Below are 133,873 nucleotides of genomic sequence, written 5' to 3' on the forward strand. Positions count from 1 at the left end.
CATTGCTCATATTTTCAAGCATCATGGCATACTTAAGTCCATTATAAGTGATCGAGATCCCCGCATGACCAGCCTCTTTTGGCAAGCTCTCTTCGAGAACCTCGGGACAAAGTTAAAGTTTTCATCCTCTTATCATCCTCAAACGGATGGGCAGAGTGAAAATTCTAATTCTACTATTCTTGACCTTTTGAAATCATATGTCTTTGATAATCAAAGAGAATGGAAAAAGTATTTGCCTTTAGTAGAGTTTGCATACAATAATATGGTGCACTCTAGTATTGGTAAGGCACCCTTTGAGATCATCTATGGTAAGCCTCATTTACCACCCATTCTTCTTACGAAGGATAAGGTCTTTGTAGTAGATGAGTTTGTTAGAGACATTGATACAACTTTCACTCAAGTAAAAGCTACTATCCAAAGGACACAAGAGAAGCATAAATGTGAAGCTAATAAGCATCATCATAAGTTAGATCTCAAGTTGGGACAGTATGTTCTTCTTAAGTTTAAGAAGGATCGCTTGAAGAAGCAGAAAGGTCAAAAGGGTAAAGTGGTTAAGCTTTCTAATCGCTATTATGGCCCTTTCAAGGTCACAGATAAGATAAACGATGTGACTTTTTGTTTGGATCTACCAAGTCATTTGAACATTCTTAATGCTTTCCATATAAGTTTGCTATGTCCCTATATTGGAGAACCTCCAATAATGGAACCAATCAAGGAGGATTTACCTGACATAGAAGAAACATAAGAGTTCCTTGTGCTGCCTGAAAGAATTTTACACCATCAGGACAATATTCTAAGGTCAGGTAAGATATTACGGAAGTATCTGGTTAAGTTTAAGAATTAAACCCCATTGGACGCTCAGTTTATGACTGAGAGAGAACTACAAGACTTTCCAGATCTTCTTAAGGACTATGTATCCCATCTATAGTTGAGGTCAACTATTTAGAAGCCAAAGGGACGTCACTAAATTAATTGCTTATTATGCATTCTCTATTTAATAAATTTATGTCAATAAATTAATGACTCACTTTTCTTTAAGTGTTGATGATGATCTAGCATGGCAGGCTGGGGATGCTCCACCCACAGGTCTTCCACGTGTGGCCAGTGCTTTTGTTGAAGTTTCTATTGTCTTCCACACAAATATGTTTAGGTTTACTTCATCCAGGGATTTGGTTGTAATGCTCTCCAACATAGGTACATTGATTTGGCTCATCAGTGCATTGTCCCTATGACTAGAGAACAACTCATGGACCACCTTCGTTTGCAACTAGACCTCTGGATCCGGGATGTCTGCGAGACTGATGTCGTCATTGGTATGGACTAAGATCTTGTCCATCTCCAACATATCATATACATCTCTTTTGGGCCATCTCTGACCTTGTTGGGCAAACCCAACACTCTTTGCACTAACTCAGGACTCAACTCAATCTCCACTAGGTGGGTTTCATTTTCTTGACACACCGTTACAGTGCCAGGTCTCCTATTAAAAGTTTGAAGGAATTCCGTGCACTTCTCATAGTCCATAGCTTGGCCAACCTTCTACACATACTTCTGCAAATTGCATTACTCCACAATTTGTTTTATGGCATGTTCTTCCATGGTCACATCCTCCAAGTTCATAAACCTGAACTAGTTAAAGGACCTTGTCTCCACTGAGAGACCATATTTAGCTTGTTCCTCTTCTGAGAATGGAAGTTTGCTACTCTTCTCCTATGTCCTGCCATTGTGGGTCCCTGTCATAACACCATGGCTCACCATTATTTTTCTTAAGATAACGAGTAGAGAGTGATTGTGTGCTTATAGAAAAATGAAAAGCTTAAGTACAGAAAGGAAATTTGTCTTCACAATTCATACAATCTAGTAAACAATTCACCCAATCCAATGAAGATCCATGAGAATTCTCTTAAAGTAAGTATGTTTTTCCTTAAGTATGTTTTTCCACCTTACCCCTACACCTTTTGAAATGAGAAGAATCCTTCCTAGGATTAGAGGTTGAAGGGTTAAGACCATTCAGCGCATGCTCATCATAGTGTTTCATTTTCGCATGAGCCAAGTGTAGAAGTTTGGGTTGTACTCCATGTTAGCATAGTGGTCCATGTTGATAGGTCAAATTCTTACATGAGTTCCATAGGTGAGGACATCCATTAGGAAATCACCAAAGCCTATTCTTCTAGCAATGTGTAACTCCTCCTCTGTCAAAATGTGATCTAGGTAAGGGTGAGTCATGATGTGCTCTTCGAGGGGCCGGTTGCAAATGGTGGTCAATACCATATAGGAGGGGGCTACATAAGTTGGGTTATATTTTGATGTCTTAATTGCATGTCTCTACTCACCATTGATCGTGATTTGGTAGCCCTCTTACTCCCATTGAAGCTGGAGAACATACCATTGTCACAAGAAAGAGGAGTCATCGGCAACCAACTATTTCAACTTTGCAATTTCTTGGTCGAGTGGCAAGGATCATGCCCTTGTCATAAGATGTAATGAGGCATTGCTTGCATGCTTGTTCCCGAGAAATCTCGGTGAGAGCTACTTGGGGAGCCTTAATGAGTACAAATTATGATTCTTCCCATGAGCAAGGCAATGTGCATACCTTTGTTGCAAAAGGCTCATCTAAAAGGCCAAGGTCTAATCGGTCATAGCTTTTAGCAAGTGTGGTAAATGTGGCATACAAATGCCGAAGGCAACCAACCAAGTCATCCCCTGTATTTTCAGCTAAGTCTACGGCTAAGGTAAGGATCGATTGTCATTTGTAAGAGGGTTTAAGACGTGCGAGGCTAGCATTTGGCTACTGGACTCGACAGCTCAAGCAACTGACATATGCGGTTGCAACTGCTTCAGAGTGTGCAGTTTAGCTTCTCGTGTGCTAAGCATAGTTTGCAATTCTGACATTGTGCTGACATACATTTGTGAGGCTTGAATAGCACTAGCAATGCTCGGTTAGGTCGGTTTGGAGTCAACAAGCTGCGGTTTAGGTTGACAGACTCGTTGAGGTTCTATAGACTTAATGGTGTTGGGCTCTATGGGCTTCACAACTTGAGCTTTTTGCGGCTTTAGTGCCTGATTTGTCATGCGGCTTTTTGTGGTCGAGTTTGAGGGTGGCATTTGAAGAGTGCCACTGGCCCTCTTGGTTTTAGGCACCCATATCTAGGCATTTCCCTTGTAATAGCCTTGCACTTGCAATAAGGTTTTCAGCTTGACCATTTGTTGGTGTCTATAGTTTCTCTATTGCCTCCTAGGTCTCAAGTATGAGTTCCTAGGCTTGTGAGGTCGCGGTTGCATGGTCCTAGGTGGCAGTCCTTGATATTTAGGCACCAAATTGAACTATGGTTTAGGGGTCTTAGCTTTGATCTTAGCGGTGTGCTAGTGGTGTGGCATGGCGGGTTGTGACAAGTCTCAACCCCCCTCCTTAGACTTGGTGGTGGGTTTCTCTACTGGTGGCCTCGCGAGCTTTGATGGAGCTACGTTGTCCTTGCTGAAAGCCATGACTATTCGTACATTGCTAATAGCAAGGTGAATATACTGTGACTCATAGTCAACATTACAATGTGCTTGCTTTTTAAATGAGCATCCTAATAGTGATTCCTTACCAGCATCTTTTATGTTCAACAACACATAAAAGATTATGGATATGCTTTCAGACTCGATAGAGGCTACGACCTTGCACTTTCCTAAAAGAGCATACGATTAGCCTCCAAATAGGCTAAGTTTAGCGTTGGTGGATTGTAGTTGTGGGTAGCCAATTTGAGTCCATTGGTCATGAGTTAAGATATTAAAATCATCTCCCTCGTCAATCAATGCATCGAATGTTTGTGTTTGTTGGGTAGTGACCGTTATGCGCAAGTAAGCAGGTGCTACTGTCTCTTCCTCCTCATCATCAATCTCCATTATTGTGGCAACTCGGACATTCACAAAGGACTCTAGCAGTATGGGAGACTTGTGTAGTGGATGTGTGGGAGGGTACTACTAATCAGATGAAGATGGTGTGTCTCATTAGGAAGTGGTCTGTTGGTTCGATTTTCAAAATGTCCAATTTTCAAAATCGGATGGATACGTCCGATCAGACTGGCTGGGCTTGTTATCCAAGTCCAATTCTAGAAATCAGATCGATCACTGGGTCCAATTCTGGGAATCAGACACTATGGAAAATGTCTACTTTTTCCAATCGAAATGCGTGTCGATCACGTTTTGCCAAAAATCTTGCCTCTGGCATCTTATACCTGAATCTCGCTGAAAGCCCCGATACGCTCTGATCGATCCGACGTAGACTCGTGACCTCCAAGCTCTCTCTCTCTCTCTCTCTCTCTCTCTCTCTCTCTCTCTCTCTCTCTCTCTCTCTCTCTCTCTCTCTCTCTCTCTCTCTCTCTCTCAAAGCCAGGACTGCAAACGAGGTTTTCCCTGGTCACCCAGGACCTTAAACCCTTGCTGGCCGATCACTCCACCTGCAACTCTGAGACATCTTAGCACTCTTTTTTTCCCATTTTTCCCTATTATTTCCCTGTTTAGGATTGTTTTATAGCAATGAACCTTAACCTTCCCACTCTGATTTCTTCCTCCTATCCTACTATAAATGCAACAAAAATCAAAAGCAAGTACTGAATTGATTTCTCCTACTCAACTAATCATCAAAAAACAAAAACACTTACTTGTAGCACCGATTAAAAACCCAAAGCCTCCTATCTATCTCAAGCTCCGATTCAGGGATGAAACCCTTACTTCGAAGCTCGATTTGAACTGCGCAAGCGCTCAAGCTTGAATCCATTTGTCCCAGCAACGAAACCAAAATGTAGAACCACCAAGACCCATGGACCACTTATTGTTCAAGTGTTTCAAGCAAGAACTAATGGCTACCTCTCACATAGCCGACACGCTATCCCTCTCTATGAGTGTTGTGAGCTTATCTTAATGCCCGATTGAGTTGGTTCCTCTCTCAAGCACTCCAATAGCTCCATGATTCCTGATGCATGCTCAAGCATCCTCAAGCCTCTTTCTTCATGCTCCATCCTCCATAGCCACACACGAGACGAGAGAAGAGAAGAGAAGAAGAAGAAGAGAAGAGATGGTGGAGGCCTTCACCTCCAAGATCCCTCACTCTCACTCACTCACACTCCCTCCCTCAAGCACTCACAAGCAAGTAAGAGGAAAGAAAAAAAGAAGAAGAAGATGAGTCCACTTTGCCACACACCAAAGAATGAGCTCTCATTCACTTTTTGAACTTTATATACAAAACCCTAAATCCATTTTGGGTAGTCATCCCCTTATCCCCTTTTTTACATGGTCAGCAGTGGCCTTAGGCCCTTTTTTCCATTTTTCCTCCTCTCTTCCTAGCTTAGTTCTCCTGCCCATTCATGGTTACAAATTGCACAGGACGGAGCACGACGCTCTTTTATAGGGGTTTTGGTTGCACCTTGATATTTAAAGATGCGCCAAGTTCTTGCTTTTAGCTAGAGCCTTAGAGCTAGTGTTGGGCCCGTTTTAGGTCCCAATACGTGGTGCGTTTACTAGGAGCTACTAATAAGTGACGGTGTCCAAATCTTGGTCGATAGGAACTAGTTTATTAGTGTATACCAAAAGGCAGTGAAATAGATCCAAAAGACCATTAAGCTGAGGTTTAGAGGCAAGAAAGAGCTTTAAAAATGACTCAACAGTGGGTCAAAATTATTAGAAAATATTCTCCTCAACGGAGTGGTCCAATATCCTTATAAGGGAGGGGTCTTAGCAACCCTAGTTTGACAAAGAGTCTATTGTAGGAGGAGAAAAAAGTTCTAGTACTTTCCCTCTCCAATTAGCCAGCCCACTTCGAGTGGGGTCATAGTTCCCATAGTTCATGGACCTTTAGCGAATCCAATCATCATGATGCAACCCATTGCAATTCCAGTAAGAACATCGAACTTGCCAAGTTTTGGGATTTCCTCTACCCACTTTTAATGGGTTAGTAGAGGAAGATGCAGAACTTCATATTAATGAGTTCCAAAAGTTAATGTTCAACTGTCGAATCCAAGATGAAGGATGCTTGATTATGTTCTTTAATATGACTCTGAAAGGACGAGCTGCAGTATAGTATCATAGTCTAGAGGCTAGAACCATAACTACAATACACGAGTCCAGTTGTTGCCCAACTACAATACCTTTTTGCATGGGTTGGATTTTGACCAAGATTAGCTCTCTCTAGCAAGGAAGTAAACAGCTAGGCCCAATCAACCATCAAGCGTAAGAGAATAACCTTCATCAAGATGAGGGATTGAAACAAATATTGCAAAGAGGGAAGGCTATTGTAGAGGAGTTGCCTAATAGCAGTGGAGTCATCCTTATTAAAGCTATATGTGTCAATGGAATTGAAACCCCTAATCTACAGGTCATTGCATGAGGTCAAAAGGGTAAAGACGGTGACAAAGACAAGGTAAAACTTGTCGAGGGAAACCCTAAGTAAGATGATAAGGGGACACAAGTCCTTAACCCTAATGTGGAAGGTGGACCTCTAAAAGCCATACAAAGTAAAGCTTACCCCAAGAAGGATAAGAAATCACCAAAGAATAAGGCAAAAGCCAAGAAAGAGGCACCAAATCCTATTCAATGACCAAAGGAGAGAATGGTCTAGCGAGAGAAGAGGGCTATTGCTAACTATCATGAATTTGATTTAGCAAGTTCTCTTTGCAAGGTTAAGCCAAATGTAAATTTCTTGTAGTTGATCAAGTTATCCCTAGGAGTGCATGAAGAGTTTAAGAAGATTCTTCACATTGGGTATATCGTGGAGCCCTTAGACATAGCGCGAGTAGGAGATGGTTGGTTTGAGCATGCTAAAAAGCATTGTCCAAGGGTAGTAGTATATGTTGATGGCATATTAGTAGAACATGCTATTGTGGATACATGATCCTTTGTCAACATTATGAGTTCAGAATAGATGGAGAGGCTAGGGTTAGAAATCCAAAAAGATTCCTCCACAATTCTTTGAATGGCTAATGATAGTTTAAGATGACCTGAAGGTTGCATCACTAAAGTCCATGTAATTGTCGCTAATGTGGAATGCATTTTAGACTTTAGTATTATATCAGGTTTGTAGGAGGGCAACCTAGCTATCAAGTATTTATAGGTAGGCTATGGATCTTATAAGCGGACTATTAGGTTGATATACCCGTTGGTCGGTTGATCTTTGGTGGAGGTGTCAGATGTGTAGTAGTAGATGCCTACCCTAAATCTCTTCAAAGTGAGAGAGTTCCTTTATCTTCATCAAAGTTAGATACATTAGAGGATCCATCTGCTAGTGAGACATCATCAAGTGATTATTCCAAAGAGGGATCCACTACAAAGGATATCTATCAGGTAACTTTGAATGAACTGATAGAGGCTCAGGACAAGATAAGAGACACAAACGTAATTGAGTTGGACCTTGGGACAATGAATGATTCACGGCCAATTAAATTAGGGTTCATGCTCAGTTTGGAAGAAAGGGACGACTATGTGTCCTTAATTTAGGAATTATGTAACATCTTTGCTTGGAGTTATGTGACGAGCTAAGAGGTATTCCTCCCAGGCTGGCTGTTCATACCATTCCCCTAAAGGAAGGTAGTCGCCCTGTGCGACAAAAAGTAAAGTATATGCCTTTGAATTAAGGAATGGGATATTTGAGAAGTTGAAAAATTTACAAAAAGATGGTTTGATATTTTCGGTATAACACATAGAGTGGTGTTCACTAGTTGTTATTAGGAAGAATAATAATAATCAAATTTGTCTTTGTGTAGATTTCAAAGAGCTTAATAAGTAGATGATTAAGGATTACTATCTATTACCATTCATTCATCAAATTTCAAATCAATTACCAGGTAGAAAAATCTATTCATTTATGGATTGCTTTGTTGGATACAACTAAATGGCTATTGTAGAGGAAAATAAGCTGAAAATGACATTTATCACTATCTTTGGTACCTTTGCGTATCATGTGATGGCCTTTGGGTTATGCAATGCACTTGGTTCCTAGCAACGAATAGTGCTGATAAGACTTTTAGTGATATCTTTCCAGAGTTGTTAAAAGTTTTCGTCGATGATCTAGGGGTAGCCACCATAAGGAATAGACAGTTGATCATTTTAAGGAAATGTTTTGAGCATTGCAGGCAGTTTTGCATTGCTCTTAATCCACAAAAGTGTGTCTTTGGGGTGCTCTATGGGTTGTTATTGGGCCATGTGGTTGGTTTGGCAAGTATTGCAACTGACTATGAAAAGATAAAGGCCATAGTCATTATGAGCCTTCCATCGTGCACTCCAAAAGAGGTACACAACTTTCTGTCACAGTAGTGGAATATCATCGGAGATTTATTAATACATTGGTGGCAGAAAGAACCTTGCCATTGATGAACTTGTTATCTTTTAATTATATGTTTAATTAGAGTGAAGCATGTCAGGTATCTTTTGAGGATGTGAAGCAGGAAGTAAAGAAAGCGCCAATCCTAAAAGCACTCAAAAGAGGTGAGGTCTTCTACATATTTTCAATAGCAACAATGCACAGTATTAGCTGTGCTGTTTAACCCAAATTTTGGAAGAGAAATGGTGTCACGCAATTGGCTTTGCTAGCCATAAATTGGGGATATTTGAAATTCATTATACTTATATGGATAAATTGTGCCTTGAAATGGTTTTTGCGACAAAGAAATTTAGGCTCTATATTCTCTATGAGAATGTGGTATTTTTTACAAAGGCAGAAGGACTTAGACTGTTGATGAACAAGTTGCGGCCACCTGACCGTTTAGTAAAGTGGTTAATCACTTTACAAGAGTTTGATTATGAGATTAAGAGTAAGCCACCAAAATTGTAGGGAATTGTGGAATGTCTTGTGGATTTCGACAAGCTAAAGGAAATTCTGGCTAAAGGAAGTGACATCGAAGGTTTATTCAAAATCGATACAGCTTCCATCCCTTCCTCTAGTATGCAGCTATAACGCATTATCTATCTACAAGAGAGGTTGGGGTTGCTCTATCAAAGTTTGAGAAGAAAAAGGTTAAGCAACAAGCACTATGCTTTTCAAATATAGAGGGTGTCTTATATTGGAAAGGTGTGGATGAGATTTATCGTCGATGTGTAGTACCTGATGAGGTACCATTTATTCTTGAGGAATGCCAAGATTCAACATGTGGGGGACATTTTGCTGGAAAATTTACTACCTAAAAAGTTTTACGTGCTAGATATTGGTGGGCATCAATTTTCTAGGATGCTTTCAATTATGTTAAGCATAGTGATATCTATCAAAGATAGATGCCACAGAGAATCGTAAGCGACCGTTGAATCCTATTTTAGTCACATCACCCTTCGAAAAATGGGGTATCAATTTTATTGGACCAATACACCCTTCATTGACTATGTGGAAGCGTTATATCATTGTAGCGACGGACTACTTTTCAAAGTGGTCTGAAGCTCAAGAAATGATGAAGGATAATGCTAAGAAGAAAGCTAGTTTTATTATGGAGCAAATTGTTTGTCGTTTTGGTCCACCTAAGGAGTTACTGTCTGACCGAGGGACACACTTTTTGAATAAGGTCATAATAGCCACTTAATGGAATCTTTGAAGATTAAACACAATAAAACTACCCCATATAATCTGCAAGCAAATGGTCAAGTCAAGAGTACAAATAAGTAGCTTATAGGGATCTTATCCAAGGTAGTGTCTGAAAGTAAGCGATATTGGGATAAGAATTTGTATGTGGCGGTTGGGGCTTATAATATGACATTCAACAAAGCTACAAGCCATACCCTGTTCAAGCTCGTATATGGGGAAGAGTGTGTCTGACCATTGGAAATAGAGCTGCCCTCTATGTGATTTTCTCTCAATCATTCATTGGGTGAGGCAGAAGCATTATAGGAAAGATTTATTTCTCTAGCACATCTTGATGAAAGTCTATTGCAGGCTCTATTACATCAAGAGATAGGGAAGAGGAGAATAAAAGCACTCCATGACTTTCGGGCTAAGAAATATAAATTTGTGAAGGGTCTGTTCGTGTTGTACTATCATGCTCATCATAAGCTATTTCTTGGTAAACTAGAATCCAAATGGGATGGGCCATATAAAATTGTCTGTATAGGAAAGAATGGCTCTACAACCGTTTTAGTAGACTTGTAGGGGTTAGAGTTTAAAAATAAGGTCAACTTCAATAAGTTGAAGCCTTACTACATGTAAGGGCTGATGTTGGGCTTAGTGCCTGTGCAGGTCCTTCAGCATTCAGCTTTAATTTGCAGTAGGTACCAAGACAATCAGATGGGAAGAATCATTTTTTATCTTGACCATCTATATTTAGAGCAACATTACCACCAAGGTCAAGTGATTTGGTCAAGTAAAGGTTATTAGATTATTCATTACAAGACAAATCTTTCATGTGGGATATTAAGGTCTACTGCCACCATTGTCAAAGGATTCTTATAGGAGTGTCTCTATCGAGTTTAGTAAGGAAGGAGGGATTATACCTATTATACATATTCTCTCTTGGCTTGACTTTGATTATCATAAGTACGAGTGAGCTGATCAGTATTCCATAGCCTATCAATGAAGACTAGGTCTACACTTTGTATTTTGATGGAGCTTCTAGAGGGCCGCCCGTTAAGCATGCGAGTGTTGTGTGGTCATTAAAGATCCCTAATGTAGAGTTGGTATAAAAATGGGAGCATAGCTTAGCATGGCTTTTACAAATAACATGGCAAAATACAAGGCCTTAATCATGTAGCCTGACATTGTGGTATCCATCGATTATTGGTGAAAGGTGACTCGTAGCTAGTGATCAATCAATTGAATGGGACCTGTCGTGTGAGGATCCTATTCTATGGATGTACCACTATGCAGCTTTGGATATGATGCATATTTTTGAGGTAGTGACTTGCTAGCTTATTCCTTGATAGTGGAATTGCTTTGCAAATTCCCTAGCTAATTATGCCTTTATTAAGGATATATTTTTCAATTGTGATCCTAGGGCACTCTTACAATTGCCTTCTAATATTAGCTTAGGGCTACTTTGGGGATTTTTAGCTTCCTATTTTGGCCGTTGCTTGTTAGTATGGATTATGAGTCAAGTAGCGGTTGATCACCTTCATATTCTGTCATGGACACATAGGATCATTTATCGTCATATTCATTGAACACCCCTTGCTAATTATGCAAGGGGGTTCCCAATAACCTGATGCACTTAGTGTAAGGGCCAGAGGAGCCCTCAACCTTGGGTCTTATGCTTTAGTAGAGTTATGTTGGGACCAAGGGTTTATTTCAGCAATACATTGTTGAATGGTCATTTCATGAATTATTTTGTTAGGCCAAGAGAGTTAGTTACTCTACAATGAAGTGCTATATTTCACTAGGCCAAGAGGACCATGTCTCTATCTAGTGCATGTATAGTTAATGGCTTTATTTTAGTGTTGCACTATACAGATTTTGGGAAACCTGGGGGAGCCTCTTGTTGCACACAAGCTTCTTGTGGCCAAGTCCATGTGATATTTTTCCTTTATGAGTACTTTCTCTCTGTGCTATATGTGTTTATATACTTGTGGAGGATTTTTCTTTTGTTGGGGACCAGCAATCAAGGCATGAAGTCCTAGGGTTAGGTTAGATGTGTCTAAGGGAGGTCTGAGCAATTGTCCCACCTCCTATCAAGACGTTGTCAGGCACTTCTGCTAGCCTGCTAGGCAGCTGTTTTTAGGAGATTTTTTTAGAGGTGAGGCAATTAGAGAAGCCTGCCAAAATAAAAAAAGAGAAATTTTGGATGTACTTGAAATAAAAATATAGAGGTGTGTAAAAAGGGATTCTAATCCCTCAAATAGAAAAGGAAAATAAGAAAAATCTTAAGAGTAGATAATCATTGCCTTGCGAAGGCTTCTAGGTTCTTGGGGATGAGTCAAGACCTAGGGCTAATGCCTTTTGTTCCTAGGGGTGGCATCTAGCTAGAAAAATACTACGGAAGGTTGGAGCAAAAATAAAAGTGAGGAAAACAAACAAAGATTTAAGTGTCACCTCGCAAGGGCTTGGTAGGTTCTTGGGTACCAAGTCAAGACACCTAAGGCAGATGCCCTGTTCTCCTTGGGTCATATCCTCTCATCACCCTCCTTTTTACACGCCCCAGTATGGGAACTTGAACAAAAAATATCATACTAGGCTATAGGAGTTCTCGCCTAGTAGGAATTCCTAATCCAGTTGTCCTAAGTTGGATAGAAAGTTCAAGCCACCACCTAGGATGACTTCTTTGATGGTTCTTTTTAGCCTATCTGTGTTGGAGTAGTTGGTTAGCCGCTCGCTCCCGATTTCTGTTAGATTATGCTGGGCCTATCCCTTGTGGGCTTCATGCCTTCATCTTCTTAGGGGGTAGGGTGAGAGCTCTGTTTGTGCTTTGCTATGTATTATGTTTTGTGGCAACTTGATGCTTTTTGTTGTTGTTTTTTGTGCATATCAATTTGTGGATTTGACAGGATAAGTTGCCATATCCTATGGTCACCAATGAGAGCGGGATTTAAATGCCCATGACATGCTAGAAATGAGTGGAATGATGTAAATTTTACACGAAATTCAAAGGCTGACAGAAGCAAATGATGTGGATTCAACGATTTTAAGTGACTGTGGAAGACGAGAATACAAATTTCAACCATTGTAGTGGTTGTATTTTTAATTGTTGGATCGACTTCTTAGCCGTTCAGGACCTGAAGTCGGATGCGCAAGATTTTTCGGATTGCAAATTGAGTGTCGGGCAGGGACAAAACGAGAAGTTGAGCACTTTGGAGGTCAAAATTGAGCAAAATTGTAATGGGCATAGCCTTTTGGCTTTGGGGGGCCTTGGGCCCCCAAAAATTTTGGGGGGGGGGATCTTACATGGCAATGCATGTGTGCCCTTAAACAAAGAAACTAACTCCCAAGTAGCATTCTTTTCTAAAGAATCCATCTCTGACTGCATAGCCCTCTTCCACTTATGACTATCATCCCTAGTTGTAGCATTTGCACATAACAAGAAGACTTACCACAATCTGTGACTATGACATAGTCTAGAAATGGAATATATCTATCTAGTGGTCTAGAGACCCCCATAAACCTATGTAAAACTGGCTCAATTGGAGCCCCTCGTTGTCCCATCTATCTATCTTGTAAAACATGAGGTTTTCCACCATGTCATAGCACTTGCACCTCAACATTTGTTGGCTATCCAAGCCCTGCATCATGTGGAACAAGTTGTATAATCTACTCATGTGTTGGTTGTCCATTCTCTTGAAATACCACTCTATGGGTCTTAGCCATTTTGATAGGTTGCTTATACATCTTATCCTCATTAAAGATGGGTTGTACCTTTTCCACATATTAAATGTGATGTTGTATCTGGTTGTTCGAATTAGACTTTCATTTGCTTCAGGATCCCACTAACAATAGCCCATTTTACCTAACTCTCCATAGCTAAGAAAAACATATTTCTTAAACTTAGTATCAAGCTTACTTTACTTATGCCTAGGCATAAGCATAAATGTTTCACAGCCAAAAACACACAAGTGATCATAACTAGTCTCTTACCATACCATAATTTCTTTGCTATCTTGCCATCCAATGGCTTCCTAGGAGACCTATTGATCAAGTGCATTGCTATCTTTACAGCTTCATTCCAAAATCCATTAATGAACCAACATAAGAGAGCATACTATGGACCCTTTCTTGAATGTCATGTTCATCTTCTTAGCCACACCATGTTAAATAGGATTCTCATGAGCTATCAACACTCCCTTGATACATACCATGGCTTTTACATAAAATTTATTAAAGTCATGCCAGGTGCACTCTCCACAATTATCCGTCCTTGAGCGCTTAAGCTTCTTGTCTAACTACTTCTCTAGAAATTCAAGAACTTTTGAAATACATCCAATACATCACTCTTCTTGCAAGGAGAATAAGCCCAAACCTTCCTTGTGGCATCATCCATGAAAGTGACAAATCAAAATGCCCATCCCACTAATGAATCGTGGGCGTTGGCCTATAGAAATCACTATAAACCAAATCAAGACATTCTGATCTTTTACTCCCACTACCTCTCTTATGTGGCATTTTTGCTTGTTTTTCAAAGAGAGAATGCTCAAAAAAATCAAGATTTAAACATTTTAGATAAGAAAGATCTTTCAAATGACATAAAGCTTTCATTCCAATGACTGATATATGTCCCAAATGGTGATACCATAAAGAGACTGTGGATATTCAATGACAACTACTTTAATACTAGAAAATATGCAAAGGATACAAAAAAACTAGATTTTGGTCCTCTGGCTACAACAACAGATCCCTTGTAAATCTTTCACATATCATCTTCAAGATCACTCTATAACCATAATCATCAAGCTACCTTGTATTGATCAAATTTTTTGTCAAGTGTGGAACATGCCGTACATTTTGCAAAACAAAAGAAGAACAATTTGGCAATAACAAGTGTATATCCCCAATCCCAACAATGCGCATGCATAGTTGTTGCGAGGGTATGGACGCATCCTCTTATTCTAGCATCATAAGTAGAGAACCACTCCCGATGTGAAGTAACATGAAACGATGCTCTAATATCCATAAGCCAATTCTGAGGCATGTCATTATCCATTGCAACCAAGAATGCATTACCAAAAGAGGATACAAAAAAGACATCACCATCATCATTCCCACATGCATTAATATCCTCAATCTTTACATTGCATTTCTCTTTGCCATTATCCTCATTTTCCTTCTTGCCTTTTTGCTTGTTCTTCCACTTGTAGAAATCCTTTTTTATGTGTTCCTTCTTTTTACGAAGGTAGCATTCTACATGTTTTTTGTTGCGTGACTTACTTTTTCATTTATATCTCTCATTAGAGTTTTCCCTGGCATTTGACCTTCCTCTTACCATAAGTTCACTAGAGCTCTTCTACCCTACATTGTTCATTTTGTTCACCTCCTCAATGATCAAACTACTCTCAACATTAGTACTCATAAGACCACATGGTGAAGAGTTACTAATAGCAATCCTAAAAGTATCCCACCAAGGTGACTAACAAAAACATGGTCTCTACTGAATCATGAAAGATAATCTTCTGAGATATCAATTGGCTTAAAATAGTGTTAAACTCATTGAGATAATTAGACATCAAAGTCCCCCTCCTCATGTGGAGATCAATGAGTTTTTTCAGTCAATAAACTTGCAACGTTGTACTTTCTTTTTCATACAAGTCAGCAAGCTTTTTTCGTTCACCGTGTCTTTTCCATTAAAATACATGAACTTTAAGTGTCGATAGGATAATAGAGCATGCCAACTCATCAAATTCCTCCTATACATATGTATCCATATCCTCACGCTTAATCCCACTACATTTGATTGGCGTTACCATGTGCTTCTTCTGAACCAATACATTGTACATTTGTTCTCTCCAATATAAAAATGTCATACCATCAAGCTTTCCAATATTCAAAAATGCATTCTTTGAACTCGATGAAGAATCCATAATGACAAAAGTATGTCTGCATACAAAAAACAACAAGGAATACCTAACTACAAGCTCAAAATAAGCCAATTAATTGCGACTAGATTGCCTCTCAAATCCAAGCAATGGCTATCCAAATAACAACGTAGTATAAAACTGATACAAATGGTATTTCAATACTCTCAAAGGCATATGAATTTTTTGCAAGCCTTTCCAAGTATTCTAGTTATCTTTTGAGCATAAAACAACCACTTAAGACCAAGTATATAAAAATTACCTTCACAAATGGATTTCAACCTATATAATCTCTCCAAAGTAAGCATAAATCAACTTGATAAATCCTTCAAGACAACAAATCCATGGAAATCTATATGCAATCCCAAGCCAATAGTAGTCCAGGAGTGTCCAAGTGCAAGTTATTGTCCAAAAGTGATATTCAAACCAGAACAATTCTGGTTTGTGTAAAATAGAGAACTAAAAGTTGCATAAAATTAACTATATAATTACACAAATCTATAGTTCTCATTACACTCTTCATTTTGAACTATAGAACACCTCAATTCGATATCAAATGAAAAAGTTATGGCAAAAGTATATAAGTGTTGTCAAGCTACCATAGCTACCTATGACTTCTATAGTATGCTCTATATCCACTTAAAATGGATAGAATGGATCCAAACTAAATGCTTAAAATGCATTTTTACTTTCTTCTTTATTGTATATACATTTCAGATGAAGAAAATGAACAAGAATATTGATGTTTCATCTTAAAAGGTTTCAACGTTGCTCAATCTCTTAAAGTATCCAAAACCTCTTATTGAGTATCCAAAGCCAAGATGTTTTGCATCACTTCCAACCACTAATGGCTACCCAAACCAATGTCAAAACAAGATATTACAACCCCAAATCAAGCCTTAATGGCTCAAGCACTCGGTTGACACACATATGGATGATCTGGGTAATGAGAATAATACCTCTATCAATGTGCAGGTGGCAAGCATCAATGTCAATGAAGAAGCTTGAATCTTCAACCTTCACAATAAAGCTTCATTGTTTGTACTCCTCCTCCAAGCACAAGCTACCATGAACATTGAACATTGCTCTGATACCAGTTGTTGAGAGAAAAGGAATGGTGGGATGTGAGGTAGAAGCTACGGAGTACAAGGAGGGTTGAGAGAGAGAACATAAGAGAGTTATGCGGATACAAAATGAATGGTACCCTTATTCTTTGTTATTTTCCCTTGTATATGATAGCTTGCGCGTGGGCTATTGCCTGTTGGTCTTTACCCTAACAAGTTTGTGGTAAAAATGTCAAGCACTTGCTCTTAATGCAAGCTAAGAAGGAAATGACGAGAGCCTTGTGATTAGCATGTCTAAAAGAACAAACCAAACCACATGTAAAAGCTATGAAATAAAAAACTACCCTAAATCTTATGGGTGAGATGGTGATATAACCTACCTACATCAAAACAACAAACCTACCTTATATTATTATTTTGTAAGTCATTTCTTGTAGAGCAAGGAATAATTTCCAAGGCTATAACAAATTGAAAATCATATATCTATATTTGAAAAGAACCTACTACAAAATGTGTAAATAGATTTGTAAGGGGGCGAGTTTTTTGTGCTAATATTTAGGGAGGTGAGAGACATAGTAGAATTGTAAAACATGATGCTTACCTCCTCATTACTTTGAATAAATGTATGAGAAAATATTAGTGGTAGAATTGGACTCAAATTCGATAGAAGGATGATTCTGGCATTTCTAGCAACATGATTGCACTCAACGTTTTGGAGCCATAATTGGCACATGTCAATCCAAAGGGGAAACATTGTTGAGGTAAAGGTAGCATTTAGAAGGAGCAAGAGAGCTTTTCGTAGAATTCAAGATCCGACCAACAATGGAAATGTTCACAAGCAACCAAGGCTCTATGTAATGAAGTGCAATTCCCCAAAAAGTGCTTTAAAGTTTGAAGAACCATGTTTCAAGATTTGAGGAACAAAACTCTTTTTTATATAAAATGGAAAATACATGAAATTTGACTCCAAAATCCATCTAAATTTTGAGATATTAGTTTTTTGTTTCTACCATTAAAAGTTTTACCTAAGAACATTGAACATGGCAGTGATCTTTCAATTGAGCGTCAACTTGCAATCATGGGTGAGATGGATACTCTTTTGAAAGGTATTATTCGATTGATGTATGGACATCAAAATTTTCTATGCATGAGAAAGACAAGTGGTTGAAGAGTAGGATGTCTATGACTCAATTTTGCCTATAAAAAAAAGAAGGAAATGAGGATTAAAATTTCTAACTTTTGCATCAAAAAGTCTTCTTTTTTGTCTCGGCATAATTGCACACTTTTCTAATCAACCTATCTCAAGAAATTATTGCCAAAATTTGAGGCGGTAGCTTGTAAATATAATGTGATTACATGATTTACGTGTTTTCAAAAATCATCTTACAAAAATGGTTACATCTATATACTTGTTTTGAATATGACCAAATATTTTGGATTCTTATTTTATAAATAATGTATGCACCTTTCCTCAAATAGCATGTTGTTTCTACTTCAATTTACACATGCTAGATAAGTGAGGGTTTCTATATTAACAAACACATATACTTAGCCTTGAAGATAAGGATCACATATTTTGATCCTAGCAAAATTCTTTGGGCATCAAAGAAAGGAAGAGACGAAGTTGCATTAGATGCCATGAAACCTTTGCATTAGAAACCCTATTTTCAAACTAGCTGTTAATGTGTTTGTAAGAAGATTAAACCTCACGTAGAAGAGTTCCTACCAAGACAGATCAACTCCAAAACCAAACTCCTTTTCATTCCTCGTGTATTTAGATCTTCACAAAGATGCACATTCATTGATTAGGGAAGACTCCATACAAATGACACTTCTTTCCATCTCAATACTATATGTAACTTTAATACTTTCCCCAAGGTATATGTTGGGGTGACTGTCTTTTACTACAATTCAAATGGTGCTTCTAAATATCCGTAATTTTTTTATTGTTTTTTAAATATTTCTTGTGAACACTCACTTTCCACATCACATCTAGCCATTGAAACCACACTTGTTTCTCTTCAATCTCGATATCTTTTCTTTTTACCCTAGTATTGAGGTAAGGATACTCCATGATGCCATTCAACAAGAAATGATTGAGGTTGAGATAAGGATACGACATACGGTTCAACAAACTAACTAACTAATTCAATGGGCGAAGGGTTCATGCCACCTATTTTGTTGAGGAAATGTGAACTATATTTAAAGATCAAACAAGTTTTAACTACAATCTAGGGCAACGTTTACTACGTCACTTTAAATTCCTCTAGCAATCAATCACACCACCATAAGCTAAACTACAAGTGTGTTTTATCATTGCCCTAAACCCCTAGCACATCTAACTATCTCGTGAAACCCTACAATGCTTCAACTAGAATGGTTGTAGCTAGTTACACAAATTTGCAATGAGGCATATAAGCACAAGAGGAACCTACTACTTTCCAATTAGATCACAGACAATATGCACTACATTTAAATGTATTTAACAAAAAGTTGAAACCCTAAACCCTCTAGAGGAACCTTGAAACCTTCCTCCTTCAATGCTCATATGTTAAGACCTAGACACTATTTCCAAATTCCTAGAATCCCAAATATGGCAACGCCTATTGATGCATGAAGACAATAGTAGCTCAAGCTTAGCACAAACCATGAGTTATTATTCACCTAATCTAAATACCTAAACCTTCTTTTGAAAATTGTATAACCTTGTAACTAAAATTACTCATATTTGACATAAGGACTAGGATTGCAATACTATCAACAAGTATTAGGACTAGGGGGGCGCACTAAGACAAAAAAGGGGGTCAATAAAGCCACTTCTCTAACATGACTCATATTTCAAAAAATTTATTGATAATTATTATTCAGAAGCTTGCCCACGCATAAGGATGCATCCAATTAATAAGCAAGTACAACAGATCAATCTAAGATGAAGGAATGAAGGATCAATAAGATGGAAGGAATATTTTCTTTAAAGAAATTTATTTGCTCAAGGAGATTAATATTCACAACTATGAAAGTGTACAATTCCATTAGACTAGCGATGCCAAATAAGATCCATCGAAACCCAAAACCCAGAGCTGATATATTGCAAGGTAGATTAGAAGCAAACGTTGACATTAGAGGATCTTCATAGATAAATCCTGGCAAACCTTACAAACAATTTATACATTTATATTGCCATAACGGCCAACGCTCTACTGAAGGCGATTTCTCAAACAGCTTAGACGCGACAATCATCGCATTTCTTGGAGAGTCGATGACAAGGGGAACCCACTAGCTAATGAATCAATGTAATTGTGCTGTTGAAACGAGTCTTGAAATCAGATGCAAGGCTGGTGCCATGTGCCAGGCAAATATATCTACTGACTATACAACTGATTGCCATGTGCCAGGCAAAGAAGTTAAACACTCCTAACGACCTGACAGCCTCTAACCACTTTCAACCCTCCAATCTTGATTCTCTCTTGCAAAGAAGACTTCATTCCTACTATAATACATGCGGACTTTCTTAAGCTCATAAAAAGGTCAGAGGCTTAATAATGTCAAATATTACATCAACCTCAGTGCCAGAAAGACCTTGTATGTACACAAGTTATGAAAAAGTTTGCCCCCTTCTGTATAGTACTTCACCCAGTTCTTTGTAAAGTTCCATTTGTTGTTCCACAGTCAATGTTTTTAGAATCTGCCATGACAAGAATAATCAGAGCATACAACTAGCATGCCAACGAATAAGTCATCCTATCGTAAGGGCCCTTATGATGAGCATACCTGATCTAGGATATCCGCCACAGAAACGTTAAGAGGGGCAATAAACGACTGGTAGTAGATGTACGAAAAGACAGCCATTACCATCTGCAAGCTCAGCAAAACATAATTGCAAATCATTTAGAGGATACTGGGTTCAATGTTTAAAAAATACAACATTTTTACAGGTGCAAATTCAACATATGAGCTGCAAGAAAACAGCACCAATGAACTTTCATATGTTAGGAGAGTGCAAATTTCGCACCTTACCTGCTTCCACCTCTGTCTACAACCAGATTAAGTGTGAAAAGACATACCTGGCAATCCATACGGTCTGTGATGCCTCCATGTCCAGGTATGCTGTCACCAAAGTCCTGCACACGAAACCTCTTTCATATTGGAAAGTTTATGAAACTAACAGAGGGCAAAAACCCCACATAGATAGTACTAGACAACAAACCTTGATTTTGAATGCCCGCTTGAATCCACTAGCAAAAAATCCTCCAAATGGTGCAATGATGGATGCAAACAGGCCATATGCTAATGCATGACTCTGTACTGGTAGAATCGACACTTCTTTCCATGGAAACTGCAAGAAGTCAGCCAACAGTGAACAAAAAGGAGAGAACGTGTAAGTATTAACTCATCTACATTCTCTTATCTTTTTCCAAAGAGACTCAGTGTTTACCGCAGCACAAAGGAGCAAGAAATGGAAAAAGAGAAAAAGAAAAGGCGCCTTAAATGGCAACTAGACCCGGGAAAAAATTAAATGCACGGGCACGATCCTCAAGAAGTCTTGGAGTCGCCCAAGGAGAGTAAAAGAATAAAAAGCGCACCATTAAGTGCGAAAACACTTCCAAAACCTTGTAAAAGAGCGCCAGGCTCACTCCTATGCAAATTGTATGCATTAGTCGGGGATAGGATAGACTAGAACGGTGGGAAATGAGGAAATGGGCCTAGGCTAATGGCCGGCCATGTAAAAAAGGGGGATGACCGCCCATGGAAAATAGGGCATGTATATAAAGTTGAAAAGTGAATGGGAAGCTCATTCTTGTGTGTGGCCAAAGCTTCTTCTTCTTCTTCTCTTGTTTCTTACCTTCTTACTTGTGTTTGAGAGAGGGATTGAGAGAGTGTGAGGGAGTGAGGGAGTGATTGTGTGAGAGTGAGGGATCTTGGAGAAGAAGCTCTCCATCTTCTCTCTTCATCTTCTCCTCCTCTCTTTTCTTCTCTTGTCTCGCACGTGGCTATGGAGGATGAAGCTCATGGGAGAGGGATTGAGGTTGCTTGAGCTTGCCTCAAGGATCGTGGAGCTACCGATGTGCAAGAAAGAGGAGGGTACTCGATCAAGCATCAAGGTAAGCTCACCACACCCGTAAGGTAAGCATTGCGCGTCGGCTATGTGAGAGGTAGCCATGGCTGCTCGGTTCGAAACACTTGAGCAATAAGTGGTCCATAGGTCTCGGGGTAGAGCTTGAAGCTCCCCTCCATTTTGGTTCCGTTGCCGGGACCAACGGAATCCACCCTTGAGCGCCACGCGCATCAGATCGAGCATGGAAGTAGGGTTTCCAACCTGAACCAGTACTCGAGATAACTAGGAGATTTAGGAGGGTTTAATCCGTGGAACAAGTAAGTATTTGGGTTTGTTGGAAGCATTAGATTAGGACTACTATTCTGCATTTCTATTTTTCATATTAGCTGCACTAGATTAAGGTTAGATTAGAGTAAGAAAAGCGAAACAGAGATTTTGGCTGCTGCTGGAAACAGGAAAACAAGGGACCAGATTCAAGTTTCTGGGTGAAACAGGGTTAGGGAACTGGCTATGAGGTTTTGCAGTGCTGGGAAAGGACCTTTAGAGGCTTGGGAGGCCAGGACAGACCTCATTTCTTTAGTTGGCCTTGTGAGAGAGAGAGAGAGAGAGAGAGAGAGCTTCTGGTTCACAGGACGAGGAAACGCGACCCCGATTCTAGGCGCATTCGATTCGTGCTGCTTCAAGTGAGTCCGGTGTGTTCCAATTATTCTCTAATCAGATATGGAAAGTCTGTGGTAATTGAGTGCAGCAGGCATTAGGAAGGATTCAAACGCGCCGGAATCGCGCCTGCCGCCGACGCAGTCAGACCAACTCGCAGTGGTCCGATCCCCAGAATCGGACCACCCGAGTCCTGGGGTCGGACTGTCCGATTCCCAGAATCGGACCGTCCGACTGAGAGAGTCGGACGAGACCGGTCCGATTGCAAGAATCGGACCAACCCGATCGGACGTGCCACGTGGCACTCGGACTGCCCATTCGAATCGGACCATCGTAGTCGGACCATTGGGGCCGGACTCGGACGAGTCCATAGTCGGCGGACCACTTCGAAAGTAGGACCACCCTCCTGGTCCGATTCCCAAAATCGGACCACCAGAGTCGGACGAGTTCCAGAATCGGACCAACCCCATCCGACTATTAGAGTCGGACCAGACCGGTCCGATTGCAAGAATCGGACTGTCCGACTCCCAGAGTCGGACCAGCTCTGTCCGATTCCCAGAATCGGACCATCTTGCCAGAAGAAAAAGATAAAGATCTTTTGTTGGCCTTGCCACAGACCTAACCCCAGGGACGCAACCCTGAACACCCCCAAGACCCAGTTTGACCATTAGAACCTCAGAGACTAATCGAACTTAGGGTGCGGAAAGACCGTAGAATAGCCGAGAACCGAGCTGGGAACTCAAATTAGGCTGGGAACGTGGGTAGAAACAAGGTGGAGTTGGCATTAAACACTTTCTGCATCGGCACTTCACTCTTGTGCTCCACTAAACCTACACAGCAAGAAAAGAGAAAAGCCACCAAGCACCACGAAAGCAGTAAGCACAACGTGTCAGTAAGGATCGCCGCTGCTTTCGAATAACAATGAGCACATCTGGATACCTAATAACATTAAGGAACCCACTAGTAGGAGAAGACCCCAAGACTTAGACAGGTGCTTGAGCGCCCTACTAGTAGTACCTGGAGAGAACACGAAGACACGGGAAGCAACAAGATAGAGGAGTGAAAGCTGCCGGAGCTGATTGGATTCATTGACAACCTCATGGAGCTGGAAGCAGAAGCAATGTCAGGATCAAGAGGTGAACAAGGAGAAGACCAATTAGACTTAGGAGAATTTCCAACCTCGGTCCAGGAACTGGTCCACGACTACGATCTACTCACCAGGACCGTGATCCAAGGTAGATCTGTAGAGGAAGTGGTAGCTAACCTAGAAGAAGAGAGAAGAGCTATCAAGAGAGCGCTGGAAGGCATAATTGCCTACAACCATGAGCAAAGGGCTAGAAGACTGCAGCAAGACGTGGATATGTACGAGGCTAGACGAGTACTAGACCTAGCTAGGGCAGCCAAGTCCGGACCGAACGTAGAGAGGGAACGGGCAGCAGAGGCTGGCATGACGTTGAGTGAACTGGTGGCAAAGCGACTCGTGGACAATACATCCGTGGAACAGAGTGCTACTGCCCTAGCCACCGCTCTACTATCAGGATTGGGAGTCACGCAAGGGGCTAAAGGGCAGGCTAGAATGCCCATAGTAGCAAAACAACTAGCTCGATACGAACCTAGCAGTGACCCGTACAGCTTCATGGAGCAGTTCAAGCAAGTATGGGAGGCAAACGGTCTTACTGACCCTGCGCAACGAGCTCAAGCCTTCGCCCTGTGTTTAGGTGACAAGGGGAGGACCTGGTACTCTAGTCTGGATGACGCAGAACGTACAAACTTCGCTCGCCTTCAGGGCCTCTTCATCAAGAGGTTCTCGGAGGCGGGGTATTCAGATAACCTCATTGTTAGGTTGATGAATATAAGTCAAAGGGAGAAGGAGGACGTTAGGGATTACGTTACTCAGGTGCGTAGCCTCTACAAGAGAATCCCTGCCAATGAGCGACCTACCGAGAGGGCAGTGTCTACAGTGTTCATGAACGGGATTCGGAGTGAGGAGCTCTACAAGGCTTTGGCCAATAACTCCACCTTACAACGAGACGTGCTAGCTCGAGTCTTCGAGGAGGCAATACACATAGATGATCAACTCAGGGAACGTAGCATAAGGATTACCAACCGAGATAGTGCAAGCCAGAGGGACCCTGAGAGATCAACCACCTTGGGGGAAAAAGCAACTGCTAGAGTGCAGGATAAGGGAAAGAGTGTAGACCACGACCAAGGGATGGCAGAGATGAGAATGGAGATTGCACGGTTGCAAGAGCTCGTTAGAAATCCTGTGAGATCGCACGTACAATGTGTGTACTGCGGCAGCAATCACCTCCCAGTGGAGTGCCAAGATCCTAGATCTCAGCCGTGCTCAAATGGCGGTAGATTCGGACATGATGCAGCGCATTGCAGAATGCCGAGGAGATTCCCATACATGCAGCAGTACAACCCTCCATACTTTCGTAATCGGCCACCTAATTTCTTTGGCAGGGGAACTCAGTTAGCTCTTCCAGCACCAACTGACTCAAGACTTGCCGTGCCTAGGCTGGAGATGAACCCAACTGGTATACCCAGAACACCAGGGCCTTTTGTGACTCACCCACCTAGCGACGCTCCTGTTCACTTTGTGGAGGAGCCTAATGAGGAAGAGGCATATGTCAATCCGTATATATCCTACGATGAGGAGGGCAACCCAGTCCTGATGGACTATCGGCCAGTGCCGGTGATGGCTTTAGAAAGAGGACGAGGCAGAGGCTTTGGAGGGCCTAGCCAGGATCCAGTCACATGCTGGACTTGCGGCCACCGAGGCCACATTTCATCACGCTGCCCAGAGCGAGAACAAGCTAACAAAGACAAAGCGGATCTCCGATGCACGGAGTGTGGAATCACACATCTGTCTCCTGACTATCCTAGGCGGAAGCCATCAACGAGCACTGCCAACATGCCATCGGTGCCTTTGGGGCTCTTTGGAGTTGAAACTTTTGGTAGTGAGGATACGCCCATCCCACTACATGCTATGACGCGAGCTCAAACGAAACAAGCAGGCATCTCCTTGCCAGGGCCAAGTAACCTTGATGCAACCTCAATAGGGAAGAAAAGCCGAAGGAGACGGAAAAAGAGAACCGATGCGAAGATAACCCTTAAAACCGAGGAAACGACTACGCTGGTAATGGGAAAGAAGGTCACAGACGCAGAGGCAGAGACCTCGGCTCCTAAGACAGCAGAGCTAGGGAGTGCCAAGGTGGGGAAATATCCCCACCCCAAACGGCAACTCGAGACTATAGCCAAGTTCAAGGAGTGGGTCAAGGACGCTCGAAAGCACCTCGAGGATACTGAACCCATATTGGAAGACCCTATGGACGACTTCTCCAGTGTTAGCACACCAGTCTCACCCTCAAAACCACAGGCTGGGAGCATACCTGCACCACTAGGAGGAACTCAGCAGCAAGGCCGGGGGGAAACTTACCAGGGCAGACGGAATGCATGGCCTAGAACTGCTAGCCTCAGAGGAAGACAAGGATCCAGTAGCCTCCTCACAACCTTGCTGTCTACTCCAGTAACTCTAAGCTTGGAGGATCTGCTTAGGCAAAATCATTTCTTGTGGCAGGAGTTAAAAGACTCGATTGAGGGACACACAGGACTTGCGGGTGCTGATCCGCAAGATCATGATGCAGTTACACGGATCCCAAGTCTAACTCTACACTCAGATCCTAAGTCTTTGCACATCAATGCTTTTTGAGAAGGCACTGAAATGCACGCAATTTTGCCCGTCCTAGCCTTAGGAAACATGACTCGAAAAGGAATTGTAGACACAGGCGCCGGTGTTAGTGTGCTAAACCATGCGGTCCTAGAGGCATGGGGAAACCCTCTTGTAGAAACTGCTAGATTCAATGTCACGCTAGCAAACGGAATGAGGATAAGACCATTTGGGGTCTTAAAGAATTGGCCGGTAAAGATTGCCGGTGTGCAATTTTCGGTAAACTTCATTGTCATGAAGGGAGTGGATTACAACATACTATTAGGCCGACCTTGGATGAGGAATACACGAGTCATAGAGGACTGGGGCAATGGATTGATTTTCCTAGGGAACAGAACACGTGCAGTGAGGGTAGAGATGGACACTTGGACGACGACACCTGTTGACCTTGCTGCCATCTCGGCTATGCTAAAAGGCGATACTCAAACGACCAAGCCCTATGGATCGCTCGCTAGATATATTCCTTGCCCTGAGGATGAGAGGGATTGGATGCACGTTTTGGCAACCATTGACCTACCATTCTCGGATAAGGAAGGACCACATCAGCAGGCTACTAAAGCCGCAACCCTGCCAACTGAGGAGCCAGTTGTGCCGCTTTGCATGATGGCAGGAAGCTCATTCAACCCAGGCAAACCGGCCTCGTCCCGCATCCCCAACAACAAATTAGAGCTTCAGGAAATCGTAGAGTATCTGACCAATAAATTGGACGGCAATTTGACTGCTAACTTAAAACCTCTACGTGACCTTTTAGCTAGACCAGAATGGAAATGGACCAAGGTCCACGACCTGGACTTGTTATATAACTAGGCTTTAGTTATTGACGACAAGGAGATTGAAGAGGGAAGCTTAGGGGATAACGAGCAGTCAGAAGGACAGGACCCGGATGATGAGTATGAGGACTGTCACTCTACGGGAGAAGAGAGTGAAGAAGAGGTAGACACAATAGAGTACGACACGGAGGGAAAAGCGATAGAACAAATCAGGGCAGACTTGAGGTCTAGGAAAGAAGGGATCAGTCGGAAAGAAAAAGGAGTCATGCTAATGGAGTGTGACAGCTCCTGGCTAGAACGAATAGAAGCCGTGGATTACGAGCAAGCCGGAGTAGCACAACCATGGGTAATCCCAGTGCTCAAGACAGATTCACCTACAGAACTACGACCCCCTGGGGAAACACCTTCCCCAAGTGAGGGATGCGAGTTCAACTCAGAGTCGGGAGTTAGCACTGAGAGTGATGCCGCGATACCGCAACCCTCTAAGGTCAAACGCACCAAGGGAGACTTGCAAGTCCACTTGAGGCGCAGGAGACCAAAAGAGGAGGCCAGGAAGCAAGCAAGGGACTCACAAGCGGAAAGGCAGAGGAAACCACAAGATCTACCCAAACGGTTTACAAAATTTAAAAAGGGTGACAGAGTGGTGGTTCTGTTAGATGCAAAAAGACAAGGTCAAACTAGTGAACCGATCGAGGGACCCGCCAAAGTCAAAGAGGTTAACTTGGCTGGGAAAGGTGAAAAACCAAGACCGGTATTCGTTGCAGATGACTTGGGGGAGGAGAAAGAGACCAAACTCGTTGCGCTCCTGCAAGAGTACATTGACGTATTTGCTTGGATATTGGACGAACTTAAGGGAGTCGACCCTAGGGTCGTGACTCATAACATCTCAATGGTTCCAAATGCAGTGCCAACGAAACAACGAACTTAACCCATGAATCCCAAGTACGCCCATGCAGTGAAGGAGGAGATTGATAAACTCATGAGGGCAGGTTTCATATATGAGATCGAGCACACGGATTGGGTATCACCTATCGTGATTGTCATGAAGAAAAATGAAAAAATCCAAGTGTGTGTGAACTACAAAAAAGTGAATGCCGCTACAAAAAGGAATAATTATCCTTTACCTTACACCGAGCACATGCTTGAGAGGGTAGCAGGAAAAGAAGCCTACAGTTTTCTGGATGGGTTCTCGGGCTACAATCAAGTGCAAGTGCACCCCGACGACAGACACAAGACTGCCTTTGCCACGGAATGGGGCGTGTTCACCTACATTGTCATGCCTTTTGGGCTAATGAACGCACCTGCAACTTTCCAATGCCTAATGTGCACTATCTTTAAGGACATGCTTAGGCACGAACTGGAAGTGTTTGTAGACAACCTATGTTTACACTCTAGTTGGGCCGAACACTTGGAGAAATTGAGAGCTGTCTTTGAAAGATGTAGGCTGTACCACCTCTCATTGAACCCCTTGAAGTGCCAGTTTTGGGTTAAACACGGATGCATCTTAGGGCACGTAGTGTCAAGGAACGGCATTGCTACTAACTTTTCCAAAGTCAGAGTCATTGTTGACCTACCGCCACCCGATAACTACAAGGGAGTCCAGTGCTTCTTGGGACACACTAGATATTATCGACGATTTGTGCTAAATTATGCACTAATAGCTAGACCATTGTGCAAGCTATTGATAGTGTTTGAGTGGACGAAGGAATGCCAACGCACATATGAGGAGTTGAAAAAGGCTCTTACGACTGCACCAATCTTGCGAGCCCCAGACTGGAACGTAACGTTCCATGTACACATAGACGCCTCTAAGTTCGCTATTGGAGCCGTGCTATGCCAGCCTGGTGAACATAACTTGGATTACCCGGTGAGTTTTGCCAGCAAGCAGCTCACAGAGACCGAGATGAACTATTCCACGACAGAAAGGGAGGGGTTGGCCATGGTATTTGCGGTAAAGAAATTTAGGCATTACCTGTTGGCCACTCCCTTTGTCTTCTTTGTTGACCATCAAGCCTTACTGTATCTTATGAACAAGCCTTCCGCTACAGGGCGCATAGCTAGATGGTTACTCCTTTTACTGGAGCTTGACTTCTCTGTGGTTGTACGCAAAGGAAAGCAGCACTACATGGCTGACCACATGTCCCGCATACCCACAGGAGAAGCCGCTGGGCAAGGCGTGCTTAACGATTTGCCGAACGCCCATCTTTTTAACTTGTCTAGCGAACGAGAATTATTTAAAGCGGATCTAATGTCGTATTGGGCCGATGACATAGTGCAAGTGCTAGAAAATGGACTCCCAGAGCGACCCATTGAGAAGGCCAGGCTGAAGAGACTTATCTTGAAAATTCAGCCACACCAACTGATAGCTGGCCAACTCTATAGGCTGAGACAAAACGGTTTATTGCGCAGATGCGTATGTGAACACGAGATGCACGATGCATTGAACGAAGCACATGGCGGAATCGCTGGAGGACACTTTAGCGGGGACACAACAGCCCGAAAGGTGCTACAATCCCAGCTATGGTAGCCCACCCTATTCCGCAATGCAGCTAAATTTGTAAAGCACTGCGATGAGTGCCAAAGGACCAAAGTGCCTGTGTGAAAGGACAAGATGGAGTTGACCCCGGTCATAGCCCGACAACCCTTCGAAAAATGGGGCATCGATTTTATCGGACCTATCAGTCCTGCAGCACAGTATTCCCAAGCTCGATACATCATAGTGGCGACCGACTATCTAACGAAATGGACAGAGGCACAAGCCACGAGGAAGAACGATGCTAGGACCACCGCAAAGTTCTTGTGGGAGCAGGTCATTTCACGGTTTGGCTGTCCAATCGAACTTGTAAGCGACCAAGGCACACACTTCATTAATGAAGTGATTGCCCACTTGCTCTCTACCTTCCTAATATTTCATCGGAAGTCCTCTCCCTATTATCCTCAGGCTAATGGCCAAGCCGAATCCACAAATAAAATCCTAGTCAACGTGCTTACAAAAGTCGTGTCTACTTCAAGAAGTGACTAGGACAACAAGCTAATGGCAGCCTTGTGGGCCTATCGCACAACTTATAAAACCGCTGTAGGACAGACGCCCTTTAGGCTGACGTACGGAACTGAAGTCATTTTGTCCTTGGAATTCTTCATCCCTAGTTTGAGGCTAGCAGTCTAAGAGCATTGGAAGGAAAGAGAGGCTTGGACTAACCGCTTGGTGAAACTCGAGCGCTTAACAGAGACCCGACTCCTCGCCACTCACTCTCTAATTTGTAAAAAGACGCAACGAAAGATGTGGTTTGACAAGCATGTCAAGCAGCGAGACTTCGAACAAGGGGACCTTGTTCTGCTGTACTCGGTAAAAGGACATAAACAGAAGATGAAGCTTCAGGGGCTAGGGCCTTTCAGAGTGCGCATAATCGGTAGGACCAGGAATGCCGAGTTGGAGACACTTAACGGTGAAGGAATAGGCTTTTTTAACGGCAGCCGCATTAAGAAGTACTATCCTCCTTCACATCCATTACATGAGCCACCCATGCTAGAACCCCCACTGAACGTCCGCATAGCTACTACTATAATTGACCTTACAGATCAGGACGAAGAAGCAGTGGCACCGGCGTACCTGCGGATCACAGTTACAGCAGGAGCGGTGTATTCTTTCGAAGCCTTGATTGATGAAGGTGCTGACTGCAACATCTTAACGCATGACCATTGGACACGCATCGGTCAACCGCAACTACAGCCCATTAACGCTAAACTCACCCCGTTTGGCGGTACCGCTTACCCACTCCTAGGAAAGTGCAAGGTGGTCGTTTCCATCGAGTCTGAAAATTTACCAACCTTCTTCCATGTGTTACCTGACACTAAAGGAGCTGGTAATGTGTCGCTATTGGGTCGCACTTTCAAGAAGCAAATCAACTGTAATGTGGATTACAACCTAAACCGCATACATCTTGCTATCGGCAATGTGCGCATAGTGACGACCTTTAGCAAGGGCTGTCTTAATTTCCCCACCTTTACGAAGCCACCGGTAGAAACCCCTACGACCACGCTTCAGACCGAGTCTGAACAGACAGAAACTACGGCCTCGTGCCGGGCTCCCGACCCCAAGCCCAAACCCACCAAGAGCGCACCCATAATCAGCATTTGGACAACCATGTGCTCGCCCACCCCTACATTGACCAATTTCTCACCGAAGAGAAATTACATGTTGCCAGTCGCCTCAATGCTAGAGATCTCTTTCACGACATTTTGACCTACATTTCCCAAGTCTCCATCCAACCATCTACTCTTGATTGTCATGCCCAACTCGAATACAATCCAAGCTTCTATGATTGGCTATTGGCTAGGTAAGTCAACCCACGCGAAACAGCGCTTACCTCGTCCTTCCTGTGCTAATCCTAGGAAGGATTCCTTGAAAGATCCCTGACAGAGGGGGGAGCAATGTGAGCAAGAGCAGAGCAAAAATGAAAAGTTATGCTATCTAGCTAGCAGATTGTTATAATTAAGTAAGTTTCTATGAAAAAATACTGCAGAGTAAAACAATAGCAATGGTCAAGCCTCTAAGCAAGTGTATCCATTTTGAACACATATTTTTCTCTCAAACTGAGTTCTGATTAAAAATAAGCCGATTGTTAGGCATTAATGTTGGCATGGTGTGTTGACAGGTCACCACCATGGCAGGACAGGGCAAAGGGAGCAAACTCCCATTCTCTGAAGAAGAGATGACCAAATTCAACATCAGCATCGAGACGCGAGGATTCAGTCAGTTCACTTTCAAGCACACACTGAATCTGGACGAGGCCATCCTGGAGAAACCCGCGATCAAAGACTTGGCGGACAGATGCCACCTCCACAAGTACGTGGAAAAGGTGGGACAGGCTGTGGATTACAGCATGTGTGCGGACTTCCTGAGGAACTTCGACAAGAGCAGGAACTGTGGCACTGTCACAGTAAAGACAGGGGAGCAGGAAAGAAGAATTGAAGTGCCCCTCAATGCAACAATCATAGAAAAGGCCCTGGGGCTTGTGCCAAAGAAAGAGAGACGGCCGAGACGAGATGTTTACACCATGCTGGGAGTCAAGAAAGAAGCGGTGCACACCGTGGATGGAATCAGCTTGGCTGACATCCCAGACCCAGCAGTGAAATTACAAGCGAAGCTGATCCATACCCTCTTCTCGGGCCAACGGTACAATGCGCTGATGAACAAGATCGGAGTCCCACTGTTGGAAAGCATAGCAACAGGAGTCCCTGAAGAGATAGACTGGAATGGATTCGTACAAAAAACCATTCAAAGTTCAGTTGCCCTCCTCACTCCGGCGGAAACACCAACAGGAGGAGAGTCCCCTGCCTCAACTGCGCGCTCCGCCAGGAAGAAACCTGCGTCAAAGGCAGCTACGATCAGATACGGGGGTATCCTGACAGCCATCATAGACGAAGCAATAAAAGATGAGGGCGTCATAGATGAGAAAGCCGCGCATCAAAGCCCACCTCACCACGAAGGAGGGGAATCAAGCGAGAGAACAATAAGTGACAAGGGAGAGCAGGAGGTGCCGCCTCCACGAGCGAGCAAACCCGAAAAACAAAGCAAAAGTGATAGGAGACAAAAGGAAAAGAAAGAGAAATTAAGTAAGGAAGAATGGGCTGACATCAAAAGGGCTCAAAGAGAGTCTCGAAGGGCTGAGGAAGAAAGGAGGAGGAAAGAGGAGGAGGAGCTTGCCAGGAAGGTTCAAGAAGGCGAAGCCACTGTTCCACAAGAACATGCCACGGAGCCCCAGTCATGGCAGGAGCTAGAAGAACAGAACCGGTTAATAAGGGAAATCGAATTCCTAAAAAATGAAGGGCCAAGAGTCTCAATAGCTGAAGCAAAACGGCTACAGGCGAAAGTGCAAAGATTGCAAGATGTGCCGGAGACCTCCCAGGAAGAGGTAGAAGCCCTCATGGCCATGACCTTTAATAAAAAAAGGCTATTCCTCGCTGAAATCCAAAGCCAAGAGCAGTTGGTGCAGGAGAAATCAAAAATCCTGGCCGAGGCGCACCACAGGCTCAGCATTGTCGATCAAGCAAGAGGGATTGCTGAAGAACAGCTCGCTCAGAAATTAAGAGAAAAAAACCAGTTATGGTTTTTATCAAATGAGCAGCAACAGGTAGTAACCACCCTGGCGAGCCAACTGGAGGAACAAAGGCAAAGGATAAAGAAGAGAGCCATGGAGTGGGAAAGGAAAAACTTTGACAAGGTAAGGGACTTAACTGAACGCCTGGCAGTGGCAGAATGCGAAAGAATGCTCGCCGAAGCTAGGGTTGAGGCTACAGAGATAACCACTAAGACCCAGCGACCCGCCTTCCTCAACACAGTGCTCCACGTGACGCAAGCTGAGGGCGATGATACAGTGGAAAAGGTAAAAAGAAAGTTAGAGCTAACCACCCGGGCTCTAAGATACGGTCTTCAAGAGCGGGAGCTTCCAACAAGTACAGGAATAACTAAAGAGCAACAATTCTACTACCTGCGTTGTACGGGCCTTTCCACTGCTGAGCTCAAGGAGTTAGGTTTTCAAGAGCAGGAGCATCCACCGCCTCCACCACCAGTCATTCCTCCTATGGTTAAGCGAAATGTCGAAGAGGGTCCGGATTTCGAGCAAGACGATGACGAAAAGTCACAAAGGATGCCGAGTCCGCCTCAACCCGAGATCCCACAAGAGGAACCTGCAGATGCCGATCTACCTGAACACATAGTTGCAGCTAAGGAGAAGGAGACAAGAGTTAGCTGAGGAGGCCCAATGTCGAGCACGCACACTTCCACGACAACTCCCTGAGGAGCCCATGCCACTGAGGAATGATACACATCGTGTAGACTGGCCCCAGGAGTTGGTCATCTGGTGCCAGCGAGAGCTACATAAGAGGCCGTTCGAGCTTTCATTTGCTTTCCCACGCTCTCTGGACCGGGCCCTACCTTTAGGAGTCCTAGCCAAGATCAAAGATCTGACTAGCAAACTTGCGAACAGATGGATGGAAGAAAGAAGCATGACAATGACTAGGTGGAGACAAGAGCCACGAGAGTACTGGGAGGACAAGGTCAATCTGGTTCCCAAATCCGTCCAAGGCTACGAGGCACAGCCGAAATGGCGAAGGAGGATTTGGGACACCAATTTTGATGCCTGGACCGCATTTTGTAGCTCTCCCCGAAGAGCGTAACGATCCCATCTACATGCCCTACCCCCGTAGGCATGGAGTGGACTACGATAGAGATTTACATGGGGATTATGACTTCCCGAAAATCTATAATGTAAATGCTAAAAGCCCGGAGGAGTGCTTAGTATTTAGGGTAGAAGATATACTTCCCTCCATAAAATCGTTTTCTTGTAGACTTCTCTTCCTGCCCCGATCCAGCATTCTTAACCACTTGTAATTACCTCCGACTTCTCAAATTCCTGCTACTCCAGAAACCTGCAGCATAGGAAGCCCATCTCCCCCCACTCTTTTTTTATATTAACTTAGGAATAGATAGTAGAGCCATGACTAGGTTAATGATGCGGGCTACTCTCCTCCCTGCCTTCTGCCTAGAGCTCTTAAAAAATATGAGTGACACCCGTTTTGCAAGGTGTAATCACCCCTTCTTGTCCACCACTCCTCTGAGAGCTAAAGACGGTATTAAAGAATACCTACAAAGTCACGCATTTTTATCACAATGCCTGCGACCGCCCCGTGACTAAATAGGTGCCACATACCTTGCCCAATGTACTCTCTCCCATTCCACCCAAAAAAAAAAGTGCTTGCAGTCTTCCTTCACTATTATGGTGCACCACACTCACTGCATCTAGCGTCCTCTCTAGCCCCTCCCCCACTTCACACTTAGGGCACATCAAGGGCAAGACTTTCAGACCTGTCACCCTAAGTTTTGCACCGCACCTCCAACGCCGCACGAACTGGGTCCTCAAGTGTGGGACATTACCAAAGGCTTGCCCAAGGTTAGACCCATCTCCCAGTTCCACTGGCACGGGCACCATGCACTACACAGTGAGACAGACACACCCCCTAGGAAGTGCACCACTTTTCTTGCAGGTTACGTTCATGTTTCAAGAACGGGCTGCTTGATTGAAGGAGATCATCTACTACATCCTCCAATGACAAGGAATTTTTCCAGGAGTCGGATATGACCCCATTACTGCAACTTCAGGAGCTTCGCTGCGAAGGTTTAAATGGCTCAACAGATTTCATGTTGCCAATCATCCGCCTACTGATGGCTGCCATGACTGAACCAAATCAAGCAGAAGGAAAACCCAGTGATGGAGCTGCCATTGGCATAGATCTTGGAACCTCATCGTCCGATGATCCATGCTCACCGCTTCAAGATCTACGGATCACTTATTGATACCACAAGCTTGAAGACTTTCAACTCAAAACTGAAGATTCTCTACTCACAGACAAGGGTTTTCAGCCCAAGCCACGGCTTTTCAAGGCAAACAGCGTTCGGGGGGTTTCTCCAGAATAAATCCCTCCAATACCATCCTCCTAAGGGATTGCTTATTGCTTCAAGCGTTTCGGATACTCAAAAGACGACCGGCTCCATAGGGGCGCCAGAACAGTGTGAAGGATGCCGAGAATCTTCATGAAGCCTAAAGCACGCCGGAATCTCTCCTGGTCATCGTCATCAAACTCCATCACCTCTCATTCACAAGCATCAATGTCATCTACCCACCAGTTCCACCTAGCAATAGCATCATCTATCCCACTACTTCCCACCACAGTGCCATGGGACTGGCACTTGGCTAGGAGGGGGGTAATGTCTACCGCAGCACAGAGGAGCGGGAAATGGAAAAAGAGAAAAAGAAAAGGCGCCTTAAATGGCAACTAGACCCGAGAAAAAATTAAATGCACGGGCACGATCCTCAAGAAGTCTTGGAGTCGCCCAAGGAGAGTAAAAGAATAAAAAGCGCACCATTAAGTGCGAAAACACTTCCAAAACCTTGTAAAAGAGCGCCAGGCTCACTCCTATGCAAATTGTATGCATTAGTCGAGGATAGGATAGACTAGAACGGTGGAAAATGAGGAAATGGACCTAGGCTAATGGCCGGCCATGTAAAAAAGGGGGATGACCGCCCATGGAAAATAGGGCATGTATATAAAGTTGAAAAGTGAATGGGAAGCTCATTCTTGTGTGTGGCCAAAGCTTCTCTTCTTCTTCTCTTGTTTCTTACCTTCTTGCTTGTGTTTGAGAGAGGGATTGAGAGTGTGAGGAAGTGAGGGAGTGATTGTGTGAGAGTGAGGGATCTTGGAGAAGAAGCTCTCCATCTTCTCTCTTCATCTTCTCCTCATCTCTTTTCTTCTCTTGTCTCGCACGTGGCTATGGAGGATGAAGCTCATGGAAGAGGGATTGAGGTTGCTTGAGCTTGCCTCAAGGATAGTGGAGCTACCGATGTGCAAGAAAGAGGAGGGTACTCGATCAAGCATCAAGGTAAGCTCACCACACCCGTAAGGTAGGCATTGCGCATCGGCTATGCGAGAGGTAGCTATGGCTGCTCGGTTCGAAACACTTGAGCAATAAGTGGTCCGTAGGTCTCGGGGTAGAGCTTGAAGCTCCCCTCCACTCAGTCATCAAAATGGCTAGCATTCTGCAGAGTGAACCCTAACCTCACTCATGGAGGCTAGCATGTTGTACAACTTCAAAGAACCAACAACTCTATACTTCATCACACAGCAAATATTTCACATTCTACTCCCGTAAACAACACCCTAAAGACATGAGATGAAAGCTTCCAACAATGAAACACTGAACATCAACAGAAGCTTCTCTCCAGCAGCCTAAAATGACACCTGAATGTTGGCTATGATAAAGGTTATGATAACAATCTAGCATACCAGCCATGCATAATACACTCACAGAGCTCAAAGTTAACAAATATAGCACCCGTGGCCCCATTTGACACTGGGTATTCGAAATGCACCGATCAGATTCCCTCCCGGTATAAGAAGATATCCAGTATATCTAGTCTACCCTTTATCACCCATTTGATTTGATCTTTACAGCCACAAAATCTCAGGCTCCGGACAGAGTGAGAGAAGCAGGGGATGATGTACAAAATGCATGGTCTTGAGACACTAAAACTTGTGGTACACTTAATTACAACATTGGGATCGCATTATTAACTTTTAAGGAGTTAAACATATGAATGAATCTGAGGACAGTTCCAAATCAACTATAATCTAAAGTTAGTGGAGACCGAGTAAAACTGTCTATCTCAGGCTCCAGACTGACTAGACACAGCAAATGCAGTAGGGAAGGTTTACAACATGCATGATCCTCAGACACTAAAACACACAGTGCAATTAATTACAGAGATGGGATCATATCAAAAAGGAATCTTATTATCAAGCTTCTGGAATTGAAAGAGAGTGAAATCTGCAATGTGAGGAGGCCTAAACAATGGAAATAGTTCTCAATGATGTGATGCACAGTCACACTAGCATAGACATATATCATCACTGATCCTCTTAACAACAAGACCATACTATGCCGGGTTCTTGAAAACAGAGCGCGCCTTCTGCCAGGTCAAACCAATCTGAAATTGAGGCCGAAAACGAACAGAGTGAGAACAAATAATCAGCTCTGTAATTACCCAAAACATAAGAGGGGAAAAGCAAGACCAAAGTGAGTTCAAACTGGACCTGAAAGCAGAAGAGATTATGAGCAAAATATTCTAGTCATATATCTGCCAAACTCATAAGGAAGAAAACCTGACTGCTGGAGGACAAAGAGCCACCATTGTTAAAGCAATAATTTGTTATTGCACTGTTCATTTTCAGGGCTCAATTGGGGCTCACTTTGATCTGGCAAAATCTAGACCTGTAACTCCAAAAAAAGGGGGAAAAGACATGAAAGGAAGTCCAAACTGAACCTGGGAGTATGAGCAAAATAATCTAGCCTTGTATCCACCAAAAAGAAGCTGCTGGTGAAGAAAAGACCACGGTTGATTAGGAGCTAGTTCTGTCAGAACAGTTGGAAAACAGTCTCTAGATGTTCACAATGCCCTCATCATTCTACCTACATACTAGTATATCGTGAAAGAAGGTGCCGAAAAACTGTTGGTGATCTCTAAAGATGCACTATCTCATTAGATTAAAGGTGCACAAGTTTGATCAAAGGTGAATTGTGCATTGGCTAATCCCAAAAGCACCACCAAAGCATTCTAGATCTTCACGATGTTCCTCATTTTCTACAGAGGAGAAAATAACGCAAGACGAAATTGAGTCCAAACTGAACCTGTAAGTATGAGCAACATAATCTAGCCTTGTATCCACCAAAAAATAGACAGGGAGAACAGCAAGCTGCTGGTGGAGAAAGGGGCTCTTGATTAGGAGCCTGTTTTGTAATAGCAGTTGAAACGGTCTCTAGGTGTTCACAGTGCCCATCATCATTCTACCTGTATTCAGATATTATCATCAAAGAAGGTGCCAACAAACTGATGTTCTTCTCTAAAGATGTGCTATATCATTAGATTGAAGGTGCACTAGTTCCTTTCAACATGAATTCTGTAGAGATATGCTAGGGTTTGCAAAAGAAAACATTGTGTGTATATCCACAACTGAAACACAGAGAACTCAAGCACAAATGCAAAAAATGCACACTCAAAAACGAAATGGAATAAGGCAAAATCATGTGCTTTCTTTTGCCATGAGCCAATACATTTGCTATCATACTGCATATGGCCTCGTTAGCCTTGTCGACTAAACCTAGTTGCATCACATGCTAATTGAACTTCTCCCACAGTCAAACTATTAAGAACATCTATAAGGACGTCATTTAAAGTACCAAGATGGAGTGCTTGATGTTGAGTCTCTCTCAAAATTCCAGCCAAATGCTTGCATTTTAAGAATGCATTTAGAAGCTCCATATGCTGATCCTTAGCTTGGCCTCCAGCCCACCCCCACCCCCAAAAAATTCCACTCGACTACAACATGGCACCCGCCCCCCCCCCCCCCCCCCCAAACGCCCCGCCCCGCAAGGCCCCTTTTCAAAAAAACCCCACTCCACACAACTCCCCTACGACATGGAACCCCGTCACCCCTCCCCTTCCCCCAACGCCACTCCCCCAACTCCCCTACAACATGGTTAACTATCACAATGGAGAACAAGTAACCCTACAATTCCAAGCTCTCCCACCAGACGTGAAAGCCATAAAGCCTCCTTGCATGCCTAGAGTAATTTGTACATTCTTGTCAATGGATTCAATCATTCTTGCCTATGAATTTCCCTAATCCCTCATCTTTGAGTGTCTTTCCTTGATTGATGAGTCTAATGAGAGGGCAAGTGAGTAAAGTAAATAAGTGAGTTCACTGGTATCACTAAGCTATACTCTCTAGCCCATTCATTCCAAGCTTCAGTTGCCATTTTCAATTCATCAATCGCAAGTTCTGTTCCATTCAATCCAATTGAATTCTTGTGTAAACACCCCGAATAATGCAATATGCTTAACAAGTATAACATTCTTTTGTTTTTAAGACTTAATATTTCAAGAAATGGAAAAAACAAGTGCTTAAGATGAATATGACAATTATTTAGAAAATTACAATCATAGTCATAGCCGCCCAATCAGATCATATAGCTGGAAGTGTGTACTATCTTTTCTTTAACCCACTACGTGGATCCCATGAGGATGGGAAATTTTATTGCTTTGCTTGGCAATTCGTCAAATGTGCAAATGTGGCTTACACATGTGAGGTGCAAGTTAGTTATTTAACAATGTGGAACCTAAAACTCCGAGATATAAGTTGGTGTCAAAGGCAAAATTTGGAACAAGTTCTATTTAACATATACTAGGTGATAACCTAGTATCAAAAATCGACCTAGATCACTTAATAAGCCTTAAGTGTTGTTGGTGACACTAGAGACTAGGCATGAATTAACTATCTAATGTTAGTCCAAGAGCTAATGAGTACTCAACAATAGGGTGATAAATTTACCCAATCAATTTAAATACTAGCTGGTTAGATCATTTTTCTAAGCAAAAAATATTTATCAAATTAACTTTCAAAATTAATACTCTAATATTTATTTTAATGAAAAATGGATTAGCAAAGCTGCCACTTGGCAAAACTTGCCCATGAAATTGACTAGATGATAGTTGGAGGCTAGAGAGGGAGAGAGAGAGAGAGAGAGAGAGTCATTTTGGAGGTGGAACAACCAAAGAAAAGATTATTGCAAGGATCACGAGCCAATAGGGAGGGGATTCCAATCAGCTATTGCAGCATTGACAATAGGCGACAACTTGAGAAGGCCGTACACGAACAAGTGTCAAAAATCAACAACGGGCAACAACATTTCTTGGGCTTCATGGCGGCGGGCAATAGCCTCAAGGACGGTCACAACAAGGTAGTACCTGACTACCTTTGTTTCTTTGTGATAGAATTCAAAATTTTCTCTTTCCACCATGCTCTCTCATCCTCCAACCATTTCTCATCTTTACTCAATGAATAACAATAATTCCAACCATTACAGATGGAGATTCTGATGAATCTTTGTTGTAGATCCTAATTTACAACAAAAATTGGGATTTGACAACCACCTCAGTAAGTGTGCTGAAATTTGAAGGCCTAGCCTATAGACTTGAATTCCAATCATTAAAAGCCATTGGAGGTGGAGATTTTGATGATGTCTATTACAAACCCTAATTTAAAGCAAAATTTAGGATTTAACAACCACCTTGGGAAGTGTGCTCAAATTTGAAGGCCTATAGACTTGAATTAGGATTTAACCACCACCTTGGGAAGTGTGCTCAAATTTGAAGGCCTATAGACTTGAATTTTAATCACTCAAATTGGAAAAATTTCAAGAGATTCAAGAGGCCATTCAAGTAACAATGATCTAAGGCAAAATTTGTTACCCGAGCATCACAGTCAATGCCTATTCCCCAAACAAACCAAGGGGCAAATTGGTTTGAAGGCTTATTAGAGAGCGAAGAAGATTTAAGGAATCTTAGTGTATTCCATACACGTTGCAATACAAGATAAAGAAATCCACCAAGGGCACCAATTTTGGGGCCATCATGTTGTCCATTGTCCAAGATTAAGTGATGAATTTGAAATTTTGAATTTTTGTGATATTTCATCTTGTTGTAATTAGTGCTTACACAAATTATTACCACCCTATCCAAGGACAAAGACTGATTTCATCTGCCATAACTTGTGAGCATTCATCAATGGTCAGTTCTAATGCACTTTTCTTTACATATAGTAAGTGCAAAGGAAATAATTTTAATAAATAAATAAATATGCAAAATAATACGAAGGATTCAAAATTTCTTTTCTCGTATCATCATAGCCCTCCAACTTTTATTCAACTATCCTCAGCTAAAAAGCTTAATATGGTTGACGAATGTCTTAATAATCCATCATACCTTTTTTATCTATCTACAATGCATCTATTGCGGATAAATTTTTTAATTTTAGCAAGAATTTTTGTGTCACAAGGCCAGTTATTACAATTCAATCCTTGTGAAACAAACTATTCAAGTTCCAAGAGTTACTATGTTTCTTCAACTTCTTAGGAATTTTCACTTATGGATTCCTCTGGTTCTGATGTTGTATAAGACTTTAGAAAACTTACATCGAAAGCAATATGTATTTTTGGATCAACAAGAGGCTCAACTTGATAAAATACTTGATACTTTGTCAATTACTTTGAAAGGTCCAAAATATCTATTGGAGGGCTTTGGAAAAAATGAATTTTGGCTTCAACCTTGTTTTAGCCTACTTTTATCAAATTTCAACGACGTATTAAGCAACTCTAAAAGCTAAATGCGAGGGAATAAAGTGATATTCGATGATGGAGTGGAAGATGATAATAGATGGGGCCAACTTTAGACATCTACAATTACTATACAAGAGTTTACAGCCAAGAAAACTAATGTAGAATGCGAAAAATTGAGCTCTCTTTATAGAAGAAAGAAAAGAGCCAATGTACAAAGGAAAATTGTAGTAGCACAAGACAAGTGTCAACCACGTCATGACGTGTCACAATTGGTGGAACACTTGGAAGCTTGTGTGACTATTGAGAATAGATATAGTCAACATTAGTAAGTTTATAGCTTTCAACCTTGCTAATTGTAATTATCTACTCTCATGGATATGGATTATACTTCAAGGCTTAATCCTTTCTGAGGGCAAGTTGGATCCTATTAAGCTTAAATTCCCATCACAAGCACCCAATAAGATCATTAGATAAAAGTGTTTATAGTATTTTCTTTAATCCACTGCATAGGTCCACCATAGCCTATGATCACTTATCACAAAATAATTAAAATGATACAATGTTTTTCTATCGTGTTACGATACCTTGTATTCTTAGAATGTTTAGACTGGGATACATTATGAAATGATACCAACCGATGGAAAAGACCAATGCCAAGAAAGAATGAGACAAAGGAGATGGTAACCCTCTCTCTCTCTTGAAGATCCAAAAGAAACGCAACCAACGGGCCCGTAGATAAACTTTGCCAATCCCCTGGAATCAATGTAAGTGCATTTAAATGCCAATTTATCCCTCACACAAGTACGAGTGAATGGAGTCATCATCTTGAAGGGATTCTTGAAGCTAAAGGGCTGAAATACGGCAATGAGAACTAAACCATGGCATGAACAGATTATGGACAGTTTCAATCAGCTTCAATTCAATAGCCATAAGTTTTTCTCTATTATCCAGACTGAGTGCTCCATTCATAAAAGGAAACCTAAGCTTCAATTTGAATCAATAATTTGTCGATTGGAATTATGCAGCTACAAATATTCCAGTTTTAGTGACAAGATACAATGGGCATGCATTCTAATAGCAGGCAATAAAGGCAAGAGCAAGGGATATAAAGTCTTAACATAGCAAACCATAGATTTATTAATGGAAAACCAACACTATGGACCTCAAGAAGAACCTCAAATCTAAGGGCACCTCAGCACACTGAATGCCACCATGTGTGATAATGATACTAGGCACGCAACAACACATAGTAAACTACTAAAATGGATCGGATAGTTTTGATTGGGACCCAAACTAGGGAGGCCAACCAATTCCAATTCTCAAGGTATAATTGGCAGAAGAGAAATCCCAAATAATCAATATGAAATGAAAGAGACATCTCAACGCAATGAAGACCATGTGGGAAGTGTTCATGGCTTGGGTTCATGAGCACAAATAATGAAGATCAAATGAGTGGTTATTATAGTTAGCAAAATAGTGGGCAGCCAATCTTCAATGAAAGGGAATTGAGGAACAAGATTATTTCATCCAAATATGGTCACCAATTCTCATTTCCTTCCAACCTAGAACAGTGGACATCCAAGATTGAATCTAATTTTGATATCTTTCCTAGAAACGATGAACAAAAGATCCCCTTTGCATTTGAAGGGCTTTGCACATACTTAGTGGCAGTACATCAAGAGGAAGAATCGGCCCATGGAAAATCAGAAGGCTTTCAAGTCACTAATGGTGCAAGTGCTTGTATCTCCTGTTGAAAGGGAAAAAATCTGGGCCCATATTGATTACGAAAAAAGTAAGTTTTTATATATGTTACAAAGTGTTTATATTGATTACGGAAAAAAAATATTATATATCATGTATAAACCAAATACAACAGATTCAGCAAGCACAACAAGACGAGTGTAAAAGGTACCCCGGGACCAAACACACAAAGGATCAAGAGTTTTGGCTCTCTCTTGCAATCTATTTCTCTCTCCCCTCTAGTTCAACTTCTTAGTAGTACTCACAGAGAAACTAAGAGGTATGGATGAGATAGCTTGAGATGAGTTGGGGTTATACTAAAGAGCAACATTGACTTTATTGGCCAAGTACTTAAGCCACCATCTTTAGAGTTAAATAGAGTTCTAGAGTGGATGCATTATCCAAACCAAGATGTGCAAACCTCAAGCTTGCTAAAGGCCAACTTAATCGTAAGTATCACAATGACCCTGTGGTTGGATGATGGATGTGTCTAGCAGCTCAACGCGTGACGGCCAACTTAATCACAAGTATCACAATGATCCTATGGTTGGATGATAGATGTGTCCAGCAGCTCAACACATGACTGAACTTAGTCAAATGCTAGAAGTATTGCCCAACTTGTCATGGCAAGGAGCTGACTCCAGCCGACACCCCATTATAGTTTCTTTGTTGTTTTGCTGTTTCATAGGTTAGGTTCAATTCCTACAACCATGAATCCTTGGCACATACTACAACAAGGGATGCTTGGGACTTTATTTTCTACAGATCCATAGACACAAAGATTTAGCAACCCAGCCCAAGAGCTGCATGACAGACAGTACAACTTCTTTGAGACTCTGCCACCGACACAAGCTGGATAGAACTACAGTGTTATGTAGAGCTATGCTGCCCCTCCCCTTGCTGCCAGGTCACAGTTACAGGACTACCTGAAGATCCAAGCATTCATCTCTCATCATCATGAGTGTCATGTACAGCTAGGCTGCCCCTCCCCTTGGTACCATCAGACATGTTGACATCCCTCCACTATACCATATCTTTTAGGATACCAGGAGAACAAGGCACTCTTGTACGCACAGATGGCATTACCTTTTTCTTCAGTTTTCTGTGATTTCAAACAGGACATGCCATGGACCACTTACATTCATCATTTGGTCTCAGTTCATTTTCGCTTTTAGTACATGACTTCCTTTCACAAACCAGTACCACATTTAGCATCCTAGCAATCACTAGAGTTACACATCTCCAACCTTCAAAATCAGTAGAAATTTGTCATTTGGCAAACAGATTTCGTTCATGAGTTATTTAGTCCTGTCTACTCTTTCTCTGATCTTGTAGCATATAAGGTAGTAGTGAAGGCTTTTGAGTTAGGACTTTATCAAAACAGTGCTATCAATGTATTCTTTTCCACTTTAATGAATGTTTCTCTGATCTTGAAGCACACAAGCTAGTAGCGAAGGCTTTTGAGTTACAATTTTATCAAAACAGTGTTACCAATGTAGCTAAGTTTGCTCACATTCACCAAAACAGTAATATCCAGCAGCCTAAATAACCCTGCTTGACAACAAACATGAGATTCATTACTGAAAAATAAAGCTCAATCCCTACCCACGAGGGCACCCAGCCTTGTATATCATAATATGTTGGTTTGAATAGAGGGCCAGGATCACAATTTAATGGACCTGTCGACAAATCCTGCCAAAAAACAGAAGAAAAGCGTCAGTAAATCTGTGCCAACACAAAAAACCAATCCCATCTCATAAAGAAAGTGCATAGTAAAAAACATATGCCAGTCTGCATAAGCAACAGTTGTATAAGCCACATCTCGATAAGTCAAAGTAGTTGACCAATTTTTAGAAGCGTTATTCAGCTCATACCGTCCGAGGGCAAGTCAGCCAAAGGGATCTGCCCATCCAATTTGCTAACTGCAGCATCAAGGACCAATAAGAGACACTTTTGAGTATGATTATTAGCAAAGAAGGCTACAGTCTCATTTGTGACACTTAAAAGCAAAACTGTAACACACTAAACTTAAACCTTCCATGATGTTTAAGCAGAAAATTTTCATCTAAATCAACCACTTTTTTAAGTTTAAAGTCCAGATATTAGACCAACCAAGAAAGCAGATATGATAGTCATCAATGAAGCTCCCAAAAAGCCTTCCCATGTCTTCTTAGGAGAAAGCTTGATTAAAGGTGTGCGCCCAATAAAGAACCCAACAATATATGCAGCTATATCATTTATCACAATCAGTGATGCTGGCAGTAAGAACCTGCAAAACAAGATTGAGGTCTTTCTTTCTAGCATATAACATTGAAAAGATAATTAAAGACAAAGGGCAATGTTATGAAACAATCACAGAATTGAAAAAGCCATGCACCAGTGGCTAAAGAACCCATGCTTTTGAGAGGTCATGTGCTTAAGGTTTGATCATCACAAGCGATGGATGTCATGGGGAGCAAACAAAATATACATGAAGCCTTGATTGACAGCATCCTGAACAACTCTCTCGTGGATCATCTATTTCCAGGCTTTCCAAGGTAAAGGTAGTAATACTCACACTTGCATGTTTGGATACAGATGAGACTTTCCTTCTTTAACAGCAAACATGACTGTGTCATACTCAACAAGCCACTGACATTTAGAAATAAACGGCTAGAATTGGCTATGTTTAAAGAGCATTTGGACTTCACATTTCTAAAATCATTACAAAGCTTGTTGCCATGTTTCCCTGCAGTCTGAGCTAATGCTTCAATCAACCAAAACCCAAGCGTGACAGCAAACAAGTAAAAAGCAAAAAACATGAGAGGATAGGCATCTAACTCACCATCCAATCATGGATCCAATCTGTCTCACCTGGACAAGGTACTTGTGGTGTAAACAGACCATATTCTACAAGTCTGAAGTGATACCATATGTAGAATGCTCGAATGCACATTAAGCTTGCATTTCTCTAACAGACACCACCAGTATATTACTGTTCAGTATGTCTCCTCTTAAGAAAAGGAGAAGTTTTCAACTTTATCTCAAAAATGGGCTTGCACATCACAAACCATGAACCCCTTTCTCCACATTGACTTCTCAGCCACCATTCACAATTTTTTGCATGAAACGCCTTTATTTTACACTTTCAAACCGATAGTGCACACACCTTCGGCAATATTAACAGAATCCTACCATATTAAAGTGACACTCTTAGGTGGCATTGGGCCATTACAAGTCTTTTTCTACCTATGGCTCCGTTTACAAAGTCTTTTTTCTTCTTCTTTCTTATCATCTTCTTCTATGTCTTCCCACATCTTGAGAATCATGCTCTTAAATTCTTCTTCTAGATTTTTGTAGTTAAATTGGGGACAGTTGGTTGTGTGGTTGGTTGATTGGAATTGAAGTTTTTCTCACATATTGTTGAGTGCATCCTCTCTATTCTTCACTTCATCTTCTTTAAGTTCATCGTGCTTTGGTTGTGCCTCTACTTTGGCTCCTTCAGGTTGATCTTTGACCTTGGCTTCACCTCCATCTTTATCATTCTTGTCGTCAACATTTGGTGTTCTACCCCCGCACAAAAGATATTTCGCTCCAGCCTGAGGATCCCCCACACAAAGTGCTAACACCCTTCTATTCTCATTTTCTAACACAGTATCTCTATATATCTCATCTTCATCCAGGGCAACATGTACCTTCAAGCCGGTCACCATTATGTAAACTGAAATGTGCACTTTACCATAACATTCTTGGACATTGGACACCCTGTTGGCCCCAAAATTGGCCCCCCTTGAGCATTGGACAACCTAATTTTTGTAGAGAATTAGAATTTACAACAAAAGTCTCACTGTTGTCCACCAAATCTGACTAAGAACACCTTCAATTGGCTGAGAAATGTTGAGGTATTCAAAGAATGGGATGGAGAATGTGAACGAACGTTGAGGAGAGAGAAATTAGAGTTTCCAAGTGGCAAAAACCCCAAATCTGCTTGCTACCTGCTCCAACCAGTAATAAATGCACTCACCTGCTGCCTGGAGGCACCAAAATGCTGTCGCCAGCTCTCAACTACAATTGCAAACCCCTGGGATTCACCAAACTGCTGTCACCTATCTCTTGAGGGCCTCTAGCTACTATCGCCTGCCTCCAATGGCTGATTTCTGCTCCAAAATCAAATTGATAATCTCTCCTCTCTCTCTCTCTCTCTCTCTCTCTCTCTCTCTCTCTCGTTATATGCACTGAATGAGTCTCTCCCAACCCCAAAGAGCCTTCTCTCCCATTGCACAAGCATTTTGACAAGTGGCAACCTTCTAATCCCATTTTCGAACTATTGTCTACCAAATAGTTAATTTTCAAAATTGATTAATTCAAAAAATTAATTTCAATACTTCTAACCATACCCAAAATTAGATGTGCCCATCCACAATTTAATTGGCTAGGCCGTTTGCAACCTCAAGTGGTCCCCAACCTTAATTGACCCTTGGACAAGCACAAATTAATTAATTAGTGCCTAGTCCCTAGTATCACCACTAAGACTTAATGACCAATTAATTACCCTAGGGCCAAATATACACCTACTGACATCCAAAACCCAACTGGCATAACTTGTTACAACTTTTGCCTTTGACACCCACTACTTCCTCACGATCCTTTGCCTATTACCATAAAATAACTACCACTGCATCACATGTGCCTTACATCATTGCACATTTGATTATTAAATTAATCATAAGTTACTAGGAAATCATCTCAAAACTTTCATGTCCCCGTGACAGGCCTTCCCCTTGAAATCCATGCAATCATCCTCGATTGCACTACAATGTGTCAAAGCAAAAATATAATGCACTAGAATTTCCATAAGGCATCACAATCACAACATTGACCACTATTGTCAATCATGTCATAAGCCCAACACTTGCTGAAAATTTCCAATCAATATAGAACACAAAAATAGTCCAAAACTATTGCCTGAAACTCATCATATGCATCCTTTTCTCATGTTTCTCAACCATTCTAACTAAACAACCACAATAATGAACTTAGCATAAACCATGACTGAAACTGTCAATGGCGTTCACTAAGCATGTTATTGTCCATAGTACCAACTGATAACTATTAAGACTGAGCATAAACTAATCATATGCTAATCTAAAAATTGATCACAAATTGCTGCAAATGTGATGTTAAATTTATCACAAGTTGAATGCAAAAATTGATGCATAACCAATCCAAACGGTAATCATAGACCGATCTCTAATTGATCAAAACTTGATCCCAAACTGATACAAAAATATAGTCGGAGAGCCACGGTAACAACCATACTCATCTGCATACATCTCATAGTGACTAGTACACTAAGAAGCGACCTCATGGGAAACAAACTATCAACACAGTACTTTAGATGCATGTTGAGTACTTCCAAACTCCACTACATACGAGAGTTGCCCGTAATTGGCAAAGGCGAACTGCTACCACCCCCTTGAGCATCAGGCAATGTTCTGGACCCTTGCTCTGCTAAACATGATAAGCCTACTTAACTCTAACTAAAAGGCATCTAGGTAAAGCTACAATAATTGAGGATGGCCTACCAAGTCATCCTCTTCCATCCATTTAGCATCTATTTGTGAATACTTCTAAAACCTCATCAAATACCTTCTCGAAACTTTTGCTCTGAACTCTCTTTTCTTATGTGCCAAAGACTATCCAAGTACCAATATCTCATCCAGCTCCTCAACCTCAAATTGAATTTCAGCAAATATATCCTCTAACGCATCACTACGAAAAGGTCTCACCAAGCTGACATGGAAAGCATTGTGTATCCGCCAATGTGGAGGTAATTTCAGCCGATATGCAATATCTAAGGCCCATTGTTTCTCATACATGAGACTTAACTTCGGATACAACCTCTCTCTTTCTTTCATCTTTTTCAGCTGTGCCTTTTCAAAATGCAACAATACATAATCGCCCTCTACAAATTGCAAAGTATGTCTATGGCAATCAATTGCAGTCTTTTGCTTTTCCAACAATCTCTAAAAGTGAATAAATTATCTTTTGCATAGGTTGCATCCAAGCTTTCCACGTAGCGATCTATCTTAAAGACCTTATCCTTAGTATACAAGATAGGTGGTATTTTCTTGTGGCCCTCAACAGCCTCAAATAGAGCTCCCACTATGTCTTATGGTCTGATACATAGCACCTCAAAAGATCCAACCTCAAATAGAGCTCCCACTATGTGACCCTCAACAATCTCAAATAGAGCTCCCACTATGTCTTATGGTCTGATACATAGCACCTCAAAAGATCCAACATTGTGGAATTTGCCTCTTCAGATTGATAAATTGTTTGCGGATGAAAGGATGATAAGAATTTCAACGTGGTATCCATATTCGCAAACAATCCCTTCCAAAAAAACTTGTTATCTAAGAATCTCAATCATTGCCGATTGACTTTGGCATACATTATATTTAAAGATATGCTGCAAAATAAGTGTGCCATATAATCAATCTTTATCTTCTTTCTCACCGCAATGAAATGGATCTATTTACCGAATCTGCAAATGATAGTCCATATCGCATCATTCCTTGTAAGTATCCTAGGAAGCTCAAAAATAAAATCCATAGCAATGCTCTACCAAGGCTTGTCTAGAATAGACAAGGATTACAACAAACCCAACATCCTTTGCCTATCATGCTTTACTTTCTGGCATATGATACATATCCTAACAAACTACTCTACATCATGCCTCAAAACTTGCCAGTAAAAGAAAAGCTCCATTGCTTTGATTGTAGCATCAATACCTCTATGTCCTACACACGGAAGCAGCATAACTTTCAATAATCACTCTAGGCCTCAACTGCTTTGTGATACACAATAGTCCATGCATCATCAGGAACCCATCTCTAAGCACAAAGTACTCATGCCTCTGGACATTGCAAAGTTGATCATAAACATTAGATAAATCCGAATCAACAGCATATTGAACCTTCATGACATCCAACTCACTATGATAGACCACACTAATGGCTGAAATTTGTGGCTTACGTGACAATGCATCAGTCGCAGCATTCATAGAGAGAAGACAGTAAAATCAGTCCCTAACAAATAATGTTTCCACGTAGACAATACATGAATTACAACCAATAGCTTTTTCTCATAGACTTGCAAATTCATCTCTGCACCATAGAGAAGACAATTCTCATAAGCCACAACTCGGCCATCCTGCATTAAAATAGCCCCAATGTTATTTCTACATGCATTACACTAAACCACAAATGACTTCTTTAGATTGGGCGATACAGGCACAAGATCTGAAGTCATCTTTTCCTTAACTTTTCAATGCTAAAATTTCCATTGTTGTCCATCTAAATGGCACATTCTTCTTCTACAAAGCATGCAATGGAGATGCAATTTCAGCAAACCCATGTACATACTTCTTGTAATAGAAACATAGACCCAAGAAGTTGTGAATCTCATGTATATTCTTCAAAGGTGGCCCTGAACGTATAGCCTCAACCTTTGAAGGGTCCATACAAATACCATCAACCGATACAATATGCCCCAAAAAGTGGATTTTATGCAAAAAGAGTTCACTTTACTTTACTTGTCATTAATAACCAGCCTATGCTTACGCAACTCATTGAACACAATGTCCAAATGCTTTCTCTACTCTACCTCATTCATTGAGTAGACAATATTCCCAACATTTACATTTAACCTTATCCTTAGTAAAAACCAAGTACGCTAAAAGGTGATTTTTCATTACTTCTGAAATAATAGCAATTGATACAATAGGGACAGGTTTCCCTTTCAACTTTACATCAAGTATATGGGCCTTGTCCTTATGCTAAATAGTGATCACTTTCGCATGTAAATCAATCACTGCATGCATACGATGGCATCATGGCATACCAAACAAAATATCACAATCCTCAAGTGAAGCAATAAAAAACTCTTCATTGTCCACATATTCCTAGATGTGCTACCGAAGATTTCCAATGAGTAGTGTGATAGGCTCTGCATGGCATTCCAACTTTCCCTGTGAGTCACATCTCATTCTCTCTGATGCCTAGACAACCTAGATGAGTTGCCATGTCTATAGGGATGAAATTGGCTCATGCGCCATTATCAAAGAATATGAAAGCATGTTGATCTCTAGTTTTGCACAACGCTCTGCATAACTCGATAGCATCATCATTGGGCTGATCACTAATAACATCAAATACCAATTCAACTAATATTTTGGGCTTCTTACCCTTAGGATCTCTCTGATTTTTTTATTTTTCAACTTGCTACCTATCGGGATAGTCCTTTGCAATATGACCCTCATGTTCACAAATGAAGCACTGATTTGCAATCATTAATTGCCTACGTTGTGCAAGAGATTTCTAGTCCTTTCTTTGTTGCTTTGACCTCTACCCCCTTTTTCAGCCTTTGATAATTTTTTATTTGGCTTCTCCCCACTCTCTTAGAAGCCCCAATTCTTCCCTTGCAACAAAGCATTGGCTGTAGCAGCAATCACTAAGAGTTGAGGCATACTAGAGACCATGGATTTAATGCCAAAATCCTTGATTCCTTCGGATAGTCCACATATATACTTTTTCACTTGGTCATGAAGGGGTGCGAGAGAGTAAAAAGTGACGAGCAACAATGCATCCCAAAACTTCTTATTGTGTTGCTCCAATCCTTATATTTCTTTACATCAAGCTTATTCCAAGCTATCATGATGTCCACCTCAAAGCACTTGTCAACCACCACTGCAATACATTCCCTTCAAGAAAGTAGATGGCTTTCAAATCTTTAGAGGATTCCATGAAGTTTACCCCTGAAAATGCTGCATCAAACTACTGAATGAAACTCAAAGCTTTCAACCTATCTTGTACACCACTGAAGGACTCAAATTTCACTCCTTTTTCACCATCATCATAGTCTTTTGCTTCCCCTTTGGGAGTCAAGTTGTCCTACACTAGCAATTGTAAATAGGATACATTTGCTATATTTACATCATAACCAAAACCAAAAGAAGCATTTGCATGACCAGGATTCATTCCTTGAGCCCCAAAAGCATTCGGGGTTACAAATGCATTACCAAACATGCGACTATGTGTCCCAAGCATCAAACCAATGCTACCGTACATAGGGTTTTGCATATCACCAACCATGCCCGAATACATTGGGCCTTGCACGCCATGCATTAGCTACTGCATACTATAAGAAGTTGTGTCATACCTTCCCATATGTGGTCCTTGTCCAACCATTGCATAAAAATTTGTGCTACCACAAAGGTATCCTAATTGTCCCAACATTGCATGCATGCCCGACTATCCAAAATTCATTGGATTTGCACTACCATGATAGCCTTGCATTTGCACGACTTGCCCCATAGGTACCAACTATTTCTCTTCATTGGCTTCTTTTGGGGCTTCAAGTAAAGGCTTTGGCACCATGTTCACTGCACCTTGCTGCCCTGAAGGTGTAGAAGATGACTTCTTCTCCTTCTTGCCCTTGCTATCCTTCATAAGAGCATTCAAAAATTGAACAAACTAAGGATCCTTTGTCAATTCAATAAAGAGATTTGCTACTGTTCTCATCCGATTCTTGAACTAGTCAACAAATTCCTCTTCCCCTTGCTAATCATCAGCCTCATTTTTCCTTTGAGGCCCCAACGCATCTTGCCCAACAGCAACATATTCAACTCAATGTCCATCATGTGAGCCTTGTCCAAGATCAAGCATTGCATTTCCTTCTTCACCATGTGAATGTCCATACTCTGAGACATCATCACTACTTGATTCCATCTCACAATATGAAGACATCTTGCTGTAATTACTAAGCTAAGCACAAATTCAGCACTAGCACAAAGCTTTGGCTTGCAATCAAGTGCCTTGAGCCCACCAAATCAAGGGATTTAGTGATATCCCAACAGTGGAACCATGAAACCGGCCTTCCTTCTCAAAGTGGGTGTTGAAACCTCATCAAGCACTTAATTACAACAATTAATAAATGAACATAAACTGAAATGCACACTTACCATAACATTCTTGCATATTGTACCACCTCTAGGCCCCAAAACTAGCACCCCTTGAGGTATTTCTTTAATTTGTATTGCTATTGGATGAAATATAGCTAAGATTTCACAATCTCCTATCTTAATCCCAAAATCCCCTTGCTGTCACGACCGATCAACAAGTCATTCTAACAACTTGCCCCTTGATTCTCACCCAAGACTTGTACAAATGGAATCACAAATTGACCAAATGCTGCCCCAAATCAAATGGGATGGGGTGACATCTAAAATCTGTGACAATTTTTCGAATTCTAGTTGCTGAATTCATTGTACAGTGCCTTTATCTACTGACGTGAGTCCCAAGCTTGCTCCTAAACCCTAAATTTTGCAAAGAATTAAGATTTGCAGCAAAAGCTCATTGTTGTCTATCAAATCTGACTAAGAACACCTTCAATTGGCTGAGAAATGTTGAGATATTCAATGAATGGACTGGAGAATGTGAGAGAACGTTGAGAAGAGAGAGACATTATAGTTTCCACGCAAAAAAAACCCCGGACCTGTCTGCTGCCTACTCCAACAAACAATAAATGCACTCACCTACTATGTTGAGGCACCAAAATGCTAATGCCAGCTCTCACCTGTAATTGCCAAATTGTTGTCACTTGCCTCTTGAGAGGCTCTAGCTGCTGTTGCTTGCGTCCAATGACTGATTTTTGCTCCAAAATGAGATCAACAGTACTCTCTCTCCCTCTCTCTTTTTTTTTCGTAAATCCCTCTCTCTCTCTCTCTCTCTCTCTCTCTCTCTCTTTCCCAAGTTGAACACATTGAATAGGTCTCTCCCAACCCCAAACAGCCTTCTCTCCCATTGCATGGGCATTTTGGCCAACTGGCAAGATTCTCATCCCATTTTCCAACCATTTTCAGTCAAATAATTAATTTTTAAAATTAATTATTTCTGAAAATCAATTTTAGTCTTTGTGCTACCCAAAATTAGATGTGCCCATCCACAATTTAATTGGCTAGGTTGTTTGCAACCCAAGTGGTCCCCAGCCTTAAGTAACCCTTGGACAAGCACAAATTAATTAATTAGTGCCTAGTCCCTAGTGTCACCACTAACACTTAATAGCCAATTATTTCTCCTAGGGCCAAACTGACACCAATTGACATCCAAAACCCAATTGGCATAACTTGTCACAACTTTTGCCTTTGATACCCACAACTTCCTCGAGGTCCTTGGCTTATTACTATGAGATAACCGCCATGTGCATCACATGTGCCTTACAACACCGCACATTTCATTATTTAATTAATCAAATGTTACTAGAAAGAGCAATTTGCAAAGCACCTCAAAAATTTCATGTCCCCGTGGCATTTTCTAGGTTGAGCTATTCTCTTTCTAGGCTATATTCAAGGTGGCCAGCTCTTTTGTACTAGCCTTCTAGGCATTGTTATAGGTAGCTTTCTTCTCTCTCCTCGCTTTGGATGCCTTCTCACTCTTTTTTCTTTCTCCTTGTCTCTCGTTGGTTGGCTTGACTCCATTCTTCAATCCTTCCACTTTGTTTGTCTTCATTTACTTAAGGTACAACACAATCCACTACTATGCAATCCACTTGGTCTCCGGTCGACTATAGTCACGATAATCACATCACTCAAAAGAATGACTAGAAAGAAGCTCCTCCTCTAAGTCATCAAAGCTCGTGAACTGACATCTTCAATCATGCCATCACCCAAAAATTTGCATTTTGATGGAAACATAAAGAAAGATAAAAGTCAAGGCAATCAACTAATCAACTATAGAGAGTATAGATGCACTGTCTCTCAAGAAAAAGTTGTCGTCTACAACTAGGAAGCTATCGCTTGCACCAAGATACTATCATCCATAAAACGCAAATTTGCGCTTTGTGCAAAACACAAAAAATAGATGTCGTTTGATGCCTAAATGTTGCCACCTGGGTCCTAGAGACTATCACTTGGCTGTCAAAAATATCAAACAGGCAGTGAACCACCTGTACAAGATGTAAACACAACAAATGCAAGCTGAAATTTTGTGTTTTGAATATATGGGCTGCTCCTCCGTGATGAAAACATGTTCTTCTGCAAGAAATCTCTTGCTTGTGTCCTCACCTAGATGATGATACCATGTGAGAGTGCACAACGAAAGAGAAACACAAACATAGAGAGAAGTAAAGAGAGAAAAAGAAAGGAAGCTGAAGATGAAGGAAGAATACTGCCTGACTGAATAAGAATGCTGATACAATGATGGTGGACTGATCAAGCCTTGCACGCAAACTAGAGCATCAATGAGGGCACAAGATCAGGCTAATGATGATGGCAATACCAAGCACAAAGAGTTGGAGCATCGAAGTGTCCACCTACAAAGGGAAGACTAAAGACTAAAGAGTGTGTGTCCCCGTCAAGTGGGGGGGTTGGTTATAAATAGCCATAAATGCCCAAATTTGATTGACCTATACCCAACGGGTGCCAAAAAAAATGGTCAACACTAAAGATGAGTGCCATAAAAAGTAGAGGTGACGCTGAAAAAATCCCAAATGACAATGACAATGTCCAACAGGTATAGACAGATTATGAAAAGTAATAATTGGCCTAGGAATGCACATAAGAAGCCGAAAAATAAAGAAAATGCACCTAAATTGCCAAACAATATATGTCTTTGCAGTCAAACTCTAACAAGAACTCACGACTAGGAAATGACAGACGGACATAACTAACATAGATAGGCTAACACCCCCTATTAAATTCTAGGAGTGTCTAAAAACCCAACAACGGCATGTGATGAAGCATAGAAGCCTAGAGATCAACTGCGTTGTCCTATGTGGAACAATAAGCCACCGCTAACTCAGAATCCACGATCCGCTCTCGAACATAGTGATACTGAAACCGGTCTATGACTCACATAAAGCGGTAGTTCCTTCAATTAACACCTGACTTTTCACACACACACACACATAAACAAAGACCTCACTCCCTCGCTCAACAACACATTGGCCCCGAAGATCGGCGCCCCTCTCGATATTTCTTTATCAATTAAAAGACGGAAAGTTACAAAAATGAAATGTTCCAAAATACATAACCTGTGAACATTTGTTTTTCATCTTTTTTGAGTAAATCCCAGCTGCATAAGGGCAGTACAGTATGACGAAGAACATCATCCCTTTTAGGAAAGCATTTTCTGTGACCATAACTCAATAATTCATGTGCAGAAGTGCAGTCTGCAAAACTCTATATTTACTGTTTTTACTGTCCAGTATATCCGGAACAACATCCCTTTTAGGAAAGCATTTTCTATGACCATAACTCAATAATTCATCTGTGGAATTACAGTCTGCAAAACTCTGTATTTACTATTTTTTACTATCCAACATATCCAAATCAACATCCCTTTTACCCTGGCATCATTCCAGCAATAAAACAGTCCCACAAACAGCACTAAATCAGAGCTGAAAATCCCTCTTTCTGTGTGGCATGGTCATCACTTTCTTTAGTTCCTACATTGGAGAAGCCAACAGTTGCTTCTGAACCTAGACAGTGAGGCTAAAAGTGCAAAGACAACACAAAGTTGTATCTTCGATGAAATCAGCCCATCATGCAAAGCATTTCCTCTGAGAATAGAGAGAGAGTTGACCAAAGGGAGCAAGCTCTACCTCCGTACATGAGTCAGAGACGAAGAAGTACTCTCCATAGCTCATGAACTTGCAGTGATGTGCCCCCAGCTTCGCAAAACTTTATTCTTAGATCTACCCCTCATACCTATTACGTTTTTTTTTAATGCTCTCTCGCTCTTTTGGCAATTTGTGGCGCATGGCATACATGTAACAATTTTCCCTGTTTAAACCTTCCAGTCTAAAATTCTCCATGGTCCGTGCAAAATTTGACCTCCGCACAAACCAAAGAATTAATCCTTGTGCAAAAACGAAGATAATGACGTGAACAGATTCTGGGATCCAAAAATAGTAACTCCCTAAAATTTAGGGATAGTGACCCCTGCATCCCTCAAGTTGTTCTTAGCAACTTTTATGATTGCAACCACACCAAAAAGTGTAATGTGGCTCAATTATGGTGACTTTTATTCCGTAAGCATTCTCACATGTGCATCTTCTGTCTTGGCCAACAGGCTCATTGTCTTGCACAATATCTAGTGGCTAAGCATACAGTCCCAAACCATTGGTATTCTATTCTTCAGTGCCCATTCAATATGGAACCGGTCCTAAGGCTCAGACAAACCACTGGTCCAATTTTTCCCAAGGGCTGCCTCTTCAGGCCATGCAAAGATCTCGGCTTAATCCAAGAGAACTCTCGGGATAAAAAGCAACAGCAACTGAAGAAAAGAAAAATAAAATATTTATATAAGTAAATAAGGAAAGCAACTGCAAAAAGTATCACCACCTGGTGAATACCCCCCTCTTGAAAAAAGCAAGTAACATCAAATGCAAGCCATACATGCTAACACATGACACAAGATGATAACAAGATTCTCCATGTTATTAGTGCCATCACATGTATCACTTGCTAACAGATGACACAATGTGATAGTATGAGTTTTCCCACTACCATTTGTGCCATTGCAAGTTCAAGTCTCACATAGGTGGAGAATCACATTATGTATCCAACTATGATTACTAAAAGCCTTTCTAATATACATGTTTCCAGATGCAACACAAGGCAGTAGCACATATCCCTGAACTATTAGTATCACAACATGTATAATCATTCAACTGAAGTGTAACAAATACAACTTCAAAGCACTAAGATTTCATTCAATGATACACATGTTAATGCTAAGTGTGAACCATACATTGTGCATCATTCAATGAGATGCAATTTTCAACTGTACAATAGAGAATGCACATTGCTTCAAAAAGCATTCTAAGTCACTGTAGGTTCCAACAAGAAAGCTTCTTGGTAAAGTTGCAATAACTGAGACGAATCTGTCAATTCAGCCTCTTCCATCCATTTGGCATCCATTGGTGAATAGTTCTTGAACTTCGCCAAAAATCTTCTTATAACTCTACTTTTCACTTTCCTATCCTTATGTCCCAGGATCTGCTCAGGAACTAGAATCTCATCTAATTCCTCTACTTCAGGTTGTTCCTCTTGAACCATATCTTCTAGCACTTCACCAATAAAAGGCCTCAATAGACTCACCTGGAATGCATTATGAATTTTCCAATTCTCTGGCAATTTCAGCCTATATGCCACGTCATTGATCTTCTCTAAGACTTGAAAAAAGCCATAGTAACACATACTCAGCTATGGAAACAAATGTTTCTTACCCTCCTATTTTCTCAAATGTGCCTTTTTAAAATGCAATAAGAACAAGTCATCCTTTTTGAACAAGAGTTCCCGATGATGACTATCAACAGCTCTTTTCTGTTTAGCTTGTTACTTTTCTAAGGCATACTTAACCTTTTTATATGCTTCTTCCCACTCTTTTACATAACGATCTGCTTCAAAAATGTTATCTTTTGTCTACAAAATGGAAGGCAGTTTCTTTCCACCTTTCACAATCTCAAAAGGTGCTTTGCCAGTACATGAGTGCATTGTATTATTGTATGCATACTCAACCAATGGCAAGTAGTGCTTCCAAGAAGTCTTATGATCTGAAACATAACACTTCAATAGATCTAAAACAGCCAAAATTGCTTCTTCAAACTATCCATCAATTTGTGGATGGAAAGAAGATGAAAATTTCAGTATAGTGCCCATGTTTTCAAACAATGCTTTCCAAAACAATTTAGTCATTCTTGGGTCCCTATCATTGATAATTGACCGTGGCATTCCATGGTACTTGAAGATATTTTGCATAAATATCTTTACCATGTGTTCTAACTTAACCTTTTTCCTTACAAGAATGAAATGTGCCTATTTGCTGAATCTGCAAATGATAGTTCAAATTCAATCATTCCCTGAAGAAGTTCTTGGAAGATCCAAAATGAAATCCGTGGCAATACTTTCCCATGGCCTTTTTGGAATAGGCAGTGGTTGCAATAACCCTGGTGCCTTTTGTCTATCAAATTTGACCTTTTGGCATACAAGGCAAGATCTGACATATTCATTAACATTAGATCTCAAGGCTGGCCAATAGAAGAAAGTCCCTACCACTTTGACTGTAGCATCAATACCACGATGTCCTGCATACAGTGGAGCATGACTTTCTAATTAAACTTTTGGCCTTAGTTGTTTTGTAACGCATAGTCTTCCATACATCATGGCAAAGCTTTCTTTGAACACATAATGATTATGATGTTGGCCATTGATCAATTGTTCATAGATTTCAAAGAAATCTTCGTCATCAGCATATTGCTCTTTCATATCATCCAATTCATGGTGATAAGAAATTGAAACAGCTGACACATGCAGTTTGCAAGATAAAGCATCTGCAACTATATTCTTCTTGCCTTCCACATGCACTAGCTGAAAATGAAACATAGATAGGAACTTTGCCCAACACATATGTTTCTCTGACAATTTAGCCTGTGTGAGAAAGTATCTAGCTGATTGATGATCTGTTTGCACTACAAAATCAGCACCAAGCAAATAGTGCTTACAACTAGAAAGTGCATGAATCACAGCCAATAACACTTTCTCATAAATTTGGTAAGTCCTTTCAATGACAGAAAGTGCTCTAATCTTGTATGCCACAACTCGGCCATTCTGCATTAATACACCACCAATGCTATTTCCACATACATCACACTGCACTACGAATGGCTTAGACAGATCTAGCAAAATAAGTATTGGATCTATAGTCATTTTTCCCTTCAAACATCTAAATGTTGATTTCTCTTTGTCAATCCATTGCCATTTGACATCGTTCTTTTCAAGCACACGTAAAGGAGAAACTCCTGAACCTAGATAGTGAGGCTCTTGCCTTAGCAAAAGTGCAAAGAAAACACAGAACTGTATCTTCGATGGAATCAGCCCGTCATGTAGAACATTTCCTCTGAGAGTAGAGAAAAAGTAGACCAAAGGGAACAAGCTCTATCTCCGTACATGAGTCAGAGACCAAGAAGCACTCTCCATAGCTCATGAACTTGCAGTAATGTGCCCCCAACTCCTCAAAACTTCATTCTTAAATCTGCCCCTCATGCCTATTACGTTTTTTTTTAATGCTCTCTCGCTCTTTTGGCAATTTGTGCCACATGGCATACATGTAACAATTTTCCCTGTTTAAACCTTCCGGTCTAAAATTCTCCATGATCCGTGCAAAATTTGACCTCCGCACAAACTAAAGAATTAATCCTCGTGCAAAAACGAAGATAATGGCGTGAACAGATTTTGGGATCCAAAAATAGTAACTTCCTAAATTTTAGAAACGGTGACCCCTGCATCCCTCAAGTTGTTCTGAGCAACTTTTATCATTGCAACTACATCAAAAAGTGTAATGTGGCTCAATTATGGTGACTTTTATTCCGTGAGCATTCTCACATGAGCATCTTTTGTCTTGGCCAATAGGCTCATTGTCCTGCACAATCTCTAGTGGCTAAGCACACAATCCCAAACCATTGGCATTCTATTCTTCGGTGCCCATTCAATATGGAACCGGTCCTAAGGCTCAGACAAACCATTAGTCCGATTTTTCCCAATGGCTGCCTCTTTTGGCCATGCAAGAGAACTCTCAAGGTAAAAAGCAATAGCAACTGAAAAAAAGAAAAATAAAATATTTATATAAGTAAATAAGGAAAGCAACTGCAAAAAGTATCACCACCTGGTGATAGATACTCAACCTCAATGTGCTTCATGCGAGCATGAAACACAAGGTTCTTTGCCAGAGCTAGAGCACTCTAGTTGTCCATAGGCAGCTTCGTAGATCTAGGCTAAGAAAAACCAATCTCTACCAATATGCAGCAAAGCTAAACTACCTCCATAGCTGTAGAACATAACGCACGATACTCTGTCTTTGTAGAAGAAAGGGCCACAGTAGGCGGCTGCTTAGTGCTCCACAAGATAACTCTTGATCCAAGGAAAGGACATAATCTATAGTGAACCGTCTAATCCACATCACCTGCCCAATCATAATCACTCCAACCAGAGAGAGTGACCCCCTCTCCATACATGGTCTCGTAGGATCAAGTTCCTTATAAATAAGGAGGAATGCACAAGGCTGCTCTCCAATGCTCCGAAATGGGAGTCTTCATGAAAGAAGACAACAATGCCACAACAAAAGAAACATTCGACTGAGTATCAATAGGCCAGATGAGGGAGCCAACAAGACAACTATAACGAGTGGCATCTGTAAGGGGAACTCTGATTGCCAAAAGCTTGGACTTAGGGTCCATGGGGCAAGAAATAGGCTGACAATCGGACATATCAAACTCCAAGAGCAACTCAAAAATATACCTATGCTACAAAATAAAAATGCCCTATGCCATCTAATAGATCTCCAAGCCAAGGAAGAAATGTACAATCCCAAGATCCGTCATATGAAACTCTTGTCGCAAAATCTTCCAAGTATGATCAACATCCTAAGTAGAGATCCTTATAATGATAAGATCATCCATATACAGGATGAGCAAAACACACTTGCCACCCTCAACCTTGAAGTATAGGTTGCGATCATGAGTTGATCGATGGAAGTCACTCTATAGAAAGAAGTGATCAATCCACTAGTACCAAGCACGAGAAGCCTACTTCAAGCCGTAGAGAACCCTTCGCAATCTGTAGACATGGTCCTTCTTCCCCTACACAAGAAAACCTAGAGGCTGTGAAACATAAATCTCCTCCTAAAGGACACCACTCAAGAAGACAGACTTTACGTCCATCTAATAAACAAGCCAACGGTGGTGGACTGTAAGAGCCAAAATAAGCCAAATGGTAGACATCCAAGCTGCAGGTGCAAAAGTCTCAAAATAGTCCAAACCTGCCCTCTAAGCAAAACCCTTGGCTGCAAGCATAGCTTTGTGCTTGTCCAATGAGCCATCTACAAGATACTTCGTTTTATAGATCCACTTCACACCTATCACCTTTTGCTTTGAGGAATGCGAAACAAATTCCCAAGTCTAATTATGCTCAACAAAATCAAGCTTCTCCTGCATGGCCTGACGTCAAATATCTTGTGCAAGAACCTCATCAACTGTAGTAGGATCATTAGCATGAAGATTCTCTGACATAATAGCATATTTCACATAAACTAAACTATTCTGTTGGGCTTTTAAGTAAGTTGATCTATGTGAAACTATAAAAGAAGCAAAAAAGTAAGAAACACCTACACCCTCCAAAAGCTATCGATACCAACGAGAAATCCGAATAGGCTCATCTTACTACGAGGGAGATTGGGAAGCCTCCGGTACCTACAATGCACTTATCTATGAAAGGGACTCGCCCTCATCAAGGAAAGGTAAATCCTCCTCATCTGAAAAAGGTTCTCCCTTTGACAATGGGTCGGCCTTGGAAGACTCTGGAGATTGAAGGGGTGGAAGTATGGGACAAAGAAGTAGACGTAGTTGCATCCGTGGTAGGTAAGCTAAAGGAGAGGATGGAGAAGGAGCGGAAGGGGGAGGAGCCGAAGAGAAAGGGGTGTTAAGAGACAACCTGGAAGGAAGGAAAGGAACCGAGGGTGGGAGAGGCTCAGTCGATTATGAAGAATCACCTAGAATAGAACCATCAATAGGATCCTCAAAGGCCGAAGCCTCGTCAAAGATCGCATTTCTTCTCATCCTTTTTGTCCTCCTGCTTGTTATCCTTGGTCTACACCTTCCTCTTCTTCCCTCCACTTGTACCTACAGTAAATATGTTGATGGAGTTAAAACCACTAGCCCCAATCTCTCTGAGTCTCTCGTCATGCTTCAAGTCAAGCAATGAAAGCTCCTTCCATAAGAGTCTTGCAAGTCCTCAACTTGATCAAGCTAATATAGAATAGATCAAACAGTGGAGATGGTAGCTAAGTCAGAAGGATCATAGCCATGTCTTCAAAGGATATCATCCAACCAAGAGAGGCAAGCTCACTCCTCATGTCCTCCATCTTTATCATGTGCTCCTTCATAGAGGAGGAATCATCAAGACTAAGCATCCGCAACTTCTTTTCAAAGAAATTTTGTGGACAAATGTCTTGTGTTGATATAAAGATGCAAGCTTTTTCCACGCTTCTGCCATGGTCCTAACAAGCAAACATGCACAAGAACAAAATCTTGCAAACTCATAAAGAGAAAGGAACAGGCTCGAGAGTTGAGCCAATCCCACAAGGCTACTTGGTTCATAGAAGTCCCGATTGTTGGATCCTCCTTAGGACGAGGGATGGAATCTAAAATGAGAGCCCAAAGATCCAAGGTGTCGAGTATGCACTGCACCTTACATGACCACAACAAATAATTCAAACCATCAAGTTTGTCTTCTTTGGGCAATGAAGGTAAGACAAGCACTTGTACCGAGGGTATCAAGAACAACATCCTCACTTTGGACGGAGCCTTCTATGATAAATGAATAGAAGGGGGACGCGTGCAAACGAGGGACTCCTCTTGCCGACTATAATCGCTATAATCATGTCTCCACTCAAAAGAGTATCTAGAAAGAAGCTTCTCCTTGTTAGAATTTGCCGATTCTATGGACATTGCCCAAAGTAATTTGTGTGGTGTGGACAATTATTAAAATGTCAATGAAAGGTGTGTACACCAAGTGTCTTAGAAACTTAAAAGTAGTGACACTAGGCTCTAGAGTAAAATAAACCTAACTCTAGTTAGTTGGTGAAAGGCTGGTTAGGCCAACAAGTTGTACTTTCACTCTATCTTTTATTCTAGCAAATACACTCTTTTCTTTTTGCTTCAGCTCACTCTCTTGATGTCATTGTCTCTCCCCTCTCTCTCCATAGATGGCTGCCATTTTCCAACATTTGGTATTAGAGTAGCTCGTACGTGCGGATTCCATTCAGCCACCATCAACTGGTGCCATCCCACCCAAGGTCCTACTGCTGCCAGCTTGGTTCTCAGCTCGAGGAAGAGTTTTCAGCTGCTGTGAGGTGCTGCTGAAGTGGAGTTGTAGCTGAGCCGTCTCTTGTCTACTCCATGTCTGTCAAGTTCAGCTTTCAGCTCCAAATCTGTCCATTTGCTCCAGATCTATCCAGCTAAATCATCAAACTCCAGATCTGCTGTTTTCGACCTGCGCGCAGCCCCGCACGCAGTCCAACGCGCAGTCCCACATGCAGCCCGAGGAGCTGCTGTTTTGGAAGAACTGCTGCTGTTTTCAGCTCTACCCACCATTTTCTCAATCCTCCCTGCCAATTTCTGAAAACCCCAAAAAGTGCAAAAACCCTAATTTTCGGATTTGAGGTTTTCTCGAAATTTCTGGAATTTCCAATCTATTTCAGCCATCTCTTCTCGAATCTCAGCTCATGTTGCCCAAAAGTTTGGGGCTTTTGCTAATTTTTGCTCCTGGAGTTCAAATTGACAACCAATTCGAAGAAATTTCTCAATTTCTTGGACATTCCCACTAAAAATTTGGGGCTTTTGCCCGATTGGAGGCCCTTTGCGCAAATTGTTACCAAACTCATAGACATTGCGCAATTTCTTCCACATTGGCTCAAGAAAATTTGAGGCTTTTCAGTTTTTTGGATCTGACACGCATCAAAGGCAGATTTCAGCTGCTATTCCTTGCTGACATGCATCTTGAGCCGACGTTTCTACAAAAATTCCAACTGTAAGGTACAAATTTCTTCAATTTCTTTGAAATTTTAAAAAGAAATTTGGGGCTTTTGCCCGAAACGCACTCCAAGGCAAGCAACAACCAATACAGCAGCATTTAATTGCTGTTACAATCAGATTGGGCAAAGAATTTTGGAAAAATCCAGTAAATTTTGGTAAGAATCAGTATTAAGTTGCTGTATTTTGTGTGTTTGTGGGCACACATTTCAAGGCAGATATGGTACGGCAATATAGTGCTGTAATTTATTGGTTAAGTGCTGATTTGGGTGGCATTGTGCACACTTTAGCATTTGAGTGACAATTTGGTACTTGTTTCTTAATCCTGTGGGGGATTTTGGTACTGTAAAGAGTATACTTTGTACTTCAACATTGAAGTATTTGGCTGCACATTTTTGTCAATCATTGATAGCATCGCACGTCAGGGGAATAATGATCAGAGCAACATCCTTGGTGTCCTCACTCCAGAGGACAAACTTGATGGCTCAAACTACCCACTGTGGAGTTTTATGGTCCGTAACCTTCTTGTGGCGAAGGACTTGTGGGACTATGTTACAGGTGATTTGCAACGACCACGAGGACTTGCACCTCAAACACCTCCGTGCAACGCTCGAGGACAGGTTGCTGGTGCTGCTACTAGTGGTATTGGTGTTGCTACTGCTGCTGCCCCTCCTCTCCCTCCTACCGAGGATCAGAGAAAATGGGACTCAAAAGATGCACAAGCACTTTCTTTGATTGTCTTGTCAATGAAAAGGGCAATTATTCCACACATTCGGTCTTGTAAGACCTCAAAATCAGCATGGGATGTACTTGAGCGTATGTTTGCAACACGCAATGAGGCCAGGATAGCCTATCTCCGCAGAGAGTTGACCAATGTGACTATGGATGAAGGTGATAGCATGACAGAGCACCTTACTCACATACAGGATTTGCGTGAGCAGCTACTCAATGTTGATGAGGTCATTCAAGATGTTGAATTGGTAAACATCACACTGAACTCTCTTCCAAAGTCATATCTTGGTTTCCACACCTCTTTGATGTTGTCTTTGAGGGGCGGCAGCAGCCCCTTACATTGGTGGAGTTGAAAAGCCTCTTGCTGCAAGAGGAACTGACTTGGAAGAATGTGGCATTACGTTCAGGTGATATGGCTATGCTTCCCAAGTTCAAAGGCAAAGGAAAAGTCGAGCAAAATGTAAAAAATCAGCAAGAGGGTGATACTAGACAGCCATCAAATAAGGTTGTCCAAGACACAGAAAAGACTAAAAAGAAGGGGAAATGCCATTATTGCAAGAAGCCCGGTCACTATATCGATGAATGCATAAAGAGATTGGCCAAAGAGAAGAAAAAGAACTCCGATTCGACTGTCCAAGAAACATCAGCCAGCAAATCTACTAATGATGATACTAAAGCCAACTTTACAGAGGACTATGCATTTCTCACATGCAGTTATGATTCTTCAATGGCTGATTCAGCATTTAATGCTGCTAAAACACAACAAACATGGTATTTTGACAATGGGGCGTCAAAGCACATCACTTCCAAGAAGTGTTTGTTTACCTCTTTGCATTCAGCCCCTACTGGAAAGCGTGTTACATGTACGAACAGCACTAGTTATGATGTATGTGGCATTGGGACAGTCACTATTACTGCTGCAGATGGTTGTGATTTCATGCTTCTAGATATCTTTTTTGTACCTGGCATTACAAAGAACTTGTTGTCTATCTCTACTTTTAATAAGCATGGATTTCACGTCATCTTTGAGGATGACAAATGCATTGTTAGAGACAGAGAGATGGATTATGCACTTAGGCTATCCGACACCTTACATAAGGGTTTATTTTTGTTGGATACATATGGCAGACAGTCTCATGATGCTTTAGCAATCACTACTCTTTCGCCCGCTATGCAAAATGCGGAGCTATGGCATGCTTGCTATGGACACATGAGCTTTGGGAGTTTGACGACCCTTCAAAGGTGTCATATGGTAGATGCATTGCCTCTAGTGGAGACTCCACCTCCTCATGCATGTGAGGGATGTATTTTAGGCAAGATACATAGGTTTGCCTTCAAAAAGAATGATGCACTGTATGCTATCCAAAAAATGCAGCTTATTCACTCTGATGTTTATGGTCCCATGAGAACACATGCACTTGGAGGTCATTAGTACTTTGTTAAATTTATTAATGACTACTCTCGGTATACATAGGTGTATGGGCTGAAGGCAAAATCTAATGTGTTCATGCATTTCAAACATCTTGTTGCAAAGCTTGAAGCTGAAACTGACTTAAAAGTGTAGACACTTCGCACAGATAGAGGGGGGGAGTACATGTCTCGTGCTTTTGAGACATATTTGCTTGATCATGGCATTACGCATCAAGCCATTGTTAGAATTACTCCTCAACAAAATGGTGTTGCTGAAAGGAAGAATCGAACTCTTATGGAGATAACTCGTTGTATACTAAAAAGCAAGGGGCTACCTCATAAATTTTGGCTAGAAGGCCTTCAATGTGCAAATCATGTATTGAATCGTGCACCCACTAGGGCATTGAAGATGATCACACCGTTCGAAGCTTGGCATGGCAAGAAACCCAAAGTAGACTACTTTTGGGTGTTTGGTTGCATAGCCTATGCACATGTTCCAAAAGAGCTTCGTGGGAAGCTTGATGACAAGGCTGTAAAATGCATATTTATTGGCTACAGTTCAAAAAGCAAGGGCTATCACTTGTATGACCCACGCATGAAGAAAGTCTTAGTCAGTAGGAATGTCCTATTTGCTGAAAATGCTGCATTTCACATGATCAATTTCAAATGCCAACCACCCATGACATTGGTGATGTCTTTGAGTGTCTTTTGCAACTTACTTTGGAGTCTGTGCCTACTGTAAATGGCAGGACAAACTTAATACAGCAAGCTGTTGCTGCACCATATACTCCCGAACAGCATGGTATTGATGATGGTTTGCCACATGCAATGGAAGAAGCAGTACACCATGAAAGGGCTACTGTAAATGCAGCCAAAACAGTCCCAAGATGGCTATTACAAACTCTCTAGGAGAGTAAAATGAATGCTCCTATACATACCTCAACGCACTAGAAGGGCTGCCAAAAATGCAACAAATGATGCAAGGGGGGCACATTTGATTGATTCTACGAAAGTAGATGATTGTGATGAGCATGTGTTTATGAGCTCACTATTGGACAATGATGAGCCTACTTCCTTGGACGAAGCTCAGCAAGATGTACATTGGTGGATGTAGGCCATGCAGGATGAGTTAGACTCTATTGCCACTAACTCTACATGGGATCTTGTGGATTTACCACTTGGCAAAAAGGCTATTGGCACAAAATGGGTTTTTAAACTTAAAAGCAAGGCTGATGGTACAATTGACAGGTACAAAGCACGATTGGTAGTAAAAGGCTATGCACAGAAGAAGGGCCTAGATTATGAAGAAACTTTTGCTCCTGCATCTCGTATGAGTACGATGAGATATGTGATTGCTATGGCTGCAAATTATGGCTAGAAAGTACATCAATTGGACATTAAGACAACATTCTTGAATGGGGATTTGCATGAGGATGTTTATGTGTCAACCTCCAACGCTTGTGGTTAAAGAGAAAGATCACATGGTATGCAAGCTACATAAAGCTCTTTATGGTCTCAAACAGAATCCTTGTGCATGGTACTCCAAAATTTATGCTTATTTGGCTAGCAAAGGGTTCGAAAATAGTCCAACTGCTCCCACTCTATACATTAAGAATGAGGGGGGAAGCTTGCTGATTATCATTCTTTATGTAGATGACCTGCTGCTCATTGGACCTACAAAAGAAAAAATTGCAGATCTTAAGGCTGAATTAAAACATGCATTTGCTATGTCAGATATGGGTTGCCTACACTATTATTTGGGGATTCAATTCACCCAAAATCAGCATGGTATCATCATGTCACAGTCACAATATGTGGATAAGCTGTTACATAGGTTTAGTATGCAAGATCGCAAACCTATGTGCACTCCTATGGAGCCAAGCTTAAAGCTGTCTATGCATGATGGTGAAGAGATGTCTGATGTTGCAATTTAAAACCACGATGTTGGCTGTCTTATTTATCTTTGCAACACACGCCCTAACATTCAATATGCAATATCTCAAGTGAGCAGGTATATGCATAGCCCACGGACCATACATTGGCAAGCTGTTAAGCAAATCTTCAGATATTTGCAAGGTACTCAATCACATGTATTATTATTTCCTAGGGAGAGAAGACTTGCACTTACAAGCTTACAGTGATTCAGATTGGGCTGGTGATGCAAACACTGGGCAATCTACTTGTAGACACTATTTCTTTCTAGGCCGTTCATGCATTTTATGGCTAAGCAAGAAACAACCTACAATGGCTACCTCGTCTTGTGAGGCTGATTAAAAGACAGCCTTCACAACAACAGTGGAATGTGTATGGTTGCGCAGATTGTTGGCTGATCTACATTTACCATTGGAGGGTCCTACACCCATTCTTTCTAATAGTCAGAGTGCTATTGCAGTAGCACGAAATCCTGTGTTTCATGCTCGCACAACACGTAGAGTGCATTACCATTATGTCAAAGAGAGATACTATGCAGGAGAGATCAGCTGATATATGTACCCACATAGAAAAATGTTGCAAACATTTTCACCAAGGCACTACCACGCGAGAAGTTTGAGGCTTTTTGAAAGTCCTTAAATTTGTTACCCTTTGGTGATTGATCATCCTTGTACTTCACCACATTGGCACTGCAAGGGGGTGTTAGAATTTGCCAATTCTATAGGTAGCGCCCAATGTAATTTGTGTGGTATGGACACTTATTAAAGTGTCAATGTAAGGTGTGTACACCTAGTGTCTTAGAAACTCAAAGTAGTAACACTAGGCTCTAGAGTAAAATAAACCTAACTCTAGTTAGTTGGTGGAAGGCTAGTTAGGTCAACCCTTGACCTAAACATAAGTTGTACTTTCACTATATCTTTTATTCTAGCAAGTACACTCTTTTCTTTTTGCTTGAGCTCACTCTCTTGCTGTCATTGTCTCTCCTCTCTCTCTCTCTCTCTCTCTCTCCATAGCCGGCTGCCATTTTCCAACATTCCTCTGAGTCATCAAGGCTCATGAACTGGTAAGACATCTTTGATCTTGCAATCAACAAAAAATTTGCATTTTGATGGAGACAATGGGAAAGACAAAAGGTACTCAACTACACAGACTATAGATGCATCGTCTGCCAAGAAAAAGTTGTCACCTACAACTAGAAAACTATCGCTTGCACCAAGATGTGGTCACTTGTAAAACACGAATTTATGTTTTCTACAAAACACAAAAATGCATGCCACCTGATGCCTCAATGTTGTTGCTTGGGTCTTGGAGACTGTTGCTTAGATGTCCGAAATATCAAACAAGTAGTGGACCACCTGTACGACCTATAAGGGCAGTAAATGCAAGCTAAAAATCTGTGTTTTGAAGATCTGGCTGCTCCTCCACAATGAAAACTTGCTCTTCTGCAAGAAATCTCCTGATTGTGTCCTCACTCAGGCAATGATACCATGTGAGAGTGCACAACAGAAGAGAAACATGAACATAGAGAAAGGCAAAGAAGAAAAAGAGAATAAGCCAAAGGTGAAGAAAGAATCAACAAAAATGCTGATACAATGATAGTGGACCGATCAATCCTTGCACGCAACCCAAAATGTTAGTAAGAGCACCAAACTAGACTAATGATGATGGCAGCACCAAGCACAAAGAGTTTTAAGTGTCAAAATGTGCACCTGCAAAGGGAAGACTGAAGATTGAAGAGTGTGTGTCTACCAAGTAGGGGGCTGACTGTAAATATCCATAAATGCCCAAATCTGGCCGACCTGCACCAATAGTGCCAAAAAAACTTGCCAACCAGCATTTAATGCTGGTCATGGAAGAAAAAATGACAAAAAATTAGGGCTGACCTCGAAGAAATCTCAGATGACAATGCCAATGTCCAACACGTGTAGTCAAACTGTGGAAAGCAAGAATTGGAGTCGAATTGTATACAGGAAGCCGACAAATAAAGAAATTGCACCTTAACTATCAAAGCCCCTAAGTCTCCGTCAACTCTAACAGGAGCTCAGTAACAGAGGCACACTAACATGAGCAACAATTCTTTCTTCTTTTGGACATCTATGAGGCAATGGCGTAGCTAATCAATCTCTTCGAATGAGGTGTCCTTCCATACCCATAGGTCCATCTAATTGGTTTGTATCTTGCTCAGTGCAACCTCCATGCTTTGACTTCTTTATGCATTTGTTGGCACATCAAATCCACTTCACAAGCGTCACAATCTCCTCTACTACCTTGAGCATGCATTGAGCAAGACGGCTCTAAGATAGTCCTTATGATACTAACAGAATCATGAACCTCCATAAAGGCAATGCCCAACAACAACTGTATCTTTGCATAATGACACAAACACACAAAATGGAAAGTGATTAAGAATGTATCAAAAAGGAATATTAAATTATTCAAAAATAAGGTATAACATATAGGTCCCCCAATTTCCAGGCTATAGCCTCAACACAACAAATATTAAGGATTACCACCAAGTATGGAGATCAGTAGTAGAGTGTGTAGCTTTGATCGCACAAAGCCCCCAATTTCCAAGCTATATTAAATTATTAAAAAATAAGGTATAACATATAGGCCCCCAATTTCCAAGCTATAGCCTCAACACAATAAATATTAAGGATTGCCACCAAGTATGGAGATCAATAGTAGAGTGTGTCACTTTGATCACACAAAGCTCCAATTAGGGGAAGGAGTCCCTCAAAGAGAAGGACAAGAGGAAAGACTTGGTTTTTGTTTTCTCTTGCATTTCTTTTTTTGGTTCCTTTTTTTGGTTCGTCAGGAAGGGATCTGTGGGGGTGGGATGGGGTTTATGATGGTTTCCAAGCCAAGAGAACAAGCAAATGTTTTACTTTTTCCCTACATGTTTCAAGAAGTTTCATGCAAGACTTTCAATTGGGATCTAGTATATTGCAATCCTAGACTAGCATACCACATGTTGCTAATTTGGGCATTACATGGCTTCCATCAATCGCATAGATCCATCTATCTTCCCACTCGCTTATGTTGTCACAAAATAGATATTTTGGTCCCTGGTAACAACAAGGATTCACAACCGAATAGCGAGAACAAAGAGAACTTATATGAAATATTTTTCATTGGAAGATCTCCAAGGCAAATTGTGGTTAAGAAAAACCCCCAATATTCTGCAACAAGTTTGAGAGTAAGGTGGCATGAGGACTTTGCTTAGCAATGTGCTACTGTCACTTGCACAAGTGAGATTCAAGTTAATTATTTCACCTATCGAATACAAGACCTCGAAATATTAGTCCATACCTAAGGCAAAAGTTGTAACAAGTTATGACTGGCAAATACTAAGTATAACCAACATTAGATCTTGCCCTAGACGAATTTATTGGCCTGGACAAATTCAGTGTTGGCATTAGAGACTAGGCATTAATTAATTAATTAATGCTTATCTAAGGGCTAATAATTGCTTAAGGATACTTAGAAGACAATTTGGCCTAGTCAATTTAATTATTGGTTGGTTTAATTTTTTTTAGCACTAGAATATGTATTAAATCTATTTTAAAAATGTTGATTTTAAATATTAATTTAATAAGTTGCATAATGTTAGAAAATGGAATTAGAAGGGTACCACTTAGCAAAACTTACCCATGTAAGTGAAAAACCTTTTTCAAGGCTGGTGAAAATCTATTCTAGTTAGTGTGAGAGAGGAGGCTATTAGAGAGCAAGGAGATGTTACTGATGTGATTCCAATCACTAGGGACCAGTTCTACACCAAGCAACAATAGTTTGGAGCCATCTAAGTACAAATGAGAGCGGTCAAAGGTCCTCCTAATGTAGGTGACAACATACAGGAGGGAGTAGCAACCTTTCTGGTGGTCCTAAGATATAGATGACAGTTTTCCTGGATGTTTGAGCAAGGTAGCAACAATTTTTCTATCTTTGTTTTTGTGATAAAACTCTGAAAATTTTCTCCATCTATAGCATTCTCTCTCATCCTATAGTCATCTATCAAGTTATCTCAACAAACTTGGGGCTTAATTTATCTTTCAAGGAGTAGGGTGAAAGCCAATCCCAAGCAAACCAAGGGACAAATTGGTTTCGAGGATAGTTGTAGTAAAACAAATCAGAGAATCTCAATTGTACTCCATCTATTTGCAATACAAGCTAGCGAAATACCATGACGAGTACCAATTTTGAGGGCCAATAGGCTATCCATTGTCCAAGATTAAAGTGATAAAGTGTGCATTTTCAGTTTACGTGAATTTCATGCTTGCAATTCTTGATTAATCAAGTCATTACCACCCTTTCCGAGGAGGAGGGCTGGTTTCGAGGTTCCATTGTTGGGATACCATCAACTCTCTTGAATTGGTAGACACGGAGCAACCGTGTGTTGAAATTGTATTCAACGCAACGTTACAACAAGGATGTCTTCAAATAGTGAGATGGAATCAGGCAAGAAGGATGCCTCTCAATCTAAAAAATTTACAAAGCGTTGGGAGAAATGCGATGACTAATCTTGAACAATGCATGCAACATGGGCAGCAAGCTAATAATGTTGGTTTACACCAAAATGCAGGTCCTTCTAGGTCTCTTGAAGCTAATGACCCCAACAAGAGAAAAAGAAATTGGATGAAGATCAGCGGAGAACAAGAGCTGAAATGTTTGTGCAATTGGCGAATGATCCTCAATTTATGCACTTTTTGAAGCCCTTAAAGGAGGGCAACAAAGGCAAGAAGAGGAAATTATCTTCAAGAGCTTAACACCAAGATGCACTAAAGGAACGGCCAATACAACAGATGATGTTCCAAATGTGGATAGTGAGCATAAGCAAATGATGCATGTGGGGCAATTGATGCATATGCAAAGCCAACTTGAAAGTGCCAATCCAATGTTTTTTGGACAACAAGGCATGCATGTAATGATGGGCCAACCAAGGTGCTTTGGTAGTGACACTAGCTTCCATGCTATGGTGGGTTAGGGACCGCATACTCAGATGCATGGCTCAACTCCTTATGGTATGCAACAACCAATGCATGGTGTGCAAGGCCCAATGTATCTAGGTATGGCTAGTAATATGCATAACCCCATGTATAGCAATGTTGGCAAGTTTGGCAATGCATATATGTAGCCCAATGTTTGAGACTCATGGTATTAATGATGGTCATACAAATGCTCCATATAATGCCATGTGCTCCTTGGTGAAACTTTAGCATTGTCTTGCATATGAAAGAATACAACTGGATGGAGAAGGGTGACATGGAGATCATCCTCAATGTTGCACTTTACCTTGGTGTATTTTAATTAGAGCCGACTTTGGATCAGACCCTTTTAGGTTCAGCAAAGTATAGAAGGTCCAAAGTATTGCTTGATGCTCAATGAAAAGGTAGCATCTCCACTTCCTCTATGATGGACAGCTCAACCATGTAGTGGATTTCAAATGTACTTGCTTTGCATCCAAGATATTATATGCTCACAGTGTTTCTACCATTAGGATCACTATTCAATGTACTAGCCATTATGAGTCCATAAGCATATCCTCTGCAGTGGTTTGTAGGGCCTTCATAACTGCAGCAGTCCACCTTCCTGTTGGTGGGCCATCCCGCACTCACGCCCAAGATCTTCCCATCCCTTTCAGCTCCAAGCCTTTCATGACTTCTCAAACAACTTTATGAAAAGAACTTTTCGGAATGAGAAGCTCGTATCTGCGTTGGATTCTCCTTATCTCTCGAAGGGCGACAATGCCTGATTTCCATCTCCTCTTCTTCTGTGGTGGTCATTGTGCTCTGTGGGGAGCACCTGTTGCTGCACTAGAGGAGGCTCCACCTTGTGCTCCAGGTGGTGGGCCTTGGCGTGATGTCTTCCCGGGGCCAAAACGGTGACATGCTTGCTTGGTCCGCGCCATACAAGCTCAAGGAGGGCAAGTCAGAGAAGAGACAGAGGTTGGGGATGTGAAAATAGAGGAAACAAAGAAATCAAGATGTGAAAATGAGAAGAAGAATGAACTTTTAACCCATTTAAACCCCAAAACCGGGTTGATGCAGCTTCATATGCATTGTCCATCGTGTGATCGTAAATCCATAACCTTGTATCGGAATCTACGAAACTTCACATGCGCACTTGTTAGGTGCGCCCAAGACCCCAAAATATTAGTTGCTGCCTAAAGCAAAAGTTGCAATAAGTTATGTTTAACATGTGCTAAGTGATATCTGATGTCAGATTTTGGCCTAAATCAATTTATTGGGCACTAATTTTAGTGGTGACATTAGAGACTATACAAATTAATTATCAAAAGTAATATTCTAAAAATTAATTTAATAAGCTGAACAATGCCAAAAAATGGAATTAGAAAACTACTACTTGCAAAACTTGCCCACACAAGTGAAAAAAACGTTTTTCAAGGTTGGAGCAAGTTTATTCTAGCTAGTGTGAGAGAGGAGGCTATTAGAGAGCAAGGAGATGCTAGTGATGTGATTTAAAGCCACTGAGCACTAGTCCTACGACAAGCAACAATAGTTTGGAGCCCTCCAAGTCCAGTTGAGCACAAGCCAAGGTTCTCCAAGTAAAGACGACAACGTAGAAGAGAGAGTAGCAAAATTTATGGTGATCCTAACATATAGGCGGCAACTTCTATGGCTGCTAGAGAAAGACAACAGCAATTTTTCAACCTTTGTTCCAATGAAACTTTAAAATTTCTCTCTCTACAGCATTTTCTCTCATCCTACAATCATCTCTCAAGTTATCTCAACAAAATCTAGCCATTTGAGTCACTAGAGAAAGAGATAATAGAAAAACTCTACTCTAAACTCTACTTTACAACAGAAATTAAGGTTTCACAACCACCTCAAGATGCCTGCTCAAAATTGAGGATCGAAGACTTCAATTCCAACAGGTGAAATTAAAGAATTTCAAGGAGGTTTAAGAGGCCGCCCAACCCATATCAGATTTGGGGCTTAATTTGTCTTTCAAGGAATAGATAGGGTGAAGGCCAATCCCCAAGCAAACCAAAGAGCAAATTCGTTTAAGCTTGATTGTCAATTTTGACAACAAGAGACACTTGGATTAGTGGAGACGATCAAAGAATCTCAATTGTAATCTATTCATTTGCAATACAAGCTAAAGAAATACTACAAGTGGCTCCAATTTTGGGACCAACATATTGTCCATTGTCCAAGATTAAAGTCGTAAAGTGCGCATTTTCAATTTACCTAAATTTTATGGTTCTTGTAATTGTTGATTAATCAGGTTGTTACCGCCCTTTCCAAGAGGAAGGCCAGTTTCAGTCAGGTCTTTAGGGATAACCACTCTCAATCCATAGGTCACAAGAGTTGGGCCGAATTGCAATGCTAGGAATTATTCAACATGGGGCAACTAGTCGAATAACCATTTGTATGAAAGCTTCTTCAATGCATTAAAGAAATACCACAAGAAGCAAGGCCAATCAATTTTGGTGTCTCCATGGCAAAATGTGTTTTACTAGTGATGAAACATAAATCTTTTCTTCATGAAAAAAAATGTCTCAAGCAAATGGGAAAAAATAGACATTTTACCACTACCCTCGTACCAAAATGCTTATTTTTTAAAAACCTATTCTTAAGGAAGTATGCTTTGAAAACAAGTAGCAATATTTACTCATTTCACATCAATGCAAACAATCTCCTTCTCAATTGTGGATACAAAACCCCTCCCTTCCTCACCCCTCCCTTTCTCTCCCCTCGTAACTTTCTTGAATAATGCCCATGGCAATGGATGCATGTCTAGAAAATAGGAATATAAGCTGCCCATGATGAGAGACATGGGACTAGATCTCACTTGGAAGTGTTTGGGACAAATAAACTAATGCATACATACACTTTTAGTGCTCTCGATATCCTTGTTTGACTCCAATTGAGGCTCACATGTAGGGGGACAATGCAATATACACATGAAACTAAACACCTATCCATTTACATTATTGAAAAAGAAATATGGTTATGGATCTTTCTTAACTTTACAAAATACTTTAACCACCTTTTAAGCATCTTGTTAAACTAACTAGTGAGCAGGATATAAAAACAATGACCAAAGTTGCACCTTTCAGGCCTAAAAAGTAAAACTGCTCTCTATCTCACTCAAGTAAATTGGTTTCGTAAGCATTCCGCCAGTGGGGTGATCCCATGCCTTGGTAAAGTTGCAACAAATTCAAGATGACACAAAATGACAATTTTGCAAATTATTCTCACTTGAAGCATGAGTAAGAGTCTTAAAAAACAAAAGTAAAGAGCAAGCGACAACTAAAGCACATTTTGAAGAAAAGTCAAAAGAGGATGATGTTGCGTATCAAATACAAAGATAGAAAGGAATGGAAATCCTACATTACCCCCATTTGCTTATCAAATACTAATTGTGCTCTTCTTAAGAGTATCCTGCACAACTATGATGTAAGACTTGGATTACATAAGCAACACACGACTAACTCAAAATGTCTCAAACACTCTCATCGTGGGATATATGATGTCTAATTAATCAGGCCACTCCTTCATTAAGGCCCGTGGCAATATGGTCTTGATATCAAGGTCAATACACCATCTCCTTACTCCAAGGTTGTCTCTGTATATAGTATGGTACAATCTATACAATACCATACCATACGTATTCATACGATTTCGTACAAAAAAACATGACCTTTTTTGCCACACCCCCCCTCCTTGTTTTTGGGATTATACCCATCATTAAGCAAGCAAATGGTAACCATTGTCTTGAATCAACGATTTCTTTGGCATGAGTTTTCTCAAAGATCACAAGAGACACTATTGAAATGCTCTAACACAAGGTCATTCTTTAGCTTCTTGGTGCTAGGCCAATTAAAACAATGCAAAGGTGCCTTGAGACAATTATGTTATTATTTCTTAGCAATGAGTTCACCTCATCCACATTGGTTGATACACCTATAAGATCTATCTCTCTTTCTCTCTCCCTCCCTCTCTTTTCTTTTCCCAATGGATAATTTATATTATATCAAATCATAAAAGACGTGCAAAAGTCAAATAATATAAAAGATACAAATAGTCAATACAAAGAAACAAAAGATTTTGTCATATGCCAAGGAGCTAAATCCTCCCTAGGGAGAAGATCTGCATGTTGCACAAGATCTAACTATCAATGTCAAAAACCCTTGAGTTTGTTTGGCTATGTGCCCCCCTAGACACCCACAACAAAGTAAAAGACGAAAGCATTCCTCTCTCTCTCTCTCTCTCTCTCTCTCTCTCTCTCTCTCTCTCTCTCTCTCTCTCTCTCTCTAGCCTACATTTCTTCAAGTCTTTTTTTTAAGTCGTACTAATATCATATCATACCTTATAAAATCTTAAGGTATCATTTAGTACCCGTCAAAGACAAAGGCATCTCTCTCTCTCTCTCTCTCTCTCTCTCTCTCTCTCTCTCTCTCTCTCTCTCTCTCTTTAGCCTACACTTCTTCAAGTCTTTTTTAAGTCGTACTAATATCATATCGTACCTTATAAAATCTTAAGGTATCATTTAGAACCCGTCAAAGACAAAGGCATCTCTCTCTCTCTCTCTCTCTCTCTCTCTCTCTCTCTCTCTCTCTCTCTCTCTCTCTCCTATACTTCTCTTATTTATATGATCATTCATGTATGATCTGTCCACTCCCATCTATGTACTTGTAAGTTATAGATTAAAAAAGTCATGGCAAAGAAGCAAAAGATATTGTCATATGCCAAGGAGCTAAATCCTCCGTAGGGAGAAAATTAGTATACAACACAAGATCTAACTACCAATGTAGAAGACCCTTGAGTTTGGCCATGTGCCCCTAGATGCCCGTGGCAAAGTAAAAGACGAAAGCACATCTCTCTCTCTCTCTCTCTCTCTCTCTCTCTCTCTCTCTCTCCTACACTTCTCTTATTTGTATGATCATTCATATATGACATCCACTTCATGTATTTGTAAATTGTAGAGCATGTTGTGCATGCAACAAATGCCATAGAGATTTTGGCATCCTACCCTCAAGTATTCATCTTATATACTCTAATAGAATTGCTACTTAGACTTTAAACATTTGTTCTATTATCTTTAGTCCAAAATAATCAAGTCTTTTTTTTTAAATCATACTAATATCATATCATACCTTATAAAATCTTAAGGTACCATTAAGTATCATCAAAGACAAAAGCATGTGTGTTTGTGTGTGTGTGTGTGTGTGTGTGTGTGTGTGTGAAAAGGAGACTCAAGAGACTTCAGTACAATTACAACCCCAGTCCACACGAGCGAGACTCACCGCCACAATCCACACACAAACAAGAGGTACTGATCGCACACAGACACCAACAACACCTTCATAGCTGTATACAAGGGATTATTGCTTAGGCTAAAGCTAGACCCTCCATACCCACATGAGATTGTACCATCTAGAGCTCATTGTTACTAGATAGTGATCTATGTTTTACACATAGCCATAATTAGTTTCCTTTCTTATTTTGCTTGTGCTACATATTTTGCCCAAACCATTGTACCATCATATGCATGATTGTAATCATCTCTCTCTCTCTCTCTCTCTCTCTCTCTCTCTCTCTCTCTCTCTCTCTCTCCTACACTTCTCTTATTGTACAATTATTCATGTACGATGTATCCACTTCCATCTATGTAATTGTAAGTTGTAGAGCATGTTGCGCATGCAACATATGTCAGAGGTTTTGGAGTGTTACCTTCAAGTATTCATTTCACATACTCTAATAGTATTGCTACTTAAACGTTAAACATTTGGTCTATCGTATTTAGAACAAAATAATCAAGTCTTTTATTAAATCCTACTAACATCATATTGTACCTTATAAAATCTTAAGATACCATTTAGTGTTGTATTTTATCATACCATGTGGTATCGTATCTTTTGTACTTGACAACTATGCCTTCATCTTCTCCTCTAAGTAAACTAGATTTTGGACGAATGTCAGAAGACGAGTATACTGAATTCTTGCAAAGAAGATATCTAAAGTTATATCCTTTATATATTCATCTTCTCTCTATTTTCATGAAAAGCTAATGGAAGGAGGTGCACATTAATCAAGGCATTTAGTTGGTAAGCATGGCCATCTCTCAATTGATGGAGGACACACCACTTTCAAGATGACTAGAGGTGCATCATCTTCATCTCAGTCAAGTCTTGTGTCAAGCATGGTAGGCACTTGGGAAAAGTACACAAGTGTACTTCATTCCCATGTTCAAGTTTACAAGAAGCCCCCCCTCTTCCCCATTTCTGTCCCCAGAGGGAGGAATTTAGTTTCCATCTCTATAAAGGAAAAATCCAAATATGGCAAGAACTCACAAGAACAAAATGCAAATCCTAAAACGAAGTGATGTCTATCCTTAAGATGGAAACACAAATACTAGGGCGGCTTGGCAAAACATTCCTAAAAAGAATAGATATTGGGCTCATTGAAAATGCATCTCTCATGTGCACACGAAGTCTTGTTCCAAGCATGGCAACAAATAAACATGTTTCGAAATTTACAAAACATTTCTTCAAGTAAGCAATGTTTCTTATAGTAAAAAATGTGAGTCCTTTTTTGGATTTGAAACAAAAAAACTTGGCTTTTTTGACAAAAAGTGTTGGGTGATGTCACAAGTAATTATGATGATAACAACAATGACATTGAGTTTGAGTAGTAACTCGTAAGGGCTCATGATATTGGATGAGAAACTTACTTTTTGGGAATTTTGGTTGGTTCCTGGACTTTGTCACTCTAGCTATCCTTATCTCAAGAGTTGATTACGTGGCTTTAGTCTCATTTATGAGCTATCTATGATATACCATGATTCTAACTAGATTTTGACATTTAGTCGTTTTGTTTTGAAATGAGAATCATGATGTTGCAGCTCAACCTGTTTCATATTGTACATCAGCTATGTAATATGTTTACTTCAATTATCTTTGTACAATATGTATGAATCATAAACTTTGACGTTTGAATCATAGTATAGCTTATCCAAAGACTAGTCAACTTTAAAATAAGTCAATATGGATCATGGATGTGTAACGTATTAGTTTCAATTGACACTCATCAATATGCCTTTTTCCGTTTAAGAGAAAGTTTCGTAGAGGTTTAAAACCTCTTTTACCAATTTATAATATAAAAACGTTTCTAATGTTTTTGGCTACTATGATTCCAAAACTCAAGATAATACACCATAACCCCTTGCCCATCAGACATCAAGTATACTCACAAATAGAACTCTCCTAGATAACTTTCGAGAGGAGTAGCCGCTCCCAAACTTGCTATCATTCTGTCTACTCCTTACCTTGTCCACATGAGCCAATGTGACCGCTACTAAAGTAACCTATGGAGTATCCCCCTTGATCAAGATCTTTCACAACCGTTGAAGGCATAGCTAACTAGTCTTGTGGACCATCCACATTGGACTTTACTCCATAGAGCCACCTAGTCATCACTATCGAGATTCTTAATGCATCTACTATGTTTGCAGCTTCTCCCCCTCATCACAAATTCCTTTTGCAAAGAGTCATTGAGGACATGCACAATGGCATTTTTACTCTCTTAGTTGAACTCTACATTCAATATGAAGCACTTAAAATGAAGTTCTTGTCTCTCTTATTATGTACATGACAGGCTTTTATTATAGCTAAGAACAAACATTGGACGTATCCACCGGTCTCGTTTGGGCTAGAGACATGATAGCCCACATCATGTCCATTTCCTTTGGAATCAACATCCATTGCATGTATCCACCGGTCTCATTTGGACAAACATTGCACATATTCCGATTGAAACTTCTACATCAACTTCTCAACAACTTAGCCCACATCAAGCCCTCTTCCAACATCCATGGCTTGAGATTGGGTTGCTTTCCCCTCATGGTACATTCAAGTTTTAACATTGTCTTCTTTAGCAAAACTTGGAATGTCTTAAACAAGCAATTCCACACCCAAAATGTTTGATTTTTGCAAACCTAGCCACCGATCTATTGTAAACAAAAAATTCTAATGTAGTGTTAAACAAAGCTTGCACAACTCAAGAGGGAGAAAGGAGAAGAAATAGATTGATTCCCACTTGTCTAGCACCTCAAAATGGCTACAAACTATACAATTCCCTCTAATTATACATCCGAAAACAACCACAAGCTCATCTCTGTGTATATTGTGTGTGCGCACGTGCACGCGCGCGCGTATGAGTGTGTGTGAGAGAAAAAGAAAGAAAGAAAGTTATATTAACGTCTACAAAAGGCCAAATCAGCCTATGAGAACAAAATGTCACACCTGAGAAGTCTGGGAATTTCCCATCTTCCAAAAAAACTTTCATCTAATGCTATGACCAACTCATTGGAGAAGAACCACAGAACAACACTAGCTGATGAGTACAAAATGATATCTAAGCCAAATATAATGTGGAACTACTCAAGAGCCACTCATCCCAAGATGTCTCTCATGGGTCTATCAAGCATCATACAATGCTAGTATCCCCCATCTCATCTCCATCACAACCTCTAGCTCCTATAGTCTCTACATGGGCCTAGCGCATGGTATTGTGTCAATGGCCTCACGAAAATCCACAAAATAGCTATATACCCACCTCCCCTATGCCTTGCTCTCCTCGTTGATGGCTCAAAGTGTGAGTATATGATCAAGAGTGGAGCAGCCCCTCCTAAACCCTACCTGTCCATATGTCCGGTGTTGGTGCTTCCCACACTTGAAAACTTAAGTGGTTAAGTGGTTGGCCAAACTTTTGACCCACACTTTAAACTTTAATGTCTATAGCCCAACTTTGGCCACACTTTCAATGCCACTTAAGGTTCGCATTAAACCCTAAATTTATGCCACATCAATAATGTTGTGTCCTTAGGCCCATTGCCACATCGGCATGCCCTATCATCATCTCAAAACATGGTCATGTTTACCATTCTTCTCAAAAATGGAGGAACAAGAACTTGTGATTAGTGATGTATCATAACTTTTTTTTTCCTGTTATTGGATTTTGGGTATTTGGAGTGGGCCGGCCGCCGCTGGAAGGAGAAAGGGCCCCAGGGGGGGGTGCACGGGGCGGTGTTACTGATGATGACAGGATCTACAATTGAGATCTTCTGCATCACCTTCCAGTTTTCAGGCACTTAACAGGACAGCAGACTGCTAAAACTGGTGCCTGGACTTTACAGGACAGTAGACTGCTTACAGTGGCCAATTCTATACTTTTGCAAAATTTGACGATAAAGAAGTTTTGTTACATCTGAAATTCCCAATCAAAGACATTCAAGAGTTGCTGCAAAATAGGGAGCAAAACAACTTACCAGATTATACCCTCAAAAATGTTGGCAACAGTGAATGCTGATTGAGTAAAAACAACAAAGAGAATCATGTGTGTCCAAGCATACTGCCCAAACTGATATTGATAATTTCCTTTCCGTAACGTCAATATGAACCATACAAAGCCTGTGGTCAATGCCAAACCCAAGAGCCAAGAGAAAAAGATCAAAAATAAGTAGTTATAATAATCCATAGCAATGAGCCTCTATAAGGAAAAATCTGACACATAAAGGCATCACAATGCTATCATTATAATCACATAAACCACAACCAACTACAAAATACAACGCAAGAGCAGTAGATTTAAATTATGGTGCCATCAAGCTACAATATTGATCATGCAACAACAAAACCATGCACAACCTACTTTGATACAAGTCTTGGATAATGCACCAAATAAAATAGCACTTTGAAGCAAAAGATTACATACAGCGCCCACAAAGAAGCGCCAAATTCTAATATTAAGCTTGGTGAAATGCTGTGCACCTCAGCATTTTCCAGCATGACAACTGCACCTCATGTTAAATTGTGTGCTGTCACGGTATGCTGGCACAGGTAGTGGACTAATCTCAATCGCCCCAGGCATGACTACCTTATGCCTAGTACTAATCAAAGTAAGATCATAGAACAAAAGCTCCAACCATGGCATTACAAAATCCTTTAGCAATGCATGCACCATGTCTTTGCATACCTTCAATTATTTAGCTCTACGTTGACAAAAGATGGTGCTGTAAGCTGTAACAGTGAGATCCCTCAATAAACAACTGTTGTTGATCAGAGTGAACCAAAGAATAAGAAATGTAACATGCTTTAAAAGTGCCCACACACCTTGCATGATTCAGAAATACAAAAACAGAGTATGGACAACAATCTTTCCAAAAGCACAGCCAGGGAATACTACGCGAACAGCCCACACAGGAGTTGAGTTCAGCCCAACAGAAAGAGATAATAAGCCAAGTTAATGAGCTATTCAAAAAGCAACTGATTCAGCCCAGCTCATCCCCTTTTTGCTCACATATGGTTCTGATACAAACGAAGGATGGTTCATGGCCTATCTGCATTGACTACCATGCTTTGAATAAGATCACGATCAAGAATTGATTTCCAATTCCACAAATCGATGATATCATGGATAGATTACAAGGATCAACCGTATTCAGCCATATTAATTTGAAAAGGGGATATCATCAGATATGCATTAGACTAGAGGATATACCAAAGACAACTTTCAAGACATCCTTTGGGTGGCATGAGTTTCTTGTCATGGCATTTGGACTTGCAAATACTTCAACCACATACAAATGTATGATGGACAAGATTTTCAAACCACATAGAGCATTTGTGGGCACATTCTTTGATGGCATGATCATTCAAAGAATGAACATGAGCATAGAAGGCATTAGGACATTGTGTTCAAAGAGCTGCACAACCATCGTTTTGTGATCAATGAAAACAAAAGCAAGTTCTTTTTATATAAAACCCATTCTTTGGAACAAATAGTATCGGTTGACAATGTATGTATGTCATTCATCACATAAAAGTCCTTGCTTTTCAATATCATGCTTAGTAGCATGCTCTATTACATCCATCCATCCATCCATCATGCACCTCTTTATCACTATCTGCATATTTCTCTCTCCAAATGGAATGAAGCACAAAACTTGCTGCATGCAATGGAGAGTGCATCATATTCCATCTATCCATGCATATGCCTTTGATATCTGCTAGCTTTGAGGAATTAATCCCATCCATACTCTCTATTTTCTCCACCACTCGATCAATAAGCTCGTACACAAGCTCCATGATCACCCCTTCCCTTCCTTACCAACTAGGCAAATGATCTTTTAAAATGGATCTGCAAATTTCCACAATATCTTTAGCATCTTACCGAAGTGAGGAGCCCAAAACAATGGCTACCACTTCTTGTGCTTTTGAGGTACGTGAGACCTTCTTTCTACTATATTTATCACTGACAATCATCCTATGCAACCCACTATCTACCTTTTCATCCAAAAGATTTGCAAGCATAATGAATAAACCTTGTTTGTGCTAACTTTACCAATTCTTTCTTGGTGAATTTTCTGAACAGTCATAAAACAGTGTGCTTTCAAATAATGAAAGTCACAACCATCATAGCATTTGCCAACACTAACTTCATCCATGAAAGCTCCCCAATATCCTCAAATAAAGGATTAAGATAGTGGTATGTGGATCAAGTGTAAAAAAATATGAGGCCAATCCTACTCTCACACAATTTATTGCATTCTCCATTAGCGAGTCATCTCTCGGACAGGCAAGCGCCACGTGGCAAGCAGTCGGCCAATGCCACATGGCTTGCAGTCAGACTGCAGCAGTTAACTGCATTAATTGCAACCGACTTGCATTCTTTTGGCCGTTATTTTCAACCTATTTATAGGCTTTGTCTCCAACTGTCTCAGTTAGTTGTGTCCCACACATTTAAAGCTGCAAACCATGGAGACTGCCCTCGGAGCTGACGGAGAACGAGATCTCCGAGGTGGAGACATACGCAGATATTCACTATACACCCATGTATAATTCTACATCCTTATACAGCATTCTTCACTACAAATTTTCTACATTTCACTCACTCTCTCTAATTTTCTACATTTCACTCTCTCTCTCTCTCTCTCTCTCTCTCTCTCTCTCTCTCTCTCTCGGTCATTCGCTTCCACATTGCTTCAATCTGACCTGGTATCAGAGCATTGAAGGACTAACCTAAGGTGGACCCATCTAAAGAGGAGATTTCAGCACGACACAAGGCTGCGTTTTCAGCATTCAAGTGCGAGCGGGTGGGCTGCGCATTAAAACAAGGCTAAGGCGAGTATGGGCGTGCGAGAGACGAGAAGATTTGCTAACATTGCTGCTGTTTTTTGCTGTTAGAGAGGGAAGAAGTATGTGTTTTGGGCCTTCAAATGCAGATCTTACCTTTTCATCGCCTCCCACGGGTGGAGGAGCGGGACAAGCGAGCCATAGCCCTAACAAGCTGTATTTTCATAATCAAGGGGGGCTGCTCTTTGTGTTTTGTGCAGGCATTGTAGGTGAAGATGTCTTCTGAGGCCAAGACAGAGTTTCAAGCAATCATGGACTGGAAGGTGCCCGTTTTACCAGCTCTTCCATCAAATCAAAAGCTCAATGGCAAGAATTACCACATCTGGGCGGGTTATGATGCTTGCCATTCTGGAGTCCTATGATTTGGCAGAGCTTGTTACGGAGGCTATTCATCGTCCTTCGTGAGATGAGTCCAAACTCTCTTCCAGTGATAAGGTGGAGTTGGCAAAGGCTCAGCCACATTGGGACAAACTCAATACTCGCATTCACTGGTTTTTATTTCTCATGTGCTACAAGTGTTATCTCTCATATTGAGCATTTGACGATGGCCCGGGAGATGGCTAGAGTTGGACTAGATGTACAATCAGATGACCGTCATGAAGCGAGTTTCTTTGAAAGTGCAAATGTGGACCATGAGTGTCAACAAGTCATCTTCTATGCGGGAGCATATCAACAAGATGAGGCAGCTTCAAATGCATGTACAAAACACAGGGAAGGCGATTACTTCAGAAGACATGGCAATAACTCTTCTTTCAGAGAAAGATTGATTTTGAGATCTCCATGTAGGCAACCATTTTACGCATGGAAGCAAGTGTTTGGAAGAAAACAATCCAAAGAATCCATGGCAATGATCAGTTTTAACTTCTTGTTTTTTTTCTCTCACCACCCCTCTCCCACAAATCGTCGCCATGGGGAGAGGCATAGTTTCTGATCACCGTTTTTTATTTTTAACATCCCCCTGTAATCATTACTTTTTGGGGGCCCAAGGCCCCCCAGAAAGCCCAAAGGCCATACCCATTGAAATCTTGCACTATTTAAGCCCCGCTTCCATGGTTTTTATTCTGCCTTGATTGCGTCAGGGTGGTCTGAGACTCTTCAATGGAAAGAGTTGGTTCCTACGGTCTTGGACTAAGAGGAGCAACTAAAAGGAGCCAATGCTTCAAAATCTGAGGCCTTGGTTGGTCAGTCCTCTCAAAAGAAGGGGAAGGACCAAAAGAAGGAGGACAAATCTAAGAAGGACAAAGACAAGGAGTCTACTTGTCACATTTGTGGCAAAACAGGTCACTAGAAGAAGGATTCCCCGACAAGGAGAAGAAGGAGAAGAAGAAGAAGAAGAAATCTTCAAAGGATTTCAAAGCGGTGGCTGCTCCCTCATTAGCTACTTTCCTCCATTTGGAGCTAGTTGAGGATTCGACCCTGACGGCTTCTGATGCTGCGTTGATGGCCCCATCCACTCGAGAGTGGATTGTTGACAATACTTCCTCCCGACACATGACTCCTTCAGTAGGTGTTGCTCATTTGCGGCCTTCCCATGGTCAGATTCTCATTGGTGATAGTTTTTCTATTCCTATACAGGGACAGGGCAACATGCATCTTACTCTAGATGGACGTGGTGGTGCTCATACCTCCAAGGTACTTTATGTGCCGACTTTGGGATACCATCTTCTTTCGATGCAAATGCACAAGATTTGTGCCCTTGACCTTTTAGTCGAATTTGATGTGGATTCTTTTCGAATTCTTAATCAAGGAACAAGATAGGTTCTTTCTTCACGTTATGAGAAGAATGGAGTCTACAAGTTGGGATCTTCTTCTGCCTTGATTTCTCTGCTTCTTCTTACCTCACAAACTCAGTCTGAGCTTTGGCATGCTTGGTTTGGCCACCTCAATTATGATTATCTTCGAAAGCCATCAAAGGGACAGCTTGTTCAAGGTTTGTTGGATATTGTGGTGAGCCAATAACCTTGTGTATCTTGCGTCCGTGGGAAGCAAACTCGTGATGTTGTTCCCAGCAAGGCTTTGATAGACAAGTCCTACTGTTCTACAATGCAACAATGAGAGTTGCATTGCCTTGGCTAGAAATCCTATGTTTCATGCTTGAACGAAGCGTATTGAGATTCAGTACCATTTCATTCAAGAGAAGCTTTTGGATGCAACCATTTCCCTAGTCTATTGCAAGACAGAGGACAATCTTGTAGATTTGTTTAGCAAGGCATTGCCCCAGGCTTTACTTCGACAACACTCCAAACCCCTTAGCCTTCTACCGTGTCCAAGATCTGAGAGATAGTGTTAGTGAGTCATCTCCCGAACAGGTAGGCGCCACATAGTAGGCAGCCAACCAAGTGCCACGTGGCCTGCAATCGGACTGCAACAGTCGGCTACATTAATTGCAAACAACTTGCATTCTTTTGGCCATTATTTTCAGCCTATTGGAGACCACCCTCGGGGCTGACAGAGACCAAGATCTTCGAGGTGGAGACATACGCAGATATTCTCTCTGCATCCGTGTGTAATTTTGCATCCTTATATAGCATTCTTCACTGCAGATTTTTTGTGTTTCACTGTCTCTTTCTCTTCTCTCTCTTCTCTCTTTGTTCACTCTTTGTTTGGGTCATTTGCTTCCACATTGCTTCACTCAACATTCTCCATACAAATGTGTACTACACTACCTAGGCCAACATTAAGAATGGTATCTTTCAATATCTCATAGATGAACTTCCTTGATTTACATTGCCCAAAGATATCCACAAACCTCAAAAAAACTGACCCATAGATATATTACATGATAACATTGATGATAGGTCGACGTTGAGTCTCAGACTAAACATCACACACTATATTATACCTAAATCTTTTCCACTTTTCTCGCACTTGCAACAACTCCTATTTGTTATTGGTGAACCATTTATTTAGCTCATTTATACCCAACTAATAATACGATGGGGACTTAAAGCTAAGCCTAGCTTTACCGATTGCATACATTGTATCCACAAAATATGGGCTCCTCAATTTCCAATGTGGAATGTCCTCTACAAAGAAAAAGCAACAGAGCAATGTATAACTTACCCCGTACTTATGACTCCCATGCCTTAGCTAAAGCTCCTTTGGAAAGCTTTTGTTTCTTTGACCGAGACTCCTATGAAGACTCAATTTAAGTAACCATTTTATGATACATCAACACTAGTTGCCACCAAATCAACCACTTGCACATCAACCTCTTCTATAAAGTTCTTTGCATTCCCTTTTGAATACAGCTTTGATATTTTGAGGTGCATTTTCAAAAATACTTACATTTACATGTGTATTGTTATTTTTCCAAGGGTTTGACTCTATATACAAAATCCCATTCTCCTCTAACCTTTCTTCCTATCTACGTAATATTAGGCAAATAATAGGAAGAGACTTCACTAGAAGACAATGACATTGCAAATCTTCATTTACTTTTTAAATGTAAGCTAAAGTAAATGACAAATCGATACTTCAAGAGAAAATATTTGATATTGTTGAACTTTGAGTTGCATTTAACAATAATGCAATTTGGGGGACTAAAAGAGGGGAAAAATTTCATTCACAATATGGAGTTTATGAATTTGGAATTGGTTACTGCTGTTATTTGAACAATAGTGAACAGGTGAAAATTTAGCAATTCAAACATAAGAGAGAGAGAGAGAGAGAGATTAATTGTTTATTGTTATAATTAAGTTCTAAATAAGAGTGAACACTAAACTGTGGAAAAAAATCAAAATTTCAAAACACAAGAAAAGAAAAAGGGAGAAAGAAATTGTGATTGTTTGCTATTGTAATTAAGTTTTGAACAGAAGTCAATATAAAATAAGAAAATTTTCCAACACGAAATGAGAAAAGAAGGGAGAGAGCGAAAGGGGAGCTTCGGAAAGAAATTGTGATTGTTTATAGCTGTAATTGAGATTTGAACAGCAATGGATAGTAGAAGAAAAATATGAGAGAAAATTGAGAGTGAGAGTGAGCTTTCAAAAAATTCAAAGACATTTATTGTTGTCAAGAGAGAGAGAGAGAGAGAGAGAGAGAGAGAGAGAGAGACCTTTAGGCTATCAGTTCCAAGGTTGATGGCTGGCAAAGTCCACCATAGTACGAGCCACGAGTAGGAAGAGTGCTGAAATCTGTCGCCTATCAAAAAGTGCGCTATAGCGACCAATATTTTTTCACAAAATGTGGTCGCCAACATAAAACGTCACTTTTCCTTACTTTTTCCCTTGACAGTCAAGTATGATATCCCCAAAATTTCCCACTTCTATTTTTACCATTTCCCACATCTAGTAAATTTTTCCCACTCCCCCCCTTTTTTTAATAAAGTTAGGTGTGTTATTTTTTCCATATGTCACATCTCAAACACCTTTTCCCACATGGGGAATTTGCATATCCGTGTGCATGGGAATTCAACTATGAGGATAAGTAGGTTGGTACTCCGATCAAACAAGGGGGGATAGTAAACTAGCTCCATTGTCTCAATAGAGTCAAGGCAAAAAAATCTCAAATAAAATACAGTGTTTCATACAATCATTAAAAAATACATAAGAAATTAAGGATTAACTAGTAAATATTTGTAAACGCCCCGAACAATGTAATATGCTTAACAATTATGATATTCGCTTATTTTCGAGATTTAATATAAAAGAGAATGAACACTTAAAGCTGAAAATGAAAATTACTCACAAAATTACAGCCATGAAAATGTAAAAGTAATGGAGACAAGATTGAGGGTTGAAGATGGGCAATCCCCCGAAGGAATGTATTTCTGCTCAACCCAAGTCCCTTAGGGAAAAGCTCAGTTACAATCAACTTAAGAGTGAGGAGAAGTAATTCTCACTCTCACAAGATCATGCAAAGATGTACAAACACACATGCATTATCTATTATGCAATGATAAGAACTAATTTCTTTACAGTGTGAGAGAAGAAAGAGGGGAAATCAGCCTTTCTCCATCGTTGATCAGCAGTACATGGATAGGGCTTGCTTCTTGTTGCTAAAATGGAAGAAAGAGCTCGAGAAGGAGGTGCTGTAATGAATTTACAGGCTTGCTGTCCTGTAAAACAACAGTGATAGAAGAGGCAATATGGAGGAATTTGATAATGGAGAAGTAGGGAAAGATGATGGGGATGGATGGGGCCAGTTTTTGGCTATATGTGGGTGCTGTACATGAGTTTACAGCAAAGAAAAATGATGCTGAATGAAGAAAAACGAGCTCTTATTTATAGGAGAGGGACAAGCTAGTACAAAAGGGGAAAGTGGAGTAGCACAAGACAGGTGTCCAGCCACATGTCATGGGATGTGACAAGCGGTGGGACACTTGGAAACTTGGGTGATAAGTGTCTTAACACTTGTCTCTTCTCTATGGCCTTCCTTTTTGGGCTGAATACTGTCAAGAATAGAAACAACCAAATTTAGTAAGCACAGTCAGAGTACAAAAAATACTATTTTTAGAATGACATCCCTATTTTTTAGGACTAGCATTTTTAGGCTAATTCGAGGCTCCTAAAATTTACGGACCCCCCAATATGGGTGTCATATGAAAGCTTTTTCCGTGTACATCGCAAAACGATATCAGAATCTTCATGTGACTTTCCTACGCAAAGAAATGTGCATTTCAAGCTTTCAGCCCACACATGCACATTGTACAAGCATTTCATGATCACGCCATCTTGTTGATTGTAACTGTCTGTTCTAGCGGATCTAGTCCACACTTCAAGGCATCAATCCTTTCTGTGTGCAAGTCTAACCCTGATATGCATGAGTTCTGGTCACAAGCGCCCAATCGGGCCATATAGGTGAAAGTGTGAACTATCTTTTCTCTAACCCACCGCGTGGGTCTACCATAACCTATGACCACTCATCAGTGGCCAGCTCCAATGCACTTTTCCTTATATTTAATTAGTGCAAATGAAACAAATTTAATAAGGCAAATTAATGAAAAATGATACAAATTCTATTTCTATAGAGTTGTGACAGCCCTCTGGCTTTTATTCAGCTGTCCTCAACTGAAAAGCTTCTTGATATGGCTGAAGAATGTCTGGGTAATCCTTCATGAATTTTTCATCTACCCACTGTGCATCTGTTGTGGGTAGATTCTTGAATTTTAGTAAGAATTTTCGTGTCACAAGGCCACTTCTCGTGGTTTGATCCTTGTAAAACAAAATCTGTTCAGGTTCCAAGAGTTGCTCTGTTTCTTCAACTTCTGGGGGATCTTCAGTAATGGGTTCCTTTGGTTCTGGTCCTATGTAAGGTTTTAGCAAACTTACATGAAAAGCATTGTGTATTTTCCAATGAGTAGGAAGCTGAAGTCGATAAGAAACTTCATTTATTTTCTCAATCACTTTAAAGGGTCCAAAGTATCTACTGGAGAGCTTTGGAAAAGATGAATTTTGACCGGAACCTTGTTTGAGCCTGCTTTTATCAAACTTTAGCAAGACATATTGACCTTTTTCAAAAGCCAAAGGTCTTCTTCGTTTATATGCTTGCTTCTTTTGTAGCGCTTGGGCAACTTTGATAGTGGCTCGAACTTGATCCATTGCTGTTTTTAAATCTGAAGCAAACTCATCAGCAGCAAAAATCTTATCTTTAGTGCGAATAATTGGAGGAGGAATCACTTTACCCTGTACTATTTCATTTGGAGCTTTCCTTGTGGATGAGTGCACTGTATTGTTGTAAGCAAACTCCAATAATTGAAGATATTTCTCCCATTGTGACTTATGTTCACTAACATAAGCTTTCAACATATCCAAAAGAGTGAGATTCATCACCTCTGTTTGGCTGTCAGTTTGAGGATGAAAAGCTGAGGAGAACTTTAAAGTGGTTTCCAAATTCTCAAATAAAGCACGCCAAAAGTTACTTGTGAATTTGAAGTCTCTATCTGAAATGATCTCAGAAGGCATACCATGTAATCTGAAGATATGTTGAATGAACAGTCTTGCAGCTTGTGCAGATTTCAATGTTTTATGACATGGAATAAAATGTGATTGCTTGCTGAATCGATCAATTATGACCCAAATCATATCATGACCTTGAGGTGTTCTTGGAATACCTGAGATGAAATCCATTGTGATAGATTCCCATGGATCTTTGGGCGCTAGAAGAGGTTGCAACAATCCTGGAGTCTTCTACCTATCATACTTGGATTTTTGGCATACTAGACAAGCCTCAATGAAGTTATGTGTATCTCTTCGTAATGTTGGCCAATAAAAGTAGCGCTCAATTGCACTTAGAGTGGCTGCCCTCCCTCTATGCCCTGCATAAGGGGGTTCATGACTTTCTTTAAGCACCTTTTGTCGAACACGAAGAGTGACACAAAGGCGATTGTTCATGAGAAGGTAACCGTTTTTTATGGAATAATCTGGATGAGAACCTCCTTGCTGTAAATTTGACCAAATTGCTGCAAAATCAGTATCTTCATCATAAGTATTCTTCATCGTTTGAAAATCTTCATGATGAGCCACTGTAATAGTTGCAATGCAAGGCACTCTAGAAAGTGCATCAGCAACTACATTTTGTTTTCCTGGAGTGTACATAATTTGAAAATGAAACATAGACAATAAATTTTCCCATCTTGCATGTTTCTCCTGCAAATGCTTTTGAGTCTTGAAATACTTCAAGCTCTGATGATCAGTTTTAATACGGAATTCATTGCCTAAAAGATAATGTTTCCATATCTTCAAAGCATGAACCACTGCTAAGAGCTCCTTTTCATAAATGTCATACCTTTTCTCCACATCATTTAGACGGCGGCTTTCAAAAGCTACGGCATGGCCTTCTTGATTTAGCACTGCACCAATACAATCACCGCAAGCATCTGCTTCCACCACAAATGGTTTTACCAAATCTGGAATGATAAGAACAGGTCCAGAAGTAAGAGCTGTTTTCAGCCTTGTGAAGGCTGTCTTCTCTTTTTTCTTCCATTGGAAATAGGTCTTCTTCTTTGTAAGGTCATGAAGTGGAAAAGCCATATGTGCAAAATGCTTAATGAAGCGACGGTAATAAGAGCATAAGCCAAGAAATGATCGCACCTCATGTACATCATGAAGATGATGCCATTCTTGGATTATCTTGATCTTTTCAGGATCCATTTGAATCCCTTCAGAAGAGATGACATGCCCAAGGTAATTTATTTTATGCATGAAAAATTCACTCTTTTTACCATTTACCAAGAGTTGATTTTGTTGAAGTAATTGTAGAACAATCTCCAAGTGCTAATGATGCACCTCTTCGTTCTTGCTAAAGACAAGAATATCATCAAAGAAAGTACCGACATATTGTCGATGCTCTCTAAAGATGCGCTCCATCATTCGATTAAAGATGGCTGGTGCATTGGTTAATCCGAAAGAAACCACCAAGAATTCATAAAGACCGTATGAAGTGCGGAAAGCAGTTTTGTGTACATCTTGTAGTATTACCCTAATTTGATGATAACCACTCTTTAGATCGATGCGGCTGAAAACCTTTGAGCCTTCTAGACGATCCAAAATGTCGTCAATTCTGGGAATAGGAAACCGATTCTTCACAGTGATTTTGTTGAGGGCTCGATAATCAATGCACATCCTTAATGTGCCATCTTTCTTTTAAACAAGACGAACCGATGAACAAAATGGTAAGCTACTTGGCCTAATTAGCCCACGGTTGAGTAGGTCTTCGACTTGCTTTCTGATTTCTTCTTGTTGAGGACGGCTCACACGGTATGGTGCTATATTAGGAGGAGAACTGCCTGGAATAATATCAATATGATGGTCTTCTGGCCCTTCTGGGGAAAGCTGATAAGGAAGATCTTCCGAAAAACAATCTTTATACTTTTCCAAGAGCTGAAGTCGCTCTTGGTTTTCAGCATTCATATTATCTTTTACATTAGTGACATAAAGCAAACAACATTGAACACAATCCTTAATTGCTCTAGAGACTTGCATATGGCTTACCATAGGTATGGTGTCTCCAGAAACTCCAGCTTGGATCTCGTACTTCTTGCCTTTGTTGGTGAGTTCTACCTTCTTTTTCTGAGAGAAGATGGTTGAATCTACTCTATGATTCTAGGGCATGCCAAGAATCACATCGCAACCATCAAGGTTTCTGATACAGAAGGTATCTTCATCACTGTAGCCTTGAATTTGAAACTTGAGCTTGCCAATATAGGGTGTCACAGTCTTCACTGTGTCACCTTCATCGGCATTTAAAGCTTGGCAAACTTCTGCCGGAGTGTCCATCTCTTCATTCTTTAATCCAAGCTCTTTAGCTAATTGCAAGGAAATAACATTTTCATTCACCCCAAGATTTATCAAGACTAGTGTTTGCTTACCTTGCAACTGTCCCCAAGCTTTTAATAATTTGCGCATCTCTGGAGTGTGAGTTGTGTTCGCAACTACATCACTGATAGCATTGATTTTCACTGGCGACTTAGGCTTGTTGTCAGAAACCTTGCTTTGTCGTTTGTTTGGACATTGCTTCGCTATGTGGCTTGTTTGTCCACATTTAAAGCACTTCCCTTCTTTCATGAAGCGCTGCTTTTCTTCTTCAAAAAGTTGCTTTGCTTGTGGATATAGATTGGAGTGAAATTTAGGAGCATTAGGAGGTACATAGGGCTTCATCTTCTTTTGATTTGATGGATGCTTTTGCCACTGTTTTTGTTCTTCATTTGGGACTGAATACTCCTCATTATCAGCTACTCTCTTCTTATCATTCTTTTGGAATGATTTGTTGCCATTGTGCTCTATTTCCCATGTCCCAATATGGCCAATGAGTTTCCTGAGACTAGAACAATGATAATGATTAAGAGCAGTACAAAGTTTAAAATGCAAACCTCCTTGAAACTTCCTAAGCTTTTCCGAACTGCTGATCTTCTTGAAATGTTGGACCTTCAAAAGTAGCTCCCAAAATCCCTTGGTATAGTCACCAAGTGACTCATTTTTCCTTTGCCAAAGCCGATCCCATTCCATTTTTACATCTCTTTTGAAATGAACAAGAAGAAATTGGCTTTGTATCATGCGAACAAAGGACCGCCATGATTTTGGGGCAACATGATCATATTCCAACCCCGTCCACCAAGTATGGGCTAAGTCGGTTAAATGTAAAGCTGCAAACTTAATCTTTTCTTTTTCTTTATACTTGTCACAACTATACAAAATTTGAAATTGACGAATAAACTTCAGAAGGAGATCAACATTTCGGGAACCATCGTACATATTGAACTTGATCTTCTTTTCAAGTTGAGATAGTGACTTAGTCTTCTTCCTCTTCTTATGCCTTCGTCCATGCCCGGATCTTGAGATTGAAGATGATGAAGTGCTTGATGGGAATGAAAATGGAGACGAGAGTGAAGAATGTCGACGCCTTTGACGATGATAAGGTCTTCCACGAGAAGGATGTGACTCTTCGTCACTAGAAGAGGGTCCATCAGAGTAGGCGCCAACTGACTTTGAAGAAGAGGATAAGCTTCGACACGATCTCTTTCTTTGTCTTGAAGTAGAATGGGAATGCCTCTTAGAAGTAGTTGGACTTCTTGATCGGCTCCTTTCATTGGTATGGCTTTGTCTCCTTGAAGCAGATGGGCTTCTTTCCTTGAATTCTTTGGGATTCTCAACTTTTTCTAGTTTGAGAAGTTGCTCACGAATTTGTTGATTCTCCTCTCTAAGACTTTGAATGGCTTGAAGGATAGCACTCGACTGATCCATTGAGACTCTAAGAAAAATATGCTCAAGCACACAATGCAAGGGCTAAAAACAAACAAACTTATAACAGCCAAAGCTCTGATACCACTATAAACGCCCCGAACAACGTAGTATGCTTAACAATTATGATATTCGCTTGTTTTCGAGATTTAATATAAAAGAGAATGAACACTTAAAGCTGAAAATGAAAATTACTCACAAAATTGCAGCCATGAAAATGTAAAAGGAATGGAGACAAAATTGAGGATTGAAGAACAATTCTCACTCCTACAAGATCATGCAAAGATGTACAAACACACATGCATTATCTATTATGCAATGATAAGAACTGATTTCTTTACAGTGTGAGAGAAGAAAGAGGGGAAATCAGCCTTTCTCCGTCGTTGATCAACAGTACATGAATAGGGCTTGCTTCTTGTTGCTAAAATGGAAGAAAGAGCTCGAGAAGGAGGTGCTGTAATGAATTTACAGGCTTGCTGTCCTGTAAAACAACAGTGATAGAAGAGGGAATATGGAGGAATTTGATAATGGAGAAGTAGAGAAAGATGATGGGGATGGATGGGGCCAGTTTTTGGCTATATGTGGGTGCTGTACATGAGTTTACAGCGAAGAAAAATTATGCTGAATGAAGAAAAACGAGCTCTTATTTATAGGAGAGAGAAAAGCTAGTACAAAAGGGGAAAGTGGAGTAGCACAAGACAAGTGTCCAGCCACATGTCATGGGATGTGACAAGCGGTGGGACACTTGGAAACTTGGGTGATAAGTGTCTTAACACTTGTCTCTTCTCTATGGCCTTCCTTTTTGGGCTGAATACTGTCAAGAATAGAAACAACCAAATTTAGTAAGCACAGTCAGAGTACAAAAAATACTATTTTTAGAATGACATCCCTATTTTTTAGGACTAGCATTTTTAGGCTAATTCGAGGCTCCTAAAATTTAGGGACCTCCTAAAATTTACTGACCCCCCAATATGGGTGTCATATGAAAGCTTTTTCCCTGTACATCGCAAAAACGGTATCAGAATCTTCATGTGACTTTGCTATGCAAAGAAATATGCATTTCAAGCTTTTAGCCCACATATGCACATTGTACAAGCATTTCATGATCATGCCATCTTGTTGATTGTAACTGTCTGTTCTGGCGGATCTAGCCCACACTTCAATGCATCAATCCTTTCTGTGTGCGAGTCTAACCCTGATATACGTGAGTTCTGGTCACAGGCGCCCAATCGGGCCATATAGGAAGAAGTGTGAACTATCTTTTCTCTAACCCACCACGTGGGTCCACCATAACCTGTGACCACTCATCAGTGGCCAACTCCAATGCACTTTATCTTATATCTAATTAGTGCAAAGGAAACAAATTTAATAATTCATTATATAGACAAATTAATAAAAAAGGATACAAATTCTGTTTCTATAGAGTTGTGACAATATTACTTACTTCAACATGAGAGTTATGATCCAAGAAATAGTGTACAAGGCATTATCTATTCACCATTAAACAAGATGAGAGTCAAGAACAAATGTAAATACTTTAACCCAATGAGTATTAGGAGAAAGAGGAGGTGAGATAAAGGAAGAGGGAGAGTAGAGTGATTGAAAGTTGAGCTCAAGAGGGAAATTGATGAAGATGGAGGCTGATTTGTGTGGTGAGATGGGGGGAGGGGGACTGCCCTTTTATAAGGGTTGAGGCAAGGGAGAAGAGAAGAGGAAGAACTATGAAAGAGGGAGAGGTGTGAAAGAAAAGAAGTTTGAATGTGTAACAAGCCAAAAAAAAGGGCAAAATTTCGAAAAGGTGCACCAATGGACATTTTAAATGGTCTTTTTTCTTGGATACAATTCGAACACACGCAAACCATACAATACCATATGAAATGTACTGTACGCGCACGGAATGCAACCCAAATTTGTAAAACCCATCTTCAAAATCCTTTGCCAAGCTAATAGATAAGGAAGCATCATAGGAATTGTGTACAATCTTACTAACCGAATGGTGGATAAAATAGAGAGTACAAATGGGATTGGTCCCTCAATACTAGCAAATGTCACATGCATTTAAGTGGATAAATGAAATTTGATGCACTCTCCATTGCATACAACAAATTTTGTGCTTCATCCTATTTGGAGAGAGACATCCAAATCACGATAAAGAGATATTGGATGGATGGATGGATGTAATAAGAGTATATCACTGAGTATAATGCTAAAACACACAAACTTTTAGGTGATAAGTTGGATGTATACGAGTCAATGTTAGGTACATTTTCTCATCCTCTTGCAAAAATTTGAGAAAAGAAAGCACAAAGGAGTGAAATGGTGGGAAACTCTTGGAGCTCACACCAAATTTACAACAGTTATATTTTCAAGTGCTTTCACAAGGCATATATGCTTCTCCTAGTGAGAGCAATTGGAACACAATCTCTGATCCACGCATAAAGAAGAAACAACTTGCTCCCTAAGAACATTGAGGAATTAATATACATTCATACTAATTTACGACCTATCTCCAAGCTTAAGAAAAGAAGATTTGAAAAGATGGAGATATCAACAAGGAGAAAGATGATGAGAGATTGATGTTATGGCTCATACTACATAGAGTCTTGTCTCTCAACCTTTAGGCTTTAGACTTTTGTTAGTATTTTTAATTTAGTACTTACTATGGTCTATCTACTTTTGCCTTTACTCTTGAGGCTTATTATTGGCATTAATTGAGTCTTGAGTCATTATTACATTTTGAATATTGAGACTTTATGTTTTCATGAAACATGTAAACAATGAGTATGCAACTATGTGACATAGTAAATTTGTGATTTTGCTACTTTTAGGTTTGATCTTTAATTGAGCTGAAATTTCTTGAAACCAACCTTCCTTTGCAAATAGGGTGGTAACTGACATAATCAAGCAATAATTGCAACAAGCATAAAATTAACATAAACTGAAAATGCAAAATGTTACCACTTAAACTTGGATAATGGACACCTTGTTGGCCCCAAAATGTTACCACTTAATCTTGGACAATGGACACTTTGTTGGCCCTAAAACTAGCACTCCCCTGTAGCATTTCTTTAACTTGTATTGCTAAAGGTTGAAGTACTGAGATACGACTTAACCTCCTTCAGTCTTCAATACATCTTACTGTCCATTGCAATTGACAAGCCTTCAAATCAGCTTGCCCCTTGGTTTGCTTGGGGATTGGCCTTTAATCACTCCTTGATACTACCCCAAACTTAATGTTGATTGGCTTGCCTCTTAAAATTATCTGCAATCTCCAAATTTCAGCTATTGAATTTTAAGTACTAGGCCCCAATTTCTAAGCACTCTTCCCGATGTAGCTGGTAAAACCTACTACAGATTAGAGTTTAGCAATGAAAATGCCTCTTGGCACTAAATTTAGTTGAGACCTCTTACAAAAAGCTATGAATTGGTTGTGAGAATGGAGAGAAAGCTAAAGAGAGAAATTTCAAAGTTTCATGATTCATCCCCAAAACTAGTTGAGTTTTAATGTTTGTTGTGAATGGCTAATTGACTACAACCCACCATCAACAAGAGCCCCACATGCAACCACCTGCCTTTGTGGGCCCCAAAATTACTATCACTTGCCTATAGACAACCTAAGGGGCTGTCACCTACCTTAAATGGCCTCCTAATCAGCTAGCGGGAGCTCTTTGACAACCTTCAATGGCTAGAAAATTTCAACAGTAACTCTCTTTCCTACTTGCCTAACCTCCACCATGCTGGAATGACACTCCACCAATCTCATATAGCCTTTCCCTCACTTGCATAAGCAAGTTTTGCCCAACGACAACCTTCTAAATACATTTTCAGTAATTTTCAGCCCAATTAAATTAATTTTCAAAATATTAATGTTGAAAATTAATTTAATTATTTATTCTTAATGATTAATTAAAGCCTGGTTCCTAATGTTACTACTAACATTAGTGGCTAATAAATGATCTAGGCCAAAATTAGTAACCAAGTACCACTTAGTGCTTGTTAAGTACAATTTACTACAGCTTTTGCCTTTGATACCCACTAACATCTCAAATTCCTTGGCTTGTAATTGTGAAATAGCTAACTTGCACATCACGAGTGCAATGCACATTTGCACATTTGATTAACAACTTAATAAAATGCTAAGCTAAGCATCAAAATTTCACGTCCTCATAACAAGATCAATCTCCCATGGTAAGAAAGATTCCCAACACTTTCGCACATGAAACATGCAACTAAAAGATAAGTGTTGAACCTATGGATTGTGTGCCTAACAAGAAATGAACCTAGAAGTGCAAAGGTGAAAAGCAAGTATGAAATGAAGAATAGTGGATGCAACCAAGAGAAGATGGAATGATGACAACATAAAGTGTAAATTAATGTATGGGAAGTTTTACATCAGGCCTTCTGGCCAACCAAGTAAAACAGCAACAACCGTCATGAAGCTAAAAGGCTAATATAACAACACAATACATGAACAAAGCACACTAAAAAGCTATCCAATACCAATCCACAGGAACAAAGGAAGGGGATCATCCAGAGGGTACATCACCAATCCATAGAAACAAAGGATGGTCTCTCTCTCTCTCTCTCTCTCTCTCTCTCTCTCTCTCTCTCAAAGGAAGGGGATCATCCAGAGGGTACATCATCTCTCTCTCTCTCTCTCTCTCTCTCTCTCAAAGGAAGGGGATCATCCAGAGGGTACATCATCTCTCTCTCTCTCTCTCTCTCTCTCTCTCTCAAAGGAAGGGGATCATCCAGAGGGTACATCACCAATCTATAGAAACAAAGGATGCTCTCTCTCTCTCTCTCTCTCTCTCTCTCTCTCTCTCTCTCTCTCTCTCTCTCTCTCTCTCTCTCTCTCTCTCTCTCTCTCTCTCTCTCTCTCTCACACACACACACAATGGAGTTTGTCAAGTACTGCTGATTAGGTTTTTGTAGATCAGGGCTGATTACGGTTTCTGCTGTTTTTGGCAAATCAGGGCTATTGATCAGAAATTGAAAGTGCATGTGGTTGTACAGCTGTATTTGGACATGCATACAGTGTATCTCTGACATGCAAACACCATTTGAGCTTTGCACAGCATTGTGATGCAGAATGCGCATGTTAGAGTGCAATCAAAACAGTTTTCTTAAGATAAGTGAAGGTGGCAAATGTATTAAACCATAGCTGGACTGATTACTGTGAGCATGCACTATCTATACAAGGGAAATTTTGGGACTGATTTGCTGCTGTATAAGAATTAGTTTCTTCAGCCAAACACCTTAACCTTGTTAAGAGTCCATTTATTACAATTTGCCACATGAGATGCCACCAGGGCTGAGTTTAAAGAGCATATATTGAGGATTGAGCACATATTGAGATTTTGCTGACATATTTGAGACTGATTTATCGCGACAGAGATTAGGTTTTACCAAAGAGGTTTATAAGATGAAACTGTGCTTGATCACTGACAAATTTCATGTTGGACCATAATCAGCTGAGTAATCGGCCATTTGTAAAACTGTTCATTTAAAAAATAATGTACCACTAGGACCACCATGCTTTGCGGGTGGCCCCTGTTGTGGGCAGTGGCCACTAAACAAGATCATTCTAGCTCCCCTGTTTGTAGTTAGTCCGCTGATTTGCTATTTTACATTGATTGTGCCCACTAAGTTTATATTCTACTGCTCTTTAGTTATCTAAGGGAGTTTATATTCTATTGCTCTTTAGTTATCTAAGGGCCAGTTTCAACAAGCCAATTCACAAACCACACACATGATCTTCTTGTTGACCTTCCACCATGGCTGTCAACCAAATCATGATCATCTCCCTTCTCCCTCTAAAAGATGCAAATTCCACACATATGCCTACAAACATCCTTGAGCAGTTTGATTACCACCCAAGAAATCTCAAGGGCTACCTTTCTCAAACAAGAGCCCTGTTGAAACATCACTACTACCATGTCATTTGCACACCACTAGTTCCCCACTACCTATGGGTGCTGGTGCAAAGAAGAGACTTCCTAGATCGAAGCTCTCAATCACTCCTCTCAAACTACAGCAACTCTCAATTTCAACCCCAGCCATAATGATGCCACAACTGCAGCTCTTGATGCCATGGATTTATGGCAAACAAGAGCCAATGCTGCACCATCGCCAATACCATGTCATGTGCAACCAATTCCCCACTACATATGGGTGCCGATGCGAAGAAGACACATCATGAACTAAAGCTCTCAATCAATGGCAACTTTGGATTTTGACCCAAACCATAATGATGCCACAACAGTAGATCTTGAATCCATGGAGCTAGAACTCTCTATATAACCATCCTCATTGCTATTAAAATCCAAGTCACTGTCACTATCAAGAACTTACCCATGTCTTGAGCTCACGTTTGGCTGCCTCTTCAAACACTTGCCATGATTGTGACCTTTTATTTGCACTTGAAACACATAGTCCCTACGTCTTATTGCAGAGCAGATCCCTCCTTGAAAGGGTGGTGAGAGGAAGAAACATAAGGATGTTCTAGGCACCCAAACCACCTGCTTGCAAGAGAGGAGGATAAATAAAAGAGAGCGATATATGCAAAGGAACAAGATATTCAATCCTCCATGGGAATTTGATGGAGGTGAATTCAATCAAGTTGTGTGAGCCCTCTCATTGCCAAGTGAATGTGAGACAATGCTACCCACAATAGTATCCACAACATTAAATACTTCGTCTATTCTGGTCCCTCCCCCTTTATGCATTATCATGGGATATGTCACATGAATCGTAAAAGCTACAAGTAAACATGTTCAAACTTCAAATCCATGTCTCTATAGAGCAACTTTTAATAGGTGAAAAGGGACAATTTGATCCAGCATGCAAATTTGGACCAACTATAATCTTCATTAACTAAATTTTTAATTCAACCATTTTTTTACATTTCAAAAACACTTGGACATTTCTGACGTTTCCTACCAATAACAAAGCAGTATTTGACTATGTTCCTAATTAATATGACCACCTAACTAAACTTTTAGTTCTCTTGGGCATCTCATCCATGATGTCCCAATTATGAATAGAGGATGATCTAGCCATTACTCGCCCTTGAATAAAGAGATGAGTATTTAACTATATTTTCAAATACTCAAAGAACATACAAATTACATCTTAAGCTTCACGTGCATCCAATTAATGTAAATCATTGCAAAAATACATCTAAACATTAGTTGATATATAAACAATTGGTTGTATTCCCTCCTCCTTGAAATTTGTATTGTCCTTGAGACATTGCTTAAAGCAAATTCTAGTTCTCTAGCTTCTTTGTAAGTTGTAAGTATTTCAAAATAGTCATTAAAGTACTTATCTAGCATCCATTTAAAATCTAAATGAAAATAATTTTTACATTTTAAAATGAGCTTTCTGTAAGTGTTCCTTTCTCATTTCACTTTCTCATTTCTTGGCCACGTAAAAAACTATTTATTTTGGCAAGTTTTCGATAATCCAAGAATGGATATAATCATATGTAGCTCTTGTATCAAAGCAAATGAGAACAAACTAATTAGCAGTCCTAACCCTAGCCATAAGAAGCTTTTTTTCTCTTATGGAATATCATCATATTGTAAGGGATCTTTCGGTGTAGCATTCACTTAAGGTGGCTTTTGGGGTTGATTCTTCTTCTTTGCCTTGCTAGAATGTTGAGAAGCCAAGTGTCCCTTTTTTCCACAAGAGAAACATTTTCCTGTCCTTGTGTATTCTGTTAACTTCTAATATGTTACAACAATGAAGGTAATGTATCGTCATTCTTGCACTTTGACTTGCGGTCTGATTTCACTCATGTTGATCTGATATCTTTTGGTCAAACATCTTAACCTTCCTTTTTTGTGGTTGTTCTTTGGAGGATTTTTCAAGTATCCATGGCATATGTAGTCCTTCAACTTTTACACATCTTGATTTGCTTTCATAGTATTTGATTTCATCATCCTAACAACTCATCAAATCATTGGATGTAACCCATGGATAAACTCTTATCTCTGTAAAGAGTTACTTCATCAAGAGATGTAAACTCAAGAGAAATAGCTACAAATTTTGTTTATATATGTTGCTACATTTTCACCTTGACTTTGTTTTAGCTCATCAAATTCTTGTTGCATATCCATTTCAAAGGATGAAGATGAAAACTTCTTATTGAACATCTCCTTAAGCTCCTTCGAAGAATTAGATTCCTTTTCTTATTAGAAACTTTAAGCTACTAAGTTAAAGCAACGTCCTTGAAATGCATTTTTGCTAACCAAATCTTTAATTTCTCTATATAATCTTCACCACCAAAAATAGTATCAACTTGTCTCCTAAAAAACAAAACTTTTTTGTCATCTCCCTTACCATAGAAAACATCAAACTTGATACTCCCCTCCAAACCTAAAGTCTCTTTTAGCATTGTCTACTTTCATTAAAAGCTCCTATGAAAATTCAACTACCATAAACATAATTGGCTCTTTGACTTTCTCATTCTTCTCCATGGAAAAGCATTTGGGACAAAAGGATGGATGAAGATGAAAACTTCTTATTGAACATCTCCTTAAGCTCCTTCGAAGAATTGGATTCCTTTTCTTATTAGAAACTTTAAGCCACTAAGTTAGAGCAACGTCCTTGAAAGGCATTTTTGCTAACCAAATCTTTAATTTCTCTATATAATCATCACCACCAAAAATAGTATCAACTTGTCTCCTAAAAGACAAAACTTTTTTATCATCTCCCTTACCATAGAAAACATCAAACTTGATACTCCCCTCCAAACCTAAAGTCTCTTTTAGCATTGTCTACTTTCATTAAAAGCTCCTATGAAAATTCAACTACCATAGACATAGTTGGCTCTTTGACTTTCTCATTCTTCTCCATGGAAAAGCATTTGGGACAAAAGGAGGCCACTTTTTAAGTATGATGAGACTTTTGAAGTTATGACTTGGATGGATCCTCAAATGATAGGTGATGTGTCATCCTCCATAGACTTTGCATCAATAACATTGATATCCTACATGCTAAGATGAGTTTTTGCAATTGTAATACCATCTATCTTGAGAAGTCTACAAAGACCTTCACTTTAGTACTTGCTTTTATCCTTCTCTCTATTAAGGCTTTAATTTTTAGATCACTTTCCAACTCCTTGCATCTTCGTACATTTTTCTAATCAAAGAAGCACACAAAGTATCAAGAGTTCTTAGATGATTAACCATAATTCTCTTCTCTATCTCTTGGCATAGTAAACCACGATGAGAATATTGAGCCCAAAATGTTTTCACCCCAGAAAAGTTTTTACAAGGAAGGCACCCTTACTCTAATACCAAAGTAGGTATATGGAAAAATGTGACATTACTTCAAGCTATCTAACTTTAAAATAATCCAATGACATTAAGAGAGAGAGAGAGAGAGGAATGACACAACCATAAGAGGGAATTGTGCCCCTTCCCCTTTACAGGATTTTATGGAAACAAACCACATATACAAAGTTCCTAAACCATGTACAACAAGGCTAATTTTCTACAAATTTGAAAATTAAATGGATAGAACACAATATGTCTAAAAGAGGTCTCTTAACAACTTGAAACAAATTTAGATTTGGCTAGTCATAGAGACATCTAGATTCATAGAGGCACCTAGAGATCCAATCCAAGTTCCAACTTTATATTTTACTTTGGAATTGATTGCTACTACTAGAAGCAGCAATCAATAGTCTATCATGGCTCTTTCTTTTGCAAAGGTGAAATAGAAAGTTGCTTGTTTAGCAACCCAATATGTTATTTTATTGAGGCACTTATTAGTTAAGCCTGATCCACAAAGATATCCAACAATTGTTCTAAATGACATTAAAGAATTATTGTAAATTTGTCTCCTCTCTTCTACTATTTGTATGGCTTTATGTGTCAAGTCCAACATTGGTCCACTCATTTATACTACCATTAGTTGAGAGCTTTTAGTATAAACACATTCACCATCAAACTTCACCATTCGATTTTGTTTAACATTTAGACACCCATGATGCACATCTAAGAATTCAGCTAGTTAAAGCAAAGAGTTTAGTACATCCTACATACCAGAATTAATGCTGAAAATAAATGAACAATTACCTGCAATGTAAAGAAAATAGCAAATCAGCATGTGGTACTTGATAAATCCACTAAAAAGCTGGGATAAAACTTTGTCAGAAGATATTGTAGTCACAAGCTGTTTGCTGAGAAAACGGCCATACACGTACACCATTGCAGTAAAAAAAAAATGCCTGCAAAAATCGTATTTGTCTATGACTTGTACACTTAGAGGACAAACGCTTTCACTAAAAAGAAAATAAAAAAAGCTCACATCACAAGGGACTTACTCAGTAACTCACCAATTCAGCAATCTGAACCCTGGCAGCTGCTTCTCTCTTTGATCTCGGGATGCAAGTAAGAACAACTCTCTTGCCATAAATATCTGAATCACAACTATCATTGCCCAAATGTACAAGTGGCCCATGTACAGGATGAGAATAAAACCACCAAGCATCCATACAGTTGACAGTGTCCGAGTTTTCATTTTCCGATACTTCTCTCGATCATCCACTAGCAAATGTTCTCCGTTGGCATCATTTAGGGCCTGGTTACGGCATTTTAGGTGAGGAAAACTAGAGAAGCTGAATTCCAAATGAGTGAGCTCTGCAAAACGGAGTTAACAAGTCTCGCTGGCTTAAACCCACCTTATTCTCTTCAGAAGATCGTCGTCGAATGCGATGTCGCAAAGACTGGGACAAGACCAAGCCTCGTCCGCGCAACATTTTTCTGCTGTTTGGTTAGTTGACTTGCTTCTCTTTCTGCACCTACTGTTCTTTAAACGAGTAGAAAAACGCGTCCCGTTAGGCACTCCGTCTTGCGTTAAGCAATGCCTCTTGTGCGCTTTATCCCAAAGTGTGGCACGCTTCTAATTTTGTGGTATATCGTTCTGTATGTTCGAACGTGTAATCATGATCATCTGCAATACCGATGCACATTCCGAAAGAACGAAGCTCGCTGTATTCCGAGGCTCCTTGCAATGCGGGAGAAGGCGACGCCTGCCGGACGCCTCAAATTGCGCAGGATTCGAGAGTAAAACCCTAGCTTCGCGCGCAAAAATGGCTACCTTTGGTCGAACTTAGTCGCTTACGCAGAGGTATTTGGAACGAGGATCAGAAAAGTAATAAGGAATGCGGCAAAGGCAAAACACACCACTATTAGGTGGTAGTAAAGAGAGAGAGAGAGAGAGAGAGAGAGAGAGTTTGAGGCTTTCCCACCACTCGGAAAGGGAAGGCCCATAAGGTTTCTTGGGCGGGTGAAACTTCCACACACTTCCAGACTTCCACACACATACGCGCACAAGTACAAGTTCTCACATTACAAATAAGTTCTGCCAAACTCTTTCTAGCGTTGAGATTTGAACAATCAGAAGTGTGTCATGCTCTAAACAGTGACGATGTTTTTGGTCTTTTGTCTATGCATTTATCCACTATGATGACATCACCCACAAAACTTCACCTGCCATTGGACATGTTTTTGAAAAGCTACAACAAACCTAGATCTTCAACAACATCACAACACCCCCCATTTAGACCTATCATTCCCAATGGGTCTCGAACAAGCCTTAAGCACATTGCTCACACATCCACTTGATTTTATATGTGGACTTCTTAGGTTTGTTTCACATGCATCCTTCATATAGTTTTGCATGATCCTAACAAACGGTGCTCTAGGTTGCATTCCATTGGGACCTAGGTTTCTTAGGCCTATTTCCACTTCATTCAAATAATTTTGTTTGCTTTCCATTGTGACATGGGTTTCTTAGGCCTATTTCCACTACATTGATAGCTCTTAATTACTTTGGAGAACACATATGCTTTTTCACTTGAGGAAAATGATAGTTAAGCCCTCAAGGTGGCAATTTACTAATGGTTGGTGCCATTGCCTTTGAAATATATCAAGATTGTGTCTTCAAGAGTGCTCAAGGTGGCAAGGCAAGTGAAATAATTTAGTTTGACACTAGCAAGTATCATTTTGGGTTGCATATCATGGGAATGGTTTTGAAGTAGGTCTTCTTAGGCCTATTCTAAGCACATTTAAATGCTTTTGGCTAACATTTGTGTGTCCTACATTGGATTACATTCATTGGGATGGTCTTAGAGTAGGTTCTCTTAGGCCCTTTTAACCATGCTGGAATGGTTTTGTCTTGTACTAACCCTCATCACTACATTTGACACCAATGTGTGCTATTGGATTGCATTTCAATGGGGATAAAGTTTCTAATGCATGTTTTAAGCACGTCCATTTGTTTTCTAATGTTCACATGTGATGCATTGGATTGCATTCGTGTGATGCATTGGATTGCATTCCAAGGAGATGGTTTTATAGTAGGGTTCCATAAGCCCCTTTAAACACAGATGCATGATTATGTCTTACACTCCCTCTTGGCAACTCAATTGCATTTCATTAAGGCCTTGTTCTTCCTAAGAAAGTTTTAATAAAACGCATTTAATGCCATCAAAGCTAGCCACTTGCAAAAAATTACCATTCAACCCTGATCAAAATTTGGCATGCTCAAACTAGTGTTCAAACTTGGCATAATGATAGGCACATGTGAAGGAGTGTATCCATACAAATATGGAACTAGCCTTATGTATTGAGGCAAATACTTCCAAATAAGCATCGGCTATTTCAATGTGTTTGAATGGGTGTTTAGTTAAGGTCACAACTTTGAACACATGTAATCAAGTCAAGGTTACGTGCCAATTAGCTAATTAATGGTGAAAGTTATTTAGAATAAACAATAAGTTGGGCCAAAATAAGAACATACAACTCTCATTGTTAAATTTTGACCATGTTTGTGGTGTAAAAATGTTATTGGTACATTAGGAGGATACTTTCTGCGATATGTTAACACCTGTGAAAAAACAAGTCTAGTGGGTTTGAACTTTGAAACTTTTAAAGTTGATAAACAATGCAATGATTTTAAGGTTGTGGCTCTATCAAGCCTCTTTCCATATTGGACTATTTGTGTCCCTTATGTATTGCATGACCACCCAACCAATGTTGCCTAACTCAAGCCACCTGGCTTGTATTGCCCATGCAAGTTTCACATACTTGTGCTCCAAATCTGTCACTTGCATATCTACACCTGGTGTTGTTAGAGGATTCTTTGTCTAACTATGAAAGCATTTGACAAGTCATATATTAAATTCTTCCATGATTTATATGTGCGATAATAAAAAGTGGGACTTGCCTGTTATTTCTTCATTGTATTCACTTGCCAACGCATGTAAAGAAAGGTGGTGAGCATGCAAGGTTGAGATTATGTGGAATGTGTGAGTTGAGTCACACAAGTCAAGAAAAGGAAGTTTGTGTGCATATGTGTAATTGAGTCCGAGCATCATCACCATAATGCAAAGTGCAGTCATACTGACACAAGTGGACACCAACATCCTAATCTATGATTAGTGTTTGAGGTGCATAGATAGACATAGTCAAAACGATATGGAGACAAAGACAATGTACCCAAACAAGAATTTCAAAGTTCATATTAATATTTGAATTTAATACAATGGTCTCAATAGAGACAGGGTTGATAGTATCTGAATATTTAGGAACAATATGTGATGAATAGCATAACTACATAGATTTAGGGACACTGTGATACAACAAAGAATGATAGTATTACTATCAGTGATCATGACTCAAGACATACAAAGGGGACCAACTCAGTTATCGTCATAGCACATAGGATGCCAAGAATGGGTCAAGTGACCCAACAGACAAACTAACAAGGACAAAACAAAAGATGGTGGACCAATGTCTCCCCCTTGCTTGGGCGAGCCTTTCCCTTTTATAACCTATTGCCAGCTATAATATTCTCTCTGCCCTTGTGTCATGCCCATGGCCATATCTGCTGCAGCACCCATATGTTCATCAATGCATTGTTAGCCACCTTATTTTAAAGCCACTAACTCCCACCACCCTTAACATAGGTACACACAATGGACTCAAACCCGTCGAGTTATTTGTTGATGTCGCCTTCATCCTTGGTAGTGAGTGCATCATATTGCTAGATTTGTTCATAGGGCCGAAATGGGGCAATGGGTATCGGACCCGAATGAGGGATGGGAGGAAGTAAAGGGTGGGGTGGGTTGGGGTTTGGTGGAGCCGGGGTGGTGCTATATTGGGTGGTTGGGGTCACAACGGAGGGAGTGGGTTATACTCCAACTGGTGTTGTTGTAACCAAAAATCCATATGGGTCTAGAGAGGGAGTTGCAACATGTTGTGGAAGATTAGCTCACTTGTAAGCTTTTCCAAGTAGATTACTCCAAGCTGAAATTTCTATTGGAGTTGGTCACACATACATGTGATTTGGGTGAGGCATGCCATCTTGTTCTTACCTTTGCATGGTTCAGCACTTAAAAGGAGATGGATGCAATCCCACATTTGAGGGAGAGAACTTCAAACTTGACAAGGAAAGGTTGGAGTTGGTTAATATTCACAAACTACATGATATCTCGGTTGGAAGTGGAGGGGTCTTCAAAGGGTGAATCATTAGGGTTAGGATATTTGCCTCCCCAATCCTTACTCGGATGATCAAGATTTGGGGATTCTTCTTCCTAATCCAAGGGTGGCTCTTTCTTTTAGCTTTAGCTCTTGAGCACTTTGATGATATTTTGGTAGGGGGTATCGGTCTTTCAAATCCTAACTAGGACGAGGATTGCCAACCTTCTTTATTTCTTAAGCCACTTTAGCATGTTGTTCCTTTGGAATGTGCTACCGGAGAAGGTCCAATTCAACCTTCCAATCTTGGTTCAAGTCCAACATTGCTTGTTGCAAGACATGAATTTGCTTCTTTGCCTCAATGTTTCATTGCTCCAGTGCTTGGTAGTGCCCCACCATTATCTACCACTTTGAATCTACGGAACTAGTGCTAATGAAGAAGTCAAAAAAGTCAACAACAGCGTAAAGCCTTTGGTGATGCATCCTTGTCACTCATGGTGGTGTCAGATGGCAAACTCATTCCCTTTCCCTGAAGGCAAAGGCATGGAGAGCTTGTCTACTATCCCTTGATCCTTGGGTGACCAATCAAGGAGGATTTGGAGAGTGGGCAATAGACTAGTTTGGGAGACCAAGGCCACAAATTTGAATTTGGTAGTAGAGTCAAAAGTAGAGTGTGAGTGGGACGGGCAAAACCAATAGCGGCGCTCTCGCCTTTCTATGCTAGTGGATGTATGGAGTGGTAGTGGGCTAAGGTTGGGGGCAGAAGGGATGGACTTGGCATCCATGTCCAGCTCATCCAGTTTCTCGGGCAAGGGTGGAAGCTGGGAGTAGGAGTATGTTATAGTAGCCTAAAGGTCCCACTTAAGCTTTTCCTAGCAATCGAGCCACTCCTTGTCATAATCTCACTGGAGTTCATCAATGGCCTCTAGATTGAGTGGAATCATGTTATTTGGGTGCTCTACTCACGTTGCACCTCCGTGAAGGATGTCATTTTCCTTCTCCATCTACTACACTCTAGTGCAGATGTCATTTGTAAAGGCTAGTTTGGGTGGTGAGCTCCTGATGCTACTATTGTTGTTAGTTCAGGAACCCATTGATGAAGTTAAGGAATTGATGTGCCATTTCCTAGCTAAACTCCAAAGGGGTGAGAATGAGTTGTTGGGAAAGAGTCATGGAGGATGGGGTGGTAGTAGAGGAGGTGTTGTCTCGACTTGTAGGTTTCATTGGAGTAGAGTTGCGAGATGCTTGTTGTTTTTGGGATTTCTTCCATTGGTGCTTTTGTCCCTAAGATTTGATAAGGGAAAGTTTGGTTGAGAGGCTAGTGACAAAGGTGGACTTACTAGGCAAGTTGGGAGGTGGCTTTCTTGGGCCGACCAACTATGCTATGGTGCCAACTTAGTAATGGATTGATCCATCTGGTTCTCTTTTTTGAGGACTTGGTCTTTAGGTCTTTGCTTCTCATGGTCTTGAGGAGGGTTAGGGCTAGGCTCGTGTGAGGTTCGAGCTTAGGTTGAGATTGGACAATGTCCATCTCTTACGGGCTATGGAAGCTGATGGGCTAGGGTAATGAGAGTAGACAAGGGAAAGAGCAAAGTAAAATGTTGGCCACACAATACCTTCATTTTTTTCATGCACTAGGTGTTTCGCCTTGACAAAAAGGTGGTCACAAAAGACATGAGCCCAGGCAATAAAAAGAGCCAAAGGAGAGAAGAAGAGAGAAGTGACCTTTTTGAATACACTGAACGCGTTGGCCTATAGATACAGGGCTTCAAGAACAAACTTTAGGGTATCGTGCTTGGATTTGTGGGGGTCGAGGAGATTGGTTAGGTGGTATTCTTTGTGAAGAATTGAATCATTGACCTTTTCAATGGTCGAGGTGGAAAGTAGTGGAGTATCGAGGTTGCCATGATTGGGCAGGCATAACTTCTCCTCGACCTGCTTGGTTGACAGGGTGTACTTGTGACCCTAGATGTAGATGGTGGAGCCTAAGATGAGCTGCTCCAAGATAGATTGTGGATGAATTAGTATAGTGCTCCATAGTCAGCTAATGAACTAGTTGAGTTCTAGGGAGTCGATCCAACACTATACTTTGGTGATAGTCTTTGGGTTAGGAGGGCAAACTTCCATGGTAGCCATGGAAACGAGGACAAAGAAGATAGATACATAGAGAAGGTAGAAGAAGTGAAAGAATATCAATGAAGTAAGGGATGAACACAAGTGTAAGATGAAAAATAAGGGTGATGAGAGAAACAAAGAAAAGGCCATTGACTTAATGTGAATGCGATGTGGCCAATTCATGTTCGCCACCACATCAGTAGAAGAGGCCATAAAAGGGCATGATGAAGATGAGATTTCCAAGATACCATTCCATTGTTGGGGATATCATCAAATGAGTGGGCTTCACAAATGTACGCCAAATCACTTTAACTAGTGACTACTGGATCCAAATCAATTTGAAGGCAAGCAAGCAACATGGTGAAATGTTTGAAATTCTATAATGAAGGTGTAGTGAAGGTAGTAGGGGAGTTTGGATTGATAGGGAATGGACATTGGAAGTTGTCAACATGATAATGGCATAGCCAAAATCCATTGACTGGCTTTGGTAACAGTTTTCCCTATGAGTCAATTAGGTAGAAAGAGTTACTATTGGAATCATGGAGCACCCAAAAGAGATTGCTCCATTGAAGTTTTAGCTTGCTCAAGAGCTTGCCCATCTAGGTCTTAAAGGCTAGGATGAGTTGGCCCTTTTGGGAGAGTTCTCTTGGAAATCCTGTTGACTTAATGCTTTTGCAGGGCTTGCATTTCAGAGAAGATGTAAGCACTATGAATCTCGTCTTCTTCTAGTTGGGCAAGGACTTCCATCTGGAAGGAAAGAGATTCCTCCCGAGATGAGTCATCCTTATACCGTAGTCTATAGATTGGGTACTACATACCCTAGAGGAGTGATGGATTCTAGGCCAAATGCCAATTTGTAAGGTGTCATTCCAATAGTAGCCTTGAAGGAAGTGCAGCAGGTCCATAATGCAGTCAAAAGCTTGTACCCCAATCTTTTTGATTTTGATCTACCAATTTTGTTAAATTTTTATAGAGCACTTTGTTTGTGGATTTTGTTAAGCCATTAGCTTGGGGATAATAGGATGATGACTTCTTGTGCACAATGAGAAAAAATAAAGTTAGTTCCTTGATGACCTTATTAGCAAAATATGTACCTTAATCACTAATCTATTCAATGGGAGTACCATATTGGGTGAAGATATATTTGAATAAGAATTTGGCAATTGAATTGGTGTTGTTGTCCTAGAGAGCCCATGCTTCCACTATTGGGAAAGTAGTTAGTTATTGTCAATATATACTTGCCTTTTAGTGTATGCGGCTACTATTGGGGAGATCAGATCAACAAAATCAAGACCACCCAATTTTTGAAAGGGCTCGAAGGGTAGGATTGGCTGGAGTGGCAAGTAGTCTTTGGTGTTAGGTTGACCGAGCCTTTGGTAAGAATTGCATTGTCAGACCCACTTTTGCGTATCTTCGCGAATAGTTGGCCACCACAATCTAGCTTGTTGGATTTTTTGGATGGTCACAACAACAACAAAAGGCGGTTAGAAACCCCTCGATGAGCTTACTGCATTGGTAAAACTACTCTCTATAGCACCTTGGATAGGGTGCAATGATACAATTGGTCCATGATGGCCTCAAAACATTAGCGCTAGAGAGCCACTCATTTTCGTTGATCCTTTTGCAAATGGGCCGAATACACTCCGGTCTCTAGGAAGGTCAGCATTTTCTCATACTAGGTTCATGGTGGATTAGATGGTTCAAGCTCTAGTTCATCTACTTTTGGTGCAAATAAGCGGGCATCCAAAAAATCATCATCAATGCATGTTGATGATTCTCTAGAATCTAGGTGGGAAAGAAATTCAATAATCACATGTTGAGTTTCGGGTCGATGTATCACTTTGTACTCAAATTCTTGTAGCAATAAAATCCACCTTACTAATCTTTCCATCACATTTTGCTAACTAGATAAACCAAGGCCGAGTGATCCACATGGAAAATAAAAACATCCCCTAGAAAATAATGCCGAAATCTCTTCTTTATGGAACAAATTATGCCTTGGCATTCTCTTTTAGTGAGACGGAGTAATTCTTATTTGATTGGATAGTCATCGGCTTGTATAGAAGACTAAGAGGAACCACCTATTGGAATCTTATTGCACAAGAATGCTACCAATAGCCACATCAAAAGCATCAACAAATACATGAAATGGTTTTTTCCAATCTAGGGGAATCACTATGGGTGTTCAGGATAATAACAACCTAAGGCATTGGAATGCTAGGTCTACCTTCTCATACCACCGAAAAATAGTTTTTTGCCACGTGTGCCAACTGATTCAAGGGAATAGCTAAATGTGCCAAGAGTCATAGGTAGCACCAATGCCATTAGATCTATCCCAACAATTGAAGAACTACAGATGGTGAGTCCAATACATCAACCCTGCATGATAGTTGCCACATTTGTGGGGTCGACAACAATGACATATTTGGAAATAATGTGTCCAAGCAAAACACCTCCATGAACAACAAATACACATTTTAAAGGATTCAAACTCGAACTTACCTTGTGCCATCTTGTCAGACACAACAGGACGTGCATCACATGGACCATGACTATTCTAAAGACACTAAAGTCATAAAAAATGACTCTCATGAAATTAGTCTGATAGGGCCCAAATATCTTGTACACGTCCCTTTGGAAAGAATCAAGGGCATTTTTAAAACCAAATCACATGATGGTGCACACATAGACTCCCCATGATGTAATGAAAGGAATTTTGGATTGATCATTTGAGGCAAGGCACACCTGGTTGTAGCCATTGAATCCATATGGAAAAGAATACATCTCTTGATTAGCCACTTCATCTAGAATGATGTCTAGGTAGGGAATAGGGAATGGATCTGGAATTGTGGCAACATTGAGCTTTTTATAGTCAACATAAATTCTCAGCTTCTTGTTCTTCTTGGAGACAATGACAATTGGTGAGATCTAGTTGACTCAATCTACTAGGACTATGAAGCCAACTCGCAGTAGTCAGTCCTCTTCCTTGACTTGTTTGTCTATGTGCGGATTCAGCCGATATCTCTGCATATGGATTAGAATAGCATCTGACTTTAAGGGAATTTGGTGTGGTAGAATCTTGGCTCCAATCCTTTCATTTTTTAGCAATCCCAAGCAAACACATCCTTGAATTCTTGAAGTAAATTGACTAGTTACCCCTATAAACTTGGGGGAGCACTGATTTTGCCGGTTTGGTCTCCTCGAAATCTAGAAATGCTATAGCCAATTCATCCTCTTTTACTCTAGTGACTTTCTACATATGAGCTTCAAACTCCTACTCTTACCTCAATAATCCAGTTATCTCAGCCTCTAATTTGAGGTTTTGGATTTTGGAGATCTTGGGAGCATAGCCCTCTTCCTCTTTCTCTGGGGATTTATCTAGTAGACTCTACGACGGTTGCACATATTGTTCACTAATCTACAAAACATTCATTAGGCACCATGGTTGTAGATCTACATTGGCCTTTAGAAACTCCTCGTCCTCATCATCACTTAATCCTTTCATCATGACTTTTTTTGCCACTACCAATTTGCATTGTGATGAGGAAGGGGCAATATTTTGCAAGAACATAGTAACCTTGTGTTGATTGCAGAGAATAGTGAGTTTGTCTTTATTCCAATTGTGAGTGATTTGTGCTTGGCAAAGCCAAGGCCTTCCCAACAAGAGGTGGCGATATGCACCTGCACGCTCCATATTCAAAACAACTAAAGAAACCAATAATGGAATGGTAGAAATTTCCAAAAGCATAGAGTGGATGATGCTAAGTGGTCTCACCCTTTGTTGATTTGCCATTATTACTAGGAATGACTTTGGTTTCCAATCCATCAATCCAAATTTCTGACAAGTTACCAAGGTGATAATGTTGATGCCGGATTTGCCATCGAGCATGATGTTTTTAGATAATTCTATCCTTGCATTGAATAGGGAGTATTGGAATTATCGAATCAACTAATGGGCTTGGTAATATTGGATTCTTTTTTTGCTCTTATTGAGATGAAATTCTAGCCTATTGCTTTTCTATTTATCAAGATAGTCCTAGGTGGTAGGAGAGGAAGAGGCCGAGGAAAATTTTTCTCATTTTTTAAACATTGTTTCTTCTATATGCCAAGATATATGATGCCCAAAGACAACAAGAGTAAGGATAGAAGCCATGCCCATAGCCAACATGGTGGAAATTAGGGAGCTATCAAAGTTGGATGTCAACATAGTGACTCGGTCTAGAAAAACTTACAAGGAAGTAGCATTAAGACCCATAGGTTCTTTGTGCACAGAACAAGAGAGAGTTCGACACCAAGTGGCAGGATGGATAGCGAGCAGAATCGGCCACGATGAAATATACATTGTCATCAACCCGGATGATGGTCAAGAAATTCAGGTGTAATGATGGTCGGGATGATAAAGCTTTCAAAGGAATGCATGGAAGATGCATTATGATGCACTCTTAGCAATATAGCTAGTAGCAAAGGCACAAACCCCGTCGATTCACAAATTACAACTAGGTGTAAAGAAAAGCCTACACCAAGATTCAAGTCGAAATCAACAAAACCAGAGAACTGCCATAGGCTAGAAAAGTGCAAAGTCTAAGCCAGTCTGGGGTGTACCATCCCCATAGCAAGACAAAAACAAGTAAGTTGCAAAGGAGGATATGCAACCCAATGGTGTTATCAAAGATTCATCTCCAAAGATAGGAATCACACACACAATGAGGACTAATCTGTAGTTTAAACATCTTGAAGTTTATCCCAAGATAGCACTCAACTAGTGTCCAAAGATCCAACCTAGTATTGATCGAGGCTTTTGTTATTTCCAAGTAGTCTTTTTGATAACACCATTTTTAACAAGTTGCAATTTTTTACCATTATTTTAAGTAGATGTGTCTCCTTTGCTCATTTTATCCTACACATCTTCCTTAGCCTTGAGAGCTCCTTGTTTTTGCCCCTTTTGCTGAAATTGCATGCCTATGTACACTATAATTCACATAGAAGCATGATCCATACATTGTACATGTGAGATGCATAGTTATAGACCATATGCATAGATATATTTAAGCTATAAGCAAAGTATACAACATATAAGTATGACTTGTATACTCACATCCCATGCATGCAAAGCGCACAAAAGTAGGTAAATGAAGTGAAAAATCCATGATAATAACCTACATGCTTACAATGTTTCTTGGAAGTTACCGCAAGTTGTAGGAAAAGCCTTTTGCATTCACAAAAACCACACACTTGGAGAACCTACAACTTGTAATAAGAAAATTATTCTTAAAACATAATATGCAACTAAAAGTCATAGGTAGCATTCACTACACATACATGTGACCCAGGCACATGTAGGCTATGCCTAACACTTGTTCACGAGCTGTAAAAAAAAGTATGCAACTTTTTGTAATGATAGGGATGCTTGTAAATTGCAGTCTTTATGAGGTTCTTACAAGTCATAGGCACCCTCTATTACTTATAAATTTGAGCTACATGCTTGTACGCTATGGTTCAAGTAGTTAGCAACCTTTTTGCATGTTTATGGTTTCAATTCCCTTTTCTTAAAATTGTATGCCTTCTGTATGGGTTGAAACTTGTCTTTCATCATGTAGGAATGATAATGAGATGATAAAAAACGTAGAGAAACATTACAACTTGTAGATATGTATGACAAGTCGCTAACCATGCCTACTGCTTGGAAAGTTAATCCTTTATGCTTGTAGATAGTACCAAATAGTTGGCTAAACTACAAACCTTCATACAACTAGAGAACTTAGATGGCATGTTTGTCAACATTACCAAAAATCCTATCAATTGATTAGCTAGCATGCACATTGCTCTTAGGCCATGATTGTTGTTTTAACATGTCTTCATCTTTATCTTCATGATATGTCAACAATCATGCTACTCCTCAAGTGACATGTCCATGCCTAAAGCTAAGGATGTACTATTGCAATGATAAGAAGACATCAATTGATAGAAAGCATCAAAAGAGAGGAAGAAGACAAAGAACTAAGAAGCATACAAAGGCTACCATAGGTTTAATCTCTTTTTCTAAGATATCTTCCAAGATTTCGTAGTAGTGATTTCAGAATTGTTGCAATGTGGCCCTTGTACACAATATGGTGCTTGACAAGATTATTAAAAGAAAGAATCAAACAAAAATCATGGGAAGATCTATTGGAACGAATTCAAATGTTGTGTAAAGAGTGGCTCCTTTGTTCATTCTTGAATCAAATTTGTTTGCCCTTTGAATATTGTTAGAGTTGTTTATTTCTTGATTTCTTGTGTTAGCATGTGAAATCTTTCCAATATAGCCTCTTGTAGTTCTTTTTTACTTATTTTCTTTGAAGATAATTGTCCAATACAAAATCCAAAATGGAGGCCACAGTAGAAGAAAGCTAGAAAACAACTATTGGGGGCTTTTGTCTACTTTGAATAACTTTTACATGTGGAAGGCCATTCCAAGAAATGATAATTATGAGATGACAAGAATAGTTCATACATGGCAAGGAGGAGCAATCCAACAATGGAGTTCTTTATATGAATGGGGGTGATAGGGATGATGGGTAGGTGGTGATAGGGATGGTGAATATGAGAGGAAATAAGAAGAGTTCATACATGGCAAGGAGGAGCAATCTAGTAATGGACTTGGATATACAATGGTGGTAATATGGATGATGATGAGTATGAAAAGAAATAATGATGATGGATGAGGAGTGTAAGTGTAAGTGAACCACTCTTCTCTTATTTTACTTGCTTCTTTAGCTCACTTAGTATCGCCAACTAGTTAGGTGTCTCAATTATTCTATCATATGTATGTCCTTTGGCCTCTAACCCAATAGATGCCTCCCTTATTGTTGTTTAATATAAAAATTTGGCAATGATCAATATTGGCATAGCTTAACATGAGCAATCTAGCCACCCTTAATTTAGGCACATGGTTTCACACTAACATAGGGAATTGCCAAACTCGTTAGTGGGATAATAAGCATCATCACACAAATGTGTTCTTTCTTTCATATTTATTAAGATGTTATTACTGGATTATTTTTATAAAACTAATTACATCATAAGATATTTAGCTCTTGAATTAGCCTCTTAATACCCCTTCTCTAATTCACAAATAATAAAAAAGTGTCAAAATAGTTTAGAACACACACACACACACATTCTCCCCCCCTTCACACACACAAACACACATCCATTATAGTAATTTAAAGGACCTTTGTAATATTGTATAGCTTATCAAGAAGTCTCCTTATTATTTTATTTGAAAAATAAAAATTAATGCAATAACTAAACCTTGGGAGTTGTAATTGAAGCTACAATGGATTGTTTTATGGACATGCCATTCTAATATGGAAACAAGCAAGTTAATAATCATTTTGCCACTTTTCTTAGCCTGGGCGAATGTGCACATCCCTTTTGCCATGTGTTAGTTAGTTTGCATGTTATGTATGGTAAGCATTCTTTCCTTCCTCGTCTTCTTGCATTTTGGCTATGAGCCTACAATGAGTCATTTGGTGTACTAACAAAGTACACTCATCTCATGGATCCATTGTATCCATTAAAAATGTGTTCTATTGGAGAAGGTGATGCAACAACACAAACCAAGTAAGGACATAGCTTTAATGGTCCTTTGATTTTCCTTGTCAACAATAGGACCATAATATGTATGTCTAGTTTTTATTATCATAATATTTATTGATTGATTATGATCAATAAATTTTTTAGTAATGACTATTGCTTAGTACTACTATTAGGAGCAACTAGTAGTATGCATATTTTACCCATATCTACATATTAAACACCCTTGAAGCACTTGTACTTCTTGGTCAAGTCTTGACAAATTTTTTTAATCTTCCTCATAAATAGGCACAAATCACCACAACCGTAAGTGCGTAAAGGGTCATGTAAGCACTTGCCTAAGAGGTACGAGAATGAATGTACAACTTTCCAAAATTGTTTTGTGCACTAGGTAGGTATGAATGAGAATGAATGTAAATATTTATTAGATGTTGTTTAAACTAGATAGATATGAAAAAATCTTAAAGAAGGTCTAAGAAATAGAGATTGAGAATACGATGATACCAAAGATACTAAAGAAGATAATGGTCTATAAAACCAATGTAGTATTAGAGTCTTGTCAATGAACAAGGGTAATGAAGACTATTGATTAATTAAACAAAGTTAGCAATTGATACAAATAATGGGTGTGTGCTTAAGATAATTTAAAGGAGATTCATGGAACTTGGGTGGATGATTTAATTTCATAAACCCTCATAGTGTATTGTTTGACTATAAGCATCAACTACTAGTAGAGATGAAATTGTTGGAGGGAAATTTAGCAAGCATCAACAAAGAGATAATATCATGTGAAGCTCATGACATGTATAACAGAATTTGCATCTGTAAATGAGTGCAATGTTTTTAGGAACATTATTCAAGCTTCAACATTGTGTTAAAGATGATGAAAAGAAAGATAAGGGTGCCTCTACCAGGCACCTACCAAGTGAAAAAGGCAAGAAAGTTTACAAATGATAATGTTCTTAAGTTTTTTTAAGAGCACATACATATTTACCAACTGGCATTAATGAGCCTATCCATCTTTAGCAACTCACATGGATTTAGGAGTGGTGCAGAAGAAGTATCATCCAACTTAAAAATATATGAAAACCATGCATTGAAATATCTCTAAAGGTTGCAAGAAAACAATGGCAATTTTTTTTAGTATATTCATGTCTCTAAACATTAGGGCAGGTTGAAGTTTGTGTCAAAGCTAGATGAGATTGAAATGATAACAGTTTGAGGGCATAAGCTTGACACTGATAAAGAACATTCTTCAACCCATCCATATACCTTAGACATATATATGATATACTCTTTGTAGAGTAAAAAGGAAATCTAGTGCATGGTTTTGTTGGAGGTCCTCAAGGCAAATCAAGTCTTCTTCACCTTAACAAGCATTCAAACGATGGTTTGATTTGAGGTCCTCAATGAAAATCAAGCCTTGTTCAACTTAATATCCCTTCAAACCATGGTACCCTTGAAAACAACGACAATTGTAAGTGGCTATCATTAGGGGAGTTTTGAGGTCTCGAAAATGCCCTGTAAGAGATCCTAGAGAGAGAAAATAATTTAAGAAATAAAATCATTTTATAGAATTTTTAAAAGGTTTATATTTTGGTAAGTTAAAATATCAAAATTCGTAAATAAGTCATTGTCGTGATATTCTCGTGTGGTCACATCAAATCTAGAAATCTAGGTCGCCATAAAGTTGGCAAAGGTTGTCATAATGAAGATCTTACCTCTCCTCATTAAAGTGAAAACTAATATTCAATTTGAATTTTGGTGGATACTGGATTGCCTCCCTCCATCATTTCTCTCTTCTTTTTTCTCCTACTTAGTAGTCTCTTCTTTGTTTTCGTTCTTGCTTCTAATCATATCCTTAGCTATGGATCAATCACCCAATGATCTCTATAACCCAGCTATGGATCAATCATCCAATGATCTCTGTAGCTCTCATAAAAGACCTCTCTATCATCTTCATATTGAGTTGGATAGTGAGTATGAACCAATAAGAAAGAGAACAAAATCTATCACGGTTACAGAGTCTATGAAACATATACTGAGGTTTGAAGGAAAGAAGAATATTGATCTTTGGTTAGATAGAAAGCTATATCCCAAAGATCCTAGCAGAAATAGCACTCCTCCTTTCTATAATAGCTCATCATTAATGAGGTTTATTGGTGATGGCTACAATGGATTTTTAGGTTATACACTTAACCTTGTTGCAGAAAAGGATATCCTTGGACTAGAGAATCATCTTTTGATGAAACACAATATAGAGTTGTTGTAGAAGCTAGAGGATTGTCAACAAAAAATTCATTCATTGGAAAGGCGTATCAAAGCTTATCAACGAAAGAAAACTTTATTAGGCCTTCGAAATCGACAAAGAGCTCTTAAAAATATTGAAAATCTCAAACGAGGAGGAGGAGGCTGTGATAAAAGAATCCAAGGAGCAAGGTATATTTTTTTTCACTTTGAAAATAACCAAACAAAGAGTTGGGAAAAGATGGGTTTCAAGAAACCCTTGATCTTTGGCATCTTCTAGTCTGATTGTGTTGCAGAAGAGTCCTTAGTTTCAGGCATCTCAATAGGGCCTCCAGAGGAGTCCTTAGTTTCAGGCACCTCAACAGGGCCTTCAGAGGAGTCCTTGGTTTCAGGTAGCTCAATAGGGCCTCTAGAGGAATCTTTTGTTTCATCCCACTCAATAAGACCTCTATATTTCAAAAACTCTTGTTTTCGATAGCCTGGAAGAAGCTTCAAATTCTTACTATCTCCTACATAAGAGAGCAAATAAGAGCGAAGAACTTCAAAATATCCAGCTCTAGATCCACTGTATCCAGACATGAAGCCAAAAACTCTTATGGCTTCTTCCTTCTCCACTAAAACGATCTTGTCCAAACCTCTGCTGAAAACTTGAGATCCAATTACCTTTGAGATAGCTCTCAAAGCCATCATTGGTAGACTTGGAGAGCTTGACAATCTACTATGATATATTACAATTGTTTGATTGTTTAAGTTTCCAATATAATGGCCAATGCTTTGATTTTTCCCAAGCTTCATTGGCCTAGAGCCCTTGGCCCTTCCAAGAAAGTTGTCCATATCTTCAATCTCAATCTACACAACAAACCACAACAGTATAAGATATAAGATATTTATCTATAATGCATAATAAAGTTTAACATAAACTCAATGGGTAACTTTGAATTATATTTCATACCTTAGGGTGTTCGTCTTCTTCGAGAAGACTATCATCATAAAGATTTATTGAACTCGGGTTTCTCATCTGATGGAGACTTCAATCTCTCTTCATACCCTATATCATCAATACGAAGTCTCTTCTGGACCTGCAAGAACTCTTCTTCTATAGGTAGCCCCTCCTTTTCGTATTCTACGATCTGATTAATACATGTATGTAAGGCTAGAGAGCTGTCTTGGAAATTCTCTCCCTCAACATCAAGACTTGCTAGTGGTTCTTGTTCATAACCTATAAAATTCATGTCATTTTGGCCCCAACCTGCAAGGATTGCTAAGCAATAATCTTCTCTAAGATCAAAAAGATGTTGAATATCATTTAGCAACACATATCTCTTCTTGTTGATAAGATAAGTGGGAAATGTTGGAACACATGTAAGAGGACCTTCTTCATCAACCTGTGCACTTGGCTTGATCTCCTTTTCTTCCACCATTGTGATATTGTCACTCTTAAACAAACCTATATCAAAACCTTGGACAAGTTGATTCTCAATATCTTCTTGGAACATCTCCTCCTTCTCTTTGACCTCCTTATCCATACTTGCAATATCCTCTAGCTTTCTCTGTTGGGCTATATCTGGAGAAGAATTTTCCATGTACTGAAGATACACAATAAATCCAACATCCTTGTGGATCAAAAGGCATTGGTGTTGATACCTGTGGAAAGGGCAACACGTTTCTCTCTTCCTGAATTCCTCATCAATGAGGTTGAACTTGCCTAGAAAGTTGATCTGGCTGTACTGGTGGCTCCCATGACATCACTATAATGAACAAATCCATTGACTTCTAAACCTTGCACATGTCTATCATAAAAATATATGTACTCCTTAAGTTTATCTTCAAGATCCTCCAATAACTCTTTCAAATCAAAAGGAACATTGAAAATTTCCCTGATATAGCTAAACTTGGAAGAATTTCCAATTGTATGTAAGAAATCAAAGAGCCTATAATCAGAAGTCTCCATTAGCTTCTGCTCATCCATTCCTTTCAAAGATAGCTTTCTCTTTGTCATCTTGACCAACAAAAGATTTATCCCTGCAAACAAATCAGAATGGCAATAATGTCCAATCAAATGTGATAGAACCATGGAAAGAGGCCTCAAAATCGTGTTTCACAAGACAAAAGATTGAAAAAGAAGAAAATTTTTTATGTGATCGGTGAAACGCGAAAATAGGTGTCCAGAGGCCAAAGCCGGTGAAGAACTTGCGTTTCATCGGACACTACTTGAAAACAAGCGTTATTTCAACATTTGACCGGTGAAACGTGACAATTAGGAAGACATCACTAACCAGAGACATTATTTCGCGTTTCATCGATCAATAGATTCAGAATAAGAAGTGAAACATGAACTATGAATTAATTCTATTAAAACACATAAATTTGGATAAAATTCTTCTTGGAAGTGCCATGCTCTTGTTGAAAGACACAAAACACATGACATTTGTGATTTTTCAAGTGTTGTTAAAAATTCTATCTATACTAATCAATGAAATTTTGTTCAGATACTTGTAATAACAAAATTTTGTTACTATCAGAAATTGTTGAAGTGCTCTTCAAACATGATGCAAGGACCTTGAAGACAAATTGAAGCAAAATTTCGGGAGAAAGAAAGACAATATCGGAGAAGATGATTTCGAAAAGTTTTTATATTAATATTGTGTGTTTAGAGTTTGATTAATTGTCAAACATGTGTTGATAGTTCCAACGAAAAAGTTAATGTAATGATGGCAAAATAAAGGCGACCACAAATTTCGAGGAAATTTCCAATATTTCCGCACACATGAAATATCTTAGAATACATGCGCACGTGTTCCACTTAACACACTGCATGAAATATCTCAGAATACATGCGCACGTGTTCCACTTAACACATTGCTTGAAATATCTCAGAATACATGCGCACTCTCTTTTTTCGAGGATAACAATATCTCAAAATACGTGCGCACGTGTTCCACGTAACACACCGCCAATTAATGCATGTACCATCAATTTTTAGAAAAGTCCCCTAATAAAGGAAAATAACGGCCAAATTTGTTTCACATTTTCGTGGTCATGCAGCACATTTTCGTGGTCATGCAGCACCGGGAGTTTTTTTAAAAATTGGCTTTGATTCGCGCTTCAAAATCCATGTCTGTAAGGTAAGCTGATACCAGTGTGAAAAAGTATCTTTCTTTTCATGTCTTATGGCATTGCTTCTAGGGTTTTGATAGTATGGAGCTTATAGGTAGTTGTCACTTTTATTCTTTTTTTTTTGGTACCAGCATAACATTGTCGTGTGAAACGCGATCAGGGCCTTTGAGCTGTGGTTGTGAAGAACGTATTCGTGTTTCACTCGGCTTATTCATAAAATTGGTTTTAAACAAACTTTTTCCAGCAAAGCGTGAGACAAGGTATGGTTTTCTGCACTTTTCCTTTAACTCGCATTTAAAAAGTTGATGTCTATGATATAACCTGGTGGTAGTATAAAGAATTATCTTTCCCTTAATGTTTTATAACATTGGTTCTATGGCTTTAATGGTGTAGAGATTGTAGGTAATTGTTATGGTATTCCTTAGGTTAATGTTTTGTTTTCCTTAGTTTTGTTGATTGTTTTGCTATTTATTTATGTGTTGTTTGGTAAAATGCAAAAATAACATGCTACAAGGAGGTCTCTCTTCTCAAACTCACGTTTAACTAGACAAGAAGTAATATGTCTTTTTTTGGCAGATGGCTAGGACTAAAGCAACAGCAAGGAAGGAGAAGATTGATCATAGGGGTTTAGTATCAAAGATTCATCAATCTTCAAAGCCTCAGAAACTCTCTAGAAAATCAAAGCCAAAGAGAAAGTTTTCTCAAAATGTCAGGTGCCCAAGGGAGATTAGGAAGGCAATAAAGGCTCTAAACAATGCAATTCCAAAGCTGTCTTTTCAAAGGCTTGTTAGGGAGATTTGTGACAAATATAGTTTGGATAGTTTCAGATGGACAAGAACAGCCCTTAATTGTATATAGGAAGCCACAGAGGATTTTTTAGTTGAGTTTTTTCAAGATTCCTATATTTGTGCTGCTCATGCTCATAGGCTCACACTCATGGACAAAGGACATGGTAATTCTTAGGAGGCTAAGATATAGATTTTCAAAGGTCCTTGAGCCAGTTCCCCTCACTGATGAGAAGACATTTAATATCCTTAATGTGCCCCCAGCTAGAAGAAAGAAAGATGATTCTGGTCCCAAGGTTGAGGATGTCACCCATGAGAGGGATACAAGGCAATATGAAAAAGAGGAGAAAGCTAAAGAGAAACAGTCAGATAAATGGAGAGAGTATAGGAGGCAAAGGGCTGAAGAAAGGGAAGCAGAGCAACTAGAGCCCTTTGAAAATGAGCTGGCCACCCTTCTTGAAGCAGTTAATCCAAAAGGATTCAATGTGTTTTGTTTCTTACCTGGTGACTTAGGCAAAAGAGCTGAGATTATCTCCTTTAATGTTGCATGCGTTCAGATTCTTAAGGATAAAAGAAGAGAAATAAATGACAGTATTATTCTTGCTAGCCTAAGGTATATCCACCCATAATTACTTCTACTTTTTGATATTTTTTTAACAATAAGACTTTTCTTATTTATACTCACCGTTTCTATGCCTTTTCTAGGTGTGTAATGCATGAGTTTCCTTTGAATATGCAACAAAAAATTAAGATTCTTGATCCATCTATCTCATACTTTATGAGGAACGAGCTTGATACAAGTTTTGTTGAGCAGTGGTTCAATCTGATTAACTTCGATACTTTGGAGCTCCTTATAATTCCATATAATGAAAAATAAGTGATTCAATATTCTATTAGAGTTTTTGAGATTTTATCCTACTAATTTGTTGAGATATAATTGCTTTCAGCTCTCATTGGAGCTTGATTGCAATAGACTGTGTGGCTAAGCAATGTTTTTTAATCAACTCTATGAAAGGAAGCCATGGAAATACTAAATTGTAAGTTATATTATCTAAGAGCTCCTTGATATTTTAATTTTTTTTTGGTAAGTACTCTAAATTTTAATATATTTTATATATAGAGGTGCAAAAAGATTAATTGAAGAGCTAGAGAAAAGGCCCCCTATGCCGTTTGATTTGCTTGCAACAATGCAATATAGACAAGTTGCGGTAAGTTATTGATTAAAATAATTGAAACATAAGTTTATTCTATGAACTACCATCCGTAAATTTCATAGTTTTACTTTGTGTTGGTGGTTGCAGTGTCCTCATCAGGATGATAGCCATTCTTGTGGTTGGAGGGTGATTGCAAATGCTAGAAGAATGGCTAACTTTGTTTATCTTAATGATGATAAACATGTAAAGGTAATATGAAAGATGCTAAACTTTAATATAGATATTCATTGCAAATAGTCATTTGATGATAAAAATATAGTCTATTGTAAGAACAATAATGAACTAAAACTCTTTTTCCTATAAATATGTGACAGTTTTCGAAGGATTGCTATACATGTGAGCATGTTTGGTATGTCAGAGTAAAGCTCTTGAAGTATATAATGGTCAATTGTATAGAACCAACAACAGAGATTGGTGGGGATTTACATGATGAAGGAGATGCAGTGTCTATAACCACGAAAGGTGAATTTACCCACACCTTCTATACCCAAGGCATCAAAGAAAGGCAAAAGGACTCCTAGAAAGGATAGTTCTCGAAAAAAGAAATACATTTGCCATATTGCCTTGTAAGCCTTCATATATAGAAATTTGCCCTTCAGCCCTTGTATATCTCATAGAGATGGCAAATAAACATCTGTTACAAAATTTGTACATATATTTTATATTGACAGTAAATATATCTTTTCTTGAATGTCCTTGCAGTGTATATTCTTTTCTCTCCTTTTCGATATCTGCAAAAAATAAATTACAAATGTTTGTTAGTTAGGAAGTGAGATCTTGATATACATCTAAGTAGATATAATATGATGTGAAAACTTACTCGTTTCTTGTCAAGTTGGAATACAAAGGAGCATGGTAGTTCAATGTCTTCATTTTGTAAATCCATCCTCACTTGATGTAGCGTACATGATTTTCTGATCTTTAAGATTGCAATAATATCCTCGTCGAACCAAATATTAAGATCCACTATAGGATCCTTGCTGAAATCATCAAGATTCTTGTCTAAAGCAACTAGACTACTACCAACAAAATGCCATTGACTATAGTAAAAGCTAAGGATAAAATTGAGTAGCAATCATATATTTACAAGCTATAGAGTCTTGATCTATCTTACATATAATTTTTCCTTCTGTCCTTGTATCCCATCCTTCATCAACAAATTATATGACATGATCATATGTTAGTCTCTTCACTGAAAGCATGGTTTTTGTTCTTCTTATCTCCATATTAGAGAAGAAATCAATAAATATATTAAGAGGCATAAACAAAGTAACTTTGCTTAGCCTACTTGAGATATTAGATTTTAATGCTTATATTTTTTGGATCTCAGAAAATATATTACATCTATAGCCCTCACTAGTAGCTGGACTTGGCAAAGGCCGCTCAAAGCTTGACAAATCTGGCAAAGGAAGGAGGTTTATTGATCCCCATTGGCAACGCCGCATAGGAATAACATAAGAATGGTCATAAAAGAATATTCCATTCTTTGCAAGCTATGTCTTCTTTCTGCCTCTATACATTTTTTCACCAATTGAACCATGTATAACATCAATAACATCAACAATAGACTCCACTGGTTGTCATTCCTCAAGATTAGAGGGATAGACATCTATAAGGCAAATAAATATTATAATGGAAAAACCTAAACCATGTTTAAGAAAGGAAAAAATTTAAGAATCAAATGCTTACAATTTGGTCTATGCATTGGAAGCTTTGAAGATCTAGGTTCCAAACACAGCTCTCTATGCATGAACACATGTTGCACGAGTACCTCTTTGATGCTATTCTTATTTGCTCCAAGCTTAAAATCTTGGATTCTGCCCTTCCAAGCAGAGATAAACGAGCTCTCACGTCTTTGCCTTTTTCCACGTTTTGCTTGTTGCATGGTGATCCAGCTACCTTTGCTAATGATAGTAGGAATCCATCTTCCATCAATTTGGAATGAGTTAAACACTGATATGGATGTGATTTGGGAGCTTGGACGCCTTGTTGAAGGTCGAATTTTTGTATCCATGGTAGGAGAGAGAGAGAGAGAGAGAGAGAGAGAGAGAGAGAGAGAGAGAGAGAGAGAGAGAGAGAGAGAGAGAGAGAGAGAGAGAGAGAGAGAGAGAGGACTAGGCTACCACAACGGAGGGAAAAACAATAGAGGAATAAAAGAAAGGAGGGAAAAAACTGAGTGCCATGCTTTTCACTAATTTGAATTTAGATTACATAAGTCATTATCATTAATCTAGATATATTATTAAATAAAAGTAGCCGAGACTCTATGCCATTAATACAAAAGATGTCATAATCACGAATATAAGAGACTAAAAATAGATAATAAAAATACAAATTCGTATTATTATTATATTTATATATTTTTGTAAAATGATTTTTAATTTTTTAAAAAATAAAAGTTCCGTTACGGAGGTTTTGCTCCTATTGGTCTAGAGCACTCTCTCTCCACATCCTAAAAGGCATTTTCGAGACCTCAAAACTCCCCTAATGAGATGGCAAGAAGATTGAGACTAAGAGTGCTGAAGAGTTGAGGAAGAAAGCATTGAGTCCACCCACGAATGAACCCATTGCCATCTCTCCTAACAACGATGAAACGTCATACAAATCCATGTGTTTTGATAAGTCAAAGCAACCATTACCATCAACGGTTGCTTGCAACACTCAATCCATCGACAATAGAACTTACATTGACCAATCAAGAGTGGATATAACACTGTCACAACATGTTGACAAAACTATACTAGTCACATCTAAGGAGAACCATGACACAATAGCAGCAAAGCCTTAGGAGAAACATGAAAACCCCGAGAACATAAGCAATCCTAGCATTGACCAATCTTGCTTATCTAGCATGAGGCCCCAGCTATGCTAAACCCTAGGGAAACTCCCAGAACCTTGCATGAGATTGCAATCGAGCAAGCCTTCATAGAACATAGAAGTGTCACAGAGTGCTTGACCGAGTTGGAGGCTAAACTCAAATTATTCGCATGTGCTTACATTCTTGCAGACATGGGCACATTCCCTAGAGAGTAGCTTGAGGAATACTTGCCATATTCGCTATCCTGGGAAGAGCAAGAACATCTTAACGAGCATTATGACAAGTTCCTACATGAACACATGCAACTCATCTCTGACGAGGATGTCGACAAACTATGCTTAACTGTGACATTCAATGAAGCACTTTGCCAACCAAATCTCTTAGAGATAGAGCAACTAAAGCGACAATCAGAGGGTCAAAGTTAATTTGAAAAACGTTGGTTTGAAAATCGTGCTACAATGGCCAAACTTGGAGCCTAGATTATGGTAGGTCTCAGAGGAGTGATTGGCCAAATGGCACAGTCTCAAAGAGATGTGACCTATGTGGTGCTAACTTCCTTTCGAGTATTGATTGCCATTTGGGGTATAGAATTAGTTGGAGCTAGCTAAGAGAACTCTCTGATTGATAAAATTCTCAGTGAGGAGGAGCTACATGCTACCAGTAGACTTAGACAAGGTACCATGCTACTCAATGTTGCATTGTTATTGAGTAGGCTGCCACAAGTACTCGATGCGTGTGCCACACTCAAGTACAATCCTGAGTTCTACAATTGTTTCATATTAATAGATCCTACTAATGAAAGTCAATTAGGAGAAATTTAATAATACCATTAAGGAAATAAAGTCATTAATGGGCAAAGAAATCTAGGGCCATTAATGTGGCTAGCAACACAATTGAGAGATGGAAGCAAGTGGAGACCACATGATGGACTAGTGTCCTACCAATACAAATTTGACATTAGACATTCACATTCTTTGTGAGAGCATTCTAAAGCAAATAACTCCCAACTAATCACTTGATTGTAAAATACTCCCTTCATTCTCTATGTACTTCCATCGAATAAGATTGTAATGTTATACTACACTACAACTTACTTATGCCAAATTCCTTATACATGATTTTACAAGTTGGGTGGGGCAACATTTGGTAATTTCACAAAAAGACCAAATCACCATGTCAAATGAGGGGCTGCTAAGGAGGGGGCATTCCTTCTCATATTGTGGCGATTCAAGGTTTTATAATTTGGGGGCGGCAACATTTGGTAATTTAATAAAAAGATGGAATCATCACAACTCAAACGAGAGGGTTGCTAAGGAGGGGCATTCCTTCTCATATTGTGGTGATTCAAGGCATGAAATATTTAGACTTGACTCACTCCAACACAAAAACTATACATATATACAATTTTATTAATGTCATATTCATATACATGATTACATATTTGAGTGGGGGTAACTGTTATGAAATAGTTCCTAAACATCAATCATCAGTTAGGTTGAATACAAAAATGCAATAATATAAATTATCCAAAAAAATGGGTATTTATATAGAGGTGGCTAAAAATACGGGCTATGATAAGTGCTTAGAAGTTAGGACATAATAGCTTTTAATATATCACATGAGAGGATTCTATAGGATCATAGAGTTAGTTTTTGTATGATTAGTTCTCTTGTATGGGCCATAGCATCAACAAAAAGTGTCTTATCTCTTTCAGCAAAACCTTAAGAGTTTCGAGATACTCAATCAAAAAATGTCAAAGGTGAGAATTACGTACTTGAAAATGTGTTTTTTTTCCAATAAACAGAATTTACCCACTCTATGGAAATAGTTAATTCTTTATTTTCTTTGATATAGATATTTCTCCCTCTTTTATTTGATTTACATTTATGTATTAATTGAATAGTTTTTCAATCCATGGAATCAGTTTAGAGGAGGAGTGTTGTTGTGGTGACATCGAGCAAGAACATGAGTGATTAGACAACTTAAGAAGTAGTAACATTGAGCAAAAACATGAATAATGAGACAGCTAAAGGAGGATGCCATTAAGCTTGCAAGCATTTTAGATAGTCGCTCAAGTAGTGCCCATTGCGTGTTGTCCCTTTCTAATGCTCCACAAGCTCAATGTCGAGACTTAGGACACAACCCTTATTATTTCAAGGACATGACAGTCGTAGTTAATAGGGCTATCTCTCACCTAGCTTGTGAGGCCTTACAATGAACAAATCTATCACTTGCACAATAGGATGACCTGAATCTTGGGTGTAGAGAGCATACTTACTACCTTACCTTGTTGTAGTTGTGATATCTTGATAAGCAATGCTCCACGATCCATGCAATGCTCCTTGCTTTGCTTCACATCTACACATCCACCTTCACATATGATATGGAGAGAAGAAGATGAAGAATGACAAGAGTAGAGCAATTAGATCTTCTCAATGCTTCCCATGCTCCCTCTCAACTCAACCACACACACACTCCTTGAATCTCACCCCATGAAAGAATACATGTCCACCAAGTCTTCTAGCAATGCTATACGATAGCATGGAAGAAGTGTACTGTGAATATGTAGTCAAATCATAGCTACCCTATATATATATATCTACATTGATGTTTAAAAAAATGGTGACAACCCATCTTCATATGGCATTTGCACTTGCTCTAGTAATTTGACCAAATGTCAAAGGTAGTTACAAGTGGTGATGAAAGTAAGATTAGACAATTGGTGAAGTTCCTCAAAAACCTATTGAAAGAAGATTGAAGGTCCCATGATT

The 133,873-nt window shown here is 39.9% G+C and overlaps 1 protein-coding gene across 1 annotated transcript; it reads right to left on the minus strand.

Annotated features, from left to right (window-relative positions):
• Window positions 1-19,555: 19,555 nt before the first annotated feature.
• Window positions 19,556-107,923, minus strand: LOC148026839 (phosphatidate cytidylyltransferase 1-like). Its single transcript, XM_087691378.1, has 11 exons — window positions 107,430-107,923; window positions 107,085-107,329; window positions 106,825-106,976; window positions 83,192-83,333; window positions 45,308-45,464; window positions 45,070-45,117; window positions 44,801-44,887; window positions 20,716-20,844; window positions 20,573-20,629; window positions 20,280-20,363; window positions 19,556-20,193 (listed from the first exon to the last, which is right to left on the minus strand). Exons 1-11 carry the CDS (start codon window positions 107,505-107,507, stop codon window positions 20,104-20,106), a joined length of 1,269 nt encoding a protein of 422 aa, XP_087547504.1. The 5' UTR covers window positions 107,508-107,923; the 3' UTR covers window positions 19,556-20,103.
• Between the last annotated feature and the right edge of the window lie 25,950 nt (window positions 107,924-133,873).

This window comes from Lygodium microphyllum, chromosome 13 (genome assembly GCF_053477565.2).
Source record: "Lygodium microphyllum isolate KBCC chromosome 13, Lygodium_microphyllum_v1.1.10, whole genome shotgun sequence".
In the NCBI taxonomy this organism is placed as follows: Eukaryota; Viridiplantae; Streptophyta; class Polypodiopsida; order Schizaeales; family Lygodiaceae; genus Lygodium; species Lygodium microphyllum.

What these genes read in the sequence shown, in the direction of transcription:
- LOC148026839 (XM_087691378.1), bottom strand. Translation starts at nt 107,507, where the DNA reads ATGTTGCGCGGACGAGGCTTGGTCTTGTCCCAGTCTTTGCGACATCGC. An exon ending in GGGTTCAGATTGCTGAATTG is followed by an intron (nt 106,977 to 107,084) that starts GTGAGTTACTGA and finishes CGATTTTTGCAG; the next exon opens with GCATTTTTTTTTTACTGCAA. An exon ending in CAGACCGTATGGATTGCCAG is followed by an intron (nt 20,364 to 20,572) that starts GTATGTCTTTTC and finishes CTGAGCTTGCAG; the next exon opens with ATGGTAATGGCTGTCTTTTC.